Raw genomic sequence first — 144,179 nt, 5'->3', positions numbered from 1 at the left:
ATAATGTTTTGATCAATGAATTCATTACACAATAAAGTTGGATTTAACTCTCAGAAATAAATCAGATGCAATATTAATCAAAGTGAGTACATCCAAGAGCACAAACAAGTAAGCTATTACTGTACACCATAATGATGTTGGGGTCAATGAAGTCAATAGATAATAAAGTTTGATTTACCTGTCTGAAGTAAATAAGACGCAATATCAATCAAAGCGGGTACACTCAAGAGCACAAACTAGTATGCTTTTACTGTACACCATAATGATGTTGGGGTCCATGAAGTCATTAGATCCCACACGTAGACAGAGTCAAACAGCCTCAATGGCTCTGACTCCCGTAGTTGAGGAAGAGCTCGATAGAATTATTCAACATTTCCCAGCCAAAAAAATCAAATGATCTAGACTTGAGATCCATGTGGTTAATAAAATAATGCTCAAGGCATATTGTGAAACCACTAACTCAATTAGTCAATTTGTCTTTTAACTCAGGAGTTTTTATCTCTGTCCTAAAAATTACAAAAGTGCATCCAGTTTTCAAGAAAGAAACCCCCTGTTCAATATATAACTATCGGCACGTCTCAATTTGCCTGTTTTAAGCAAAATATTTGGAAAATCTTTCTAACGAGAATGATTTACTTCTTAAATAAAAACAACCAGCTTCCTGAACACCAATTTTGATTCAGGAAAAATAAATCAACGATAGACGCAGTGGTGAGTCTGGTTGATATGCTTGTAGAGGGGCTAAAACGTCAGGATCACACATTCAGTTTGTTTCTTGACTTTTCTAAAGCATTCGATTGCGTTGACATGAATACTGCTTCACAGAATACTATCTCATGGCATCCGAGGCGTGCTGCTCGTATGGCTTAAATCATTTTTAAATCAGAGAGCTCAAGTGGTTCAGATCTCAAACGAATTTTCCAAACCAGTGCATCTGAGTTATGGAGTTCCTCAGGGTCCTATACTCAGTCCAATCCTTTTCCTGTTGTATGTCAACGTCGTAAATTCATCACTGTTGCATGGTAAAATTGTGTAGTATGCTGATGACACGGCTCTCTGTTTCAGAGATAACTCACAAGAAGGTTTAGAACTACAAACCTTTGTCGCGACATCAACAATTGTGTTCAATATTTCAATAGCCTCAACATTCAAACGAATTCATCGAAATCCAACGTGCTAAATTTCGCACTGCACCCAGTGGACTCCCAATGTGGGTCAGCCGTCACGTTGGCAGATTCCATATTGAAAGAAGTCTACTCCTCAAAATTCCTTGGAATACTCCTCGATCGAGGGTTGAGTAATTGTGATGGAATAATCACATTGACCATGTTTGTGCCAAACTGTCCTCAGGAATGTATGTTTTGGGGTCCTAGGCCCGGTATTTCCCCAGTCAGGTATTGATTGCGTCATATTATGGGCTAATTCACTCTCACCATTGATAATTTGTGTGTGTTTGTTTAAATTGCAAAAAAACTTGACTTTGCGCAGTCTCTACATTTAAAAAACATCTTTGTTCTGTTTGTCTAAATGTGCTCTAACCAGGGGACGTGACATACACGGATATGAGACTAAAGGCTGATATAACTACCGAAGTGCAAGACACAGAACGGTGATTTGTGAGCACTTACCTTCGCAGACAGATGTTCATTTCATCAACAGATGCCAAATTCTATGAAAAACGCCCAAACGCCCAAGGCGTCAAAAGCTCGTCTTAAGTGCTTTCTGGCATTCTACAGCATTGACGAGTTTCTGGCGTTTAACTGGGAGACCGCCCAATTCGATGACTGACTCCAGCGCTGGAAGTGGGTTGAGATTGGCGATGGATGAATGAGATTGGAATGCATGAAAATTTTGTAAGTTTGGACGTGGTGGTAATGTGGTATGAGAGTTTAACATTTAGAATTAAACAATTTTAAATAGTTACGAGCAATTAAAAATTTGATCTGATTTGAATTGATTTGATTTGAGATGGAAAGGTTGACTTTTCCTGCCTAAAGTTAATAAGACGGAATATATATCAATCAAAGGCGGTTATTCTCAAGAGCACAAACAAGTATGCTATTACTGTACACCATAGTAATGGTGGGGTCCATAACGTCGTTATATAATAAAGTTTGATTTACCTGTCTAAAGTAAACAAGAGGGAATATTAATCAAAGGCGGTTACTGTCAAGAGCAGAAACAAGAATGCTATTACTGTACACCATAGTAATGTTGGGGTCCATAACGTCGTTATATAATAAAGTTTGATTTACCTGTCTAAAGTAAATAAGACGGAATATTAATCAAAGGCGGTTACTCTCAAGAGCACAAACAAGTATGCTATTACTGTACACCGTGTGATGCTGGGATCCGTGAAGCCATTAACATGATACTGTTTTAGAGGTTTTGGCGCTTTTTTATACTAACATTTTAGAAACGGTCGATCGATTTCATAATGTTTTTGTCTTAATCTATGTTAAAAACACTAGCTATATTATTTTACACACCTATTTATTTAAGAAGCAAATTTACGGAATACTTTACAGATGAGGTTAAATCGTAATTATTGTTAAAAATTTTCGTATTTGTGTATTTCAGTAACCAAACAATATAAGTATGATTTTAATAGATTTATATTTATTTTTACCATTTTTTGGGTAGTAAGGTTATATTATAGATTTTTTTCCTCTTAAGATGTGGTTTTCTTAAATTAGGTTATCTGAAAGATCGATCTTAGGTTTTGGCTTAGTGTATTATTATGTACGAACATTCGGTTGATTTCTTTCTTAATCGATAGTGAAAACACTGGTTGTGTTTATTTTACAAACAATGTTTGAAACACAAAATGTTTAAAAAATGAGTCTAAATCATGATTGTTGTTTACAAATATTGTTATTTGTATGTTTCATTCAAAAAGGTATGACAAAATATATCTTTATTTTATTATATATTTTTAATTATTTTAGAGATAGATTTAGATATGTTATATATAGATTATATTGGGCTGGGTTTGATTTCATCTCGTTTTAAGAGGTAGTTTTCATTAAATAAAGTATCTAATAGATCGATCTTCGCTTGAGTCTTAACACAAATTCCAGATTTCGCAGGGTTCATTTACCTTGAGGTCCTGGATACCCCTGTTATCATAGTATTTCAATGGCTAAGGTAACATCCCAATGTACTCTTGGAGGCTAGAATCCACTGAGTATATTTTTACACTTGGTATCACGCCTTCGAGCCTAATATCCCTTAGCCTCGGTAGTACATCTGGTGTTCCTCTTTACTCGCATCCACTCCTCCAGGTCACTTATTCTGGTACCAGTTCCTCTTTATACTGAAATCTCCCTGCCCTTATATTGTTAAGTCTATAAGAATTCGTCAAATATATTCGGCTCACATAATTCATCATTATCTGGAACTCAACGCATTTAATATATATTTGAATAATTTAAGAACCCAGATTATATTATGAAATTTTTAATAAAAAAAAGTAAACAGACATTTAAATAATATAGTGAAGGAAATACAATCTACATAATTAATACGTAATTAGATTATTTAGATATTTTTCTTTGAAATCGTCAACGAAGCCTTGTATCTAGGGGTTATAAAAATAATTTCTGTCTGTATATCTGTCTTCCACACTATATCTGGAGTATATTAAATTTTGCACGAAACATAATTTTTATATAGGCAATATTGAGTTCGAGGATGGTGCATGTCACTTTTTAGCATTTAGCTGAACATTAACGAAAAGTTTAACATTGGTCTTATGGGAAACCATAATGGCAATGAGAAAGTCGCAGAGTAAATAAATAGATGATAAAAAACTGAGTATAAATCATATGGAATTTTACATTTGGCATAGCGATATTTAAAATTGTACATACAACTTAAGCGATGCTTGTTAAGCGTCGTATAGTTAGACATAGTCATAGCTTGTAATCTATTAAGTTATCCACTCAATATTTCAAAATAGACTATTCGCTGTTCTCAGATAAAGGTCTAATTATATTCTAAACGTATTAGCAAAATATCCTAATAACTTGATAGAAGTTTTTTTTATTAGAACATGCGAAAAGTAACTATTATTCACTGACCAATATGCACAATGTACGAGCATGTATATAGTCCCTTAGTCTTCTCACTGTAACTGACTGTGCAGATGTCCTGCTACGCGGCTACGGTGGCCAACCAGTTCTACGACCAATGGAAGGGCTGCAAGCTCGACTGTGTCCCTAGCAAGACTGGACGCGAGGAACACACCCACTGGTGGAACGAACCCCAGGGCCGCCAAGGAGGAACGGGATCGTCTGGGCAACAGCCCGACTACTGCGAGGATCCTGACTTCGAACCTCCCACACCTCTCGGTCACCAGGCGTGGAGCCTGGAGCCGGGTGGTACTTGCAGGTAGGTGTATCTTGAATATCCTTGAAGTGTTATTGCAGTGTTCTGAGTGTTGAATTGTGAGTGTAAACTCTTCTCAGGTTGTGCAATATAAAATACAATGCAGGTATGCCCCATCAGATTAACACCTCACACTCCCATCTCTATCACTCTTCAGTGGCATTCTGAGGAAGGAGTCATAATCCCGCAGCCTCTTTATATATTTATTTTAGCGTCGCCTCTCATTTTGATTTTGTTCCTTGAGTGTGATTTTGTGAAGCTGACTAGTGGAGAACAACCCGAATGCTTTAACTCTTGCCTAAGCTCATGCATATGTCCGTCAATTAACTCATGGAGACTAGTAGCTACGATATAGTCATAGTGCTTTAGCTAAACGATCAAAGGAGGGTGTGCTAAAGGAAAAGTCTCAGTCGGACCAGGTTGTCCCAAAAATCTCGATGTTTTCAGTGGGCAAGCATGAAATAACAATCCGGCAAACCTTCGGATCTGTCCGCCGAGTACATTTTCCAAAATTTACCTTTCATTTTAATATTTTCCCCATAATATTACAATGTCTTAAACTCCGATCTATTTTACTAACTGCAGACAAATTTCCTGTTGACTATGAAGTATAGGTATTCAATTTTTTTTAATTATAGAACCAATGATTTGTGTTTATAATACCTTAAGGTAATTTTTCGAGAACTTCACAAAGAGCTATAAAGTGTATAATTGTTATATACTATAGTCATGAGTCATATTTTTGTCATATAGTAACCATTTTATTCTTTCTAAATGTAAGAATTAACCTAGTTGTGTTCTTGCTTAATAAAGGTTTCTTCTCGCTCAAGGTTGTTACTGAATTGCATAACAATTTATTAAGTAACACAAAATCTTCTTCAAATGAAAAAGTGTATAAAAACCTGGAATATTGAAAGTGTGTCCTACTTTTGCGAACCCATCTTTTTAACGCATACATTGGTATGCGACTTTTGTTAACTTTATAACTGCTTCAAAAACAACTGATTATAAATAAAAATTACACCAATTTGTTTTTAAATTTGGAAACAAAGCCTAAAAATACTAAAAAGTAATAACAATTTTACAGGATCTCCATACAAAATCTAAAAGAATAATCTATAGATGAAACTGTTTGGCTACACGTATACAAAAATCTGATGAAGCAATTGATACATTTTATACAACTCTTAATATATTGAGTAAAGATTGTGAGTTGCGTTCTGTAAGTACTGAGGAGAATCATTTTGTGATGACTGTGTATTAGATTCTTTCATTAGTGCACTAACTTCAATGAATACTTGATCAATAATATTAGAAATTGATACTCTTACTTTGAAATAGGCTTATACATGAGCACTGTCCTTGAATCAGCACAAAAAACAAATATAACACTTTACCGCTATCGGAGTTAAATTCAGCGGTCCCTCTAAAAAAATTATTATGCAGTGATGTGAAAGTATTTTATCACCGCATTGATAGCCCTATAACCATTCCACATCATAACATTCTCTACAATTAGGCTAAAAATACTTATTTTGTGGGTGTACAATCCCAAACCAGCTAGAAAAACAGCCTGTGATTGTTGCGGAAGAAATTGCACTACCAAAAGGTTTGTCAGTCTGGAATATTATGTGCTTCAGCAGAAGAAAATGCTACTATTGTATTCGCTGCCGTTCTTGCAGGTGTGCGGAAGGTTGTTGAATCTATTAAAGTCAATGGTAGTCAGTTTGAAGCTCTCATCGATATAGAAAGTTTCATTAGTTCCATAAATTTCACCACGGTCCAGTACCTACAGTTAAGAATGACTCCCCAGTCGGCTTGTTTCTATGACAACAACTTGACTAACTTCTTCAATATTTGGTTATTGTCTTTATATCATCAAATAAATTGCATAAATGGTTAAAAATTATTTCAAACATTTTTAAAGCTCACCCAATTCAATATATAAGTTAAAGACTGAATGGTTTCATTTTATTTGTTTTCTGAAGTAATTAAAATAATACGTTTAATGGTTGTTATTAAAATTACTGAAAAAATCGTATTTCTCATATTACGCGTATTCATGTAATTCGATCATTTAGATTTATATAGTAAAATTGGCCTTCGTTTACTTCCAAAAATGTAGTCATTAATTAAAGCACTGATGATATTCATGAACATACTTTTGGGTAGGTGAAAACATTTCCACATCAATCATTAATTTAATATCTATTGGTATTCTATGAGACAAACTTTTCTATCTAGTCTCTTAAAAAATTTATGCCGATGGAGGTCAGTACATTAAGTACACATGGCCCTTCTCTTAATTTTTACTATTCAACTTAACTTTGACTTAAAATTGCAGACCTTCACTGTAGCATTAAAACTGTAATTATTACCAATAACACAATGAGTATCTACGTTTATTCACTTCCACATGTTTCAGGTACCCTCAATACTGTAGGGCCCATTGCTTCGACCACAACCCGGATCGAGATTGGGCTCGACCTTGAATCGTCCTTAATAAACATTTATACACAAAACCATAGTCTCATTTGCTCAATGATATATTTTACAAATGTACAATTTATTAAGCGCATTGGTTTATTCAGATATAATTCTTTAAATTTTTAGTTATTTTATATAACACAATCCATTGCATATGTTTAGGCTTGATAGTGTTATCTAGTAAATTGTCATAGCAGATTTTTATAGTAGGTTTCTAAAAAACATACTTTCTGAAAATGAGCCAGTCTGTAGTATTTTACTGCTTTAAATGAAGACAGTGTTTTTTCACATGTATATCAGGAAAAGAATTATCTTATACGTGGTGTCACTAATTAATAACGGCCTTATGTCTATTGCATGATGATCAGAGGAGCGAAGACCTTCATTTGTGACTGAAATTATGCGAACTATGCACTCCACAACCAGATCAAGCTCATCACTTGTTCACTAAACGAAACCATCACAAAAACGTTCAGATATGGGAAACCATCCGCGTGTTCAAAACAGCTGATAGACTAACACGAGTTGAATCAAGTGGAGGTCGAGCAAGAGTTTTTGAAACTCTACAAACTCCGTGGAGATAGATTTCTAATCCATCATTTGGAACTATACTGTTTTTATTTCATTATGAACCTCAACCGGAGTATTTTCCTTCCAAACGAGATAACGGATGAAGCCGCGTATTTCGCAACTGTGGCGGTAGATTAAACTGACATTTTTTCACGAAACGCACTGTCACACAAACAACTCTCAGCGTACTAACCTCGAACTGGTCTCGCTACAAAGCGGAGGAATCAGGGTACACGGAAATGTAGACAGCATGTCGAAAATAACATTCCTGCAAAAGTGAGAGCGTCATTACATTCCATTTCTGAATATGTCTGGTATCGTTTAGAAGGATTCCAAGTATTATGTTAACAAATATTAAAGGCTTTTAAACGGCTTCAATTTTGCATATTGACTAGGTGAATGACGTTCGATAAGTTTTTGAGCAATTTTGATAGGTCACAAGGCTGGAATGCCTGTTTGCAATGTATAAATTAAGAGGGGATGTCTTCCCCCGTATCCCTTTGAGAAAGTAGCGATATCAAAGCGATTGTACAAATAGAAGTCTAATTTTTGGTGCCCATAATATTTTATATTATTTCCATAGCAAATATAGTTCAGAGAAGAGATCAATGTATGTTCATTCCTTGCAAAAGGTATTTCATAAATAACAAAGCTACTCGATAAAGTTGAATTAAATATTTATAACTTATAAGGCTATGTTCTTTCAGTTTATGGATGTTTTTTATACCAAAATACTAATTATAAATATGTTACAATATTTTTAATTATACTTTGAACACGAACTGTGCATTAAAATTAGATTATTTTAGTTTTTTACTGTAGTTTGTGTTCAAAAATGTCTTCCAACTTATAAAATAAACGTTCATAACGGTTTACTTTTATTTTTTTTCAAATTTGCACCTATAAATACTGAATATATAAGTCATAGGGTTAGCATTAACTTGTGGTAATTATTGTGATACGTACCATATTAGATGTGGTTGTGACCATATCCTGAGATTTTGACTACCGTCACTTTTTTAGTTACTTAAAAATCATGATCATACTAAATAAAACACAGGTTTCAATAAATTCAACGTAAACTTTAGATTTTTTAAATTGCCTTCATACGTCAGTACCTGCGATTTTATATATATTTTCGTAAATATTGGTCCTACTCCAATAGCTCTTCAACAGTTTTATTAAAACATATTCTTAGAACACAAACCTAAATTTTGAAATTTATTCTTTTTTAATTTTAAAGTGTGTCAGCATCCATGAAATAAGACGGCCACTTACTTTAGGAAATTACAGTAGACTTATCTTCTAACACAGTATCATTAAGAAGTGCTGTTTAGCAACAAACGAACGGCGAAGTATAAGATTGATGACGTAGTTAGGGGGGTAGATGTAGCTAATCCGTTTCATGAGCAACGCCGAGCGATAAACGATGTGATGGGCTCTCTGTTACATTATTGATAAGGGCTGATATCTTGCCCACCTCTGCTATATGCACCTCTGGGGGAACATATTGGCGAAACGGTAAGTTCGGTGGTGATCGCTTTTCTGATTGGTTCTGGAGGGCTTGCCTGCTGTGTGGCCTTGCTAGAGGGGTTGAAAATTACACACATTGAAAAAATAAACAAGGGTGTCAGTTTTAGTATTTGTGATAAAATTAGCATGTACTACGGAATATTTAAGTAACTGTTAAACCGTTGTGACATCGTAGGTCACGTTAAAAATTAACAACTATATATGAAGACAATCAAGCCAAAAAAGTAAATTTGTCACATGTTGAATTGTTTAGAACTAGAGCATTAAAATAAAAAAGACAAATATGAATGGAACGTTTGTAAGGACGATGTCACTCTCCGGCGTCGCTGTCACAGATCAGGAGCCGGTGTCCATGGCCAGTCGGGACGCTAGAGTTACAGCTGATATTGCAGAAACACTTCAACAATAGTTACTGGAATCGAGGAAAAACAAACGGTTACAAAGAAATCCACATCTGTGCAAGGTAAAACGGAACTCCTCAAAATCTAAGGGGTTTTACAAAGGTGGATCTAAAATCCTCACCATGTATACAATGCAATACAAAAATTAAATTAGGCTGTTACCAACTATATAAATATTTGCAGTTATTACATTTGCAATAGCCAAATTTTATTTTTCAATAATCATTGAATCACAAAAAGTACTTGTTCCCCCGTACACACACACACACACACACACACACACACACACACACACACACACACACACACACACACATATATTAAGGGGTTTTAATAAACTAAGTAACAGCTTTTTCCTCTTAAAAATCATGATTTATATAAAAAGTCCGTATTTTTTATAGTAAAATATCAGATTACACGTTATATCAGATTTCAATATTCGTATATTGGATTGGATTCAAAGTGGATCGGATTTATATTCAAAAATGTTAATAATTCCTTGTGACATAAATTTATGCATGAAATATATGGTATATATAGCCATTAAACATCAAACTTCATCAATAAAGTATTTTAACTCCTTCACTATATGTGTTAACTGTTTTAGCTATGTAACTCCTCTCGAAGTTACAGAGAGTTGGTGATGAACTTGGTGAATAAAAGAATCAGGACTTTGGATTGTGTACAGCACATGCTGAAAAACAAAATGCCGTATTACATTGTAGGTACAGAATAATTACATGTTATCCTTTAAATGCAGAAGGTAGTCACGATTAGGCCCATTGTGTTAAATTATACCGGTGAGACGTCAGTTTCAACTTACCATATGTACGGGAGAAGAGATGATTGGTTGATAATTTCACCTCGATTTATGCCATAACATTTATCTTACATTCACTAAACGTCAAATATAAACATAATTTTATTACCTTACTACATGAATAACTAATATTGGCTGAGCGTTAGTGAAGCCTATCACTTGAGGGACTGGACAATTTTCATTCACCTGTATATCTTACTGTACGATATTGTACCATAGTTGTAATTATTTATGCTGAATCGCGGTAGGAAGTAGGTTCTTTTTGTTAACTAGACGCGGTGCGTGGACATTGTTTGTTTAGTTAGACCGGTACATCAGCTGATCGAGATGACGACGGCGATACGTTCCGACCCGGCTCGAGAGAGAGAGGGGGATCAGTCGAGTCTTGAAGCCACGACGAGAAGGTGCAGATGTCCTGTTGAGTATCGCAGCTCTTCCTCTAACCCTATAGTTTGGGATTTAGAGTAATCCTTTTATCGTGTGTAAATTTAATTCAAGTTTTTAAGTTTTTTTCAGTGCGTATTAAATCCCTATCAGCCTCCGTAATCTTAAAGTAGTAAGTCCCGTACCAGCGTTTAGTTAATATCTTTGATATTTTATACTGTTGTAATTAATTAAAATTTATAAAGTTTCCCATCTTTCAGAGTCTGAGAATTAATTCAATTTTTTGAAGTATTGTGAATTAGATTTTGGTCATAAAGTTAATATCAAGTTTTGTGTTATATTGATTTTGAGTATTTTGAGAAGAGAACTTTTATTTTATTTTGTTAATTTAAACCATTTTTGGAGAAGTATAAATTTTTAGTTTCATTTTAATTTTAATTCATTTTTAATCAGACTCTTAATTAGATATGTTCGATTGTGTGAAGTTTTGAAGAAAATCGAATCAAAAGTTTGTAAACTTTGTTAATTTTTTGGTGAACTTAAATTTCGGAATAAATCAAGTATTTCCGAAAAGTTGTTTTGATTTATAAAGTATTAGCTCCATATAAATTTAATATATGTGCTATAATAACTGTACAATATCTCTAAATCAACTGACCTATTATAGTACTATGGACTTCAAATTTTAATTGACGCTTCATTCCTACATAGGTAACAACGATTTCGATGATTGAACATGTCGGTCGATGAGATTTGGTCTAGCGTCAACGAACATATTTACATTGGTCTCAAGGGTAACCATGATGGCTAAAAAAATCCCAGAATAACTAAATGTGGAAACAAACTGCGTTAAGTCATATAATATCTTAACATGTAATGTAGTAACGCGTGTTACCATTAGATAGTCGTACTCCAGCCTTGTATTTACCCTTTTGTAACCTTTTTTACTATGTAATTATTTTTAACGTTATCTATTACAGTTCAATAGAACACGAGGCATTCTACATGTATGTTTACGAGCTGCTATTGTAGTCTAAAAGTGCGTCTGAAATGGAAACTCAGTGTTCTTGCTGATGTTAGTGGAACATTGCCAATATTACTTATGCGCGCATTAATTGAGTATGAATTATTCATCTATAAACTGATTTGTTAATTTACAGCGTCCTGATAAACTGTTCCTATAGATGTTTCTAGGTAAAAATATATTTATTCTTGTGATTTCGTTTTATGGTTATGATATATTAATGACGATAAATAATTTGAAAAGATCGTTTTAGGTTTTAGTACGATTTCCAGCGTTAATGTTAAACAATTATAATAATACAGGTATACGAACCTGTCCTCTTCTTCCTTGAAAGCTTCTGATACCTTATTATAATTTCAATAAACATTGACTCCTTTCCAAAGGTAAAAAACGAGATAGATTGCAATGATATTGTTCTGTATATGTGTTCTATTTTGCAACATAGACAATAGAAAATTACCGATAACCTGTTATCCTCTCTAACGAATAACTTGGAGCATGTTTGGTAAAATTAAATATCATAAACTTTTGCTAGCTGAAAATTGTGGTTGCTATATTAACTAAATAAAATTTATATAACTGTCGAAATAATGGTGATGTCATACATGGTACAAATTACTTGCTGTAGTTCCTGGTGTTTATTTAATAAATTATATCTCAATGTCCAGAAATGTTTTGCTATGTCATACTCTCGGAGAAATGTTTCTATCAATAATTTATATCATATTGGAAGTACTCCGTTAAAGTCAGTCAATACAATAAAGGACTTGGGCATAATCTTTGATTCCACTCTTACTTTTAATGATCACGTATATAGCGTGATAGCTGAATCTTATAAGCTGTTAGGGTTTGTTAAAAGAAATACTAGGTCTTTCCAAGATACAGAAGCCATAATAAGGTTGTACCAAACTTTAATCAGAAGCAAATTGGAATACTGTGCGGTAGTGTGGGATTCAATAACCAAGTCTGATTGTGATAAAATAGAAATTCTCCAGAATAAATTTCTAAGATATTTATATTTCAAAAGATTTTCTCGTTCATGTCCCTTTGATTTTCCTACTTCCGATTTGAGAAACATTTTTGCTGCCCCTAAACTGTCTCTGAGAAGAAAACTTTCATTAGCATCCTTAACACACAAAGTTTTAAATGGTTCTATCGATAGCAGGTTTTTATTAGAGAACATTCATTTATATGTACCTGGACGAAGTGTAAGAACATTTAATTTGTTTTCCTTACCAAGGTGTAAAACACTGTCACATTTTAACTTTCCTTTATACAAAATATTGAGATTATTAAATTGTTATGCTTCCGATCTAGATGTTTTTAATGATAAGTTAAGTGTATTTTTAATGAAATGTAGCAACCTTTTTGATTTAGATTAGTTATACTGATATTCCTGTTTAGTTTAACTAATTGAGTTTAGAGTTATTCATAGAATTAGTTTAAGTTTAGATAAAAATATGCTTTTGGTTATTTTTTAACGTGACTGTCAGAATATTATTTTCATTATAACTTGTACATTACTATTTATGTCTATATATTGTAACTTAGTTAAGATAGCTGTTTTGGAACATGTTTCTGTAGCTGTCATATAAAATTGTTTGAATAAATAAATAAATAAATAAAAAAAAACACTAGGTACCGAAACTAGAAATAAATAATTGATACTTATTATAAGATACATCTTGTATCAATAATAACGAATATATTTCAAAGTACGACCATCACATGTTGTCGATTAACGATAAAAGTACGCAGAGACGCAGAATAATGTGGAAGGCGGAACGAGTCAAGACGCTAAGTACGGAGCAGGTGCAACGTTCCAGACGGTAAATCTGACACATTGTTCCTTAGAGAGCATTGGTAACTCAGAGGATTATTTCACAGCATAGGGGAAAGGTTTAAGCTATGAAAAGAATCAGTGGAACGAGTCAAGACGCTAAGTACGGAGCAGGTGCAACGTTCCAGACGGTAAATCTGACACATTGTTCCTTAGAGAGCATTGGTAACTCAGAGGATTATTTCACAGCATAGGGGAAAGGTTTAAGCTATGAAAAGAATCAGTGGAACGAGTCAAGACGCTAAGTACGGAGCAGGTGCAACGTTCCAGACGGTAAATCTGACACATTGTTCCTTAGAGAGCATTGGTAACTCAGAGGATTATTTCACAGCCTAGGGAAAAGGTTTAAGCTAAGAAAAGAATCAGTGGAACGAGTCAAGACGCTAAGTACGGAGCAGGTGCAACGTTCCAGACGGTAAATCTGACACATTGTTCCTTAGAGAGCATTGGTAACTCAGAGGATTATTTCACAGCATAGGGGAAAAGGTTTAAGCTAAGAAAAGAATCAGTGGAACGAGTCAAGAAGGTAAGTATGGAGCAGGTGCAACGTTCCAGACGGTAAATCTGACACATTGTTCCTTAGAGAGCATTGGTAACTCAGAGGATTATTTCACAGCATAGGGAAAAGGTTTAAGCTAAGAAAAGAATCAGTGGAACGAGTCAAGAAGGTAAGTATGGAGCAGGTGCAACGTTCCAGACGGTAAATCTGACACATTGTTCCTTAGAGAGCATTGGTAACTCAGAGGATTATTTCACAGCCTAGGGAAAAGGTTTAAGCTAAGAAAAGAATCAGTGGAACGAGTCAAGAAGGTAAGTATGGAGCAGGTGCAACGTTCCAGACGGTAAATCTGACACATTGTTCCTTAGAGAGCATTGGTAACTCAGAGGATTATTTCACAGCATAGGGGAAAGGTTTAAGCTAAGAAAAGAATCAGTGGAACGAGTCAAGAAGGTAAGTATGGAGCAGGTGCAACGTTCCAGACGGTAAATCTGACATATTGTTCCTTAGAGAGCATTGGTAACTCAGAGGATTATTTCACAGTCTAGGGAAAAGGTTTAAGCTAAGAAAAGAATCAGTGGAACGAGTCAAGAAGGTAAGTATGGAGCAGGTGCAACGTTCCAGACGGTAAATCTGACACATTGTTCCTTAGAGAGCATTGGTAACTCAGAGGATTATTTCACAGCATAGGGGAAAGGTTTAAGCTAAGAAAAGAATCAGTGGAACGAGTCAAGAAGGTAAGTACGGAGCAGGTGCAACGTTCCAGACGGTAAATCTGACACATTGTTCCTTAGAGAACCTTGGTAACTCAGAGGATTATTTCACAGCATAGGGGAAAGGTTTAAGCTAAGAAAAGAATCAGTGGAACGAGTCAAGAAGGTAAGTATGGAGCAGGTGCAACGTTCCAGACGGTAAATCTGACACATTGTTCCTTAGAGAGCATTGGTAACTCAGAGGATTATTTCACAGCATAGGGGAAAGGTTTAAGCTAAGAAAAGAATCAGTGGAACGAGTCAAGAAGGTAAGTATGGAGCAGGTGCAACGTTCCAGACGGTAAATCTGACACATTGTTCCTTAGAGAGCATTGGTAACTCAGAGGATTATTTCACAGCCTAGGGAAAAGGTTTAAGCTATGAAAAGAATCAGTGCAACGAGTGAAGAAGGTAAGTATGGAGCAGGTGCAACGTTCCAGTCGGTAAATCTGACACATTGTTCCTTAGAGAGCATTGGTAACTCAGAGGATTATTTCACAGCCTAGGGAAAAGGTTTAAGCTATGAAAAGAATCAGTGCAACGAGTGAAGAAGGTAAGTATGGAGCAGGTGCAACGTTCTAGACGGTAAATCTGACACATTGTTCCTTAGAGAGCATTGGTAACTCAGAGGATTATTTCACAGCCTAGGGAAAAGGTTTAAGCTATGAAAAGAATCAGTGCAACGAGTGTAGAAGGTAAGTATGGAGCAGGTGCAACGTTCCAGACGGTAAATCTGAAAAATTGTGACTAGGAAGCATTGGTAACTCAGGCTACTATTTCATAGCCTACCGAAAAGGTTTAAGGCAACGCATTAGATAAGCCTATCGATGATTTGTATAAGGGTATTCTACGAAGTGCAATGCTCAATTAAGGACTCGTATTAAAGAATACGATTCTATTTAGATTTTTATTGTCTCCCATAAGTGTAAAGAAAACACTACAGACATTGTTTAGATATATTGTGCCTGCTTTAGTAATTAATTGATATCACACTTGATTTGAATGACTTAGAATAAAATAGTATTTCAGTTAGGTGACTTCGTTTCATACTGCAGATTTAAATTCGTTAGTCTTTATTTAATGTTAGAATCATCCGTACTTGAAGGGATAGCTTCAATTTAAAATGACTATTTAAAATGGTAGTTAATTAATAATGATGAAAAGTACTTACAAATGACTTTTTTCTATGGAGTAATTAATATCGAAAATTATCTTATTAAAACGAACTGGTCTTTATAAAGAGTCGCCCACTTTCTCTCTATATCTGTATAGGAATTAGGAACTATATTAAAAGCATGAATACAACTAAGTATGTTAAGTTAATATTTGATGCACAATCTTGCTTATTCATTATTTACAGTGCATTGTTGTAAAATTATTTCAACTTGATTCAAAAAAGTTAAAAGAAAGCTTTACCGCAACCTTGTATTTTGAGTTATTATGTCGATAACCTTAATAAAACAATTGCGGAAGTGTCTTTGTTTGTTTTTTTTTTTGCTTTCACGTGCTCAGTGCATGTGCAACTAATGGACATTCTTAGGGTCGATGGTCTGAATATAGGCCTATTGTGATTTTGATAATCCCTCCGGGCTAAGCCCCTCTGTGCTATAAAATAATGAAAACTTACATCTTGGTCTCTAAAGTTGTGGAGTAATAATTGAAAAATCCTATTAAATCTGTTACACTGTTTTTTCTAAACATAATTGTATGACAGCACAACCGCATGTTTAATTAATTCACTATTTATTTCCATTATGTTTACGTTTATAATGTGAAAGCATAGAGTAAGCTTGTAACATTATTTCTTATTTCAACATTTTCTGCAACCGCTTTTGAGCACAGGGTAGGAATATATGCAGATAAGAACATTATATTTTTAGTAAGAATGTACATTTAACTGTACATTTTAGCAGATATTAAGTGTGCAGTGCTTGATCAGTAATTTAATGCAGATAAAAAAAACAGATATTCACTATTTAACATGTACTATCAATTCAAAGACTATTATTAATAAATATAACTTATCTTAGTGGTTTTTTGACAGAATTAGCCTGCTCAAACCTGCGTTAGCATTTTCTTGATCAGGAAGCATGTCAAAATCAACTATGGAACAAAACAATATTAAGAACCGAGTAAATTTAAATATCCATAATAGCCTTTTCGACATATTGTGGCAACAAGGCAAACTCAACACGTTGTCATCCGAAATATATTTTACTCAAACCAGAAGTGCTCATACACGTTTAAGCCTACGAAATTGCGTGGGAAGCTGGGGGAAACTCCAAGTGAAATCACAAAGTTATACACCAGACACTGAATGTAATTATTGAATGACATTGTGTCTATTTTTCAATTCATCGTAATACATCATCAATTTCTTCACAAATAAATCTACGAATTTAGACTTTCTTTAAATGGATCTATAATAATTCCAGAGTTATTGATAACTGTGTAAATATTCAGTGAAATACAAGGAATTTTAAATGCAATGTTGGGGAATTGGGGGCGAGCCACACATACCGCGGCTAGTACGGTAGAAACATTAAAAAATATTATTATGTTAATGACTGAAAATGTAAAACAAAGGTTTTGTAAAGGCTGACATTTTAAGCATCCCCATCACCTTTCAAGGCAGCCAACACCTTTTGTCTTAAAAGAGCAGTTGTATTGGATCTCAAATCACTAGGCTGCAGTTCAATTCGGCAGATATTTTTCTTACACAAAGATAGCCATGTAGAACGTCACTTCGGAAACTTAGTCTGTTCACAAGTAAAACGTACTGTATTAAAGAAAAATACTGTGTATTATTTATATCGTAAAAATTTATAATAATAATACAGACACCAAAACAATGAGATTAAATAAGGTTACTACAGTGCTCTTGACACTGGATGTAGATATCCATTACATCCTTACACGTTTTTCCAATAATTTAAAGGATATATTCTTTCCTACCTTTCAATAGTTCTCATCCTTTTTTATCAATGATAAAACATTGATAAATAAAACTGTCGAAGACAAGGGAAAGGCGAAAAAATGACTACAAGAACCACCAAATTATAGTTGATGTGATATATACTTACGTGCCTTTCTGTTGTTTTAGTGCCAACTGTAACTACTAAATTTCCCTTGATTGATTGATTACACCACCGTCCTAGAATCTGCGGGAGGAAGGAAGTGTAATATCCTGCAGGCGAGTCACCTGCACGCAAGGCGCAGTCATAAATATGTCAAAAGTTCAGTGACCGATTCACGTGACTTCACGACTTTACAGCTGCTACAAACTAGCGCCATCTTTGCACATGTAATGGGCACACAACAAGTATTTAAGTCCACACCTTTGACTCGGTTTTAGTGATGAATATGTATTTCAAACGTATATAAATTATATTATGTAGTTTCATTATATATATATATATATATATATATACATACGTGATACAGCTGAGTTGCCACAGTTAAATTTCACGCATATCACTTTCTACTATAGTAGAACCCCTACTTGTAATGGAACTATAGCTTGAAGATTTTAGCTCCAAGATAAGGCAACCTTTTTAAGGTTAAATGTGCAGGCTATATTAAAAAGTGCTGAGGAAAGTTAAAATTTCGGGTTTTGGAAAGAAATTTCATTTTTTCCGTGATTAATTTACTACTATAGTAGTAATATCGCGAGTTGCCGCTGGTCGCGCTATATTGCCGGTGCTAGCTTGCATTTTCACAAAAGATCGCAGCACCGTCTCTTCTATTCGGTGGCCTCGAATTTTTAAAAGAGCGGTTAATCTATCAACTACCGATAAAACTCAAAGATTCTATGAAGTAAATTTAATAGCATCCTCGTGCGCTATAATTTAGTACTATTCTAATTATTTGTTTCGGCTGGCCGTTTTATTGCACTTATAATGGGCATTGACTGAAAATATTTTTTTAAGGAACTGGACATTAAGGTAAGCAACTTGAAATTATTGCATGCGGCCGATAACGTGTAATATTGCTACTAGGCTATGCAAAATATACTTAGGAAGGCAGTAAATGTTATTCTCAGTGGGAAGTCAATTAAAACCATAAAGGTATTCACAAGTATTGCCAGGCCAATATATTCATGACTGACTGTTATTTTTTTACTCACTATTCTCACGCTGGCTGAGACATTATTATTATTAAGCAAATCATGTTTTCCAGACTTGCCCTGTTATAAATGGCTACTAAAATATGTATATAAGTATGTTTATGCATTCCATTAAATTAAACTATAATAATTTATACAAATTTTAAAAATATTAATTATTTGTGCACGTCATCTTCCGATCACATGTTAGTTCGGTTATTTATACACATGTGGAACAGAAACGAAAAAATATAAAATAAGTATTACAAATATTTTTTTATAATTAATTGATTTATAAAATAAATTGAGTTAATTTCTAATGGAGTTATCAATAGGTAATCACAGAAGGAATTTTTAAGATGTCGGAGAGTTTTTTTATCTGTAAAAGAAAAAAAATGAAAGATGTAGTATAATTTTCAATACAAATAATCATTTCTAGGAAACAATACCTGAGATATACGAACAAATTTATTTGGGATTTCCAAGAAAAGCCCTCATTAAGAAAGCGTTTAGGGATGTGCACCTGTTTGTAGAGCATATTTGGCTAATAAACGCACAGAGCTTCAGAGTCAAACATGGAGATGTTACCGGCTCGAGGGTGTTATCGTTGAAGAAGAGAGGAGGGGAGGGGAGATGTTAATAGAAAACGACAAGACTTGACTGTAATTGGCCTGTAAGCCATACTCTGGTTATTGGGGCTTATCTTTCACAAATTGCTCTCTCTCGCTGTACTTGTTAAGTCGACATTGTCATGACTAATACCGAGGAACTTTAACGTTTCAAAACGAGGTGCTTTTGAAATGCTGCTAGACTATGCTTGAGCTGATAATTTAAATTAAAATGAACTCAATAAACGTACAATCTAAACCTTAAAACTATGTTTTCTGCAGCATATGCAAATAAAAATTGTACAATGGACAGTTTATCCTAGTGTAAAAAATGTGGGAAAGCATACAGCATCCCCAAACTATAATTCAAATAAATACTGAAGAGCTGTTCATTATTATTCTGTATAAGTTCTTTTTTATTATTATGTAGTCTTATTGACGTCAACATAATATACGAACTAGATGGTAATTATAATAGTAAGCGCGATGGTAAAGCATTATAGTTATTTATTTATTTATTTATCAACGCTACAACCGTATTTTAACAATATATAACTAACAATAAGTATATTAAAAACAATAAGAATGATTGACCATTTGAGCTTATTGTATTCCAGAGGTAGAAATTAAAACAATTTTAAAAATAAAAATCTAGTTAAAATGAATGAGTAGTCTTCATTCGAAAACTGGGGAGCCCTCCTCTTAAAATTGATGACACTCATTTCTTAAAAGAAGTCCAATTCAGGGGAAAGATCACTGCCAAGGCGTTGGAGCCGAGACAGAGAAGCAAAGTACTTATAATTTTAATCTTGTTGTCTGCGACCAAATATTTCAGTAGTGATGCGGAAATGCGCCTGAGGAGAAGAGAAGTGTTAATAAAATGGCTAAAACGCTTCAACAGAAATATGGCGTGCTGAAGGTGTCTTCTATTGTACAAGTACATGAGTCAAGATGATTCGCAAGATCTTCAAATGGTACTTCAAGATAGGGGAAACCAAATCTCATTCCAATTAAACGCAAAAATATCCTTGCACCTTCTTTCTCCAAAAACGGAATGTGTGAGGTAAGCAGACCATACAATAGTATTTAATTATTTGCTGAATTAAGGTCGCATACAGCATTGTGACAATCTGTATACTGAATGCATTTGCAGGAAGTCTGTAAAGGACAGGCCCGTGCGCAATGGGGGGTTTTGGGGGTTCAACCCCCCCCCTTTGAAGATGGGATAGTATCATATTGTTTCCATATATCAGTTTTAATTGTGCTCTAATTGCGCAGTCATTTACGCGCATGCCCGCGCTTTCCCACCTGATTTGAGTGGGTATATACTGTTTTAAAAAAATTGGGAAGCTCAGCTACCGACCGCTACATCAATTGGTCGCGTGGGAACCAAAAAACGGAGCGCGCGATTAGCGCGAACCAAGCGATAGAGCTACGAAGCGGCAGCGCTCAGTCCTCTCCTGCAGGGCCAGCCAACGAATAGGTGGTGAATAGGTGCGTTGTTGCGAGCATAACTGGCGGGCGGCCCTAAGTTTTTTTGTCGTCGCTGTTGTCGTTGTCCAAGTCGCCGTTTTAAACGACAAGCTTGTTTTGATATACTGTAGTGGCGCCAGACTGAACTAAATAACACCAGAAAGCTGCAGAGTTTGTTTTCAAAGACTCACGTTTACGACGTTAACAATATATATTTACACATATTCTAATTTTTTAATTTCTTCGTTTCTTCCTTCCTTTCTTTTTCTCTTTTCTTTTTTCTACTTTTCTCTTCTCTCTTTTTTTCTTTCTCTCTTCTTCTTTTTGTCTTTTTTCTTCATCTTTCTCCTCTTCTCTTTTCTCTCTTTTCTTCCTCTCTCTCTTTTTTGTTTTCTTTTTCTCTTTCACTTTTTTATCTTTTCATCTTTCTCTTTCTTTTCTCCTCTTCATTTCTTTTTCTTTCCTTTTCTCTTTCCTTTCCCTTTCTTTTCTCTTTTTCTCTCTTATCTCTTCTCTCCCTTTTCCTTTCTTCCTCTTTTTCTTTTCTCTTTTCGTCTCAATTTTTTTCTTTCTTCCTTCTCTCTTCTTTCTCTCTTCTTTTTTCTTATCTCCTTTTCTTCTTCTACTGGAACAAAAATGGGACATTTCGGGGAAAATTTCTGAGTTAAAAAACCACGACTTGAGAACGATGAAGTATATGTAAGTATAAATGCTTATATCTTTGGCACTACAAGGTTTTCTCTCGTCGCGCATGCAGATATAATTTAACCCTTTAAGGAGTAATGACGAGTTCTGGCACGTCACTACATCATTTGTTCCTAGTGATAAAATTGAAACATAATACATTTGCATCCGGTACTAAGCGAAGATCAACGAAATTTAAAATTTGCGAAGATTTCTTGAGTTTTATTGCCAAACGACGACAACTTACTGGAAAGTACTTCGTGGCCGGATGTGATTTTTATCGTTCCTGGAAACTTAACAGGATTGATTGGAACTTCTTCGGTCATTGCTAACGACGGAGCAAGAAATATGAAGTGAGAATTTCACGGAGCTCAAGCTTATATTCCATAGAAAAATACAATTTAGCTCTGTATGTCACAATGTGCCAGCTCACAGTTTTAATTTTGGTTGTTTAGTGACGCGTGCCAAGTTGTTTCCCGAATCATGACATTTGTTTAGGCACTATTTCAAGCGTATATAATTTTTTCAACTACCCCTAACGCCTGCTTGCACATCAAGTACGCCATTGCTAGAAATTTATTACCTCCGTTATGATAAAAAAAAGAAATTGAAACAATTCATGTACGACGAGATGTTGGAACAGCACGAGTCAGTTTGGAATATATTTTCAACTACAACCAGGCAGTCTAGACGCCTTGGAAGTCATACCCCAAGTTCTTGGACTGATTCAAAAACGAACGGCCAAACGCTTGTTTCAACTTCTATCTGCAATAGAACCTTGGATTTTCAAATTCATTAAAAATTCTTCATCAGTTCATTCGTTGGCCTTTACATTAAGTCCGAGTACTTCAAACTGAGATCAGGATTTTAAGTTTGAAGCTAAAAAATTGGGTCCGATGCTGTAAATAAAGAATTAATGAATATGATAAAGCACCGCAGAAGAAATTATTCAGTACTATTTTTGAAGAAGTTTTGGCCAGACATGTGGAAAGCACGATATTGAAGTAAAAAAGCCGAGACTTGCTCCCGTAACTCAACGTTTGCAATGTTAGATGGGGATATTGAAGATTACTATAAGAATTTCTACGTATTTACCATACCTTGATTTATTTCATCACTCCCATCTTGAAGACCGTTTTCCCTCAAACATTGCGAGATACTAACAAATTTGGGTATGTCTTATTTCCATCGAAAACTTCAAACCCTAGATGAAGAAAGCCTGCAAACAACTCTTTTCTAAGTACGCTAGGATTTTGAATGCTGATTCTCCTGAATATGGATCAGTGGAAGTGCGGATTTGCGAAGACGAAATTTTCGGAAAAAAATATAAAGAAATTCTCGCTATGCTTCTTGATTGTCCCCTGCAATGAGGATGCTTTTCCCCTACTGTCCATAAAATCTTTGAGGGTAATGGCTGTACACCAGTAACAACTTCGAACAAACTAACGCTCTTCTCAACATACGCAGGTTGAAAAAAATTATTTGCGTTCTACCATGAGTGAAAATCGATTGAAAACGGATAGGCATCACTGAAACATTCATCGAAGACAATGAAGTAGATGTGAACTTCAGTATTAGAGATCTTTTTCTGTACCTCGACACTGCATCAACTTATTGAAAGAGTAGATCACATATGTTTATAATTGAAAAAGTTTTTTACTTTGGTTTATAGACTGAGTTACAAAATGTATTAAAGTATGTAGGTTTACAATTTTATAATAAACTCATTTTTCCATAGTTATTAATTTGTAATCTATACTTATTTAAGTTTCTTCTTCTTTTTTTATTTCATAAAATAAGTATAGGGGACCCCCCCCCCTAAATAAAATTCTGCGCACGGCCCTGTAAAGGAACCTGTTGGCTCTGGAATACACTTCCACAATGTGCCTTTGTGAGCAGAGAGAGATGTCAAAGATAATTCCTAGATCTCGAAAATCAAATAATTATGTCACCTTCCAAGGAATATTTATGGATAGTAGGCTCTCCACAACGATAAACAGATATATGGAAGTATTTATATCTTTTCAAGGTCATAGAGTGTTCCTCACACCACCGATTAACTCTGGTAATGTTATGCTGAAGATGACTCCAGTCCCAAGTATTAGATATCTCATTGAATAGCTTAATATCATCACAAACCATTAATACCCCCACATAGACCATAAACACAATATCATTAATAAATATTTTAAATAGGAGAGGTCCTATAAGCCTTGAGGTACATTTGAGGTGACACTAAAAGCTGAAGAATTTGAGACAGCAAACTTAACCAGCAGCTGTCAGTTTAACAGATAACTGTTAAACTAAAGAATACGATACCCAAGGATTCCATAAAGTTGAAGTTTGGCCATGAGGTTAGAATGGCTGAACTTGCCGAAAGCTTTAAATAAATCCAAATTAACACTGTCGACTGAATTTTATAGAAATGTTAGGTGTAACATAGTCCTGGTAAACTAACAGGTTAGTGGCAAATAGTCGTCCGGTAGCATAGCCATGTTGGTTTTTAGTTATAATGTTTTAAAGCAAGGAAATATTGTCCAAGACGAGGGGTTCACACACTTTAAATAAAGTGTTCTATATAGCTATTGGCCTATAGTTCGTACCACCAAAGGATCACCAGACTTAAATATTGGCACCACAAAACCTTTCTTAAGAAAATTTGAAATCGTTACCTCGGAAAGCATTTTTTTGGAAAATCCAGTAAGATAAGATGCAATTGTATTGCATTTATTATTGAGTAGGCCTAGTGTAGGTGTATACCATCGAACCCAGATCCTTTTGAGGCATCCGGTTATTAAAAACGAACAGGACTTGAACAAGTGTGATAAAGCAACTAGTCAAGACCAAGCACACAATAAATTGTAATATGCAGGTTCTACAGAAGCAGACGTAAAACTGACGCGAATAAATCACCGAGAAATTCACAAATTTTAAAGATCATCTGTAGTGTTTCCATTACATGCCATTGTACTTGGAATACTGGAGGATCTGTTTACGTTGTTAATCTCCAGAAAACCATTGGGTTTGCGAGGAGAACAATCTCAATATGATCCAAATGGTCCATGTAACAAGAATAGCCCCTTGTAATTTATTTTAAGTATTTAATTAATTAGTTTATATTAAACCATTTTAAATGTAGGATTATAAACCCTAGTAAAAATGTTTTCTAACTTTAAACAAATATGATAGTTGCTGCCTTCTCTAACAGAGCGAGCTGGAGTTTATTTCAGACCAACTTAATAATTTCTTTAATAATAAAGGCACAATAGGGTAAATCCCCTCCCCACACTTGGATTGTGGACTTGAATCTTGTTAGACAAACCATCGGATGAAATCATTTGTACCGTTACACTGTACAGCTTTCCTTTTGATTACTACATTTTCCACATGTCACTATTTATTTCCGATGTGAGTCCATTTTTTGTTATATTTTGATTGAATGTTATTTGATTACTTATTATTACACATATACTTATACATTATATATACACACTTATAATTAGTAGAATGAAAATCAATGAAATTACTTTAAAAAAATGACAAAATAATAATTAAGTTTGCTGTAATACGAGCAACTCGTACTTTTTGTCTTTCAAACCCACGTGTTCCTCAAATTCAAATAATAAGTTTTTGGAATTTTCTTCTTTAATAAGTTTATATTTATTTCGAATTTTAGGGTGAGTGTTTTTTTACAAGTTTCTTTAATCACACAGTTTAAAATGTTTGTCCAAGTTACATGGATTTCAAGTAAAAGTTTTCATTTAAATATTTCACTGCTTATACAAATTTTAAAATGCTTATTCCATACTGTTCACTTTCTCGTAATCTTACTATGTAGGTCTGGACTTGCGATATATAAAGATGTATATTGAGAATAAAAAAGCAAAGGTAATGTACCTATTAAAATTCATATGATTGTAAGTAATTGTTACTCTTCGATCATTATCTATTTAAAAATCATTAATTATACTAGTAGTTAAAAATAATTGGCAGTTAATAAATTTAATAATTAATTTTTATAATGTTATATAATTATAATTAATTGTTTAACGCATACACAAAAAATGCATTCATAAATATTCATAATATATATATATATATATATATATATTATTTATAAGTATATAATATATATATATATATATTATTTATAAGTATATAATATATATATATATATATATATATATATATATATATATGCACTTGACAACAGATCTTAAGATCTGATATACAAGTTTTACTATGAAATACTCTATTCAAAATTATATCGTTTAATAAGAAACCAAGTTAAAGTAGATTGCTATTTAGTACAGATACTGAAGCCTTCGAGTCCGTCGGACGTGATGACGCTGACGCCGAGATCGTTGAGGCAGCTGAGGCAGCAACTGTCCAATCAGCTGCTGATGTGAGTATAACTTTTAACAGGTAATTTCCTCCTAACCTTGATCACCTCTGATTGATTATTAAAACTTCTTCACAACTACCCGAGTCGAGTTGAATCGTACTTTTTCTGGAACTTATCATTTTTCCTAGGTAAAGTTTGTAAGTCGTTATTTAAGAAGATTTTTGTTTTTGATTTTTTTCTGTTTACGTTTGGTAGTAGAGAGTAACTAAATCAATCTTTATTCAGAATATAGATAACTTTCGATACAAAATTAGTATTTCAAAGTACAATATATTCAATAAAAAAATTGTGTTGATACATAACTTTTTTAGAATATATCATATAATTAACCCTACTTCTCTTATTCTTTTGAATAAAATTATTCGGTTAATTAAGTATTACAAATTTACTATATATTAATTATATATCAACACGTGTACAACCGGGCTATTAAAATTGAGAAAGAAATGATCAATTATGAATCCTTAACGAATATTTAATGATTATATCTTCAAAGAACTCAATGGATCTCAAAGAGACTCTTCGTATGAGGTGTACCTGAATTAAAATTTCTCCTAAAAGAGCTCGGAGGATCTCCATTAAATCTGACCACTCATCCAACGTCACACGGAGAAAGCATTTCAACACAATACTGGCGGATCTCTATAATTCCGGACCTTTGATGAACCCGGATATCTTGAAAAATCATGATAACCGAAAGAGCATATGACTATCCAGATTGTTACCAAGATAAAAGTATTCAGTAAGCAAATATTATTCAATGTATCTGAGTTCTGGTGCAAATACTAACGTGATTTATAAGCTATATCTATATATGTAGTTGTTTGATGAATTTGCAGCAACCAATCTCTATAACACCAAAACAAATCACATTGAATAAAATGAATAAATAACCAACTGTCAGAAGTCACAGTGGAAAAAGGGGCTGAAGTGAATCTAGCCATGATGTTTTGATTTTTTTACGAAACCTAATATAAGGAGGTTAAGTGGTAGAGAGGACTTTTAAGTCCTAACTTCGCCTCTGTAAATAAAGTCATTTTTCATTTCATTTTTTCATATCTTATAAAAAATTTCACTCATCACCAGTTCTTGGACGAGACGAACTGACTAAAAGTAGATACGTTGATCTTTTTCAACAGTTCTTATAAAGCCATAATTCTATAATTTTTATTCCAACCACAAATTAGCCATCAAATATTCTTTATTCCAAATGTTTTTAATGTCTGTGTCTAAGCTTGTACGACGACTGATACAATCAGCGGATGCTCGGTCTCGGTGGCAATATCCACAGTGCGACTGTAAACACAGGAGTAAGGGAGCTCGCGTACTCGTGTTTACAAAATACACAAGTACAGGTGCTGTTCACATTGCCTCCACACTGCTTAAATTGCTAATAAGTGGTTAAATAAAGTGGGGATTTTCTTTGTAATAACAATAAAGAAAGTTGGTCCCTTAACTATTTGATATTTGTTCATATTTGAATCTTGGATCGATACGTTTTAATATGACAGCTAACTAAAATTTTCCTTCTTTCTTGACTTCAATATCTTTTCAGCATACCATATTTTGAAAACCGCTCCAGATATCAATATATCTTATACTTGCACTAAGTTCTATATTACTCTTTGTAATTAATGAATCTACAGTCTGAACTCGTAGGGAGGAGAGATTTGTTGATTATATTAAATGTTACACTATTAAAACAATGCTATTGTTTTTGGCACTGATATTTTTTCCAAATTTTAGAAGCAAAAACGTTTGATCCTTATAAAATTAGGTGTTATTAAATTAGACTGTTGATTTTAGGATACAATCAATGCAAAGCGGTTTCTGGATTTAAGAGGTACATCTAAATCATCATATTTTAGTTTAATTTGCAATACGAATTAAAACAACACAAAAATATTTCAGATATATATTTATTTTAATAATTATTAATATTTAAATAATAAGGATCATTCACTTTGTAACTGTGTTCAACCACTGCTTTGTATATAGTTTTATAGGACCATTATACACGTATATGCTGTAAGCTATTGGAACTGAATATTAAACAGTTTGACCTATATATTTGTATTTACCGTGTAGTTGTCCTAATGATTTTTATATCATATATTTAAAACTATTCAACAAAATGTGACCTAATTTTAGCAAACTCTTCGTGTGAACATAATTCACAGTAAATAAATATTAGTCAACAACTTTGAAGTTTAAATTTAATAATTGCGGCCATATTTAACCTAAAATATATTAAAGATACTTTTTTTTATTTAAAAAATAAGATAACTGTTTATAGTAACTTTATCAAAAAGTGACACATTAAAATATTTAAATCAGATGACAAGTAACTTATTTATTGCCAGGTTGGGTCCTTACTATGTACTTCCAGTCTTAATATTTTTATCACAATGACTTAACAGTTAAATAATACAATAGTGAAAATTAGTAACTTCAGCCGTGCAAATTAATTTTTTACCTGTTATATTTTTTACTTTATACCTCTTACCTTATTGGGAAAAAATGTCCGTAATAAAATAATAACCGTAAAAAATAATAACGATATTAGCTTATATTGTAATATCGATATAATTAATAATGAAAATGACAAAGGAAGTTTCACTTTAAAACAGCTATGTAGAATAGATGTTGTGGATTCTAGGTTTCTAATTTCTCTCTCAACACAAAATTAGCAAATGGAAACAGTTTCCAGCTAAGAGGAGAAGTTGATAAGGCAAGAAACAGAGTGAGAGTGAATGCGAGTAATTTATCTTTTGTTTGGGTAAGTAGTGAAAATGAAATGGCAATTCCCCACCGAGAAGCACACAATCACTTGTTAATTTGCCTTTATTTTGAACTAATGCTTACATCTTAAGCCAAATTAATCATAAATATGACTTTCATCTGTCTTCAACCAGACGATTAGTCAGATGGATATATCCTTTTGTATAAGCATTTAACCTTAAAATACAATGTCACATGCCTATTCTAGCACTCAAATTCTGTTTGATCATATTGTTTCAATATATAGGAGAATAATTCTACCGATATATTGTTATTTGTAACTGTTTTACAAACTTTAAAGATACGCAAAAAGGATAACCCTTGCTCTAAATTCCATCATTATGAGTCACTATAATTTATAGCTGTAAAAACGATACATATTTAGGAATAAACTTATTCCCGTTTAGTACTTTCAGTAAATAGATGCAATGTGGCTCACATTGTAAGTTTTCGACAGTTTACAAAGTATTTTCTGATAAAAAAAAAACATGTTCAGTCTTTTCAAAGTAATAAATCTATATGAAATTTTAATCCTATAGTTATTGCTCTATTCATGCCGTAGGGATGAACTCCTATACTAAAAATTGGTAAACATTTTTATATTAGGATACGATTGCTTATGGTGTTTGGAAATAGACTGTTTTTTTTAAATTATTACAGTAATAAAACTTTTAAAATTCAAACAAATGTATATATGTATGTGTGATTGTGTTCAACCATTTGTAAATTGTAAAACAACATAACAGGGTCCTGCATTTTCTTAAGTACGAACTCTTAATACGTTTACTTTACTCTGTTTAATTTGTTAAGTTTAGAATGCAAAAACTTTCTTTACGTCGTTACCTAACTCCATTTCTTCAAGGAAGGAATAAGTTTTTGCTATTTCCTCAAGGAGTAGATAAAGTTTTCACTTTGTTATAACAAAATGTAAATTGACTCCTCTAGGCAACTTGCACCGAGAGAAGATAATAACCTTCCCTTCTTGTCATTCAGCCGCTCCTGTTTATTGCCTAAGGATGTTTTAAGAATTTTACTCCCTTACAAATTGGAACTTTATCGGAATTTAGATAAATTGTATTTCCATCAGTGGTTTTCAGTGTAAGTTTATTCCATTATGGTGCTTTCCAAGTCAAATTTTAGAATAACTAGTTTGTTATTTCTAATATAGTTATAACTATTTACTTTGTAAAATACTAAAATTTATAAAGAGAAATATTATTGGTGTTTCTATATCTGCTCAAATTTGTTATGCTTGGCCTTCATACTGAAATGTACATATACAAACAAATGTGCACAGAACAGTAATAAAAGTAACTCAAAAGTTTAAAAAGAATAATATATACGTCGTGTCATAAACACAGGCAGCCCAAAGTTACATTTGTAATAAACTTGTAGCGCAATGATTACATTAAACTGTCTAGGACGGAACTGCACCTGCGCAAAGGGCCGTTCAATGACCTACGAGAGTAGACGAACGTCAATAATAGGCCTACAACGACCCGACTCGCTAACCTACTTCACGGTGGAGGGGCAGTCTACAAAAAATTAAGTTGCCTTTTGTCGTTATCAATGTTGGTTTACACCAATGCATTTTAAATACAAGTTTAGATAATTCTCGAAAGTACATTTTTTAGCTGAAATTGGGGTAACATACTGTTATCGAAATAATAATTTGCTTCAAGTATCTTAAAATCATAATGAGTCACCCCTACGTCTTCATTCTCCAACACCTCCATTGCAATGCTAAAGAATATCATACGCGTCGTCGCTCGTATATCGCTGTAGTCTGTTATGTCCGTACTCACAAACATACTGTAATACACATTATACATTAAAGTTCAGGCGGTATAATTGATTTGATTAAATAATGATCTAATGCAACATAAAAAATATAGTTTTTATAATAATCTACGAGAAATAGTGGTAAAATCAAATAGACTTTTTGGAAATCTTATGCGGAAAAAGAATCATTGAAGATAATGTTATCACTGATTACAGTATTCGTACGAAAATTACCTGAAGAGAATACCATTTTGTATTAATAAAAACTTCATTTCCTCAAGGAAAAAACAACTAAGACCATATCATCCCCTTAAATTATATTTCATTAAAAAATTAAAATAAATATTGTAATAATTGCATATTTCAACCTTCAGTCATTTATTTCCAGATTAAAATATTTAATACCAAGGTTACATTAACTTATGCCACATTTAATACCTGCAACTCCTCTTGGAGCAATAATAATTTCAATTGTTTTTGTTACCGGTAAAATTAATTTGAAAGAATTTTAAATGTTTCTCTTTTAAATTTGTTGATATTTTACAAATATTTTCCATACCAAATTCGATTTTATTGCCTTAACACATTATTTTGTGTGTTCATTGAAACAAGGCAAGTTCAATTAAGTTATGTTTATATTTGCTAAGGATACAAACAGGGTTTCATTTAATACAGCAAAAGAACAGAATAAGTTATAAAAATATACTGGATTATCTAAAAACTATTCGAAAATGTAATTTGTATTTTAACAAACAGTAGGTTGTGTGTGTGTCATGTGGAAGGATTAATTCACCGTATACGAGTAAAACTATGTATAAATGTTAGAAACCCCGTCTGCCTCTTAGATACGTGCGCATGTGGCCAATAGAGTTCCAATGAAGAGATCCGTGCATCCACAAATCCAATACAAGTGACTGGTGGAAACTCGAGGTATTGCATTTTACATTTTATAAGTGCATAATATCATTTCGAGCTCAGTGAAACTGTCTACCAGTCGCCATGGCGCGGTGGCAAAATAGTGATGTCGGAATGCGTGTTTTACGAATAAATATGCGTGAGTTGTATGACATATGTAACTGTAGAATTTTGACGCGATTACAAAATTGTGTAAGTACAATTAAAAATGGTATGGACTGCAATACAAAAAACAGGATAATTTTTATTAGATTTTTAAAATTAGCATGTAAAATGTAGAGCTGTGACAAAGTGTACGCGATAAAATCAGTTCAAGTTAATATTACGTAAGATATGACACATATCTTGCTACAGCATACATTGTTAATACTTTCACTGCACTATTAGTCATGTACAGACCGTATCATAGTCTGGATAGTAGTGAAATACGTCTATCGCAGTCGGTGTGTTAGTCTATGATACATTCTTGTTACGGAATATATTGTTAACACTTTCACTGCACCATTAGTCATGTACAGACCGTATCATAGTCTGGATAGTAGTGAAATACGTCTATCGCAGTCGGTGTGTTAATCTATGATTCATCTCTTGTTACAGAATACATTGTTAACACTTTCACTGCACCATTAGTCATGTACTGACCGTAGGACAGCCTGGATAGTAGTGAAATACGTCTATCGCAGTCGGTTGTGTTAATCTATGATTCATCTCTTGTTACAGAATACATTTTTAACACTTTCACTACACCATTAGTCATGTACTGACCGTAGAACAGCCTGGATAGTAGTGAAATACGTCTATCGCAGTCGGTGTGTTAATCTATGATTCATCTCTTGTTACAGAATACATTGTTAACACTTTCACTGCACCATTAGTCATGTACTGACCGTAGGACAGCCTGGATAGTAGTGAAATACGTCTATCGCAGTCGGTGTGTTAATCTATGATTCATCTCTTGTTACAGAATACATTTTTAACACTTTCACTGCACCATTAGTCATGTACTGACCGTAGGACAGCCTGGATAGTAGTGAAATACGTCTATCGCAGTCGGTGTGTGTTAATCTATGATTCATCTCTTGTTACAGAATACATTGTTAACACTTTCACTGCACCATTAGTCATGTACTGACCGTAGGACGGCCTGGATAGTAGTGAAATACGTCTATCGCAGTCGGTGTGTTAATCTATGATACATTCTTGTTACGGAATATATTGTTAACACTTTCACTGCAACACTAGTCATGTACCGAAATTAGGACAGCCTGGATAGTATTGAAATACGTCCATCGCAGTCGGTGTGTTAATCTATGATACATCTCTTGTTACGGAATATATTGTTAACACTTTCACTGCAACACTAGTTATGTACCGACTTTAGGACAGCCTGGATATTAATGAGCTGGTTCCATCTCAGTTAATGTGTTAAATTATTTGATCCTTTGATTAGTCTGTATAATAAAAATATAACATGACACATAAATTTAATCGAATACAAACATCGTGATATAAGTATTGAGTTGGTAAAGCTATTTTTTCACTTTTAATGTTTTATTTTCAAGTAATGATGATTTGCCCTAACGTTTAGTGTTCCCAAAAAATCAGTTAATTATTAAACTCTTTATCATCTGTAATTAAAAAGAATATATGATTAAAATACGCTAAGTTATAAGTTATAACTTCTAACTGGGAAAGTTTAGATTATTGCTGAAAAAAATCAAGCTGTAAATTTACTACACTGAGCTTACTGAAATGTTAGTGACCTTTAAAATACTCACTTTCTACCAGTTAGTTACCTCAAACTACGTTGGTTTGACTTGACAAGACTTCAAATTCGGAGAATCAACAATAAATTCGGGGAAATTGAACAAGAATCATCATACAATATTGAAAATCAATATTCGTAGCCTCATAACAACTACCTATTCTTTAAATGCTTTCACCATGTTATTTTAAAATTTAAATGAAATAGATGTTATTTATTAACTCTCCACTAACAATTTCATGGCGAAGAGGATAGTCTGTCAGAAGTTTTGTGTCGCAACTCTACCTCAACTCCTACTATTTATTATACATTGTTTAGAGTTAGTCCAAAATGTAGTTATGACTATTAGTTGAACCATTAGTTTTATGATAGAGGTAAATCAATTATCATTTCTTAGGCATTTGCCATGAAATCATTTGAAACACTACTGTCTGGTCTTCATTTCAATGCATCCAATATAACATGTGGAAGACATAGTTTTTGTTTATAACTGTTTTGAAATCTATGAAATTAGGGTATTATTTTATATGCCCATATTATATGAGTATATTCATTGTTTGGTGGGCTTATTTGGAGATCACATAAAAGTATGAATTGTGCAGATATATTATTATTACAGATCTTTTCACTCACACACGTTTTTGTTTACACGATTTAGTTCAACTTCTTTAAAACTGTACGAGTATTCATTTAGTACTTTATACTCCAACTTACGGTTACAAATTACTTTTTACCTCTCGATTCCCAGTATCTCAATCATGATTTGAAGTCTAACAACCACTATGATTAAGAAACAACTCAACTTTAACCAAGTCACATTATTGGGAATGTACATTTTTTCACAACCCTGAGAATGTACAATATGATTTACGTTACTAAATAATTATTTTAAATTATAGTCTACTATATATTTCCATTAATTATAAATTTTAAAATTTGATGGTTGTATAAGGGGAAACAGTATAATTAAATGTTATTTAAAATTGAATCACACACAAAGATTATTCCGCCGGGACTCGAATCCAGATCTTTTACTTGGTGGGTGAACATACTACTGGAAAATTATGATTCAATTATTTTCTACTTATTCGTTTCTTTCACATCTGAGTTTGAATAACATGATTGGAAGACAAAAATGCCTGATCTATTAGTATACATTGGATTTTTTTAATGGCAATAGCCTAATTTAATTTTGTAAAAGACTGGTTCACAAAGATCACTTGTTTCTTTGGGCTTCAAACTTTTATTATTTTTAATTGTTAATAGGATGTATTGTACTGTATACTTAAGTTAACAAAGTGTTAAAGTTCTCACATTTCATTAATCCCCAACAAAGTATTCTTCAAAGAATAATAGGACTTCGGACATTTCCCATCGTTATATCTCAAAATATGAACTACTTTTCTAAAATGTGGTCCTTTGCATTTCAGCAAACCTTTATCTCAAATATTACACACTAAATACTAGGCTAACCACAAAATGTATTTCAAAACAACTTTATTCTAGATATTTCATATAAAAGCAGCCACCCAAGTTGGAAAAGGCAGTATGTTATGATTTTATAAAGTATGCTAGAGCAAAACTTAAGGTAGCTTTTTAATTCTCGCAACATTAACACCAAAATATTCTCTTACACACTTTTATATCAATAATATTTAGAAGCGGTGGCCGTATAACGTTCTCAGTAACATAGCAGCTGTACGAGTGAATATAATTACTGTCATAAATATATAAATAACTAATTAATTTTCTCTAACCCAAGTGTTCATAAATACATTTTTTAACAATCATAAAAAATTTTTAACCATCCAAAAAGATTTTTGATGGCGAAACTTCCATTTTCTCGAAAACACATATATTAAATTACATCATTATTTACAGAGTATTAATTGTATCAGATATGTACAAATTGGTCTCAAAGACTGTTATTTTATCCACAATTTAATATTTATATATTGCAACCACACATTCAATTTGTCGTTATTTTACTGTGCCGGAAGTGGTATTTTCAACGAAACTAAAAGAATGAATAGCTATGGTAAAGCACTACTTTATATACGGTCTAAACGACTATCCTTTAATGTACTTTAGAGAGAGTTACAGTCCTGAATACAAAACATTTGTTAGTTTCCTTGTTTTTGTGGAATGCGTCCTAATATAAAAACTAAAATTTAATTATTAGTCAGTCATAATTATTTCAACTAAAACTATTTTCGTTTGAACAACTTACGATTACTTACAAATTGTGTAGAATTCCCAATCAACATGTGTCTAGGCTACAGAGAACGCATTAGTTTGAACCTGTAACTTATAAAATAGAATGTTTTTGATAGAACTTATCAGTAGGAATTTCCTGTTTTGTAGACATTTTTGCAAGACAGGAATATTAAATAATAAAAGAAAATTTTAGAAAAAGCCTGTACGTACTTACAAAAATTACAAGTAATAGAACAATCCCAATATAATATACGATTACAATTAGATAACATATGTAGAATTAAAACAAAAATAAACATTTTTGGGACATTTTTAAATGCCATAACAAACGTTGGAAATTTGGTCGAGTTTTGCCACTGATGACGAATTGAACTTCTGATAAATGAAAAGTTCATAAGTTACCATCCTGTGTCTTCCCAAGGCCAGACTATAATTCACGCTGCAGTGCTGCCTCCTGTCACCAGTCGCTACGTTACATTATCAGTTCGGTCGGCCGTATATTTCTCACGTATATATCACATCTAACCTTTTGTTATATAAAGGTTTAATGTATTTCGTACACTTGCCATCGTTATACTTGTATTTTATGAAATTCAAAATACTATGTTTCAAATATTAATATTCCTCATTCTCATGTCTAAAAACTTGGAATTTATTGTCTAGGAACAAAAGTCAAGGACGAAGATGGCTGCCTTAACTCACTCCCTCCCGGCTACTTCCTTACTGTATCATTGTTTCAGTTGAAGCGCCATGATACCACCGGAAACGCCTGCATTGATTCTGTAGTTAGTGTACCACTTTCCCTGGTGTAGGTGTGACGTCGTGTTGTTTTTGCTCTTAATTTCTGTGCAGTAACAACTCCTGGGATATTTTCCCCAAGTATAGGCTTCAAGCTGTTTGTGTGGTCATATATGATACACATTTATTAAATAGCCGTTCATTGCCTCACGTTGTAGGGTTTAAGTTCACGTTTATATATTAACATTTTTACACGTGATGAAGATGACGGACTTCAGCCTACGAAACGTAGTGTAATAGGTTTTTTATCATATAAAGAAGGCAAATATCCGAAAACATACATAGACATTATTAATAATAAACTTTTTACAGAGAAAATTATGTATGTCACTTTTTATCTAATATAATCTATTTCAAGAAACAATCTTCTCTAAAAAGACAAAATGTTCTCTAGCAAGTATGGTATTTAATTGCCTTTAATTACAAAAAATAACTAAAACAATAATAATACTGAGCACTAGCTTGCACCCACTCAATGAAGTGGAGAATTCACCGGTCTCTATTATAGTGTATTATTGACCTTCCAGTTAGATAGTCAGTATTGCCCCTAGATTCATAAGAGTATATGTCTTTTCCTTTCATGTAATTGTACTTGGCTTGAAAACTGGACCATGCCTTTAAAGTATATAGTATAGTAATGTCTGAAGTTTCAGACTTATGAACGCAGATTTACGACTCTTCCCACTAAAAATTTGCAATTATTGTTTTGAACGTGTTTTAAAGAATATAACTTGTGGAAATGTGTGCTGGAACAACATCCTCACAAGGATATAGTCTAGCATAGGTATGGTTAGGTCCCTAATACGCTGCCATCAGCACTTGAGTATTATTTCGACAACTTCCTCAAGGTGTATTTTAAGAACTTTTAGCGTTTGGTCTACCGACTTCTTCGTTGTGAAATCTTTAATACTTGTTTTAGATATTTTACTTTAAAATGCTAGATCTTTACGTTGAATTCCATAACTGTTGCCATTTCATTGTGTGTTTTATGTAGCTTAGAAACAGAGATTTGTGTCTTTCATTGCGTTTTAGCGATGGTCCAACGTCACTGATGTGTAAAGAAAAGAGTAGAGGACTTAGACAAACCCCTGAGGAACACCATATCCCAAATCTCTCTTCCTCGGTTACACATTTGAAATATGAACAGATTGTTTTCTATCAGTAAGATACGATTCGGTCGATTCTAGTGGCATTTATTGTAATCCATGAGTATGTGAGCCAAGTCCCTGTAATCAACACACTTAAATGCTTTTTATAAGCCAAGAAATATTCTGAGCATATCTTTTTCATTTGCATTCCATTCACTACCATATCTTTTAGATGTATTCCTAAAAAGTAAACAATATTGTACTTTATCCTTAATCTGATATTCTAAACACGTTCATCAGCCCTTTATATTTGAATTGCTAGTGTTTGGCAGATAACTAATTATAGTAATTCAGATTCATGGATTTGATAATATAAGATATGAGATGGTTTAGACGAAAGATCGCAGCTAGTCAGGTACTTGCTGTCCAATATAAGTATATTTGTGCGGTAGATTTAAGTTCATCACTCTCCTTACAGCAAACCGTTAGCGTATACGTAAAACATATCTTTATTTACATTAAAATGTACTGTTTTTTTAATTACGTTTTAATATATATATATATATATATTTATATATATTATTTAATGCTATTTTATAGTATTCAATTGTTTTTGCATACTATCCCAGAAAAGAGGTTTATTTAATACCCAGTTTATAAACGTATAATTACATATAATATATAATTTAAATTTAATATTTATCATATCGTAATCCTCACATACAACATGATTCGTAGAATATAATATTCCAACATCATAACTTAACATTGATATTTTAAAGATACAAAAATGTAGAATGTATCTATGAAGCCTTCTTTATAAATGATGGACAATTTTAGTCAATTTCCCATTAGAAACTCATTAATATTTTAAATAGAATCAGCCCAAATCTGTGATGTACAAAAATATTACGTACTTTGACATAATTTTTATTAAGGAACGCGTGGATTATAAATTCTGTAGTAATTCATATAGTTTAAGCCAAAATTAGAAAAACCCGGTGGCAGAGATCTTATAATGTGTTATAAGCAACATACGCATTTATAATATTTTGGGATCACGTTACCTTCACCCTCCAATGCCCTCACTGATGCGCTAATGGCCGCCATGCTTTCACCAATCCCGCTGAGTGCACCTTACAATAACCTCTCTCTTGCCCTACTCTTAGAATACACCTTCAGATGTAGACTATAATATTGTATTTGCCATGTACTGCTGCACTGCTTCTCTCCTAAACTCCAAGTTAAGGGTAATTATAATTCTCAATGTATAATCCAAATGTTTGACATATATCAATCTACGGCTGTTAATGTTTTTCATTAATGCTTTACTCGAGTGTACATATTTTTCGATAATTATGCTACACTTCGAAGAAGAATTAAAGTCTCATGCGCATAAGCATGGAGGAATTCACTATGAGGAAAATGATATTTGTTGGAATTAAGACCTAGTCTGTGGTAATGACACACTTAACTCATGGAATACGTGTACAAATATTTAAATTTATTCTCCCTCTCTCAGTTATGGTATCATTTATTTACTGTGTTTAATGCCTCTCTTTAATTTTTGTAATAACCTTCATCCTCTGTAAGTATCTAAATACATAATTCCATATATATTTTTTACCTCTATGAGTTCAAGGTTTCAGGAGCTGAAAATATAGATTTAAGATGAGTTTTATACTAACGTTTTTGATAAACGAGAGTCCAGTATTAGCTTTAAAATGTGTTATTGGCAGAAGGGAAAGGATATCTGTTCAACCACAAATCCAATGGTACCAGCGAACCGTGTGAAATCTGGAATATTACATTTGCACTCTGGGATTGTATTGGGGATGAGGCACTTCTCTCTGCTACTTTAGTTTACTTTTACATCTATTGTAATAATGCTATTCACATAAATAGTAAACAATAGAGATTACAATAAAAATAAATTTTTGATAAATAAACATATGATATCTATATATAAAACGTATAGCCCTCACTCTTTCACTCACACACGTACTCCCTCATAAATAATTCTCAAACTTTCCGGAATCTTGGGAAGTTTAAATTTGGCACACGAATGCCTCATGACTATTATCATAAAATTCAATCATCCTTAAGGGTCAAAATGGCGTTGCAACCCTTTGAATATCTATATTTTTGTTTTTGATCCTCTCAACGTCCAACAATTATTAAATTCGACATAAATGTCTTGTGCTCTTAACAAACAATGGAAATGTTCCTTATGAAAATTTACCACCCATTGGGGTTTAAATGAGGTTAAAATCCCTAGAAAAACTATATTTCAGTTTTTAAACTTAAATGGAAATGTCTTATCTAGAAGTATATTATTATGAATGACGCTTTTTGACTTGAAGAAAACTTTTCAGACATATGAATGTACTTGTATATATTTTCTTGATCGTGATAGCAATGCAAATGATTCTACGGCACTAAAAATATCTTAAAGATAGATTATAGATTATTTCTGACCGATACAGGCTTCTCATACCCACGTAAGTTTATATTTTCTTGATCTATAATTCATTTTCCTGTCTATTATCTTAACAGGAGGGGCTTAAATCTAGAAATCTTAAAGGGGCTTTTTGTCGCAAGTTGCGTTCGAACACTCGTTTGAACTGGTTATCTAAGCAGCTATGTGCTATCTAGGTACTTTATAACAAACAAGGATAGAGGAGAACCTCACGTCAGTTCCAGGACTGTAGAGGACACAAAGTGGTCAGCAGGTTGCCACAAACTTGTCCTAACTCTGTTATCTTGCTCCTTGTGTCAAAGACTTGTTGGCATAAGACGATGAAACACTTTGAAACGTCATCTTCGTAGAAAATGATGAACTATCCAATAAACAAATTCATAAATGATTTGCTTTCAAATGTCTTTACCGATGCAACTTTGCTTCGATTTGTTATTACATAAGGAATACTGCAGTTGATTAACTTTTTTCATATATGAGGTCGAAATCCATTAGTAAAAGCCAAGGATATTAGAATAGAAAAATATAACTAAATAATACAATAACATTTCGTAAAGATTATGGAATAGGATTAGAACAGAACATAAAGTAAAATTAAATAATATTACTTTCAAATATGGCTAGCAGAGAAAGGCCAAAAGGGTATTAAAAGTGACGGGTATTTTACGTAAATATATTCATGTTTTATTCTTCCTTAATGGGACTAGCCACAGAATTATTGCTCTTCTTTATAAATACTTTCTATTATCTGAAAATAGCTTGATAGTAACAATACTTCTTATTTAAAACTTTTCTTGCACCTATTCTGAGCACAGTATAAGAAAATTACTGGATAATAAAATAAAAAGTTTAAGTACATATATACTTTTAACTGTACGTTTGAGTAAATATTAATTATGCAGTCCGTGGTCAGTACTGTAATGCATATATCAGGAAAAGGCACTATGTAGCTTTTACATACATTTAAGAAATCAATTTTAGCTGTGTTTTGACAGGAGCAGGCTTCTCAGACCTGTGTAGGTAGTTTATGTATATGTATTTTTCTGATCGCGGAAACAAAGCAAAATAAAAAATAGCACAAAAGTAACTAAAACCAGAAAAAAATACAATGGCCATAAATATAAACTTTTTGACAGATCTTTTTATCTTGGATAACAGGCTAACTCAAAATTGGTGCCGGTTATATAGATGTAATAAACACTGTGGATCACCAAAAGGCACAAAAGTTCAAAGAAGCAAGGAAAAATATATTTATAAATCTCTACAAGTGGCGAAATCTACAGTAGCATTTAAATATACTTAAATATTTAAACTTGTAGAGGTAACGAATATACAGAATACCACTGATGTTTTAAATAAAGCACGAAACCCTCTTCATTATGTAAAACTCATAAAATCTCCAAAAAGAGATGACATTGATTAGACAACCGAGAATACAGTTGATGATAAATTCAAAAACTCGATGGCTTACAGAACGGCCATTTTACTCTCTGGATGAGTTCTTAAAGTGGAAAAGAGAAAAATAAATACGTAAATTCACATTAATAATTACGTGATTGTAAAATCTACCTACGGGTTTAATGAATTGTGACACCATTCTGATCCCTAAGATTACGAAGAAAGACTTTTGTTTATTGTCTGTTTTCTATAACTTACTCGAACCAGAAGTGCTCATACATGTGCAAAGCCTATGAATAACCTACGACGCCGCGGTTAGCTGCTAGCAATTGGATATTGGAAAAATCTATGTTACTTTTTCGAATTTAACAAAGTAAAAAAGTAAGGTAACGTTAGTGAAAGCCTAGATGTACCAGTTCATAGCGCGCGTTCCGAAGCCACGAAGACGCGACGTCTTAACTTAAGAGCGTTGAAAGAACCTTCCCTCAATTACTCAAGAAATTGAAATGAAGTTCTTTTCATTAACAAATACCATTTTTAGATAAATTAACCCAGTTATTAGGCATATCGAGTACTGACGTGTTAATAGGAACTAAATTAATTAGTGAACATTTACATTACGTTATATTTACAATTATAAAATACTGTATATGTTTAACGTTAAAAAGAGCTATGACGTGGTGATTATGGTTATGGAATATGGTTTGACGGAAAAGTATAATACAATTTGAAATTTTTTAATTGGAGTATTAGAGGTTTGCTGAAAAAGGATGAACATATTTTAATCGAATTTCTCTTTTGTAAACGTTACAATACACAAAAAAGTGTTTATTGTCAGCATAAAACACATGTTTCACTAATTGTTTAAGTACACTTTAAGACAAATATCCGGTATATAAATAATTTTTAGTTTGGGTAAAGGACATAAATTGTGTAAAAAATGGTCAAACACCTCAGATGTCTCAATTCGTGAGGATATTCACTGGCGAGATTGGAGCCTGATAAATTTTTAGGGAACGGTTTCAAGATTTATGTGAACATCGGCACGACAAGGATAAGATTAGCCTTCCAAGAAATATATTACCTGCTGTGGAACGTTCTTGCATCTCAACCTCCAAATTTGTACATTGTTTTACAATGATTTCTTTTCTTTACAAGACAAGGACTACAAACGTGATTTACTTTAATAGGATAGTTACATAATCACAAAACTATTTCATACTAAGAAGAATCTGAATACATGTGCTAGGAGTTATTCTCAAGGTCAAATATGAGTTTTCGTTCTGTAGTTTTTTCCCAGTACAATTAAACATTTAGGTGATATAACCTTCCAATATTTATTAATGATGCTTTTAAATAATATATTATTAATTTCTTTCTCTTTTGCACCTGTATTTTGTCGAAAAACATCAATTAATGAAATTATTCTTGGAGGCTCCAATCACAAAACGCCATTTTAATGAAAATAGTATATCGTAACAAAAAAGAGTATTATTACATATCATTTCAAAAACGATCGCGTCGCTTTCTTTTCTGCTCGCCTTTTCTAGACTGACTGAGTTATAATCTTCCAGTTTTATTAACCGTAGCGTGTGTGTGCTGTAGCTTGCACAAGTATACCTTCAGGTGTGGCAGGCCTGAGAGTGGTCAACCTGGTCCCGCTGGGTTTCTTCCCAACACAAAATTATGTACTGAAACGTTTATTTTACTATTGGAGCATGTTCATCAAACAGAGACAGAATTATTGCATTTAATGTATCGACCATTGCGTTTACGTTCGGCTGAATTTTTATTGCATGGCATGGCACCTGAAGACAATCTTCCATAAGAGCTCTTAGTTCATACGCCTAAAATCACTGTGCCTCAAAAACCTCTCAACAGGTTTAGGTCTTTTCTCAGAGAGCGCACAAAGAATAAGATTGTGTTTTGAAACTGCAGGATTCGGAATTTTGAAATTGCTCTTTGTGAATGCCTTTTATCTCATTACCTATTACAGATATTTTCGTCTTACCTGCCAAAACTTGTGTTGGATGTTCATAAGCCCACCACTTCAGGTTTCACGGACCCAATCTCTGCCAGCGAATTCTGGATGGTGGCGTTAAGTCTAGCAGACAAAATCTCTGACACCACTAGTTTAACAATACGTCCAATAGCGTCAGAGAGGCAGCCTTGGCGGCAATAATCGTCCTAGCAGTCTTTTTATCAGGGTAACCGATAAGACATTATCAGATGACGTTCGCAGGCTGAATGTCTAACAGACTTGGATTTTTTCCGGTACGCTCTGTGTATTTATTGGTGAATGGTTGACCTACCTAATCATGTTACCTTGAGCATCGACGATAAACAACTAAAACAACTATTTTAGTCTTACCTCCAAATACTTAGCCTTGTTTGGTCTCAATTGAAAAAATTTAATTCCATGTGGAGATTTGGCATCTATAGTACGTATAATTTATGAACATCTTATGATCAAGTTAAGAAAACGATTAAGGATGAAAATTCTGTGAATGTTTTACAGTATTTTTATAAAATGTTACTGTATGAAATTATAATTTTTGAAACAATATTTTATTTTATAAATGTAACTTCCCTATGACATAAATCGTTCAAAAATCGCCACTCACTGAAGACCCCATACATAATGTAGACAAATCACTTTCTATCCTTAGCCAGTTTTATTTTGCCCTTGTTACAAAACTATTTGAGTTACTTGTACCTTAAATGGATAAAAAACAACGCTGATGGCAGGTCTATAGCATTGAAATACTCTGAGTTCCCATGCCGGTTGTACATAGACCATAAAAAGTGCTAAAATATATATATATATATATAAAAAGTTAATATTTTTGCACGGTACTAAGTTCAAAAAGCTATAGTAAAACGCACAGTTAGGATCCCAACATACCTGATTCAGTAAACATGGCACTCTTTTCTAAGAGCTCTTGGAGCGTTTGATTTCTCCACGACAATTTTTGCAAAGAAAAAAGTCACTTACCACTAAAGATAATATGTTAAGTGATACTACTACATTCTTAGAACTTTCTCCAATGAACTCTATCGGTGAAAGAGTCTGTGTATTTGAACTAGGTCTGTATTGTTAATCAGAGGTGCTTGGTATAATGGGCTTGGGTCTAGTTATTCATTGCATTCGAATTACTGAGCTCCAAATCAAACCCTACATTTCTTTTCCCAGGGAAATTAACACGAAGCATGACAATCAAAAATCCCACTAATCGATAAAACAAAAGTAAAACGAAAGTATTACAAACAATACTGAATTAACCTCATAACACCAGAAAGACAAATCAATGCATCGCATTTGTTAGAAGTTTAAACACTTGAGCATGTAAACCTACATATTTCACTCTTCAGTCCATTCATAAGTAGAAAGCAGATAAATATATTTTACTAGTCATTCATATAAACAGCAGTGGTTAAAATATTTTCGATTGTCTAACTTAAAAATTATAAAACACTTAACTGCTCAGAAACTAATATAGAACCATAAAAAGCAACAAAAGAAAGTAAACACCTTTTGGGCACAACTCTTAAACAAACGAGATGTTTGTTTATGTTTAGTTACACTGGAAGTTTGTTAACTATTATTATGTACACTCCTTTTTGTGAAAGGAAAAGAACAAAATTGTATTCTGTTCATTTCTTAGATTGCAAACAGTTTTGTCATAAAAGTCTACGAGTGTTTAAAAATGAAGCCAACCATACACGCAAGAAAGAAAAAAAATCTGGAAATCAGGTCTTCCATCTTAAAATGTGCAGTCTTGTCACCACTGTTGTACGTTATCATTTTGAGAGGTGGACAGTTTAGTCATTCAAGGTCAAATACAGCTTGTTTTATTATTATTGTCCAATATAACAGCCTGTTTCATGTCAAAGTTGCATGAAGAAAGTTTCCGCAAACGTAATATAGCGTGATCTCTAACTTCTCGTATTAGTTCATTGCTATCGAAATACCGTCAACCAAGTCAGAGTAAATCTCTTCTCACAGGTTTTTAAAACTATATTGTTTAACGTGTAATACATTAATGTCCACAAAGATCAATTCTTCAACTATGCAACCCGTGCATGTGGTATCCGCAAAGGTGCTAATATCGATAACCGCTCTATGTACCGCAGCTGCTACCCCTCGATGTACCCACAAGCTCGTGAGAGTTAGGTTGTTTATTTATATCAAGTGAAGGAAGGTTCATAACAAATTCTTAACTACGCCGGTCACGCGATCATATGCGAATGGTCCGTCGTGAATTATAAGTCAGAAAGGCGTGTTGAAGCCGGATAATTATCGTAACGTCAAATTGCAGTGGAATATAACCGGTGCTAAACTTTCAATGATTTATTCTGCTTAGAGTGATCAATTACAAATATGGGTGTGTAGTTATTTAACTGTTCTTTACTAAATAAATACTGTATTTAGACTCCTGAAACCTTATTTACATGTCCGAAAGAAGCTAATTAATGGTTGTAAAGTCCGATTTCATATCATCAAGCAGATAGCCCAAAATTTAATTTACCTTATAAAGTACTTCAAATTAAGTTTTGCAGTGATCAAAGTATTCTTTATTTGTATTGATGTATAAATATTCTATATAATTTTATAAATTATATCTGTATTTGTAGACATATTAGCTTTGCTGCTAGTCTAAAACATGAGATATATGTTAAATTTTAAAAACAAAATTTTACATAAGTTAATCTTACTGTTATAGCGATAATCATCAAAGTGGGGCATTAGGTAAGATGCCGAAAATAAATAATAGGTCAATTGCTTGTTGAAAATATTTTAAATGGCCTTATCAATCTAAAACTTCTTTTTTCCACTTTGCTCTACAATGCGTTGGAATTTAACGATAGCCTTTCCTTTTTCGAGCTTTAAACAGCCAGCATCTTAAAACGGAGAGGTATATAAAAAGCACGTTAGTATATAAGTTTCTGGAATTACTAAAAAATTTAAATTATTAGTGTATGTTGGAAAATAGTTCAGTGAAAACTTGGACAATGCGAATTGTCACCATTTTAAAATCATTATTGGTACAACCTAGATAAAACATTCATGCAACCTGTATGTAAATATTGGCAAGTCAGCTCGCTAATTCTAGAAATACTGATTGACTACCCTACGTCTAACCATTGACCCCATTTCAACTTACATGTGACACATAAACTCCTTAACTAACAGTTACATTTTCAGTGAATACATAAAATATGAATAAACACAAGGGTTGATACCCTGCCTACCATCTTAATACAATTCTGCAGACCTGGTAAAGACATCTTTTCTGTCTTGCTAATGGTGTCCGAAAAATCCCATAGTAAGACACTCTCAACGGTGTTATTACTGGAATGTCACGTCATTTTAAATTTAGGAAAGTTATTCGAGCTGTTTCAGGGTATCCACAGTCCGGTTGGGGAGTTGAAACGAAAGGGTATTTGGGTTTGGAGGTGCCGGCTTTACCTTCCCATAGATACCAGTTTGACTCGAGCATTCTTGATCCTCTTAGGATATGCTATTTAATTTAATAGAGTGTTCAAAGAATTATAGTAAACTCTGCCGTTACCAGTCTGCGTTAACATACATACACAAGTCAAAGTGATCAGAATACAAAGAGCATCAACAAAACGTATTAGGGGATCCCCAATCACTCTTCCACCATGTTCCTACGACTAAGAATCCAGAAGCACTCGTTCAGTCTCAACACAGGTTGATCTCCGGTTTTCCACAGTAAACCACACACACACACATCCCGATGAAGTCGAAAGTTTGCAACTAATTTCACAGTTACTTAAAGTGTCCAGGGCCCAACTTTCCCCTCCTTGTCCGATTACCGTACGGTCAGTTTGACGTCACTTGTGGTTCGTGGGGTTGACATACTCCCACTCTGGTCTCGATCGATCTCGCCTTGATCAGCATCTGGTCTAGAACGGTGTGTACAGTCTCCTCAAGGGTCTGGAGAGGCGACTCTGTCTGGGCGGCCTGCGGATGCTGTCTGCTATCTCTCAGGCCGGCACGGAGCAGGTCGGCAACTCGCACCCTCCATCTTAGCAACAGAACAACAAAATTAACACCACAACAAGAGACGTACCACCAAACGTTGCATACTTGATAACCATGCGTCTGTGATAGTGGGACCTAAGCTAAAAGGTTTCAAACACTAGAATAGACCGACTACGTATCACCTGGTAAAACCTTAGGAGTAATGTGACGATTAATCTCTGTATGTAAAAAGTCCAAATGAACAATGAAACAAAAACCAATGACTACATTTAGCTCTGGGAAAAAACAAAGAGAATCAAGAAGGAGGTAATTTGTCTTTTGTTCGCTAAGAGCTGAAAAAGCAGTATTTGCATCCGGTTAAGAGCACTGGGTTCAGAACAGTTTCTGCTATTGAAAGTGTATTTCTTGAACGAGCAATTCTGTCTCTATATGTTGTATACATCTGTCGGAAGTGAGATGTGGGAATACATTAAAAACTAAAACTCATTTATTGCTATATTTTTTAACTTTGTGTAACCTTATACGAATTTTGTAAAATTAAAACTTTCCAATTTTATAAAATGTTAGTAATGTATGTACGCGTATATGTTTGCACTGCACAGATTAAGTAGGCAGTTGGGTGTCAGCTGCACTATTATTGACGTGAGCCTACTGTCTACTGTCCTAGGTCAATGAACGGCCTATTGCGCATGCGCCATTGTACCGATAGTTTCTTAATAATAATTACAGGCTCTTTCCATTGAATCTACTACGCGAGCTGCGTTATAGGCAGTCGGTAACCTTTTTATATAAATATCTGCAGTCCTTAAAGTAATGACATGTCATTTTATTAATTACCAATATGAATTATATCTTAGATTTATTAACTTTACAAGTGCTTGAGAATAAGCTAGATACCCAGTTAAGTGATGCTAGCTGTTATGAAATTATTTAAAATATAAATTTGTAGTAAATTATATTTAGGAAATTGAAATTGATTTGATTTTAAACTTCTTTGCATCTAATTGTAGTATGATGGTACAGCGGTGTTTCGCAGAACAACCCAGTCACACAACATCGAATGTCACTCAATCAATGGGTGACCGCTGACTTGCCTTACTGTCAACCCGCTTGCCTAACTTTTGGCGGAAGTTGAGTTTAACATGCAAAATTAATTATTGGTGAGGGGCTTCTCAGCCGTAACTTTGCCTAGTAAAGAGATCATTACTTAATTTCTTATCGAGAAATTCAAGGCTACACGTTACCTCATATTATAAATGTATAATTTTAAATCAACATTATTAATACTACACGAATATAAGTATTTCAATCCATCAAAAGAATTTGTTTTGAGAAGGACCTTTTGCTATATTTTAGATATATATATATATATATATATATATATATATATATATATATATATAAACATTGAATCGCAAAAAGTACTTGCTCTGCCGGGAGTACAAAAAGTACAAATGGTCTGCATATTTTGAATTTGATGATGTTTTCAATGCTTTTATGTGTTCATAAATATAATTTTGAAGGATCGGCCGGTTTGTCCAATATATTTTGTCCATTTAAATAACACCGGCCATACATACACTAACATCGAAAACAATCTTGAAATTTAGCTCAAAAGCAAAAGAAAGTCGCATTTATCTACTTTTGAACTTTTTGAAATTTACAAAAGTGCCAAAATTAATCATAATATATTATTAAATGAAAAAGATTTTCTAACAAAAATTTTACTATTCGATAGACTTTTAAACACTATACATTGATCACACATAAAATTCAATACAACAAATTTAGCCACCAAGGTAGTGAAAAACACATGACAATTTAGTTTTTATTTCTTTATTTTCATAATTTTACTTAACCTTAGTACCTGAAGATGAATTCCCAGAATTCGAAATGTACATAGTATTAAAATAAAAAGTTTAAAAAGTGTTAAAAGGTTTATAATTATATACATATTTATCAAACACTTTTCGAGGCTACATCTCTAATATGGATCAAGCACACCAAGCTGAACTAGCCTACAAATACAAAGAGGTAAAGTTAAAAATACACAACATATCATTGGACATTCATTTCAACAAACAATGCTTAAAACACCATCTTATTCCAAAATTCGTAAACGTCAAAATAAATTATAAATCGAAAGCAGCTACCAAAGCCAAAATTGCTGCTGAGAGATCGTGGCTTAATACAGAAATAGATGAACTTTACAAGAAAAAAACACATTAAATAAGCTGTTATATGATACTCATCTCAATCTTGCAAATCTCTTATATCCTCGACAACTTTTTGAATTATTTGACAACATTGATCAAAGAATAGAAAATAAAAAATTAATAAAGAAAGAAAGAATTGAGAAGAAACTATATCAACTCAAATGTTCTCAATATCCCACAGAACCAGTAATTGATTTACCCCCTGATACAAAATTCCACCCACGTATTAACAAAACAAATACTACATTTATAGAAAATGAAACAGAGCTTCTTAACAAGGGACTGAAATATAATTTACACTAAACAAATATGAAAGATTTTATAAGCAAACTGATACTGAATAGTGAAATAGTAATTACAAGTTTACCTGCAGACAAACAAAATCAATCAAATCAAGAGTGTTAGTTGATTAAGCAATAGAAAAAAATCAGAAAAGTCATAACCTTAAAATAGAGAACAAAATACAAGACAAACATGATTGGCAAAGCATAAAATCAATAAACAACAAAATTGAAAATGATAATTTGGTTATATGTAAAGCTGACAAAGGTACTATAACTCAATTGTAATTTTAAACAAAAATGATTATACAGATAAAAGACAACTTTATTTCAAATAACAATATTACAAAACTAAATCATAATCCTACAGAATCTTTTCAAAAAGATGTCAAGCAATTTATAAACAAAATTAATCATATTTTTCCGAATAACAAAAAACTAAATTTAAAAATGATGAAGCCTTCTGCACCAATCCTCAAAGGTTTGCCAAATATCCACAAAGAAAACTACCCAATAAGACCATTAGTAAAATTGAAAATGCTCCTTCTTATAATTTAGCAAAATACTTGGACAGCAAAATAAAGAACATTATAAATTTAAAACTGACATAAGACTGAAAAACAGCATTGACCTAGTAAGCAAAATTAATGATATAGATAAACCCAACAACAGTAAGTTTGTATCCTTCGATATAACAAATTTATACACAAATGTTCTGATCCAAGAAATAATGCTTATAATTAAAAATAATTTAACAGAACAGAACATTCTAAATACACAAGAAATTGAAGAAATACTTGAACTCACAAAAGTAACTCTAAGACAAAATTATTTTACATTTAACAACAATTACTACATACAACATGAAGGATTATCAATGGGATCACCACTATCTGGATTATTGGTTGATATATTCCTTGACAATATAGAAGACAAATTAATACTAAGCGATAAAAACAAACATCTAACACAAATCATTTATTATTACAGATATGTTGATGATATAATGTGTCTATTCAAAGGAAATGAAAGACAAATAGACATGTTCAAAAACTACTTAAACCAAATCCATCATAATCAAAATTTTACCAGTGAAATTGAAGAAAATAATGCAATAAACTACCTTGATTTGACTATAACCAAGATCAACAGAAAGCACAGTTTCAAAATTTACAGACAACCGATATACACAGATGTAGTTATTCCTTCCTCATCTAATCATCCACATCACCAAAAAATGGCTGCATTCAAATCAATGATCGAAAGATTACACAAAATTCTAATGAAAACTGAAGATTTTTATAAAGAATTAAATATTATTAAATACAAAGCCCAAAATAATGGATATAAACCAAGCATAATTGATATATTATCGAAGAACTACGCAAAGAAAGGAAATAAGAAGAGAGAAGAAATAGATATCAAATACATTCAATCAGACTACGGTACCTTTAGTTTTTTTTTTTTTTTTTTTTTTGCGTTGGGGTATTGGGGTGGATTCACAGATCCTCACACGTCAACCTGAGCTTATTGTGTGCCCCTTTGATGTTAGAGGGGTAAGCCTATCTTTGTGCCCTTGATTAGGCTAAGAAGCTTTTCCCCGATACTAGCATCTGGTTCGTCGCCTGGTTGTTTATCACCGAAAAGAGTCCTTCTCCTTGCTCCCAGTCTCTCACAGTCCAGTATTATGTGTTTTGTAGTCTCTTCAGACTTATTGCAGAGTCTACACTCCGTGTCCTCATTTCGTAAACCTACAGTGTTTAGGTGTTTCCTGAAGTGGCCGTGTCCAGTGATCAAGGCAATCACTTGCTTAACCTGATCCCTGCCCAGCCCCATCAGCCATCTGGTGAAGCCGGAGCTAGAATCGAGCAAGCAGTCTTTTGCCGAGTGCTTGTCCTTGGTGAAGACTACCTTGGTAAACATTGTCACAAAATTAACAAATTATTTTATAAACAAGTATATCAATTGGCTTTCAAAACCTCGAAACCTCGGACTTTTAATAAAAAAGAAAAGCAATTCGACAAATCAAAATTCAGAACTCAACAATAGTGGAGTATACAAATTAAATTGCAACGATTGTCAATCCCACAATCGTTTATAATTGTATGCATAAATATTTTGCTATTCCCTGGCGATGAGGAAACAGTGAAATAAGATGTTTAATACGATTTAATTATTAAAGAAAGTTGTACCTTAAATAAGGTACAACTTTCTTATTTAATGGGCAAGATCAAAGATCGCATTATGCTTGGAAGACTTTTATAATTACAATGCAGTGTTTAAAATTAGTCTATACTATGATAGTAAAAGTTTAGAGCTAGACAGTAACATATAGTGTGAAGAAGCAATATGCTATTTAAACGTTAGTAAATAAGAGAATTGTTATAGTAGTAAAATATACAAACAATAATTTACGTTTATAGAATTTAATGTGTTAGAACAGTACTAAATAATAAGAATAATATACTTTAAATGCCACTACAATTATACTTGTAACTTAATGTTGAATGTACGAAAAAGTGCATCAATACAAATCAATTTTGCACTTTTACCATAGAACAGGAATGTATATACTAGTTAATAAAAGTCTTAGCCTTTCATCGCTAATAGTACTGGTATATTATTACACTATGTACCAAGATATTACCATTTTGCCTGTGAAAAAAATCGATGCCACTCTTTGAACAAATCGTGGCTTTTTGACATCGCCTTTAGAAAATATAGTTCTAGTTCTGAATAGTTCCCTTCTGGCAATGCACTTGCCAAACTTATTTCCACATAAATTTCTTCATTTTTCACTGGACAACCACAAATCTTGGATCCACGAAGTAAGGCATGCCACGATATTTGAAGACCACTACGAGTTTCTACCACTTTATTTTAACCACAAAGTCGCCTAAAACATTCTTAAACTAATTTTCTTAATCCGAGAAATTAATTATTAAAATAAAAAATTGTTCATAAGAAGGGATAAAAGCACGTTTCACTACCTGTAACTATCAAAATTTAAAAGATATAAATTGAATTGCGTTTATCATTTACTAAAAAATAAATTAAAATTAATGCTTACAGTTCTGGGCTTAATAACTATTGTTATTCGCAAAATTAATACTTACGGACAGAGCTGGCAGAATTTGGTAATGACAGACCAATATTTCTAACGGAAATCACCAAACTTATACCGAAAGTGAGCGGTTAACTCAGCAACGTAAAAATATGAACATTCATGATGATTGTTTTATTGTACTATCATATATTATAATTTATTACATACGGTATACAGCCGTCATTCTCGATAAGTACTGGTGCCGAAAAATCTTCTCAGTGACCCTTTACAACATTAATTAACTGAATAGAATAACTGAATAAGAATAAATAGACCTTAGTAAGATGTTTGGACAGGATTTGAACTGACTCATTTTTGTGGATTCTTAAATACTCTCAGTTGATTATTCTGACACCAACCTGGAAACGCAGGTTTCCAAAGGCCTGTGCTATTTTGTTTTTTAGTTGTACCCGCCAAGGGTCTCATGTGTATGTCTGATTTGTACAAATAAATGCCAAAATCTTTCATCCAAAACGAATTCCGAGAAAATAAGACTGATAGGACTGGATAAATAAGCAGTAATATCTTTGATAGTCAGCGGTGAAGGAAGCTTTATATTTATTGGAACCAACAGCATTTTCACTGCCGGTCCTGAGGTGCTTTGAAGTCGTTTCTATTTGAAAACTCGTAACTGTGAATAATAAAGGAATAACTGAAAAAGGAATAATCTTAATAGATGTTTAGTTATATTATGACCAACTCCAATACCATTACAATTAATGGGATTCATTTATTCAGATTGTAAGTAATGATTCATTTTCAGGAAGTACCTAGCCTGTATATAGCACACTTAAGCCCGTAGGAAAGTTACATCTTAAATGTATAACAGCAAGCTAAAATCAATACCCCAAGCTCTAATTGAAGCCGCTGACACCACTCTCTAAATTTTAGTTTTACATCTATTCCTATATTCTTCTTAACTGTGACGTTATAAAAAAATGGTTTAATATGTGATGACAAACTGTTCTCCGCTCTGAGCGTTGTCAGTCTATTATACACTGCTACATTTTCGGTTATAACAGCGAGTTTAATTTGAATAACCTGTTAGGTTGTTTGCCGACAAAGAAGCTAATTTTACGTAATAGAGGAATTTTTTTCAACCCATGTGAGGAAATTAAGAGCGCACCCTTCAGTGAGTAAAAGGACGCTTCTAACCACAAGAACGAAACAGCGAAATCAGCTGCTTACGACCGCTAATAATGTTACTGTTACTGCGTTTGTGAATACGGGGTCTTGGAGAGAGAGGGAGAGTTACTTAAGTACTCGGCTTCACATGTTAGCAGCAAACTTGGTTAGCTATAAGTAGACTGTTCATGATACTCTTACCGAGTTGTTGACTAATTAGGTATTATATTTCAATTATCATGCCATTACTTTAAAAGTTCTACAAAATACCTATATTTCATAAAAAAAGTTAAAATATTTCATAGTGATAGTTAAACGTGATTTTTGCTTTGAATAAAAAATTACCATTTTTATATTTTAGGAGATTAGAAGTAATTTAAAAATGTTTGATAACGTTTAAACATTTTCATGTATACATGTTGGTATGAATGAACCTTGCTTGTACTAACTAATGTAATCAAAGGTACCAAATTGATTACTTGTTTCGAACAAGTTTGGAATTGTCAATTGAAGGTACTGACTATATTTTTGACAAAAAGATACTATTTAAATATAAAGGATCAAATAATGAATAATATATACATTAAAAGAAAACCTGTTTGTTGTATTTAAACATATCAAATAATTTAAAACTAAAATTTTATATGAAAGACTGAAAGTAAGAGTGGATATCTTGATTTATCACATAAACAATGTTAAGCCATACAAAGTTTTGTATAATATCATGAGATAATTCTTTTTATGTGCTGGTTATATGCATCATAACAATTATGCAATATAAGGTTTAAAAATTAAAATGCTCAATTATGAGAAACATAATTACATTGTTCAAAATCTCCAAAATACTTTCATACTATCATAAAAATTTGACTGGTTCACGTTCTATAGAAAGATTGCTAACAAAATTCAAGTCTAAGATACGTAAACCTCGTCGCAGAGAAACAACTTCAGAATAATATTGTTATACCAAAACTGGTAAGGTCAGTTATGCAACCAATAATGCACATCTGCTTGTAAAGTTTAGTAGAATATATGGAGCTGTGCTGTGATAGAGTGAATCTTAACCAATGAGCGAACAGTATTACCAACTTTTTAAATCCTGCCTTTGATTATCCCTTACACGTATTCTTAATAGTATGTCTAAGTGGTTTGTCTATACAAATATTATCCTTATTTTAAAAGGGGCTATATTCAATAATATGACTTCTTTATTACATGCTGACAGCATTTGGGTAATCTGATGATGCTCTCTATGTAAGTTATTTTATTTCATGGTTATTTTAAAGTTTTTTCTTAATATTCTTGAACAACTGTGTGAAATTATTACAAGTACAATTATTAAAAGGTTAATACATTATATTGCGTATTTTTTAACTGCTATGTTCCTGCCGTTTTGCTAAACATATGTCTAACGTGTTTACGAAATCATTTTGATATTATGTCTTTTCAGTATCATTCCTGTTTTATCAGTAGCTGCTGGATTTATAGAAGGTTGCTATGGATCTAATTGTATCACTGACACCAAACATCCGTGAGTTGTTGGTTATGACCCCATTTTTATTTTTTGTATAGTATTTTGTTCTATTATAATGTTTTGAATCTCTCACAGTGAATGTTACACTCAATCGGGTAACAATTTGGAGATGTATCTAGTGATTAATAGAGCTGTCAATATGTCTCGCTGGAACGCCACTTAAAGGCAATCCGTACATTAAGGGTGGTTTTGGGTTAAAGTCTATATCAACATCTATATACGACCTGAAAATGATATCTTTACGGTAATTTATTTAATAATGAAGTGTTACTCTTAATAGGATATCTCAGTGGTTTGTTGGGACCAACGTTTACCTCTTTATTAAATTTTATTCTTATAACGGTCTACCCTTATAACTGCAATAGTATTATCTTTATACAGTTGAAATATTCTAGATTTCTCTTATTTTAGAGCACCCTCTGCGTTAAATTCCAGTTTCGGTGCATTTAGATATAAACTTAGATGACCTCGATTTTCTCACAACAGTTGCGTCATCCTGCATTATGTCACTTCTGTCCTATAATTTTTTCTGTAGGAATTCTTTTAGAGGCCAGTAGAAAGGTTTAAATCGCGACTATTAAGCTAGGCGTGAAACCCTCTTAGACATAGATTTGCGCGGTGAGTTTTATGCACCGCTCATGGCTTGCATTGCAAGTGTTTAGTATATTTGTATTTATTCATTCCAAAGGACGTAGCCACTTAGAACAAATTACATAATAGAAGATAATGCTTACTCTATAATGGTGTTTGTTACTCTGTGGAAGTTTAAAATTTTATTTTTTTGGAAGGTTGCAAATGTAAATTGAAGTCATACAATGAATAGAAAATATGATAACATGTAAGAGATAAAAATGTGTTATACGATGGAAGACAGTGCTTCTATGCAGAGACATGCTTTAATGTAATATACTCAGATTAACTATTCATTGACAAAAGTTTTTATGAACATTTTTTATTCACAATGGTTGCATGTTTCGTGAAAAATTAAGTGTATTTTATTAATGCTGCTAGGGCTGAAAATAACTGTAGTATTCTTAAAACTTCTATAAATTTAAATAATAGTATCTACATTATTATAACTTTACAATATTAAATTACTAAGACTTATTTTGTGTCATATGTTGAATGGTGAACACTATCTTAGTAGTAAAGTTATCAGGAGACAGAATGTAAGTTGACTCTTCTTCGCCAGCCTGTACAAGCCAAAGAAAACAGGTCACTCTTGTGTGTACAACTCCGTTGTCACAGCGCATAGCAGTTTGACGGCTTCACCGACTCCCAGAGAAAACAGTTTACAAATACGTTAGCAGTAGTGGTTCAGTTATAGATTGAGTTAAATTATTGAAACGCTAATACAAAGTTACAGCTATTAACATTCCCAACTCATAACTTTCAGAAGATGCAATTAAATGTTCTGAGACTTTATGCGTAAGTTCTAAACTAAAAAAATATTAAATAATTCTATTCAGAAACTATGTGCAGGCATCATATTGCTGTGTTGTCTTCAAAAGTTAATATTATAAATCGTTTCTAAGGCTAATATAGAGGAGTGAAATAATGCAAACCATTCCTTCAGTAAATTAAAAGGCTTAGGAGCGAAGGCGTGTTAATTAAGCCATGTGACGGATGTTTTGCATATTTCTAAATTTTTATGATTCCAGCCAATCGAAACCCATAGCTTCCTCAAAAAATAGTTTTCGAAACAACTATTTTAAAAGTACTCTCCACTAAAGTATAATTTATAATCGGCAAGAAAAAGAAATATTATCTGATGTGAATTTCATATTATTATCTGTAATACTATAATGGTATCTTAGAACCCTTTAAATGTTATACCACAGCCCTATAATGGGATCAGGAAAGGTCTTAATATTAATTAACCTATTTAAGAGTTTAAACTTAATTAATATAAGAGATATATTTAGTTTATGTGTATTCAATTTAATTACGGAACGTATACATTTTTCAGAATGCCTCGTATTGACTGGAAAAGGGTGGGTAGAGCTAGCATTCCTTTCTTCCAAGGTGACATAATTGAGATAGAGATGTTATCCCTCCTCATGGAATCTCGACGGGAGATGACTTCTACAACACAAACACAGCTATGTTGCGACGGAAGCGGTATAGTAGAAGACCACGTGAGTTGTGTCGTATCAGCTGGATGTACTGAACTATTGTTACTATTTATATACTTATTTATGTGTTATATTTATGTTATATCGGGCTATCTATGTTACCTCCCTCTCAACTAGACACTTCTTTATACTAAATAATGACGAGACCAAACCTTCTGAATGTTTGCCATTTCCAATTATCTTATTTCCATACTACTTGTGTTTAAATCTTATTATTGTACCCATCTTGAATATCCTGTAACTCCACAAGCAGGGCAAAAGTCTTTTTAGGATAAGTGGGGTTTCTTTACCTTCTTGCGCTGAGTGGAAATAAATGTAAAACTTTCTACCACAATTGGGTAAAAAAGACATTTAATTAATTCTTCTGTATTATTTATTATATTATATTCTGTATTAGTATTCTTACAGCTGGAACACAGTTAAAGAGGCCAATATTATACAGCCTTGTATAGTAGCTACACAGTCCATGTCATCTCCCTCATCTGGAGATGTATTTATTAGAGGAATGTTAGAATATGGAGACAGTATATATTTAATTGCTAATTATCCTAATAAAACACAGGATTACGCCTCCCACCTGTCGCGTAACCGCCTGCAAAATCGCTGAGGCAGGATGCAAAATTTCCAAGTTTATAGTTTATTTTAATCTCGCGATGTCCTGTGGATGGGTATACATACAGATAACCATACAAAAGAAAATTGTTATATCCGCAAGGTACACAAAGGAGAAATTGTGTCATCCCACTGAGTGATGGGCTTGAATGACACTCAGCCAAATTCCATGGTTGGAACTTCAATGCACATTCATGGAACTTAATTTTGTCTAAGTAGAAATAAATTTTCACATAAACTTTAGTATGCAGATGGGTATTTCCTCAAAATATCTTGTTACATGGTACATTCACATTCAATTCATAACAAAAGTGTTTAGATAATTACAGTTCCGGTAACCTTGGAAGAGTGTTACAACGCCAGATTGCGCCATTTCACTCCATTATGTTTTTTTTTCTATGAATCAACGTCATCACATTGAAATCTCATATGATTACAAATTGATTTATTTCGCTCAAGTTCGTTTTCGAGAATCGCAAGGATAGACATAGAGACAGAAGGACTGACAGAAATAAAATTCGTCAAGTTCCTCGAATGATAGGGTTGGCTAACGCTCAGCTAATTACACTATTGCAGATATTATATGTAACTCCCTTTTATGTTACAAAATACTATGAGATTTGTCATTTGTATGCCTGATTTGTACAAATAAATGCAAAAATCTTTCATCAAAAACAAATTCCGAGAAAATAAGACTGGTAGGACTGGATAAATAAGCAGTAATATCTTTGATAGTCAGCGGTGAAGGAAGCTTTATATTTATTGGAACCAACAGCATTTTCACTGCCCGGTCCTGAGGTGCTTTGAAGTCGTTTCTACTTGAAAACTCGTAACTGTGAATAATAAAGGAATAACTGAAAAAGGAATAATCTTAATAGATGTTTAGTTATATTATGACCAACTCAAATACCATTACAATTAATGGGATTCATTTATTCAGATTATAAGTAATGATTCATTTTCATCTCTCGTTCAAAGGATCGCTGAATAAAAATGCTATTTATGAAAGTTGGCCAAGTAATAAATAAACTAAACAACTGGTTGTTAAACACCCGACCGTCTGTCTAAAACTTGGATTGCGTTAAGTTTGGTTTAAATGGCTTTTAGTGAGATAAAACTTTGTTTCTCTTTAGTCTTTATTCGAGTTACTGATGAATTATGCAAGTTTAATGTTTTAGTGCCCCGATTGTATTGCATATCTGGGGTCTGTAAATAAACTCTATAGCATAGGTTATTGTAACAATTGGGTAGCTAACACTACTGAATATACATAGTAATCGATGCAAAACAATGCCATGTTTTGTATTTAGAACACCTAGATAAGAATGTTCGGAGAGTAATTCTTTCACACAATTGTGGATCAAAAACTGCAGTTCCATAGTAGTTTAAACATTTATTGAGAAGCATATCTTAAATTCAACAAAAAGGCCCTGTAATTTGTTTAAGGGCGGTTTCTTTCGTTTATGCTTTCTAACATTTCAAGCCTCTATCGCAAATGATCTCTGCTGCCATCTGCGCAGCGGAGATTCATGTCCCCGTCGCGTCGATCGGGCTGCGTCAATCCTGCATTTACATGCACCGCCAAATGGGTCTATTCTCTCCACAGTTCATTTGTTGGCCGATGAAGAAAAACGCGGAAAAATGTGAGACGATCTACTTCACCTGGAAGGACTATGGTCCGGTTCTTCGGGAAGTCCTGGTCATCCAGCTTCGAGAGACTACGTCGAAAAGCACTCGGGATGGTGCTGACCAGGTGACTCTAGACAAAGGTTGCTACAGACTGCAGGATCCAGTCTGGCCAGACGGCTTTTATGTCTGTTGATCCACTTCTTCATTGCTCTTCACCGCTCTTCACCACATATCATCAAGCTGCTCCTTTACACCTTGATCCTATCTAAAACCCTTAGATTGTTCGGAACACTGTTATGATGGAATCCTGACGCTGGGCGACTACATTAAGGCGCAAGCTCGGCACCTCATTAACTCGGCTAATTCCTTGGAGTGGGACCGCATCAGAGCCAGGTCTTCCCGTGAAGGCCCTGGTCCACTGCACAAACTGCGACGCACAAGGGCATTGCTTGTAAACCCTCCATATACGCCTATGTATTCACAGTCTTATTGTCTGTGCTTATCCTGACGAGCTGCTAGAGACATATATATGTTAATGTCTAATATTTAGAACGTATTATAATCATTACATTTGAGTGATGTACACAATCTTTGAGTTAGTTACACAACTGAGTGTACAAATAATAACAATTATGTTAGTTATATGTTTACTGTTTAAATATTTTATTTGAAGTCATGTGAGTTCTTTTTTATATGATTATTTTTTATATAAATAATACATTTATAAGAAATCGTTTTTCATGAGATCCAGAACTATAATGCGAGCTAAATGTTACAGTTCAGGTTAAGTTTAACCACGGTAACTCTAGAGGAAACTGTAAACTGCCAATCTAGGATGAAATTCCAATCAGCTGAGGTGGTGTGAAGTGGTGTCAATTTTGTGTAATGGAATAGAAAATTAGTTCGTCAGAGATAAACATTATTGCAATTAGCACACACCTTCGACACAAATCTTTCCACATAGCTTGTGGAACAATTATAGTCTTTAGACACAGTTTGGACTAGCTATTGCGGACATGAAATAAAGCGCAATTTGTGTACGAGTAAATAACACAAAATGTTAGTAAATCATTTTGAGTATGAATTTTTACTAATACTGTTGGCGAGAGAAAAGAAGAGACCTGGCCCGTGCCGGCGCACAGCTGTGTACTAGTGTGTTGCCGCCCGGTAATTTCAGGCGCTTCGCCCCACAGCCAACCCTGCGAATTGTTTATCCTAGCAATGGAACAGTGAAACAATAATGGAATTACGAAACAGGGCGCGGCAACATACTAGTAGTAACGCCTGCAAATTTCAGATAGGCCAGAATCCAGGTCTCTTCTTTTCTCTCGCCATCAGTAGTTGTGGTTACTCGTAAATTAATGTATAATTAAATATCTGTCGTCACATGAATAAGAGAAATTAAACATTAAGTGCGACTTTTTAGTGCAAAACCAAAACTAATACCTTGATAGGAATATTGCAGCGGCTTTATGTTTACTTTTGCAGAAGAATAGCAAATTTAGTAGATGTGATGTAAAATTAAATTGACAATTTAATTTACATTCATAGATATTTTGAAAGAAATAAGTTTATAAATGTAGGATTGGTTTCTGTAATATTACCTGTCTTGTCTAAAACTATTATTAGTATAAACATTATTGTAATTCAGGCAATTGCCTGATTTTGTAACTTAGTCCGAAATGGTTTCTCGTTAGCTTCAACTACAATGGCTAGTGTATTTGATATGTTGGGCATATTGAAGAGAACGAAAGCTTTAGGAGATTAAGCTCAGAACATTTACAAAATTGCTCACCAAATCAGGTGGACTAGAAATAAGATGGATTTCTAGATGTTAGCATCGATTTTATTTGATATTTCCATATTATATTTCCACGAATATGCACAAGCTACAGGCCGAGAGGCCGAGACAACAAAAACAATCAAGTGTCCTGATTAACCTCACTAATTCTAGGCGATTAGTTCAGGCTCATAATTTTTGGGAGCGTTTATAATGATTTTGCTATAGCAATATAGCAAACATTACATTTTATACATTTCTACATCCTGTTATAAAATGATAATATTTAAACTAAATTCTTGGTTTCAGATATTGTTTCGGTGTATTTTTATTCTGCTTGAACAGCATGAAAACGTAAATTACATTATTCTTTGTTCATGTCGTTTGCAGCAATAGTTATTCTAGTTCATCACGGGCAATTCATTGAGTAACTTTGAACATAATAAATTACATATAGGAACTCTCACATATAAACATTATATATTAGAAAAACTATTTCAAACAATAATAAATTAAATATGGGTATATTTGTTAATGATTCTACCTTTTTTTAATTGTCATAATAGAACAGAACATTTTTAAGTCAATATATTTCTTAGCAGGTACGTATATACTTAGTATACATATTTTATTCACTTATAATAATTTTATTGTTGCTACTGTCTTACTTTTTATGTATGAGTAATGTTAACTACTACATTATGTTTTACTATAATTCATAGGAAATTTTAATATTTAATAGAAGGAACATTACTAATAATTATTCGTAGAAATATTTCATTTATTAATAAATTTTAAATTAGAGTAATATGTTGAAAAAACCAGATGTTTACAATAAAATTTTATTTGATTTGTTATTGAGCAAGTCAGTTCAAACATTTCTCAAAATGGGTCAAACAGTTTTGTTACAACAGTAAACATGAATTAGTTTTTTTGTAAACTAATTAATGTATCCAAATCATTTTAATTGTTATTAATTAATCACTGAAACAAATTTCAAAGTTAAAATATAACAGTTTATTTACAGTATAAAAATAAGCTTATACAATATGTATTTATATATATATATATATATATATATATATATATATATATATATATATATATACATATATATTTCATTACGATGAGTTTACTGAAATTTTAATCAATATTACCAATTGAGAAACGAAATATTGAGTAATTTCCATATTACAAGTGGAATAAAAAATAAAAATATTCCTATTAAAACGTAAAACATGAAATGGGACAGTTGCAGAACTGTGCGCTATCTTCATCCATGTGTCCTTTGACACTACTGAAGCTTCCTGTGAAATTTTGAGTTTGTCACGAACTCCAGGAAGTCTTCCAAGAAATATTCAAGGAATCGAGGAATTTTAATGATTAATTTAAATCTTCGTGTCTTTTATTTAATTTTTTATTTTATTTTATTGGTTTAAGTAATAACTCTTTTACACCTAGAAACTATTAAAACTATCCAAATCATCCTTGGTTGCAGACATATTTTGTTAATTATGGAAATCGTATCTTAGCAGTTTTAAGATATGGACAAGATTCTGAAGATTTTGAGCTGAGTTAAAACTACGAGGACTATTGATATTTTAGGTAATTGAATAAAATAATTTTACTGATGACACAGTGAGAATGAAAAATAAACAATAGTTGATCTTATATGATAATAAGATCAATCTTCATTATTAATGACCAGACAGGATCTTTAAATCGTGTCTTTGTCTAATGGCTCGTGCGATAACTTTTTGATATAAATCTTTTTCAGGGCTTCATACTTGGTATATAAGATTCTCCTAGGCCAAAGAAGAACTGATTATTTTAGGTTAAAAAGGTCAAAATTAAATAAAAATTTTAATTAATTATAATTTTATACCGATATTAAGGTGATGTTATCTAATTCAGAGGAAATTGCAGAGGAAACTAATGTATAAACAAGATGAGCACTATTAAATAGAATTTTACCATGAAACATAGAAGTACATATAACGAAGTTACTTTATTGGATTTTTTGGTCATTAAGTTATTTTGGGTTCTTAGATGAAATGTATACATACAATACAGTTTAATTAAATATTTTGTCAGTTCACGTTACACACAAACGTTATTTTTCAAACTGTTTATCAATGTGAGTAGAGACATGCAAGTTGACATAAACGTAATTAATCTTAACTTTAGTTTATAGAAATGAAATTAAAATTACATTTGTTAAATGATAAACTTTATTAGACTTTATATAAATATAAATCATACGAGGTCTGGAAAAACTAAACACTTCCAAATGGTTGTAGAATAAAATTTTGTTTTTGTTAGAAACGAATGACACAAGCCATATCGTTAAGCTTTTAGTTTAAAAAATACCTATATATACAAAACTTACAGTTTACGGCAGTAAACCCCTTCAAATTATACATCGTCAATGATAAACATTAAACAAAGAATTAAATTTTAAAAAACGTAAACAGGAATAAATGTTCAAAAACAATTAGTAAAATGTTAAATAATAAATGTTTCAAAATATTATTAAATTCCAAATATAGGTTCAAATTCATCTGTAATGGAATTTTAATAAATCGGTGATTTATAAAATTCAAAATTATTACCGCCTTTTGACATAATTGTGTGTTTCTAACACTACTATTACAATATTATTCAAACGTCTGTGGCAATTCACATAACTTAATCCAAAACTAGGAACATAGCAGAGATTACAGAATATTTTATAAGTGACATGCTTATTTGTAATATTTTGGGATCACGTTCTCTCCTCTTCCCCATGCTCTCGTTGATCCACTAATAGCCGCTATGTTTTCACCAATCCCCCTGAGTGCACAATAAGTTCTTACTTTGCCCTACCCTTAGAATCACCGTCATACATTGTACTTAACATTCCGTTTGCCATGTACTTCTCTCCAAAACATGATTTTAGAGTACTTACATAAATGTAGTTATAATTCGTAATTCAATCTTAAATTTTATAATCGAAATGCTCAACATCTAGCAATCTACGGCAATTGAGGTTATAATAGAGCCCTATATATCAACAAGGGCACATACTTGCAGATACTTAACCCTCCAAGTGTTGTTCATCAAAATGTTGATGAACAAGGTCCATTCTGGAATGTTGTTCGTCAAAATGATATGTTTAGGTTGTGTCACACAATGAGTTGATATATACTTATAAATCTGGCAAAACTAAAATGCAGAAAGTGTAAACAATAAGGAGAGCAAGTGACGCGTAAAGCGCTGTGAGTGGCGGCCGCGAATACTAACAAGCCCCGGTACAAGTCAGGATGACTGTACAGTGAAACACTGTCAGTGTAAACAATAAGGAGAGCAAGTGACGCGTAAAGCGCTGCGAGTGGCGGCCGCGAATACTAACAAGCCCTGGTACAAGTCAGGATGACTGTACAGTGTAACACTGTCAGTGTAAACAATAAGGAGAGCAAGTGACGCGTAATGTGCTGCGAGTGGCGGCCGCGAATACTAACAAGCCCCGGTACAAGTCAGGATGACTGTACAGTGTACACGCTGTCAGCTTTTGTTACAGTGATATATCGAACTGAAACAAACAAATAAAAACTTATGGTAAATATATTATGAATTTGGAATCAAAGGTAATCTAAACAAATTATCCTCCTTTTCTGAAAATTAAGGGGGGTATATAAAACCTCAAAATTGCGGACACTAAAAAGATAAGATAAATCTTCATGGAAGAATAAACATGTTTCATATTTGAACAATCACATTAGTTATCATCGTGATGTCTAAATTGTGAAAATATCTAAAATCTAACTACACTACCTCTTACAAAAAGGCCTGCACCAGACTATCCTAATTTAATATTAAATATATTTGCTTATTTCAGAAAAAAATGTATTAAGTGTTAACATTGAAATTTGTGCAACATAAACTAGCAGCTATAACTGCAGAATAATTCAAATATATTGTTCAATACGGTATTTATTGTTATCTCATTATTAACATAAAATACTTCAGTTCATATAAAAGATAAAGTATGTAATATATTAAAACTATTACAATATTCCACTTCTTATGCTATAAGCCTACAACTACATTAATGGTTGTTATAATCATGGTGCTTCTCACTTCATTATTATGGGTGTATAATCAGTGAGTACTAACCAGCCATAAGACAGGTCAGGACAAGTTGTGACATGATGGTGAGGAAGTAGTAACGAAACCACGCGATGTACTTTAGATATTGGCCTAGTCTGGGCAGAGCAAAGTGAAATATATGACTGAAGAAACGTTACTTAATGCTTTTTTTAATATAAGCAAGCAGCAGCCTTCGACCATAATCTTAATGGCAAGGCAACAATTTGCTAGCTGTCAATCCGACTCCTTCACAATAAGGGATGATTTTATTTTAAGTTTTAAGTTCTTCCCTTTTGGGAATTTCTGAATATTATGAAGATTTGTTGTATAAATTAAATACTTTTTGTCATCCAATATCTGCATTTCATATATTATTTTAGCTTACATTAAGTGTATTTTTTAACTACTACTTTCATTACTATAATTTAGTAGTATATTCAAAACAAAATGTATATAATTATTTGTTGTTTTTCTTTGCCGTGTAGTTCTAAAATGCTAAAAGGTGCGTTTATTAACTGGTCGAGAGAAATGTCACTGGACCTCTTACTTAAATTATTTTCATCTTTAATCAAATTTCATCCGGCTTAGATCAGTTATCAGATATTCATACTCAAAAACCTATTACAAATGAAATTTGTATATACAAGTTTCGTGATACTTGTTATTTTGTGTGTAGGTCAATAAAGGAAGAATTTTTTTTATTTGGAAAGGAAATAATTTCTAACTTCCAATTGTTTGTATCTAGTTGAACAACTTCCGTTCAAGGGTAGTAGAATGCATAGTTTAAATCTCGGGAGCTCTAGCACAACAAGGAAATGGTGATCGCGAAAGCTTCTACTTCAGCACGCGGGAGATTACTTTGACAAAAAGCGCATCGCTACGGAGAGCTAAGGTACAGGGGCAAATAAAGAATCTGCTCCTCACTGATTTCCCGTTTCAACAATACGATGCAACGCGCTCAGACACATCTAAATCTCCGCCTTATTTCAGCCATATTTGTAAGATGGAAATGGGAAAATTAGAGGAGACTTAAGGGACCCTTACTATGACGTCTGAAGCAACACTCATGTTGACGGTTGAATCTCACCATATCTGTCAATAACAAGTAGAGACTGCTAGATATCTCTATGGATGATTAATGGTTTTGGAAATATGTTCGTTTTATATTCAAGTTTTGAGGCATACATGTGCCAAATTAAAACTTTCTGAGATGCCGGTAAGTTTGAGAATTAGTTATGAGTGTGTGAGTGAAAGAATGAGACCTTTATCCCTTTATCTCTTATATATAGATATCATTATTCTTTAAATATGTGTTTTGGTTCAGATTTAAAAATAACATACAATTTTTGTATTACGTTTATCAAATTAGTTTAAAGGTTATTGCAATTAGTTTCATAAGACATTATTAAACTTGTAAATCATCCATAAGAGAAAAAATATATGCATAGGTTCATTAAAATCTACCATCCATCCAAAAATTTATTTTTATGTTTACTAATTATGGGAATAGCATTATTACGATAGGTGTAGGCCTAGTGGTAAACTAATGTTTTTATGTAGAAGAAAGAAGTGCATCATTTCCAATACAATCCCAATGTGCAAATGTAATATTCCAGAATCTATTCGGTTCGCTGGTACCATTGGATTTGTGGTTGAACAGACATCCTTTCCCTTCTGCCAATAACACATTTTTATACTATTACGGGACTCTTCCGTTTATCAAACATTAAGAAGCTTGTATACAGTCTAGTATACAGATCTCTTAGGCCTATTCAGCTCCTGTAATCCTGAAGTCATACCCTTACGCATGAGACTTAAATTCTTCTTCGGAGTATTGTATAAGATCGGCAACTATGTACCCACGAGTGTACGAGTTGTAAAATATTCATGATAAACCTTAACATCGTAGATTGCTTGATTTCGAACATTTGGATCATACAATTCATACTAAACTACGACTAAGAATTGCGCTTATAAATGTATTACTCTAAACCAGCAAGCAATACAAGGCAAACACACAGTTATAGTCGATGCCCGAAGGTGAATTTTAAGATTAGGGCAAGAGAGAGGTTATTGTAAGGTGCACTCAGAGGGATTGGTGAAAGCATGGCGGCCATTAGTGCATAATTGAGGGGATGGGAGGGTGAAGGGAACGTATCCCAAAATATTATAAATACGTATGTTACTTAAAACAAATTCTGAGATCTCTGCTACTGTTTCGTTTTATTTTCGGCTTAAACATTGTAAATTACTACATATTATAATGAATGTATAATCTTTGTTTTACCTAATCAAAATTGTGTGAAAGTACTTTAATTTTTTATAAAGACATATTTAGGGAGATTCTGTTGTAAATGTATTAACGAGATAATAATAGGAAATTGAAAGCAACATTTCCATAATATGAAAAGAAATATTATATTAAACTTTACATTCGTATCCATAACTTTAAACCATATTTTTGTATATCTAGAATTCTAATGGGGCGTTAATGAAATTTATTTTTTATTTCTTATGATTTAAATAGTTTAAATATTTTATTATCTGCGAGTGTTTTTATAAAATCATATTTTATCTACTTTTTACTTTGAATTCATGGTCCAGTTCTTCTATTGCAAGTACAATTTCATTAAGGTTATGACATATACCCTTATGAATCTAAAGACAACAGTAACTACCAAACTGGAAGGCCAAGGTCTATAACACACTATAATACAGGCCGATTATCTGACACTATCATTATATTTTATTATATATCATTATTACATTTAACAAGACTCATCTGAATACTCCGGTTCATTATATGAGATCCTTCAAGTATAGACTGGAGAAAATAATCACAGGTAATATTAATATTAAATTTAACAATAATGTCAGTGTATTTTCAGGAATACATTAAACGTTGTAGTAGGTATCTCAAAAAGCAATATTTACTATTACTTCTGTGCTAAGATATTTTAATTGGTGTGACTTATTAAGAGTACCAATTTTATTAATTCGCTTTATATTTTTTAAATATTATCTCTTGTATAATATGAATTGTGCAGTGCCTAGTCCTTGTAAGAATTATCATTCTTGTCAGCAGTATTTAATATACTCTATAGTCAGTATTATTTTTGTACTTATAGTTTTCTTAGTGAGTTATGTTAGTGTGTCTGTTAGCTTTCAGTTTTCTTACATGGAAGCACTTAAACCTGAATTACAATACCACATATCCTTAAACCTAATCTACCTAACCTCAATATGTAGATGGCATGCCAAAATATTCTTTTGAATATTATATATGTAACGCATAAACATATATATTTTATATTTATATATGTATATAAATACATATATAAATATAATAACCGTTTATGCATATATATTTATATATGTATATAAATATAAATATATAAATATATATATATATATATATATATATATATATATATATATATATAAATCTCCAATAAGAAATCTTCTACATTTAAAATTAAACATTTTTTATATTTCAGCTTAAGCCGTCTTCAGGAAATTACAAATTATAAATATGGCTATAAGAGCAAATAAATTAAACATAAACATAATATATATATATATATATATATATATATATATATATATATATTCATTAAATTTGTATAAATGGCAATAGCCGAATTTAATTTATTTCAATAAACATTGAATCGCAAAAAGTACTTGCTCCGCCGGGTATATATGCGTATATATGCATAATATATATATGCATAAAAGGTATTGGTCTGGGCACTCCACTTCCATGGCATTGAAGCTGGTTATAAGCTATCCTTGGTTATTATTTTTCCTATTGAACATTCATATAAATGTTGACTGAAATCCGTCAATCTACGAGGCGTCTAGCGTGATTCTTTATAAAATGGAATTAATCCTAGGGCTCCACTCCCTTATCTCCAATGATGCTGAGCAATTATCCTTGGTTTACGTTTAGTCAACAGCATGTTCGTGCAGTTTTTGATAAAATACTTTATTAAACTACATCCAACGACAATGTGTACTTATTGCTACTTTATAATAGGCTTTACACGCCTTAGTCTATTGGACCCAACGACGGACGTAACCTTGTCATTCTCTTGTAGCATTCTACCAAGTTTAGTAGAGACGTGTTAAAATTTGCAGTCTAAATCATGGTAATGGATGGAGATACATGGAGAGAGAATGTTTTTATTTACTTATTGCAATATGTGGACTGTATAACTAATACGTTTTAACTTACCATTACTCAGCAATAACAAACAACATTGGAATAATATTGCAATGCACAAAGGGGAGCAGACCTCAAAAACTTTTTTATATATTTTTTATTTTATTTGATTATTAAAGCCCGTTTTCTGCTCTTTAATTTGATATATAACATAATATATTTTTAAAGTATATTAGATAAGAAAAAAATATTTTTCTAGAGCCCTGCAAGCGCGATTTTGCAACGTTTTGTGAATCATGCAATCTTGTATAATACCTCTTCGTATATAGTACGTTTGTTTTGGATGAAAATGTTATTTTGCAGGCTGTGGCTGGTGGCTGTTTATATTTCATATGTTTATTGCTTATGTTCTGTGTTTTGTTTTACAATCTGTTGCTGTAGTAACAAGATTTGAGTTTATAAGTTTACTTATTATTTTCTTTGATTTTCTGCGAAAAGCAAAGTTGTGTTTTGCGTGAAGTGAAACTGTTTATAGATTGATTTGGTGTAGTAATGACTGTATAATGCCTAGATCTACTAAAGTTTTCAAAAAGAAGAAACCTTTTGGTATTCATGCTAATAAATCTAGTTCTAATCTAGGCCTAGTACATCTGCACAGACTCCACCTCCAAATAAAAGCAAAGCTAAGCCTAAAGATACTAGTGCCTCTAAAGTAAAGCTCTCTCAACATCGTGAAGAATACAAACAATGTGAAAACTGCACGTTTGAATGTAACATTATAAATGTAAGTGCAGTTCAGAAACTTATTCACCGAGTTGCGGTTTGTAAACATTGCTATGGTTGTTTGTCATTGTCTACTTCCAAAAAAGTAGGCTTAGCTTTTACACTTAATCTAGTGTGTTTGCAATGTGAGGCAAAATCTAGTAATTCAACCTGTCCTGTCACGAATGTTAGTTTAGATGATGGGCCTAATACAATCCGTCGTCCAGTTTATGATATAAATGTAAGGATTGTATACGCCTTGCGATCAGTAGGCCTAGGTCAAGAAGCAGGAGAAATGCTTGCGGGACTGCTGAACATACCTAAACCTTCAAAGGTTGCATTTTACAGTAAGCTAATTTTAGCTAGTACTAAAGGTGTTTGTGTTGAAAGCATGAAATGTTCTGTTGAAAAGGCTGTAAGGGAGAATGATGGAGACAGGAATTTGGCTGTAGCATTCGACGGAACCTGGCACCGTCGCGGTTACTCGTCCTTGAATAGAGTTGACACAGCTACAAGCGTGACTACAGGCGAGGTAGCCTACTAGATTTTGAGGTTTTTTCTAAATTTTGTCAGTGCAAAGAAAGACTTACAAACAATCACAGTGAGACATGTATAGCCAATTATTCCGGGACGAGTGGGGGAATGGAGGTTGCTGGAGTTCGGAACATTTTCTTCAGATCTGAACCTAACTACGGAGAAATTTTAGAAATGTTGTCGGCTCTTATTTTATTCATTCATTCACCAACGGCATACACCATTTTACACTATTACAAAAAATAAAGATGGCCAACAAGTGAAACAAGATTAAAAATAACTATTAATAATAAAATTATGAATAAATTATGTGAGACAACTATTATATAATAATGAAATTCATGCAAAGAAAGCAAGCAACAACTACTATACTATGCAAGCGAAAACAAGAATTTAAATGTAAAATCATTAGGAAAATATATTTAGAAAAAATAACAATAAGTTAACAGTATAAAAGTAAGCAGAGAAAACAAGCAAATAACTGTAATAAAATATGTAAATATCAACTGAAAAATAAATAAATATATATATATATATATATATATAAAATAACAATGTAACGATATAACAATAGACAAAGATAACAAGGAATAAATATGTATGAACAATAACAACGTAAACTAAATGACAAGCTAACAACAAAATAAATTATAAAAGTAGCACATTGGAGGGTGAAGCAACACTGATCAGGCTTTCATCAGCAGCAGCTCGCCGAACCGCACCTAGGGCTGCAACAAAGAGGTCGACTGAAGAGCCAATGTCGTTCCCGAAACGCATGAGTCTAGGTATGGCACTAAATCGAAGATAGTTGGTCCCAGCATGGTCAGGCTCGAAGAGGCGCTGATGTCCGGTGGATCTGGCAGGAATGCGGAAGTTGATTGACTCCAGTAAGAAGGGGCTGCTGACTTGGTTATTGAGAAGCTTGGAAAGGAAGATACAATCAGCCACCCTCCTCCTGCGTCCAAGACTCAGAAGACCATAAGCAGCTGACACCTCATTGACTGGAACTTCACGAAAGCCAAATCCCGCACGACATCCCATGAACCTGATGAAACGTCTTTGCACCGACTGGAGATGATGAATCTGGCAGAGCTGATATGGAGACCAAACTACAGAGGCATACTCAAGTAACTGGCGGACAAGGGACTTGTAGAAAATCGTAGAGGCATGGGTATTCAAGCCATGTTTTGAAGAGCGGAAGACCAATCCAAGCATACGAGAGGCCCTGGCGCAGATTTGACTGATGTGGGGACCAAACTCAAAAGAAGAGTCAATAAGAACACCAAGGTCCTTGATGGTATTGCATCTCTCCACCCCGTCGCCATCGAGAAAGTAGTCGGCTACCACTGGATTTAATTTCCTATTGAACGGTATCAACCTGGTCTTGGAAGAATTCACAGTCATATCATTCGCACGACACCAGTCAAAAACATCGTCAAGAGCATCCTGCAGAGACTGGCAATCATTTTGAGATGCAACTTCCACGAACAGCTTGATGTCGTCCGCAAAGAGAAGAAAGGGGACCTTGATGACATGCTTAATATCATTGATAAAGATTGAAAACAAGAATGGTCCAAGGTGAGACCCCTGTGGAACACCAGAACTTGCAGTAAAGCTAGTTGAGACGCCAGCACCAAGGCGCACGGCAAGTTGACGATCAGTAAGGTAGCTGCTGAACCATTGCAACATTGTGCCAGAAAACCCGTAGCCCTGTAGCTTCGCAAGAAGATGACGATGGTTGATGCTATCGAATGCCCTGCTAAAGTCTATATAAACGGTATCAACTTGATTTCTGCGGCTGAAGGCCTCCACCACCATGTACTGGAGTGATAGAAGGTTTGTCACGGTGGAGCGACCGGAGGTGAAACCGTGTTGCTCACCAATAATAACTTGTTTAAATAGAGGCTGAACCATATGTAAAACGAGGCACCAAAAACCTTACTAAGGACGGATTGTATGACTATGGGCCTGTAATTGACAAGTATGGTAACATCACGACTATCACCAGATTTGAATATTGGGACTACAAATCCAACTTTCAATGTTGAGGGGAAGATACCAGTAGATAGGCTGAGATTGAACAAGTGATGGATTTGAGGGACCAGTTCAGAATGACAGAACTTGAGTACTGCTGGGGGGATGTTATCAGGACCGCTGCCTTTGGTGGAATCCAAGAGGACGAACTTCCTTTCAACGACTTCAAGAGTGACTGCACATTCAGATATGATGAATGGAGTGTTAAAATTGGGCACAGGCAGCTCATCTTGAGACATAGTGGAGTAGGCCGACGAGAAGTAGTCAGCAAACAGCTCGCACATCTCATCAGAGCGGAAATCTTTAGTAGCGCCATGTTTAAGGGAACTTGGCATGGAAGAAGTCCGATTGAGGTCCTTAACAAAGCTCCAGAAGATCTTTACATTAGATGAAATGGTAGTATTGACATGATTAATGTAGCTCGAACGAGTTTCCAGGAGACAACCCTGCACCGATCACGAATGGTGCGAAAGTTATTATAGTCAACAAGGTCAAAGGATTTCTTGAACTTCTCGTGTAGAGTCTTCTTGAGAATTACAAGCTCCCTAAGCTCCTTGGAGAACCATTTGGGAAAGACATAACAGCCAACAGCCTTCCATGGAGAGTGATATTCAACAAGTTCACTAAGCTGTGTGCAAAAGTTGGAGAACATAAGATTGACGTCAGTGCAATCATAGTCGAGCTTAATGGCACCAAGCTGGAGATCATTTTTAAACTGCACTAGGTTACATCTTTGAATGTTCCGAATGAAGGTAGGACGCTCAGGGCACCCAAGTGATGGTAACGAAATATTAACGGAGACAAACAAACTAGGGTGGCATGGTTCTTGGGCTAGAAGAGGCTCTTCGGCACGTGACACGGTAAAGATATCAGGAGATCCGAATATCAAATCAAGTTGAACTCCTCTGTCATTAGCTACATTACTAAGCTGACATACGCCAAGATGTGAAGCTAAGTCCAGGATGACGTTGGCAGAAGGAGAAGCAGTAGAAAGATCGGAATGAATCCAATTGAAACCAGGCAAATTGAAGTCGCCAGCAATTAAGACGAGGTCAAAGTTGTGGTAGACGGACAATATGTCCACAAGTGAATCAGCGAACAGTGAGTAAAGTCTTGTTTGGGCTTGAGGGGGAATATAGACAGCGCAGACAACCACCTTACAGCGATAAGTGAGATTGACTACCACACACAATGCTTCCACTGGTAGATCAGGTTGCAGTACTTCAGATAACGAAAGAGACCCATGAACAGCAATAAGGACACCACCGCCATATAAGGCTCTTCCATAGTCTATTATGGAAATGTCTTCCGGAAGCTTGTTTATTTACTTAGTGCACTACATGACATCTGTGTAGTTCTCTGCTTCTACGGGTGTACTAATAGTTCGTGGAAGATGAATTCCGAGAGATTTGAATCATGTGAAGACTGTCCCTAAATAGACACAAGTTTCATATATTTTTAAGACACGTTTGTCTTATCCATTTTCTGGGAAACGTGTTACATACTGTATGGTATACTGTGTATTTCGATGATATTGCTTATCAATCCATGGAGTTTGGGTAAATTATCTTCGCTGTAACACGAGTAATATGCAGAGTTCATTACTTGAGATAAAACAAAGTTCAAGACTGTCATAAGTTGAAATTAATTTATATTCAGAACAGAGAAAACCGAATGTGTTGGTGACATCGAAGTCAAAGGAGTTAAATAATGTTAGGCTTCTTTGTGGGGAGTAATCTCAAGTTGCCGACCTTCCCTTCATCTTGTTGTTGCTGCAGACATGACGTCATATACTCTCCACCAGTGTACTGTCTGCTTCAGTTGCTATATATTATTATCAATAACCATATATCCAGAACGTAGGATTTTTCCATTAAATATCTATGTTGAAATCTTCCAAGTTACTCCATTACAAACACATATCATTGCCTGGACGTTTGGCATTGTTACCTCTATTAATATAAGTAAACATCAAATAATTTTAATACTAGTTTAATCGCAAGAAACTAATCTTCTGAACTCATGTGACAAATCAATGTATCTCAGGCATCTGTGCATTAAGCAGAAATTCATTTTTCATAACCCTGGCTTGCAATGATATGTCTCTTACTACAGCAATGTATTAACTAAGTAACTAATTCCAAACTATCAAGAGCCGTGGCTGAAATCATGCATCATTTAATATTCCGGTTCTTACATGGATTATCGTTGGAACTAACCTATTCTTACAGACATACTATTTTCTCGGATTGGTCCTGAAACTCAAAAAGGATATTCATGTGGTTTGCATACCTTGTCTGAATAAAAAATGGGTGCATCACTGAAATAACGCAAATTTTCGTTTGTGCAGAGGAGTGGCCTTCTAATTATAAGAATTTGAGATTCACTTGGAATAAGTAAATAAATTTAGTTTTCATTTCCTCTGGTTATTCAGTTCATACAATGATAAAATTACTATAATTGAATTTTTTCTCGTATCTTATCTGATAGACGGTATAAGTACTACGCACCGTGCGGACCGACGGAAAAAAATAAAATTTACAACCCCTTGAGTAATAGGCTTTTGTAACGCTCAGCCAACAATAGAATAACTAGGTATACCCTATAACCTGTAATCTGAACAGTAAAATGTTTTTAATAGAAATATGTACAGTAAAAGTATACTGCGTTTCACAGAATACTTTAATTCTTGGAAAAGACTGAGAATACTTCCATCTGCTTTTTTAATTAAATGTTTAAAACAAATTTAATTTTCATTGAATTATTTCGTCCATAAAATTAGCGTCCATGTTTTATGTTTTGTGTTGCTTCGACTTTTCGACTTTAAATTATTCTAACAAAGTTTTTATATATGGAAGATATAGAACAACTTTGGGGAAATATATTTGAATGTAGTAAAAGACTTTCTACAGTAAGAGTATTGCACAATAGCAGTATACAAATAACGTATTAACAAGGAGGGTATTAAAGGAGAGGCTGGTTCAGAGCTGTCCTCCCCTTCTTCCGGGGAGACATGACTTTGAGATATAGTACCCTAATTCTTCCTCGTGGATCTCGATAGGAGGCGGCCCCTACTCCCTAACCTTACCCATCCTAATAATGTTGTTACTCCGGAAGTAGCGCAAAGGTTCTTACAGAACTAAGTTCAATTTATAAGCTTCTTGTCCTAAGAGAACAAAAAAAAGGTATTAACAATTTTGCCTTTTGCAAGCTATCTTTTAATGCATCTCAGAAAAATTGTCTTTTATTGCCGGTATTCATAATATTATTTTTTTAAATATTGAAAAAACGTTTGTTTTTTAAATTTACAATATAATTGTATTCATTTAACAGCGATAGGCTATACATTACAAAACATACATAACATAAACATGCAAAATTACAACGTCATTACCTGAAAGGTTTCGTAGCTATAATTTTTCTTATTAAAATTACAGAGAGACTACTTTTATCTATTTATATCATATAATTTTTCCCCATATTTTAAAAAAAAAACTCTAAATGATACCGTTAGTCCCGAAGTTAAAAGCAAATGGAATGGTATAAAGAAATTACGTTTAAAATAATAAGAGTTTGTTTCCTTTCTATGCGTCTTCATAGTTTTCTTCTCTTAAAAGATCTAAGTTAATAATATTCATTCTTTTACCATTGTATGAGGAAATTTTAGACCTAATGTGATGGCAAAAATTAAATTTTAATTGTCAATACAAATACTCATTTGAGACCTCACTTCATGTTTGCTTTCTTCAACTTAATGTTTAGTATTTGATACCTGAAGGGACATATTTTAGTCCTAGAAACGTCGTATTTCTTTTATTGTAACACATGACCTAAAACCTCTTAACTTTTGAAATCAGTCATTGAAATTAGATGGTGAAATAATATTTGAATTTTTTTATATTCGTTTTCTAGAGTTTCTTAATAAAAATCATGTTACTTAAATGAAAAAATACTTTTATAAATTACTAAATATTTTTGTGTTAAATGTAGCTCGAGCTCACCTGCCTTTTATTCCAGCGTCTGGTATAACACTTGATTTCTGGAGTCTGAAGTCATGTTCCTCTGAAGAGGAAGAATGTCGGCGACGGAGAAGCTGAAAACTAATCTTTACATCATTTCGACATCAGAGATAAATAGACGTAAATACGTGAAGTGGCTGTCTCATTGTCTCATCACATGTGTACCATCAATAACGAAACCCGGAATTAGTTTAAAATACAATAACGCTACTGATACGGCCAATATATGTATCTCGTTCTATATACATAGTTCAAAATTTTATCCTTTCTTAAGCGTTTATTAAATATAAATTCAGGGTTTAGTTTATTAATAGTAATACAAATCAACAATGTCCTGTTGAAATTATACAAATTCATCGTTTTTCTAAATTAGAATAGGAAATTAAAATTCAATAATATTTAAAAGTTTTTTTTAATTCCACGTCAGTAAACTTAAACATGATCAACATTACTTAAACATTGACCCAGTTGTTTTTACACGATGTTTACAAAAACAACTTCAACGCAATGACACTATTTTCTGTTAACTGTGAACTAATTTAGAAATGTATATTGGAAAGAAACTTCTCTAACTAGAGAAGAGATCTAAGTACATTACGGTAAACTCAACCTTGTGGAAGATATATTGTCAATAATATTATTTCCTTAAATCACATTTCGCGTTTTCTTATTTTTTTCTATAATAGCTTTCTTCCTTTTAATTGCAGATATCTAGTTTCAAAATAAAATACTCATGTTATTATAACTTTCATGTAACAATACCGTGTAATTAAGATTTAATGGGAGATTTTTTAATCTACCCGAAAAGATATTAACGTTACTTGTTTATAACGATTAAAGAATGATTAAATAGGTTTAAAGTACACGCGGTAAAACATAAAAACTTCTATACTAACTGTTTATTTCATTATAGACTTATTTATATTAAAATTTTCTATGTAGAAATGAAGTTTCGTGGTAAATTTAGTCCACAAATCAAATCTTTCTCAAAACACCACACCACACGATACATTTTTGTTTATTATGTTAGGTTTCATAGCAGTTTTTAATAATAAAAGTCATTCTGATATGCTCTCATTGCTATTATGACTATCCATATTACCAATGTAAAAATATTTATTTACGCTCAGCCAAATCTCATTAAGTGACAAACACCATCATCGAACTAAGCGCTGACTTTAGACAAAATTAGCTTCATGCAAAATTGTACCTCTATACGTTAGTTCGTTTGGATATATCGTATGGCTAAACAGACAGAAATTAAACTTTTATTTACTGACGCTTACCCAATTTCATGCAAACAAATCATTGTAAACATTAATCTGGCTTGGGAGGAAATCAGTAAGATCATAGAAAAAGTACTTTAGCACTAGGAAAAGTATTGGAGTTTTTAACAAATGTATCGTTAATCTTAAAAATTTGACAATTAAATGGATTTTCACGTTCTTATTTTTAAGTGATATAAGATAGATAAATCGGTTTATTTCATCCCAGTGGTAAATAACTAAAGGAGAAACTAGGATAACATTTGAAGCGAACGAACATAATCTGAAATATCAGTTTTAAACTGTTCTGTAATATATAATTATGCTATAAAATGAGATACATTAGGTCTGCTACTAAAAGTCCCTTGACATTTAGTAATGGAGTAAATCAAGATTTTTTGCAAGTGCAATACACTAAAGGCCGCGGTTGTCACAATCTCGACACCCGCGCGATATCAAGCAGTGGCATAGTCCTTCTATTGTTCCATATTGTTGCGATCACGTTTAAGCCAATGTCCATTTTTGTTAATCTGTAAATCTTTTTTCCTGTCTATCTTAGCTTAAACTGATATCTACTATTTAATACTTCTTTCCAAATTAGAAATGAGATAGTATAACAGCCTTCGTGACTGTGCATCGCTTTGTCCATGTAAAATGATCGCAATAGTCACTCGTAAAAAATCTCATTTTAGGATGATGACGAGCATTACCCAGTGCATAAGCCTAGAGGCGTAACCACCTACCAACTTAGATAACCTAAATATTTTGTTAAAGTCTACTAGCTCATTACATGTGGCTTCACACATCAGTATCATGGCTTTTATCCAATTTATAGATTAAGATCGGGAAATGTAAAAAGTCTAACAATATACAACAATTACTTCATACATCTGAAGAGGTCTCTGATTATTATTGTGGTACAGCTCGTTACTTCATTTCGTCGTACTCCAAACGGCCGCCACACTGTGAAGGATTCTGCATAGAGAAAATAATCTAAATCGTACTTGATTTCCCAAATTTTAAGTCACTAATTTCTTTTTTACTATGGTAGATTCCCATTCACTAGGGCAAAAATTTAAGCAAACCTCTACTGAAAATAAATATACATTGTTTTTTTTTTGTGGAGTTACAGGATATTTTAGGTATTGAAACGTCAGAATTGAATTAATTCTATTTAATTAAAACTGTGCTTTTAATACATTCTTTTATAATTATAAAATTAATTTAAATTTTATTGGACAATACGTATATTCATAATTATGTACATTTTAATAATTTAAAACATTTGATAACATTAGGAATCTTTCGTTGTTGTATACACATAATATGTGGCACCCATTCATGAAGAAAGGTCTGAACTTTATCAAGTTCTCCATATGTTCTCGAACTGGCAAAACTTTGTGGAGTACTATGAATATTAATATAAGTTACTTTTGTATTACTTGTTGATTGTTTCTATAGCAGAGGATCATTACAAAACTTTTCAGTAGGGAAAGCCATTGCCTTATGTCGTGTAGTGATGGACAGAATATATTTGAATGCTGTGTGCAGTTTATGTTACTATGGTTGATGTTTAGAAGTTGTCTCTAAATAATATGTGGTTGGAAAACCAAAGATCCTGTAGTTTAACATGGCCTCAAACTGTTTATTGAACGAGACTCAGAGGTCTTTTACTCGAGGGGCTGAAAATTTCACTTCTGTCTGTCTGTTTACCAGTATAATATCTTGACAACAAAAGGATCTATAGACTTGACATTTTTAATAAAGCTTCATTTTAATATGGTTATTAATTTTAATATGGGACTTTACTGAGTGTTAGTGAATATTTTAACATCAATCTTGTTGATAACCTTGATGGTAATGAGGAAATCACAGAACAAATACAGGGTTTTAAACGAACTGAGTAAAATCATATGATATTTTAACATGCGACATAGTAACACACAACTATCAAAATTAAATGAGCTATATATTGGTTATTTTGCATGCAGCTACAGTGAAGCCTGTAACGCGACATGTGGTCTGGTGTACTCGTACGTTGTAAATATATAACAGGTCTGACTCTGCTGACTAGTTAATAATTCTGACTAGCACACACCGATATATGAAAACCGATCATAGTCTATATAAACATCCCAGGCTTCTCCAGTGGTGTCTAAAATACAACTGTGTATGTCAGCAAGCGTTTATTTAGTAATAAATTCCCATAATCAGCATGCTTTAAATCTAAGAGATGCTACCTTCTCAGAAATCTATTATAGCTCTCCGTACACACAGCTTGGTCCTGCCATTAATATATTAATATGGCTTAACTTATTATTTAGATCCTTAAATTGTCCATCATGCTTGCAGGCTTGTGCTCTTTCGCTTGTGAGTTCTTCTTTGTCGTAATCACTGTATGTTTGTTCTACGTTTAATTGTGATTCCTCGCACACGTTTTGGAATTCGTCATTTTTTAGTTCATTGTCATTGCCTAGTATTGCACGTAGTATATTATTATATTGTTTAAAATGTTCATCGTGCATGCTGACTTGTGAATTTACACTGATGGGCTCTTCTTCTTTAGTAACAGTTTCTCTTGGCATTAGTTTTGGAATTTTCCACACCTTATGATAATGTTCAAATTCCCTAATAAGACCTTCTGGCACATCTAAATTATGTAAGGCCCACACTCCTTTACAGTTTTCAAATGTTTTAATTGCATTTTTTTCTGCCTTCGATAAAACATCCGTGTTTTGAAATGGTTCACTGACTGGTGTAGGTTCCCTGCAGGCTCGTCGCTTGTAGGCTGGCAGGAAATCTTCTTCACTCATTGTATTTTGTAATTGGTCAAATTCTCTTGCTCTTTGTATTGCTACAAGATAATACGCTTTCTCACTAATATTTTGAGTCCATTCACGGAATAAATGTCCACAAATAAACTTTCCAAAGCACATCACAACTAGAAAGAAAATGATAATTAATATCCAACATATATTGGATAAACATAAATTGAATAATACAGAATTTTGAAACTACAGGACACTTGTAACTGAAATTAAATGATTGGAATAGAGGCTCGAGAGTTAGGTCATCTTTAGTGTTATTAAGTTTGTCTAATCCTTTAGCCGCCTTATATTACAAGATCATGGTGTATCATCGTATCCGATTTGACATGAAAAGGACACAAAAGGCAAGTTTGTAGTAGTGATAGTGTATACTGGAATCAAAAAGTTTATTGCAAATAATATCTATTCTTGCCATAGAAAATAATGAAGAATGACATTCCGCAAAGTTTTATATTTGAAGATTGGCAATATAATGTCAGCTAGAATTTGGATATGTATCTACAGTTAGACAAAAATGTCATACATACGATTTTGTACGATTAGATATTTGTAATTAGACACTTTAAAACACAAAATGATACATTCATGTGTAAAGTGCTGAATGTGTATGGAAGATTCCCTGCCAGCCTACAAGCGACGAGCCTGCAGGGAACCTACACCAGTCAGTGAACCATTTCAAAACACGGATGTTTTATCGAAGGCAGAAAAAAATGCAATTAAAACATTTGAAAACTGTAAAGGAGTGTGGGCCTTACATAATTTAGATGTGCCAGAAGGTCTTATTAGGGAATTTGAACATTTTCATAAGGTGTGGAAAATTCCAAAACTAATGCCAAGAGAAACTGTTACTAAAGAAGAAGAGCCCATCAGTGTAAATTCACAAGTCAGCATGCACGATGAACATTTTAAACAATATAATAATATACTACGTGCAATACTAGGCAATGACAATGAACTAAAAAATGACGAATTCCAAAACGTGTGCGAGGAATCACAATTAAACGTAGAACAAACATACAGTGATTACGACAAAGAAGAACTCACAAGCGAAAGAGCACAAGCCTGCAAGCATGATGGACAATTTAAGGATCTAAATAATAAGTTAAGCCATATTAATATATTAATGGCAGGACCAAGCTGTGTGTACGGAGAGCTATAATAGATTTCTGAGAAGGTAGCATCTCTTAGATTTAAAGCATGCTGATTATGGGAATTTATTACTAAATAAACGCTTGCTGACATACACAGTTGTATTTTAGACACCACTAGAGAAGCCTGGGATGTTTATATAGACTATGATCGGTTTTCATATATCGGTGTGTGCTAGTCAGAATTATTAACTAGTCAGCAGAGTCAGACCTGTTATATATTTACAACGTACGAGTACACCAGACCACATGTCGCGTTACAGGCTTCACTGTAGCTGCATGCAAAATAACCAATATATAGCTCATTTAATTTTGATAGTTGTGTGTTACTATGTCGCATGTTAAAATATCATATGATTTTACTCAGTTTGTTTAAAACCCTGTATTTGTTCTGTGATTTCCTCATTACCATCATGGTTATCAACAAGATTGATGTTAAAATATTCGCTAACACTCAGTAAAGTCCCATATTAAAATTAATAACCATATTAAAATGAAGCTTTATTAAATATTTCAAGTCTATAGATCCTTTTGTTTGTCAAGATATTATACTGGTAAACAGACAGACAGAAGTGAAATTTTCAGCCCCTCGAGTAAAAGACCTCTGAGTCTCGTTCAATAAACAGTTTGAGGCCATGTTAAACTACAGGATCTTTGGTTTTCCAACCACATATTATTTAGAGACAACTTCTAAACATCAACCATAGTAACATAAACTGCACACAGCATTCAAATATATTCTGTCCATCACTACACGACATAAGGCAATGGCTTTCCCTACTGAAAAGTTTTGTAATAATCCTCTGCTATAGAAACAATCAACAAGTAATACAAAGTAACTTATATTAATATCCATAGTACTCCACAAAGTTTTGCCAGTTCGAGAACATATGGAGAACTTGATAAAGTTCAGAGCTTTCTTCATGAATGGGTGCCAAATATTATGTGTATACAACAACGAAAGATTCCTGATGTTATCAAATGTTTTAAATTATTAAAATGTACATAATTATAAATATATGTATTGTCCAGTAAATTAAAATTAATTTTATAAATATAAAAGAATGTATTAAAAGCACAGCTTTAATAAAATAGAATTAGTTCAATTCTGACGTTTCATTACCTAAAATATCCTGTAACTCCACACAAAAAAAACATGTAGATTTATTTTCAGTAGAGGTTTGCTCAACTTTTTGCCCTAGTGAATGGGAATCTACCATAATAAAAAAGAAATTGGTGACTTAAAATTTGGGAAATCAAGTACGATTTAGATTATTTTCTCTATACAGAATCCTTCACAGTATGACGGCCGTTTGGAGTACGACGAAATGAAGTAACGAGCTGTACCACAATAATAATCAGAGACCTCTTCAGATGTATGAAGTAATTGTTGTATATTGTAAGACTTTTTACATTTCCCGATCTTAATTTATAAATTGGAAAAAAGCCATGATACTGAAGTGTGAAGCCACATGTAATGAGCTAGTAGACTTTAACTACATATTTAGGTTATCTAAGTTGGTAGGTGGTTAAGCCTCTAGGCGTTTGCACTGGGTGTTACTCGTCATCCTCCTAAAGTTAGATTTTTCACGAGTGACTATTGCGATAATTTTACATAGGCAAAGCGAGTGCACAGTACAGATGCCTGTTATACTATTTACTTTACTAATTTGGAAAGAAATATTAAATAGTAGATATTAGTTTAAGCTAAGATAGACAGGAAAAAACGATTTACAGATTAACAAAAATGGACATTGGCTTAAACATGATCGAAACAACATGGAACAATAGAAGGACTATGTTACTGCTTGATATCGCGCGGGTGTGAACATTGTGACAACTGCGGCCTTTAGTATATTGCCACTTGCAGAAAATCTTGATTCACTCCATTACTTAATGTCAAGAGACTTTTAGTAGCAGACCTAATGTATCTCATTTTATAGCATAATAATAGAATATAGAACAGTTTAAAAATGATATTTCAGATTATGTTCGTTCGCTCCAAATGTCATCCTAGTTTCTCCTTTAGTTATTTATCACTGTGACGAAACAAACCGATTTATCTATCTTATATCACCTAAAAATAAGCTTAAGCACGTAAAAATGCACTTAATTGTCAAAGTTCTAAAATTTACGATAGTTTTATCAAAAACTCCAATACTTTTCCTAGTGCAAAAGAACCTTTTCTATGATCTTACTGATTTCATCCCACGCCAGATTAATGTTTACAGTGATGTGTTTTGCATGAAATTGGGTAAGCGTCAATAAATACAAGTTTAATTTGTTTAATTAATTACAAAAAAAATTTTAATTTTAAGTCTATCTAGTCATACGATATATCCAAACGAACTAACGTATAGAGGTACAATTTCACATGAAGGTACTTTTCTATAAAGTCAGCGCTCAGTTCGGTGATGGTGCTGTCACTTAATGGGATTTGGCTGAGCGTAAACAAATATTTTTACATTGATATTATGGATAGCCATGGTAACAAGGAGAAAATATCAGAATAACTTTTAATATTTAAAAACTGCCATGAAACCTAATATAATAATCAAAAATGTATCGTGTGGTATAGCGTTTTGAGGAAGATTTGATTTTTTGACTAAATTTACCATAAAACTTCATTTATACAACAAATATTTGAATATAAATAAATCCATAATGAAATAAACACTTAGTATAGAAGTTGTTATGTTTGATCGTGTGTACTTTAGACCTATTTAATCATTCTTTAATCGTTATAAACAAGTAACGTTAATATCTTTTCGGGTAGATTAAAAAAATCTCACATTAAATCTTAATTACACGGTATTGTTACATGAAAGTTATAATAACATGAGTATTGTATTTTGAAACTAGATATCTGCAATTAAAAGGAAGAAAGCTATTATAGAAAAGAAAATAAGAAAACGTGAAATGTGATTTAAGGAAATAATATTATTGACAATATATTTTCCACAAGATTGAGTTTACCGTTATGTACTTAGTTCTACCCTCTACATAGAAAAGTTTCTTTCCATTATACATTTCTAAATTAGTTCACAGTTAACAGAAAATAGTGTCATTGCGTTTAAGTTGTTTTTGTAAACATCGTGTAAAAACAACTGGGTCAATGTTTAAGAAATGTTGATCATGTTTAAGTTTACTGACGTGGGAATTAAAAAAAGACTTTTAAATATTATTGAATTTTAATGTCCTATTCTAATTTATAAAAACGATGAATTTGTATAATTTCAACAGGACATTGTTGATTTGTATTACTATTAATAAACTAAACCCTGAATTTATATGGAATAAACGCTTAAGGAAGGATAAAATTTTGAGCTATGTATATAGAACGAGATACATTTATTGGCCGTATCAGTAGCGTTATTGTATTTTAAACTAATTCCGGGTTTCGTTATTGATGGTACACATTTGATGAGACAATGAGACAGCCACTTCACGTATTTACGTCTATTTATCTCTGATGTCGAAATGATGTAAAGATTAGTTTTCAGCTTCTCCGTCGCCGACATTCTTCCTCTTCAGAGGAACATGACTTCAGACTCCATAAATCAAGTGTTATACCAGACGCTGGAATAAAAGGCAGGTGAGCTCGAGCTACATTTAACACAAAAATATTTAGCAATTTATAAAAGTATTTTTTCAATTTAAATAACATGATTTTTATTATGAAACTTTAGAAAATGAATTTAAAAAATGCAAATATTATCAAACCATATAATTTACAATTGTGTGAAAGAATTACTCTCCGAACATTCTTATCTAGGTGTTTTAAATACAAAACATGGCATTGTTTTGCATCGATTATTATGTATATTCAGTAATGTTAGTTACCCAATTGTTACAATACCCTATGCTATAGAGTGTATTTACAGACCCCAGATATGCAATACAATCGGGGCACTAAAACATAAAACTTGCACAATTCATCAGTAACTCGAATAAAGACTAAGAGAAACAAAGTTTTATCTCACTAAAAGCCATTTAAACCAAACTTAACGCAATCCAAGTTTTAGACAGACGGTCGGGTGTTTAACAACCAGTTGTTTAGTTTATTTATTACTTGGCCAACTTTGATAAATAGCATTTTTATTCAGCGATCCTTTGAACGAGAGATGAAAATGAATCATTACTTATAATCTGAATAAATGAATCCCATTAATTTTAATGGTATTGGAGCTGTTCATAATACAGGGTGACACAGAATAACGGGAATTTTTAAGAAAATTCTAAAAAATGGAAGAAAATGGTTTTATTTGTATTAAATGAAACATCAAAACTTGCCATTTATGAAACACTGATGGAATTTATGATTTTTTTTAAACAACATTATTTAGGTGGCGTCCTCGTTTACGAATGCATTCTTCAAATCTGCGGTGGAGATTCCTCATTGACCGCTGCAACATCTCAACTGGAATACTGTTAATTTCATCCCGAATTCTCTGTTTTAACTCATTTACAGTTCTTGGTCGAGTTGTAAACACTTTAGTTTTGAAGTAGCCCCACAAAAAGAAATCGCATACGGTCAAATCTGGCGACCTAGGGGGCCAGGAAACGTTACCGAATCTTGAGATGACACGGTTACCAAACAATACTCGCACAGTTTCCATTGACTGTCGAGCAGTGTGTGATGTCGCACCATCCTGTTGAAACCAGGATTCTTGAACGTCTGGAAAATTGTTCAATTCAGGTGTAACGAAACGTTTTAACATTTCCACGTAACGATTAGAATTTGTCAGTTACTGCAATCCCCCGTTCATCCTCAAAAAAATAAGGTCCAAAGATCCAGTGTAATTAAACAGCACACCATACTGTAACCTTATTATCGTGTAAAGGGCGCTCATGAAGTTTATTAGGATTTCTGTCTGCCCAGTATCGGTAGTTCTGCTTGTTAACATAACCTGTGAGATGAAAGTGGGCCTCATCTGACATCTACAACTTGCTTAGAAATTCATCTTCATTGATTATGTGTGTTAAAATTTATTGGCAAAATTGCAATCGCGACTGGTAATCATTTTCCTTCAACTGTTGCACTATCTGCAGCTTTTAGGGGTGAAATTTTAATTCTAAATGAAGAATTTTGCGAACACTCTCACGGGACATTTCAACCGCAGCTGCTTGCTTACAAATCGGACGGCATGGACTCCTCAATACAGATCGGCGTACAACATCAATGTTTTGTACAGTACGAGCATTTCTTGGTCGTCCCGTTGGTTTCTTCTTTAAAGCTATCCACTCTCTTCAAAATTATTAATCCAACTTCTAATGGCATGTTTTGACGGAACAGAATCATGACGTCCTAAGTTGTAAAAACGTCGGAACTCAATCTGGGCAGCTTTCAATCTATCACCATTTTAAAAATCATTCTTATACCTAACGCACGCTGTTGCCCGTTCCACTGATCCATGGCTATAATGGCGGCTTGTTTACTTGGTCACTGTCACTGTCTCACAGTGCTGCCACCTGCTCACGGCTTCCACGACGCGTTACAAAAATTCCCGTTATTCTGTGTCACCCTGTATAACTAAACATCTATTAAGATTATTCCTTTTTCAGTTATTCCTTTATTATTCACAGTTACGAGTTTTCAAATAGAAACGACTTCAAAGCACCTCAGGACCGGGCAGTGAAATTGCTGTTGGTTCCAATAAATATAAAGCTTCCTTCATCGCTGACTATCAAATATATTGCTGCTATTTTATCCAGTCCTATCAGTCTTATTTTCTCGAAATTTGTTTTGGATGAAATATTTTCATCCAAAACGGGCAACTGCTAGTTATTTAATAGCAAGAAGTGTATAGTTGAGAGGAAGGTAACATAGATAGCCCGATATAACATAAATATAACACATAAATAAGTATATAAATAGTAACAATAGTTCAGTACATCCAGCTGATACGACACAACTCACGTGCTCTTCTACTATACCGCTGCGGTCGCAACATAGCTGTGTTTGTGTCGTAGAAGTCATCTCCCGTCGAGATTCCATGAGGAGGGATAACATCTCTATCTCAATTATGTCACCTTGGAAGAAAGGAATGCTAGCTCTACCCACCCTTTTCCAGTCAATACGAGGCATACTGAAAAATGTAAACGTTCCAGCATAGTATAGACTAATTTTAAACACTGCATTGTAATTATAAAAGTCTTCCAAGCATAATGTGATCTTTTATCTTGCCAAAATAAGGCTCAACTTTCTTTAATAATTAAATCGTAATAAACATCTTATTTCACTGTTTTCTCATCGCCAGAGAGTAGTAAAAGATTTATTTATACAACAGTTTGGGTCTCATTGGCATCAATTTAAACTTTGTTATCTGAATGTTGCAAATTTGTCTACGAGATCAAAGTGAAATATTTTAAACCCTTTTTTATCATAATTGTTATGACGGCGTAGTTTATGTTATTTTTATCACTTGATGGGCTGTACACTGCACACCGTTAATATTGTGATATTCTATTTATTAAAGTTTGATTATTAGAACAAAACGTAATTTATTTAATTTATATACAACTTTTTGATAATAAATTGGTCTAAAGATGACTTTTAAATTACCATGAAGCAAACATTATGACTAAATACTTCATAGCTTAAATGTTTTAGAGAGATCAAAATTGTATAGGCATCTATGCAAACCCTACCGTGGTCCAAGACGTGTTGTTTTTACCTTACTCCTTCACGTAAGGTACTTTCGTCTATGTATATATAAAGTATAAATATAAATTGTTATATTTATATATATATTTTTTATTTATATATATATATTTATATATATTTTTTATTTATATATATTATATTTTTATATATATAAATTTATATATATAAATATAAAAATAACAAATAAATATAAAATATATATATATATATATATATATATATATATATATATATAAAAGGTCCTTCTCAAAAACAAATTCTTTGGATGGATTGAAATTACTTATATTCCTGTAGTATTAATAATGTTGATTTAAAATTATACATTTATAATATAAGGTAGCCTTGAATTTCTCAATAAGAAATTAAAGTAATCATCTCTTTACTAGGCAAAGTTACGGCTGAGAAGCCCCTCACCAATAATTAATTTTGCATGTTAAACTCAACTTCCGCCAAAAGTTAGGCAAGCGGGTTGACAGTAAGGCAAGTCAGCGATCACCCATTGATTGAGTGACATTCGATGTTGTGTGACTGGGTTGTTCTGCGAAACACCGCTGTACCATCATACTACAATTAGATGCAAAGAAGTTTAAAATAAAATCAATTTCAATTTCCTAAATATAACTTACAACAAATTTATATTTTAAACAATTTCATAACAGCTAGCATCACGTACTGGGTATCTAGCTTATTCTCAGAAGTTAATAAATCTAAGATATAATTCATATTGTTAATTAATAAAATTACATTTCATTACTTTAAGGATTGCAGATATTTATATAAAAAGGTTACCGACTGCCTATAACGCAGCTCGCGTAGTAGATTCACTGAAAAGAGCCAGTAATTATTATTAAGAAACTATTGGTACAATGGCGCATGCGCAATAGGCCGTTCATTGACCTAGGACAGTAGACAGTAGGCTCACGTCAATAATAGTGCAGCTGACACCCAACTGCCTACTTAATCTGTGCAGTGCAAACATATAAGCGTACATACATTACCAACATTTTATAAAATTGGAAAGTTTTAAATTCGTATAAGGTTATATATACAAAGTTTTAAAAAAAAAATAGCAATAAATGAGTTTTAGTATTTAATGTATTCCCACATCTCACTTCCGACAGATGTATACAACATATAGAGACAGAATTGCTCGTTCAAGAAATACACTTTCAATAGCTAGCAGAACTGTTCTGAACTCAGTGCTCTTAACCGGATGCAAATACTGCTTCTTCAGCTCTTAGCGAACAAAAGACAAATTACCATTGATTTTCCCAGAGCTAAATGTAGTCATTGGTTTTTGTTTCATTGTTCATTTGGACTTTTTTACATACAGAGATTAATCGTCACATTACTCCTAAGGTTTTACCAGGTGATACGTAGTCGGTCTATTCTAGTGTTTGAAACCTTTTAGCTTAGGTCCCACTATCACAGACGCATGGTTATCAAGTATGCAACGTTTGGTGGTACGTCTCTTGTTGTGGTGTTAATTTTGTTGTTCTGTTGCTAAGATGGAGGGTGCGAGTTGCCGACCTGCTCCGTGCCGGCCTGAGAGATAGCAGACAGTATCCGCAGGCCGCCCAGACAGAGTCGCCTCTCCAGACCCTCGAGGAGACTGTACGCACTGTTCTAGACCAGATGCTGATCAAGGCGAGATCGATCGAGACCAGAGTGGGAGTATGTCAACCCCACGAACCACAAGTGACGTCAAACTGACCGTACGGTAATCGGACAAGGAGTGGAAAGTTGGGCCCTGGACACTGTAACTGTGAAATTAGTTGCAAACTTTCGACTTCATCGGGATGTGTGTGTTGGTGACTGTAGAAAACCGGAGATCAACCTGTGTCGAGACTGAACGAGTGCTTCTGGAATCTTAGTCGTAGGAACATGGTGGAAGAGTGATTGGGGATCCCCTAATACGTTTGTTGATGCTCTCTGTATGCTGATCACTTGGTTTTGACTTGTGTATGTATGTTAACGCAGACTGGTAATGGCAGAGTTTACTATAATTCGTTGAACATTCTATTAAAGTAAATAGCATATCCTAAGAGGACCAAGAATGCTCGAGTTAAACTGGTATCTATGGGAAGGTAAAGCCGGCACCCCCAAACCCAAATACCCTTTCTTTTCAACTCCCCAACCGGACTGTGGATACCCTGAAACAGCTCGAATAACTTTCCTAAATTGAAAATGAAGTGACATTCCAGTAATAACGCCGTTGAGAGTGTCTTGCTAAGGGATTTTTCGGACCCCATTAGCAAGACAGAAAAGATGTCTTTACCAGGTCTGCAGAATTGTATTAAGATGTTAGGCAGGGTATAAACCCTTGTGTTTATTCATATTTTATGTATTCACTGAAAATGTAACTGTTAGTTAAGGAATTTATGTGTCACATGTAAGTTGAAATGGGATCAGTGGTTACACGTAGGGTAGTCAATCAGTATTTCTAGAGTTGGGGAGCTGACTTGCCAGTTACTGCGAAGTTGCGTGTACTGGTGGCTACGGAAGGTCAATCCTGTGTCAGGAGAACTCCACAACTTCTCTGTAAGCCTGGTGAGCAGCTCCATTTAGTGTTTAAAAAAATCAGGAAATCAAGTGTCATTGAATGCGTTCTAGGTTGAGTTGTGTTGCAAGTTTACAATTACTGAATTTCCTATTTTACTGTATCTTTTACAAGGGACCAGTCCGGTGACTTTCAAAAGTAGTGGTGACCGAGGCAACCGGCCCCAAGTGAATCTCATGAGGCTTATCCAAGAATGAGGGAGTAGCGTTCCAAATTATGATACATGTGCCTGGAATAATTACTTTGTTATAATTGGTTTTCATTTAAGAGTACATGAAGTGCACTAACCCAGAGTGGCAAAAAAATTTGACAGTCACCCTGTTAGCTTAATTTTACTTACATATTGTATTGTCGCTATTGCCATGTCAATGTATTTGTTGTAGGGATGTCATAATAGTTCATGCAATTTTTGTGGTTGTAGACGTTTGAACGTCTGGTATTCTTAGGTCTTATGAATTTGTTAGCCTGAGGGAAACTGGTCCTTTGTCCTTAGTGAAAACTTGGTAGTCTATAGCGTTTAGTTTCTTTTATTTTCTGTAATTTATTATATGATTTTTTTTTCTTTCTTGTAGAGATCCTAAGTTTGTTTTTGTAAATGTGTGTTCTGATATGTTAACTTGGGTGGGTTTTGGGTTTAAGCCATAAATATGTATGTAGTTGGGTAATCGTATAAAGAGAGAGACCGTTGTGATAGTGAGTAAGAGAATAGTATGTAAATGTTGTAAAGAGAGAAGGCCTAAGTCGCGAATATGTGTCCAAATTTTAATTTTCGAGTTAGAATTCTGTCCATAGTATGAACAGTAATGTTGAAGCCTTTTCGTATTTTTTTTCTACCATCAATTGAATGCATCTATCTGTAGCATACCAATTAATTTAAAATTAATAAAAAATAAGATCAACATGTAGACTTGGTGGCAGTTGTACGCTTGGCTAGGAAGGGAGGCACAATAAGAACTCTTCGGTACTCCACAAGTACCCAATGCTGAGGGCAGCATGATCTACGGTGGGGGGAGTGCGACAACTCGGTGTTAACGCCCCAAAATTTCAACATATAAATTATTTTAACCTAACACTGAGCTGAGAATTCTACGAAAATGTCTTATTGTTACCGGTACTTTAGTGATCATTTTAATCACCTTTATATTGGTAAGACCTCCACAGTATGTAACAATGCCGCCGTACACATCAAGAGACATCCGGACGAATATAGGAAAATATAGGCGTTAAGGTCACTTCAGAAGAAAGGGACAGGAGTTCTGCCACAGCCTGTATATGCATTAAATAGAAGCCCGCGGGTGATTCGACAACACCGGTGTTGTCGCAGCCACGTGTACGGAATGCGCTGAAATCAGCAATAGTTGTGTTGTACGCAGGCCTAGAGCAGTCTAAAAGCGCTATGTACTTTGTGAATTACTAAATAAATCGCCTAGGCGGCAGCACCTCCCAGAGTACCATCGTAAGACTAAACGCGCTCAGATTGGTCTAGAGCCTTCGCAGCGGGAGGATCGGGCGATGTTGAAGCCATGCTCGGGAGTCGGCTCTCTCTCTCTCTCTCTCTCTCTCTCTCTCTCTCTCTCTCTCTCTCTCTCTCTCTCTCTCTCTCTCTCTCTCTCTCTCTCTCTCGCCCTATTTTAACTTTTCGGAAGCCAAATTCTAAATTCTCAATTAGGTATTAATCAAACCTAATTGTTTTATTAACCTCATCCAAAGAGTGTGCTAATTTTAATAAATCATTTATTAGTTCGACTCCGTTGTTTTATTTCGAAAAGTTTATACAACCTTCCTCGCCACGAACTCAAGAGAAGATCTTTCGCCTCCCACTGGGCAAACGAAGGCAAGGTAACACAACATAAAATAACAATATAAAGGTAACAAAGTAAGTAGAAAAAGTCATTCATGCATTTCTACTCCAATTTGAAGACCTGGTATCTTCGTCTTGAGTGTTGTACTGTCCTGAAAAAAGTCCACAACATCGGCAACACCGTTTCTGTATCTAAACCTCTATTCGTGAACCTGTTATCATGTCGGAATGTTTACTCAGTATCAATCAACGTTCTCGTTTCAGCATCGGCAAACCCGCAGAACCGTGGAGCGTACACATTGTTTGTTGTTACGGTGGATCAGTTTTTTTTTTTTTTTTTTTTTTTTGTTATCTTACTTGAATCTGTGTACGTTGTGCGAAGCTTCCTATTAAACAGACCGTGTGTTAAGTTCACTATTGACTGCATACATTATACCAAAGTACGCAGGGTGTACTCTAATAAATAAATCTTAGCATTCAGGGCTATTGATAATAATTTATTATACCACTCTGATGTTATGTACTGACACTTGGTCTGGGATGAATGTCGCTGACTGACCTTTTGAACTGACATAACCTCATTTAAAAAATAGAGTCTAATAGCCACGGGTGCTGATGATCATGAAAGATGATAACCACGATATGTTGACCACGAAGATATCACCACAAAATATTTCTGTCACGAAACTTGACAGTCGTTATCCTGACTAAAAACAGCTTTGCGTTTCCTTATGACAATTCCTCAGTTTTGTGCTCTAATCAGCTGAAATCTGAAACAATAATTATTAATCAAATAAACGCGAATAGTGTTAAGCATTTGCAATTCCAATACTTATTGTCATGGCACAAAACAAAAAGATGTAATCTGAATTATTTTTATTATTTGCTGCATTATTCACTAAGAACATATTGCTATAGGTAAAATTAATACTTGCAGATAGAGCTCATGGGAATGGTTTCGTAACTGAGGCAGGCCAATTGGTTTAACGGATATCACTACATTTCTTCCGGAAGTGAGTTATTAACTTAGTCATGTATGGAAAATATCGGAACCTTTCAGTATAGTATTTTGATCGTTACACAGGCTATTAGAAAAAGTGAAGCTATAATTGTAAAATAGAACGTGATTCAGTATTTGTTAAAAAAAAGGGGGGGGGGATTCCCTACTGAAAATGGCCAATTATGACAAAAATTTGAAATTATCTTTAATATTTTACTTTAATTCTACTTTAATTCTAATTATAAGAAACCATAAAAAATTACCTTTACTATAATTTAACTTTTCATTACCGTGAAAAAAATATTTGAAGAGGAGCATGCACATCTGATTTTAAAACCTAATTATGTCTTTGTTATCATTTACTATAACTTTTTTAATAATATAGCAAATAGAGCAAAATTAGGCCTACAAATCTTCAATATATAACTATACCATTCACCGACTACAAGTACCAGTATGGTAAGTTACTTTCAGCTACTAAACTTCAAACTTTAAGCAGATTTTAAATTTTTATATTTCTTACACAAAAGTTCTTATAACTTTTTAACTATCAAAGCTAAAGCAGTGACACTTTTACTACATATTATTTGTAATCTTGTAACACTTTTTTGTGCATGGATATTATTATATGTTCGAGAAAAAGTTTATATAATAAATTAATAAAAATAATATTTATATAAAAGGTTTTAAAATGTTATTTTAAAGCCATATATTTAAAACTATTGGAGAAATAAACTTGAACATGCACAAATACTTAGTACTTGTCATGTTCTTCAAAATGAGATAATAAACAATAATATTTCTTCCTTAGTTACAAAGTTATAAAACATTCAAAATCCCATGTATTTTTCTAAAAATAAAACTCAAAAATTCCAAAACGGATGTGAGTATATATATGTATATTTTTTAAATATAACGGTGGAAAACATTATTCTAGGACCAAAGGAACCCACAATTATATACATTATTATCATTAAACATGTTTTGAAGAAAATCACTAGTTTCAGTAGGGAATCCCCTTTTTTTCTAATACCAAACTAGTAATCCTTATGTGTTATCCGATATTTTTAGTATTGCAATTTTTTATTTATTTTACTTGTTTTAAATGTGTAATCTTAATTTTGTACTGAATCTGACTATCGCAATTAGCTAAAGCTCAATCGATTAGTGAAATATATAGCTTCTTTACACAAACTGTCATCATTTTTTATCATCTGTTGCCACCTTCTCTGTTGAAAATATTAGCCTTTTCTATTATTTCTAAGTGTTCCTCTATTATTCTAATAGAATGAAAGTTTTACAAGCAACTTTGTCGAATGATATTGCACGAAAAGTCAAAGCTTTTTATATTTACTAAATATTCCAACATAAAAACAATTTAGGCAAAGTAAAACCATATTTAAAACATTGAGTAGCAGCGTTATCATATTCCTCAAACAGTATTATTTGGTTCTGTTTCATTACTGAAGAGGGTAAAGAGAGGTGAGGAAGTTTTAAACATCCCTTGTGTATCGAAGTGATAATATAACTTCAATTTCGCCTCGACACGACAGCTCGAGTGGAAGCACTAAACTGCCAATTTAGGACGAAATTCCAATTAGCGAAGGTGCTTTGGAGTGGTGTCAATTTTGTGCAATGGAATAGAAAATCGTCTAGCGACAAACTTCCTCACCTCTACAACCACCGTGTAATTTAATAAAATGTAGCACATATTTATATTATCACACCTGATTTGTGATTAATAAATTGAGTGCATATTTTAAATTTTTCAGTAGAGAGTTCTAGTTTACTTCATTGGTTTTCGAGCAGTAAAAATTAGAGAACATTTTTTCGGACTATTGGAAATTCTAATATTTAAGCGAACAGGGTTTACTTTAATGCCAATGTATTTAATGTGGCTATTTGTGAATTGTTTTGTTAATTATTATAAATACAATGAGCACTTTATAATCTATCACTGTATCACTGTATAAACCATTTATGTATTGCAGCTAATTAACTATTACTAAACAGTCCATTAAGTGAGTGTACTCGATTTCGGACTTGGAACATCTTTTTCATGTTAATTCATAGCCTCTTTTTAAGAGGTTATGGTGGTAGAACAAGATTTTTGTTCACCCTACAAGAGATTACAGACACTTAAAGTAATAAATTTAGCCAATGTTTTAATTATACCCAAATAAAAAACGCCTGAAGACCAAATTTTAAACTTTTATAGTACGTACATTAGGTATCGTTTCAGGGAGTGACATAGTTTTTATTTTTCTATTACGAGAGAAGAATTACATTTTAAAATTAAATTACACTTAAAAAATAGATGCTTTATTTGAAGTGTGTTTTTCACGATGAAAAGATTGTGAAGGAAAAGGGATGTTTCGGGACATTTGCCATTGTCTGTTTAGTAATACAAAAAATCAGTTTATAAAAACCTAACTCGTAATTCAACACGTAATTCTAAGCTACCTAAAAAGAGATGTGATTGCAGATCTCGAAACGTAGTGTTACTGATTTTTTGTATCGCTAAACGATTGGGAAATGTCCGGAAAATCCTGTTTTCTTAACGTGCTTTATTTTATGTCGAATTAACTATATAAAAAAAACATATCCGTCTCCACTCGATTCTCTTCTAAATCCTCCATTATTACTCTAACCTCGCCTCGACTACCTCTCATTGAGTGTTTCCAATCTTCTTAGACCTCTTCTCTATTTTAACTTCTTTGTGTCTACTTAAGTCTATTTAAGTGTCTTTATCTTTGTCTCTTTTCAACAATTAGATCCACCGGACAAATAAATAATAAATAAACATATAAAATATTGAGCAGTTATCGAATACATCTGTTTTTCATAACATACGTCAATTACATACTGTATACAATTAATACAATATAATTTACAGGCTAAAACTAACTTAGGAAAATTACAAAACATGACGTTCATTCAAGCGAAAATAGATGTTTCTTGAGCTTGATGGAGCAGTATAGTCATATCACCGCTTTATGTGTTCACTTTTAGCAGCAACTATGTATTTTGTTTCTACTTCGACGCTTCATCGTTGGTTTACACATTTCATTTCTGTAAAATACATAGGATCCAACGCTCTGGTTTACAATATTCTAAACTTATTAAAACGAGACATTATTTTCTTTTAACAGCCTTTTCACTTTAACAAGTTCTTTCATTGTATATGTATGTTTTTGTAGAGTAATGATTACATATACTGTAGTAATATATGTAAATGAGTGCTGTAAAGTGTATTATGTTGATAGTCTAATAAGAACATACAGCTGTACAAAATATGACATGTATAGCAGTAGGTACTCTTGATATCAAAGAGACATTTTCTGAATAGTAATAATCTGAAGCATACAAGCAATTACTTGAAAATGTTTAAATTTAATAACTTCTTATTACTTTCCAGTATATTTTAAAATCGCCTTAACTTAAAAAATTAATTTCCTGTTTTAGTTATTACTGTTATTGATATAATTAGATTCTATTCAGTACCTTTTTTTACTCCTAATAAAATATTTGTGCAAAATTTAAGATAATCTTTTTTAAAGTACAATCAATTCTAGTTAACTTGTTGCACTATAAAAAGTAAAAAGTTGAGTTGAATTAAACAGCTCATTAAATGCTTTTGATTTTAACGCTTTTGGGATTTATTATCATGAGCTTTAACTTACCTCCTGAAGATTCAGTTAAAAAGCAACAAGGGCTTATATAACATTATTCATTTCTATTAACAAAAATTAAATAACTCTAGAATATCACATGAAAAGGTATTCAATTTATTCAATGTATCCAGCTGAGGGTAAAATTCACATATGCCTCAACCATTGTATTTTTAATTATCATCCCAATTGGTAAAAGTTATTTGATAAAAGACACGATTAATATTTTGCATATATTTTTAGAACTTAGAATTCGCGTGATTACTTTTAAAATAGTTTTTCTATTTTAACTGTACACTCAATCCAATATTACGTTACGACTCAATGGAAAAGAACCGTAAAAATTACACGCAATTACATTTTCTAACTTTGGTTTACAGGGTTTCTTTTAATTGTCAACGTTTTCACATTACATCGAGTAAGAGTTGTATTCAAACTAAACCTTCAGGAAACTCTGTCTACAACTTTGGAAAAAAGCGTACAAATTTAGCAAGTAATTAGACATAGATGTCCCACGTTTGTATAACTTTTTAAGGGTTTTTTAGTTTTATTCTTTATGTATTATAAGCAAATTTATTACATTTTTTTATAAAAAAAAGAATAATATGTTATAAGTTGTTCTACTCCTAATTGGAAGCCAGTCTAGAAAGTAGACAGACACCCAGTATTTCTTTAGGGCATCAGCCTTCTTAACACCCCTTCTCGGAGCATTAAGGGGCGTCTGGGAATGCAGACAGGGTTATCACAAATCAGGCATTAACCATATAGTTTAGTTTGAGATAGAATCTAGTGAAGATTCCCAGGGAATACAGAATCACGTAAAATCAATAGACAAGTTTTGACATTGAGGGGACACAAGCAGCAAAAAATAACCCGAAACCATTATCCGGGATGTCGGCACACCACATATGCCCGCTGTGGGAAACCAGTTCCGTCCTTGGAGGTCACACGTGTAGACCCAAAATAACCCACTGGCCAATCAAGACTAAGAATCCCTGGGGTGCGGCACAGTAGGGGAGGCTCCGATACTGTGTTTGGAGTCAGAAGTCGTGAGTCAGGATCCAGTCCAGTTAGGAGTCCAGAGTTCTGCCCGGTGTCGCTCGTCGTGCACCCTTGTCTTTGTTGGGCTTTTTGACCATGGTACTGGGTAAGTCACGCTATCCCTCAGGTATAGAATATATCTGGTAGTCTCCATTAATAAGTAGCCCTTGTAAGAACCACTTTAGATCAATGCTTAATTCTCATGTAAATGCTTTGGATTAATAAAGATATTCTACACTCAAGCACTTAAGGTTTGCCCATTATTTGCTATCCTGACATATGAAATACACCCCACCCATACTTAACAATTGGTGTCAGAAGTAAAAGCTTGAGTGTTTGAAATTAAGCAGAAAAATAATTTAGAATAAATGTATCATGCTGGAGGATTTATCTTATAATTATTTATGACATCTAGTAGTGATTTTGTATGTTTTAGGAATAGGATATAATTTGACCATTTGTTAGAATTTTTGGATGGGTCTGTTAAGAAAGTGTTGTTGTTTACTTACTGTGAGGTGAGTGAGGATACTTACGACATTCGGTTAGAGGAGGTACTGAACTCCGTGGATAATATTTTCAATATAAATCTTCATATAAATAATTTCACAAAACAATATTATAAGGAAAAATATGATAAAATAAAATATGTGTGGTTGAGGGTATTTGTGAATCAAATTTGCCGGAGCCCTCAAGATTCATTGCGTTGTGTAGATATAAGGGATAAATTTGGGGCAATTCTGGTTTATAGATATTAGTTAAATTGTTGTTAGCATTTAATTAATTGATGGATTTGGAACAAGTCTTTAAGGTTGCGGGGAACATTGTCATCGCGTGTGATCCGAAATTTGTATTTTTTGGGATGTACGAAAGATACGTGGGAATCGTTCCGAGATCGGTTTATTGACTTTATTTTGACTTCCCAGAAAAACAGGAGATGGTACTTTAATTTTTTCATGGGTTGTGGTCGGTTTCGTAGGAGCTAATAGATAAATTGTATGTGTAATTGATGGAGTATACTTTGTTTACTCGTAAACTAAAGGTCCATGAAACAGTAGCCTTTTGTCCGGTGTTATTTATAGTTTTCAAGGGTAGGTTTGTAATGGGGTATTTTTATTGAAAATTTGCTGTCCTATATTTTGAGTGACCCTGTGGAAATTAATTTGTATTACAATTATTTGGGGTCTGTTAGGAGCAAATCTGGGTAGTAAACTTACAAAAAGAGGGAATGATAACTTTATGGAGAGGAACGTAGCGGATCAGGTTGTAGATGGTAAGGCAGTGCAGCCGAAACAATTGGAAGCTCAATTATTTACGAGACTGGGTACTCGATCGGCAGTAGTAACGGCATTTTATGATCCTGTAGACTCACTAACAGGGCAAGTCTGGAAGTCGTCTGCCGCACCTACTTGCGCACCACCACCGGTTCCGAAGGTAAGATTTGCGACAGTCTCGAAAGAGGGAGAAAGGGGGCATATATGTGTGTGCCAATAGAAACGTTTGTTAACGCGGTAGGAGTGACAGGGGGAAAATATAATTATTTATGGAGAGCAAACTGTGTTAGTGAATTTTAAGGGGGAACAATTTAAGGTTAATTTCTTTTTTTTTGTGACATGAACATTCCTTACGATGGAATTTTGGGAGTTGATTCGTTAAAGGTATTAGGTGTAATTTTGGATTTTAGTGAAGGACAGGAAGTTCTAATGGTTGATACTATTCAGACTGTGAGCCCGTCGATAAAGGATCCTATTGACGGATGTGTGCGAGTGGTGGAACCTATGAGCGTCGCGAACTCAAAGGAACCATTAGGTGTTATGGAAGAAAGGGAACGGAAAGCAGTAGTTGGAGCTCATGTCTGGAAAGTGGTCATGCCCTGTGATGTAGAAGTTCCGGAACTTAGCGAAATTTTAGTAGTATGTGTGTTAAATCCAACAGTGGAAGGTCAGAGGTTTGATGAAGTGTATGTTGAACCAGTTACAAGTGAGTTACAAGTGCATAGTAATGAAGTTGACGATATTTGTGTAGCTAGAGTTATTAGCAAAGTATTTAAGGATCCAGGTGCATCGTTGGTACAGTGTAGACTTTTAAATCCCCATAGTTAGAGTGTGGTATTGAAAAAGGGGAAATGGTTAGGTATTGCCACTGAGTTGTATAAAGATAAGGATCATGTTGTTTGTGTTTTGTTGGATCAGGAGTTGTTTGTAATGAATAATAAGAATAATGTGTTAAAAGCTCGGTTGAAGAGCAGGGGTGTAAAGTAGTTGGGGATAGTTCTGTGAGTAAAAGAATGGAAAAGGAAATATTTGTAGGCTGGGTAGCCTTGAAAAGTGATAGTAATGATAGTGAAGGCGGGTTAGCCTTGTTGAGTGACAGTAGTAAAAGTGAAGGCGGGAAAAGCCTGGCAGAGTAGTGATAGCGGTGGGGGATGTAAAGTATTTTCTACTTTGGATTTGTTTGTTGGTTATATGCAGGTAAATGTGGCAAAGGAGGATCGTCCTAAAACTGCTTTTGTACTACCAGACTCGTTATGGCAATTCAAAAGGATGCCATTTGGGTCGACGTCCGTTCCGTTGACCTTCTCGAGGTTAATGGCCATTGTTTTGAGAGGACTGAAGGGAGCTGGAGTACTATTTTATTTAGATGATGTAATAATTGCTACGAGGTCAATGGTAGATCGTGCACAAAGATTGCGAGAAAAGTGTATGTTTACCAGAGGGAGTGTTGAATTTGTAGGACATACTATAATACGCGAGTTCGGAGTAAAACCAGATGCTAAAAAGATTGATGCAGTACTTAAGTATCCGATTCCAGCTAAATTAAAGGATGTACGTAGTTTCTTGGGTCTTGTGAATTTTTATCGGAGATTCATTCCAAATTTCAGAGATAAAGCGACACCACTTAGTAAGTTAACTCGAAAGGATGTAGATTTTGAATGGGGAATAGAGCAACAGCCAGCTTTTCATAATGTAAAGCAGGCGTTAGTTCTGGAACCTGTTTTGCAATATCCGTAATTTGATCAACCATTTATTGTTACCAGTGACGCGTCTAAAATAGGAATTGGGGGTTTGTTATCTCCGAAAATTAATGAAGAGGAACATCCGATTGCTTATTATTCTCGTGCATTAAATAAAGCTTAACAGAATTACAGCGCTACAGAACGTGAACTATTAGCTGTAGTAAATCTAGTTAAAACTTGGAGACCGTATTTATATGGGAGGCGATTCATTTTAGTCACAGATTGTGCTGCTTTAAAATGGATTTTCTCTTTGAGGGATCCATCTTCAAGATTATGCCTTTGGGGATTATTATCATCCGAGTTTGATTATGAAGTTGTGCATGTGTAAAAGGATGTCAAAATTTACAAGCAGATAGCTTATCGCGGATACATGCGGTCTGTGATCCGTTGCGGTCGCGTGATCTAGTGCGTCATACGTAAGAGTTAGACGAATTTTGTAGAAATAAAATAGATGAGGTAAAGTCAAATTCCAAATCGTTGTTTGTTATAAACCAGGATGGGTTGTTATATAAAAAGGCAGAAGATGGGCACAAGTTAGTTGTACCGAAAGGAATGGTTTTAGAAATTTTACGTAAGAGTCATGATGCTATTTTTAGTGGTCACTCGGGAATAAAAAAACTGTTGAAAGTATTAAAAGTCGGTATTTTTGGCCGAACTTGGTTAAGGACACAGAAAATTATGTAAATAGTTGTCAGTCTTGTGTATTGAGGAAACCATTGAACAGGGTAGACAGCTCGTATGGCAATTTTTGAACCTGTTCATAAACCCTTGGATTATGTAGCATTAGGCATTGTTGGACCATTACCACCGACTAAATCGGGAAATAAATATATTTTTACATTTATTTATCATCACTCTAGATGGGTAGAAGCGGTTTCGTTAAAAGATCAAAGAGCGGAGACGGTAGCTCATGCTTTCGTCACTCAAGTGATTGTACGGCATGGTGTACCATTGAAATTACTCACTGACATGGGAACAAATGTTTTGAGTAGTTTATTTAAAAATACTTTTAAATTGTTAGGGATTAAGAAACTTCAGACAACGCCGTTCAAACCATCTACCATTCTGTCATAGCTGCTATATTATCGCATTATGTGGATAACCACAGTGCTGATTGGGATAAACATTTACCGTATGTTCTTATGGCGTTGAGGAATACAAAGAATGTAAGCACAGGCGCCACTCCCTTCTGCCTGATGCATGGAAGGGAGATGAACGTACCAAGTGATGATGACTATAATTGTACATTGAAAACTGATTCACCGTGTGTATATCTAGCAGAAAAATTACAAGAAGCATTTAATTTAGCCACGGATTTGACTTAGAAGAGTCGTGCACGGAGTAAGCAGTATTATGATAAGGGTACTAAAACTGTAGAATTAGAACCAGATGATAAAGTTTATGTTTATCATGAGGCTTTGATACAAGCGCCAGGGTCGAAATTCAGTAGATTCTGGTCGAGTCCACATGAGGTATTACGTAAAATATCCAGTGCAGTATACGAGGTTCAGTTGGTTATAAGAAAGGGTATTATTAATGTTGAAGCCAGCTAGGGATAGATTAAGGGATTAAATTATAAAGGATTATGATCAAGTGGCAAGATGGGTGGAGGAACAGTTACTCCCAGAGGACGAGGAGATAGGAGACCTGGTTGTTGAATCTGTGGTTTGTGGGGAACCGCAATATGAGCGGGAAGTTTCAAATGCATTGTTGTGGAGATCTATGCCTATATTTTCAAAAGATAGATTAAATGGATTGAGAATTAAAAAATCTACATTTAGTGACGTAGATGAATCAGGGACCATCGTGTCTGACATAGAAGAGGTACTGTCACCTCTGAGCGTGTGCTCGGAGTCGGTACCTAGCCCTTCAAGTGCTAGTTCAGGTAATTTAACGATGATTGATGATCCCCGGGATTTATATTGGAGGCCAGATGTTCCTGTTGGGTTACCAGTCATTCCAGAAATTGATAGGGCCGAAGATGATCAATTGAATGTAGAACAAACGGGAAGAAATGGTTATAATACCAGGTCAAAAAGTAAAAGTTAATCAAATTAAGGTAAATAAATCCGTAATGACTATTCCTTGTGTATTCAGTAGTTCCTTAGCAGGAGAGTGTAGAAATGAAAATAGCTTCTGGGTTGTAGACGCAATTCTGTATATTGGAAAACGACATGTATTATTACGGAGTAATGGTTCTCAAGGATAAGTATGAATAGTAGACTATTGAGGAAGAAGGTGTAAATGTATGTGAAGACGGGTTGTCACGTGGGCACATTATTATGGTTGCGTGAGTAGTTAATGAGGAAGGGTAGTAAGTTAGGTACTGAAGTGGTAGTAGCTTACCAAAATATGTCGTGAAACTGTGATGGATATCATTGAGCAGCAAATATTAGAGTGTAATTAGTAAACTAACATTGGGATTAACACTCGCATGGTGCAGGGGTTGAGCTTTACGTTTACGTCGTGTTAATAGGGGCTATTTCTATATTGCAGGATTTACCGGAGGAGCAGTGTGTGCAGACGGGGGCCATGTGTTGGAGTGCAAAGAAAGACATTGTTGTCTGCTACCTACGGGGGTTTTATTTGTTAAGGAAAAGGACATAACGATTTCAGGGGATTATTGGACATTAGCTAGCTCGTTGGACATTGATTCTCACAACAATTTGGTCATAGCTCTCTCTCGAGGCTTGTTCATGATCTGGATATTAATTTATTAAAACATAAAATTGAAATACCAAAAGATGAAATTCTTAGGGTAAGACAGGGAATAGCTCAATTAAGGAGCATGTTAAATCAAATTATTGTTCTTAAGGAATTTAAGGAGTCTATCAGTACCACGGATACCGGATCTCGTAAGAAAAGAGGGTTAATAGATTCATTTGGAACAGAATTGAAGTATTTGTTTGGAACATTAGATGTAGATGACTTTAACGAGTTAAATAAAAAAATTGGTATTTTAGCCAAAGTGGACGAAGACATAGTTCACATGAATAAAATTCAGCTAACCTACGTGAAAGAATTACAAGATGGGTTGAGAGTTACGACAGGGGATGTTCAAACCATTGGTAAATTAATGACTACCAATTTTGACAAAATCGCAAAGGTTATGGGAGAAGTTCGGGATAATATTATGAATTTAAATCGAACCATTGTATATCAGCATATGTAAGGGGTATGGAGTTTATCATTCAAAATATACATACAGAATTGATCAAAATTCAAGGGGCATTAGATGAGGTATCGCAAGGTCATATTAGTTCAGTACTGATATCACCTTTTAAATTAACGGAATTGCTAACGGAATTAGTACGTAGGTTACCTGAAGGTTATTCACTTTTAGCACCTATAGATATCAGCATGATACATATATTCTATTCTATATGTAAAGGCTATACAGTTGCATGTAGTGACGGTATACGAATTATTTTTAAAGTTCCAATTCAGTCAGTAGACCGTAATTTTTTGTTGTACAAAATTTTAACATTTCCCGTTTACATGGAGACTACTGATAAGTATATGAGCCTTGAGGGTGTTAGTGATTACTTGGCGGTGGCCAATGACCAGCAGAGGTATGCAACGCCAACTGAGAGGGACTTGAAGAGTTGCACCAAAGGGAGGTTGGCAGTCTGTGACCCCGTCTTCCCTATTCAAGTACGGCGGGAGGAGAGCTGCGAAGCCTTGCTGCTCCAGGAGAGGGGACTCATTGTGCCGGAAGTGTGTCAACGTCGTCTGCTGTCTGGACCTATACCAACAGAATTCCAGCGAGTACTTAATGGAGGATTTTGGGTTTATTCAGTGCCAAGCGAGTTATATATTATATTATACTGTGTTGATGAAGTAAGGAAAACGACAATCGAAATTTCTGGTGCTGGTATTTTGCCAGGTATATCGAATTTTTATATACATTCTAGTACAGTAGTATTGTTTCCTTATTACAGGTTCCATGTTATATGGGAACGACAATTTATTGATACCGGTAGTACCTTCTTTATTGTCGTCAAACGAGAAGTTCGTGTTGGAACGTTACCATAATTCATCTGTTGTGAGTAATGATTTAGTGACACTACATCAAATCATAAACCGTAGTTCAACAACAGGGGACAGTTTTGCTAATTTGAAAAAGGTACTACAGACAATTGAACTTGAAATTGTGCGAGTAGAACGTGGTGAAATGGGCACTTTCGCCAGGATTTAGTTCGTGCTTGGACTGATTGCCTTAATCCTGTTAGTAGTGGGAGTTTGGAAGAGGCAACATTTGTGTGCATTATTCTGCCTACTAGTCAGATGTGGTAGGCGAGAGAAAAGGAACACCCCTCCAGTAAGGTTGACCAGACTACGGGTGGACGAGCCAAACGAAGCGGTGGAGATGGAAGAGGCAGTTCCGAGCCTGGAGCAGGAGACAGCAGTCAGCAGCGACACGAGGCTATGGTGAACAGGCTGAGTGTACAACCTGGAGAAGACAGCATGGCAGCGCAGTAGAGAAGAACGATACAGTGTATAAAAATGTTAAATGTGATCTATGGCTTTATGAAAACCTGAGTGCAAATAGTGTTTATTGAGGTATTGTTAATGTGTATGTGTAGTTGTTGTAAAACGCTATAATGTCATTTTGGGTTAATGAACTCTTTTATAAGAGAAAAGTTGTGAGTAGTTGTAATGGTAATTGTAATTGTGAAAGTAATATCGGTTTAGTGCAGGTCTATAACCTTATAATTTTTATGCAATCAATATTATTGGCTTATTATTTTAAATGGTTCCTTGAAATGGTTATTCTTATTCCTTGAAAGTTTGTAGACTGATCAATGTTGTGTTCTTTAAATAAATAAGTAATTGAAATGTTTTTAATTTTTAGTTAAAGAGTAATTAAACATTTATTTTTTGACGTGACAACGTCTAAAATTAGGTTGCGGCTCGGAGTCACTCATGAAAAAGTGTAACGCCCGGTAACGTTACGATGCCCGTCCAGTGGGTCCGCCGCACGGGATCCGCACGGGATAAAGCAGATAACTGTGGGTCCGCCGCACGGGTTAAAGCAGATAACTATGTTTATTCGTGAAAATGTGGAGTGCTTAGATTCGTCATTTACAACAACTACAACAATAAAGGTAAATAATTGTACACTGATATTTCATTATCGTAAACTATGATTGATTGATTAATTGTTAGATTGACACAAAAGTTGAGAAACTGAGTTTATAGGTTATGTCATACTATTGACAAATGTTGATAGTGTTAAGTAAATTATTAGTTTAAATCACTCTGCAATCAATCGTAATTCAGTCGATTGAGAAGAAACAGCGCGTATTGCTAGTCAAACATTTAAAATAACAAATTATAACCTCTAACCTGTCATAACAGTGCGACCAAACAAACGAACTAAACCGACCAATCACCACGCGCGGAGTTAAAATTTAACTGTGTTTAGCAAGAATTTCAAATTCCAATTTTAGTAAATGTTTTATTCAACTTTACCATTTACAATAACAAATTTTAATTAATTTCAAATTATGTACAATGTTTTAGTAAACAAAATATATTTCTATAGTTAAAATTTGTGCAATTCTTATTTTCATTCAATTTCTTGTTCCTATTGTGCAATTTAATAATATTCATATCAATATATATTCTACCGAGAAAAAGACGTTGTCACGTAAAATCTTCGCCCGTAAAACCGACTTTGCAGGCAACCATAATGTTTTTTTTTAATTGATCTGGGTTGGTTTACCCGCACAGTGTAATTATATTGTTTTGTGGAACGAGCGTGGTAATTGTGGATCTTCCCTTGATATACAATGCTGTTCCATGTAACATGAGAGCACATTCGTGCGTAGTTTGCAGCTCAGTTTCTGAAGGCTGATGTTTTGCTCGGCAGGCGGGTCACTGCCTTAGATTGGGAGCCTGAGGTCGTGGCGTGCGTGTTGGGTGAGCAGGGGCAGCCTAAATTATTTGAAATTGGGGTCGGAACACAGCATTGGTCGTTTATTTTGTAACTGATGCATAACGAATATTTGTTTTTTAAACATATATTGCTTAGTTATGAGGTACATGGGAATAGCAGGGCTATTATTTTGTCATGTATTATTTTATGTATTGTTATATCTTATCGTATCTATTTATGTATCTATTGGATTTGTATGGAAATATTATTTACTCTCTTATACTTTACGTTATAATTTATCTTGTTCACTGCCTTGCATGCTATATGTTATTAGTATTCTTATTATTATTCTTATTTCTTACATAAACTGGTAGACACGGGTTCTTTTGTACATAGACAATGCATATTGTCACAAAATACTTACTTAGTCTTTGTTGATGTAACGATGGAAACAACCAGGGTTTTAATATTATCGCTAGAATAAGAGGTATATGGTATAGATGTATATATTATAAAATATTAATAATGGAGTATTAATAAAAATATATAAAGATTTTAATTTGATTATCACATGGTAAAACAGTGCCAGTTGTATGTAGTTTAATCCTGTTACATTTAGAGTTGCAACTTCAGGGACACCAGCGGAAATAAGGGACAAGAACGGAAGGGGGAGGGGTTTGAGGTTGACCGGAAACCTAAACGCCTGGTCCAGCTTAATGTTGGTAGCAAGAATAACTAAATTATGTGAAGCTACAGAGCAATTTGGAGACCTTTACTCGTGCTCCCTATGTAGCTATATATTTTACTATTTAACTATGTGAATTATGTAACTAAAAGTGAAGTATTATTTACTTACTCAATAAAATATATTATTACAAGTACATCATGTATTTATATCAAAGACGAAATTAAATTGCACACATTAATAATAGAGCAGAGAAAGACGTAAATACAGAGATGGAAAAATGTATTAATACAATATTTATTATACGACAATTAACTAAACTATCTAGGTTAATTTTGATTGTTGAAATTTTACAATGTACTAATATACTGAGAACACGTGATCTTCAGCTAAGAATGAATGACCTTTAAGATTTAATTTTAGTTTCATCAAGATATTTCCATTATTTTCAGTTTTAATGTTGTTATTCAATAAACAAGGTAGGAGCAATAGAAATCACGTAACAGGCTATGGTAAGGTAGCATACACAATTTTAAGTCTATAGCCACATATTACCGTGTAAGACGCTAACAATCATGTAATTCTACTCAGTGTATTTACATATTCATTTATTCTATGATTCTCTCGTTGCCATGATGGTTGTACTCTTTAGACTAATGTAAAATGTTTCACTATTGCTCTACTAATCCATGGAAGTACATGCACCATAATCAAACTCGATGTTGCCTTCATATAAATGAAGCTTAAAGCAAAATCTATAGGTCAGTTCGTTGTCAAGAAATCGTGCAAACAGACAGACAAATTTTGTAGATAAGTCATTATCACCTGAGAAACTAATATTTTAGTAAATATATATATAGTTCCGTATATCTCTTATAGAGTAAAACTGCTTTACTTATAAAAGTTAAAAGTGTTTCAACATTTAAGCTAGAATGTTTTATCTACTCACAGTTTACAAGCCGAACTGGGAAAACTTCTTTATCAAACAAATGCTAATACATATAATTAAATTTTAAGTTCAAATAATTAATATTTATTGTATGTTAATACTAAAATTCCTACATAAAAATGTTGTCATAATAACGCTTAGTTGAAAACGAAATATATAAGTCTAGAGAGGACTAACAGGAAACCTAAAGACGTTATCATCCTCGTGTTGTCCTGTATAATTGAAGCGTTCCGTTGTTGTTAATCTGTGACAATACCTCGCAGCAAGGAAGGGTAGCGGAGTAATATTAGTGTTGCAGCCGGTTGTTGTTGTAGGTTTATCGGTAGCCTTCCTTACGTTAATGTTATTGCAGTTGTATTTAACCTTTGGGTACAGGGAGGATTTAACCATCTTTTTTCATGTAAAATCTTTGTCTAAAACACACATAATTTATTGGATCCGTAAAAAACCTTTAAAAATTAGAAATAAATGATACAATCAGGTAAGTAAATTCTTACCATCCACTACAGCAGAGTAACTTTATGACATGTATTTTTGTATCATATGATAAAATTTCACACGATTTCTATATACTTTGTTTACAAAGTCCTTAAATCATTCCATCGCGAGTTATCGCACGGATAAACAAGTCCGGTCAGACGGACAGATACCGACAGGGTGAGAGGAAGAACCTGTCAGGCTTTGTTAAATGGATATCTCCTATGAATGATACCTTATTAATATATTTAAACTTTTGACTGTATTATTAGGCAACAATTAGAATTATTTTTTAAATAATAAATTAATTTGAAGATATAGTAGTGAACCAGACTAAGCAATAAAAAATACTAAATATCATAAAGAAAACTGTTCGATAACATGTATATCAAATAGAATCAAATCTGTTTTATTGCTGTCACAATAATTACATCGTATGACAAACGTAAATTAATAATGATATCCTAAAACTTCTGTCATTCATGCTATAATACACATACATACATACAATCTTTACAATCACACCTCTTTCATTCATGACCAATGCAACCTACTTTGAACAGTGGGACCAGTCTTCTAATTGGGCGGCCTCCCAGTTGAAAGCCAAAAACCTACATTATAAAATTCCAGAGACATCAAGAAGTGTTTTAGACGAGTTTTAAGCGCCTTTAGCGTTGGAGCATCTGTGATTTAATTAGACAGTCTGTTAAGAAATTGAATACCCGCTTGTGAGAGCAGGCTTTCATAAACCACCGTTCTGCGTCTACAAGTTCAGTAGTTTGTTCAGCCACGTGTCTCATACATGTGTATGTCTTGGCCTCTGGTTAAGGCACATTTATTCATACAAAACAGTTGTTTCCAATATGTAGCGATATGGCAAAGTTAACAGCTGCAATTTCTTGAAAATTTGCTTGCACGACCCTCTGAATTTGATTTTTGCGATGACTCGAATCGCTTTTTTTGAGTCTGAATGCTCTTTGGACCGAGTGTTTGCGCAAGCTCCCAAAGGTTCATTCCATCGGCCAGATGGGGGTATGCCAAGCCATAATACGTCGTAATTGGTACCTGACTCTGGCAGTATTTTGCTAAAGACCTCAGAACAAAGATACCCGAGCAGATTTTGGCCCAAACATGATCAATGTGCTCATTTCATGTCAGTCCTTTATCAAGGTATATTCCTAGAAATTTCGAAGTCAGCCATCAAGATGTGGACCATTGGTTGCCCGCATTGTGCAAAGAAAAATAAAAAAAATATTGGTTTTTTGAATAGTTTATTATGAGGTTGAGGCTGTTGACGTATTGGGCACAGTTGCTGATATCAGCAAACATCCTGTTGTTCGAAACTTTCGCTTGATCTTACATTGATAAAGAGAGTCGTATAATGTGCAAATTGCACTGTTCATCCATACATAAGGGATGATTCTATGTCGTTGACATAAAGTAGGAAAAGCAGAGCACTGCGTACAGACCCCGGGGGGACTCTATAGCTAAGATCTATTGGCTTGGATAATTTATTTGTCATCTGGACAACTTGGGATATGTTGCTTAGAAATGAGCTAAGCAATTTAAAAGGCACGCCTCGAATGCCGTGGGACTAAAGTTTGTCGAGCAGTATTTTGTGGTCACCCCAGTTGAATGCTTTGGACAGATCCAGGAACACAATCATTGTGTGTTTCCGACATTCAATCCCCTCTACAATTATATCCACAAGACCAACGACTGCGTCGGTTGTTGATTGAAACTTTCTGAACCCAAACTGTTCATTTGAGAACTTTTTGAGTTGAGAAAAAGAAGCAGTCGTATAAGAAAAATCATTTTCGAACATTTTGCTGATTACTGGCAAAATTGAGACAGGTCGGTAGTTGTTTATTGAAGCTGAGTCATATTGCTTTACAAGAAAGATATACATATATATATATATATATATATATATATATATATATATATATATATATATATATATATTATTTAGTTATTGTATATTATACTCTCAAAAATTAACAATGCCCCCAATTTATTACGTCACTGATATCAAAAGCACAAAAGGTCTATATATATTTTAGGTATACGCGTTCAAAGTTTTAAGACTGCAATAAGTTATTTATAACGGTCTCAAGCAGAAGTAGCTTTCAACTATCAGATACTAAATTAACTTTCTTCCAAGAGCAATATGCAGAGTTCATTACTTGAAATAAAACAAAGTTCAAGACTTTCATAAGTTGAAATTAATTTATATTCAGTACAGAGAAAACCGAGTGTGTTGGTGACATCGAAGTCAAAGGAGTTAAATAAGTAAGGCAGCCTAGCTTTGTGGGGAGCAGTCTCAAGTTGCCGACGTCCCCTTCGTCTTCTTGTTGCTGCAGACATGACGTCATATACTCTCCACCAGTGTACTGTCTGCTTCAGTTGCATACATTATTATCAATCACTATGTATATTGTATTACATTCCGGATTTTTCCTCTGTATATTCTTTTGGCTAAGTAAATTTTATTATTGGATACCTTTGTTATACACATCCAAGTTACTACGGTACAAAGATATATTTATTGCAAGCCTGAACGTTTGGTATCTATTATTAATGTAAGAAGATCTCAATAAATAATGTTAATACTATTTTTATCGCAAGAAAATAATCTTGTGTACTCATGCGAATATACAAAACCATGTATTCCAGGCTTAAATGCATTAAAACTGTTTATTCAGCACTTCTCAGGCTTGCAATGACATAGCTTATACTATAACAATGTATTAATTAATTTAAAACTAAAAACACCCTTATTTGAAACCATGCGTCGTCGAAAATAACGGTCTTTGGGTGGTAATCCTATATTCTTGCAAGCATATCACCTTCTGCGATTGATCCTGAAACTCGAAAAGGATATTCAAGCGGATTGCATATCTTGTTCGAATAAAAAATGAATGCGTTGTCTAGATAATGGAAATTCTTATTGAAACCTAGCTTAACATGATGATTGGTGGTTAGTGAGCTAAAATATATAATTTTTAAGTTCACTAGTTTTATAGTCAGTTTATTGAAAAATATCTGACTTTCCATTATTTTTTGCAGAGCAAATGAATTTATTGATTAATCATTCCTGAAAATTAACCATACTTTAATAATATAATATGCAATTAAATTAATCTTCAAATCTATAATACAAAACGTATACATCATATCCAAAACTTAGTATATCTCAAAAGAACTATATGGAACATATTTTCTACTATGAATCAAGCTCTACTCCAATCGCATTCTTGAAACTTACAAAAATTTAGGTGATGGCAAACACAGCATATCAGGAAGTAAAGACAGCTGACCACAGACACGTGAACATGAACAATCCCTTGTGTTGATGGTGGTGACGGCGAGGAGGAGGGGGTGATACCGCTTGTCCCCAGGGGAAGTGAACTCCCCCTTCCTTTATGAGGCCTTGACATTTCTATGCACGGGCTTCAAGTTCATGTTTTGTTTTCTCGTAGAATCAATCTTTAAAATTCTTTAATCCCTTAAAAATATTAAGTCGAAGGTGCTTATATAGTGTTTATTATCAGGATTACAATATTGGAAGGACTGTAGTGATGTCAGTCTGCTCCCTGAGTAGCGAGCAGGCAGACATAACTGTCGTGTAGGCTTGATGTGGTACCACGCGTATAACGTTTTCAAATAGTACTTTGACACATAGTTCACTTGTGAAGCTCTTAGAGACCGAAAACTAATATTTTTTCTCCATTTAAATAGGCACTGCAAGTTTTGTGTATTGCTAGAGGAATTTATATTTTTAACTATTTTATAGAGCTTTAATTGAAACAAAAATTTAACTAAATATTTAAAACTGACAACAAATGTAGTTTCATTAAGTGAGAAACGTTTCAATTTTTAATCACACTTGTTTTATTATCTTAGTGGTCTCAAGAGGTTTGGTTTTGTATTGATATGTAACCATACATATTATTTAGTAGGAGACATTTGGTGTACGTTTCCAAGGTGTGACTAGTTGGAAGGGGAAGGGGTTTTTTAGTCCCGGCAGGCAGTCACTTCATGCATTGCCCCGCTATGTACCCTAATTATGTATTTCATTTTGTACTCTAACGTAATTTGTAATTGGGTCATAATTAATAAAAAATCAATAAGGTTTTGTTAATTATCGATGTTACTGATTTACTGATTCAAAATAAAGTAAAATGACTTGTAGACGTATATATGACAGGAGTAGAGTAAATTTATTTTTTCTGGATATTTATATGATTATAAGTGTTGTGAGGTGTTTCGGTGAAATCGCTTTTTATATCGTCTGCCCTGATAGTTGCAGTCGTGCTGGGTTCTATTCCAGGGTTGTGATATCGACTTATAGCTATTTCTATCTTACCCGCGCCCTCACCGTACGCTGGTAGAGATCGATATGATACACAAGGTTAAACGTGAGTGAACAGAAAAATCTCAGACTCGTTCAGAGCGAATTCAGTTATTCGCACTCTTCAAATAGAACGATATCATCACAGTTTTCTGTTCTATGTTTCGCGATTTTACGTGGATAAATGTTGATTAGAGCTGTCAATGCCCCGTTCTAGATATGCGACGTTTTAGAAATTAAATCCTATTGTAACGACGACTTATTTGACAATTATTTGTGCGTGAGAAAAACAGATTTTTAATATCGGTGGTCCGCGAGATCTTTATTCCACAGCCGTTGGCTCAAACCGGTCTCTCAGTATCGTCTGCTCGTTTCTTCTTCCTTCGGTGTGTTGTTGTGCTGCGTTAAGCTGAGGTTATGTTTTGACTTTATAGTATCAAAATAAAATATTAAATATATATTAAACCAACAGATTCCTTCTCTATACTAACAAGACTAACGTTAACGTATAAGTTTATAAGTTAAGCTGGAAGCAAAATGTCTAAGGGAAGTCTTGTGTTATATCTCTCTCCTGTGAAGCAGCTAAATCCCTTCAAGCAAATATATTTAGGTTATTTAATACAAAGTATCCTTGTTCAGCAATAATACAGGTATTTCGTGTGTACTATTTTCCTCTTTAAGCCCGTAGTATCAAATATGCTAATATTAACAAGCATTAAAAGTTTGTTATAGCCTACAACATAAACATTCACTTTGAAACATACTCTTCGAAGTAGGAAGTAAAGCTTATGCGATTTACAGGGCACCAAACAAATATTATTTAGAGACCGGGCTGAGAATTCAGAGGTTTATTAAGCCAATGAATAATATATCTGTAAACAAGGCTGTTACCTAGATAGCCTAAATTAAGTTCCCAGCCTATCCTGGCGTTGACCAATAACTTTGAGCTTAGGCTATTAGGCCTACACGACTTAAAGTAAGCAAAATATATTATCATGAGCTATAGAAAGGTTTTATATATGCTATATCTAGTAGATTGACCAAGTACATACACCTAACTTATCTTATGCAACCAAACTATTAACTTTTAAGAATAGGATAACAAACCTATACAGCTTATAGGATGCAAAATATGCGTTTGCAAACTAGGACAGGTAGTGAAAGGTAATAGAACCTATATTTAATAGATATTCTACTGTCACTAGACGAGATAGCCTATAAGCTGGTCTTAACCTATCCTACGCACCGAATTATCAATTTTAGGAATAGGATCACAAACCTACGCGGCTTATAGGATGCAAAATACGCGTTTGCAAACTAGGATAGGTAGTGAAGGGTAGTGTAACCTATAATGAATAGATACGCTACTGGCGCTAACCGCAATAACCTATAAGCTGCTGTTAACCTATCCTACGCACTGAATTATTAATTTTAGGAATAGGATAACAAGCCTACGCGGCTTTTAGGATGCAAAATACACGTTTGCAAACTAGGACAGGTAGTGAAAGGTAATAGAACCTATATTTGATAGATACACTACTGTCACCAAACGGGATAACCTATAAGCTGCTGTTAACCTATCCTACGCACCGAATTATCAATTTTAGGAATAGGATAACAAGCCTACGCGGCTTATAGGATGCAAAATACACGTTTGCAAACTAGGACAGGTAGTGAAACGTAATAGAACCTATATTTGATAGATACACTACTGTCACCAAACGAGGTAACCCATAAGCTGCTGTTAACCTATCCTACGCACCGAATTATTAATTTTAGGAATAGGATAACAAGCCTACGCGGCTTACAGGATGCAAAATACGCGTTTGCAAACTTGGACAGGTAGTGAAAGGTAATAGAACCTATATTTGATAGATACACTACTGTCACCAAACGGGATAACCTATAAGCTGCTGTTAACCTATCCTACGCACTGAGTTATTAATTTTAGGAATAGGATAACAAGCCTACGCGCTTACAGGATGCAAAATACGCGTTTGCAAACTAGGACAGGTAGTGAAAGGTAATAGAACCTATATTTAATAGATACTCTACTGTCACTAAACGAGATAAACCTATAAGCTGGTCTTAACCTATCCTACGCACCGAATATCAATTTTAGGAATAGGATTACAAACCTACGTGGCTTATAGGAATGCAAAATAACCCGTTTGCAAACTAGGATAGGTTGTGAGAGGTAATGGAATCTATAATTAATAGATACACTACTGTCACTAAACGAAATAACCTATACTACGCACCGAATTATTAATTTTTCAAAGATTCCGTAGAATTCAAAGTTAACGAATCAGCACTAGTTTTTATATTCAACATTCAATATTCGTACTGTTTTTAAATTCCCTTAATGATTACAATTCGGGGTGACTCACCAAAAGACGATATATGCCGACTGCGTATTCTCTCGTACAGGGCTCTCGTATTCCTCGACTCGACTTCAGACTTCATAAACCGACGTCCGCAAGCGAAAAACTCTTCTCCTCGAATTGGCTTCACTCCACGACGTTAGCAAGCAAAACTCTCTGTCCCTTGTCGGATCGGCTGTATAAGTAGGCCGCCAGCCGGTCATGCGCAGAGACGCGTTTTCGTCAGTCGTCGCCAGACGCTGCAGCGGTCACATCGGAGCTCCGGCTAACTGCACTGCCCCGAGTAGAGAGGTTCCCTAACCTCAAATCGACTCCTTCTAATGGAATGACGACGACGACTATCGACGAAAAAAAAATAAATCGACACACCTACTTGTCAAAATAAACGTTTTCTCATTTAAGAAAAAAAAAACGGGGTATAAAATTGAACCCTTACACCCCCCACTTACTTCGTGGAGAAAAATAAAAACTAAAAAAAAAGACTCTGAAGTCGGATTAACAAATCAAAATAAACTTACTTTTCACAAAAACTCAACATAAAAGAAATAAGGTAAACTAAAAGTGTACACTTCGTCCTCGAATTAATAAATTCCCCTACGCCCCGTAGGAGAAAACAAAATAAAAATTCTTCTTAAGCTGCCCTCTCTTTCCATTATTTTTTCTTTGGGAAGACTGGAAGGCCCAATTTCCGGACATTTATCCTCATCCACTCGTTCGTCCCCGGTATCTGGACCTTCATGGTACGAGCGTTTGCCACGGGTCCTCTTTGGTTTGGTGCCGTGAGGACGCTCTGGAGGGTCGCCCATTCCTTTCCTGCGTTGCCGTCTCCTCTGGCTGGGATTTCACCGATGGGGCTACTCGAAGGAATTCCTCTTCCTCGGGGTCCGGGATCACTTCAATCGAGCTGCCCATGCTCCACCCGGGCGACAAAGAGAGGACGTCACCCTCGTCCATAGGTGACAGTCTGGCCAGCTCTAGTAGTGTGGGTTTGGGAGCCATATACTTGTCAACCTCCATGTGTCCCGAGGGACGTTCCCGCGGCACCTTCCGGTGGGTTTATCGCGTCCACCTCCTCCTGCAGGACACCGATCTCTTCTGGTGTTTCGTCCTCGGCCGGAAGAATAAGTGACTACTTCGTTGGTGTCAGTTAGCTGGTCTAACTCTTTGGCCAGATCTTCGAAAGACCAGTCCGGTTCCTCCCCCGGAAACAATTCCGGCTGGCTGCTCTTGTTCTCGGTCGAATCCTCCCGAAGTTCTTCGCCATCTGCCGCCTGAACTCTCGGCCATCTACTCGCAATTCCTTAGCCTCCCGTCCCCCGCAGATGGCTCCGGCGATAGAGCAGAGGAAAACCCCGCAGTCCACAAGGTTGTCCTGTGAAGGACAAACTCCGCTCACCGTAGAGGCACCAACTCCGGGCCTCGGTCTTGGCCCTCATCTCCTCCTTCTTCAGGTATTCGCGCAGAAGATCCATCGCCGGCTTGTGGTTTCTTCCTTTTAGGGAGTCGTAATGCGCTGATGGTTTCCTTCCGTGGCTCTACTACGAGAAGCCACCAGTGGCCGACGTCCGCCAACTCCTCATGTACGGGGACGAGGATTTTCTCATAATCCCACAAGTCCTGGTCGCGATGGTGACCCCGCGCTCGCTCGTGGCCGGATCTCTTCAGCACCGTGAAGAAGTAGGAGTCCAGTGCCGAGGGACATTTGGCAGGTTATGATCCATAGCATTCCGTCTCTCCAGAAGCCGCAGATACGCCGAAATTACCTCGCCGTTTAGCAGCTGTCCAGGAAAAAGCCGCTCTGAATCGCATGGCAGCAAACGGACCTGTTTCCTTACGACTCGTGCCATCTTCCTTATCTGTCAAACTGTGGAACAAAAACCCAGACACACAAGCCAAGCTCTAGACTACCGTGCAAAAGCCACAAGGTAACCACTCAAGCACACAAAAACTACAAATGCAAATAGCAGGGGATAGTGCAGTTAGCGTGCAACCTGCAACCCAAAGCAAGAGTTCAACACATGCAGGAATCACAAAACTAAACTTGACATCCTTATCTATAACGTGCGAAGTTACAGCCTACTACTTACCCAGTAGGAGCTGCAACATCCGGCTTATTCAGCCAGATAGACGTGTTCCCTTAGTCGACATACTTTTTAAGTCTTTGACGTGAGCTCGTAGCACATTCTTTTTTCGACCACAGAGGCTATAGATGTTTGATCCGAACCTTTCTACAATTTTATAAGGCCCGTCGTATTTTGCCGCTAGCTTCGAGGCGAAAGAGTCAATCGCCGACGAGAGATGGTGTTGTTTCAGCCACACCAACTCCCCAACCGGAAATTTTCCTCTCTCCGCCTTAGGTTGTAATATTTTGCTTGAGATCGACTCGCTCTTTCTAAATTCGAATGGCATTGCTTGTACAGTTTCGCGAAAGCTTCTAATTCTTTTCCGGTTTCGTATCTGTCCACATGAGACTCGGAGTCATTTTGCCCATTCTGTACCTTTTAGGGGGCCATGGATTGCATTCGGTAACCGCAATTCCCGTCCAAAATTTAATAAAGCTGGAGTAAATCCCGTAGAATCATGTACGGCGGTGTTCATGGGCGTACCTGAATTCGTTCAAGTGTATGTCCCAAAGCCGTTGATCTTCTTTGACGTACTGTGCGATCATCGTCTTTAGGACTCGATTCGCCCGCTCCACCGGATTCTCTTGAGGCGTGTAGGGTGCTGTCAGTTGATGTTCGATTCCCCAACTCTCTCCAGTAAAATTACGCCATAGCTCTCCTGTAGTACTGCGATCCATAGTGATGGTGACCTCTTGGTGTAAACCGTATCGAAAATGGTGAGCATCGAAAAAGCCAAATTTTGAAATGCGTTCACCACATTCGTCGCGGTCACTGATTTTAAACGAACACAGTTCTACCCATTTCGTGAAGATATCCTTTACGACTATAGGATAAACCTCGCACCTCTTCGTGAACGTGGCAAGGGTCCTATTATATCGGCTGTGACCTTATACCATGGACCAGTTGGTCTCCGAAAGTACATCTTTCCTGCTGGTTTCCGTTGTTCAACCTTGTGCGCCTGACAAGACTGACATCTTCTAACATAATTCTTCACATCCGTGAGCAATCCCGGCCAATAATACCTCTCTTGGATTCGCTTTGCCGTTTTTCTTATTCCGAGATGGCCGGCCGTTTCGCGATCGTGATTTTCATTCAACACAGCTTCTCGCTTGTCTTTTGGCAAACACACAGTTTCCAATTTAGAGAGTCGTCGAACCTATTCGCCCTTCCTCGGGCTTATACTTCATAAGGTTTCCTCCGGCAATCCTTAAATTTCGGCACGTGTCGGGCTTGGAGGTAACTCTAGCGAACATCTTGTGGTACCAATCTCGCTTTTAAAGTCCGATTCCTTTTCCAAAACTTCTGCGCTAGAGCATAACTGAGCGCTGTTTGCACCTTCTACGGGGTAGCGAGACAGAGCATCTGCCACTCTGTTTAGTGTACCCTTCCGGTAATGAATCTCAAAATCGTTCTGCTGAAGTTCTAGCACCCACCGAGCTAGTCGTCCCGTCGGCTGCTGAATATTCATCAGCCATTTGAGAGCCTGATGATCGGTAACGGCGATAAATTTGTACCCCTCCAGATATGGCCTAAAATTTCTTTACCGCCCATACTAACGCCAAAACATTCCTTTTCGGTAACGGTGAACTTTTTTCTCACCGTCGGTCAACAATCGGCTAGCAAATGCTATAACGCGTTCTCTCTTATCGATTTTCTGAGTCCAATGCTGCACCCAGTCCATCATTCGAAGCATCTACTTCTAGCCAAAAACGTTTGTTGAAAATCGGGGACACGCTAGTATTGGTGTATCGGAAAGCTTATCTTTAAGCTCGAGAAACGCACTCTGTTGTTCGTCCGTCCCAATCCCACTTTTCACTTTTTCTTTAAAAGTTTGGTTAGAGGTCTAGTTGATTTGGCGAAATTCTCCACAAATCTTCTATACCAAGAAGCGAGTCCTAGGAAGCTTCTCAAAGAGCGAACTGAAGTAGGAGTGGGGAACTCTCGGATGGCTCGTACCTTTTCTGGGTCTGTACGAATTCCATCTTTATTTACAACGTGGCCTAAATATTTTAATTCTCGTTTGCAGAATTGACATTTCTCTGCATTTGGTTTCAGACCAGCGCCTCGTAGCCTATTGAAGACATCCTTGAGGAGCGTTAAGTGTTCTTCAAACGTCTTACTGACAATAATTAGGTCATCTAAATAAGCAAATGCTTTTGGCTCTAGCTCGGGACCTATAATTTGGTCTAGTAATCGTTGGAACGTTGCTCCAGCAGAATGCAATCCAAACGGCATTACCCGAAAATGGTACAGGCCCTTGCCAGGTACGGTGAAAGCAGTGAGAGGTTTGCTTTTTTGCGAAAGGGGTACCTGCCAATATCCTTGTTTCAAATCGATGGTAGAGATGAAGGAGGCTTCTCTCAATTTCTCCAAAATCGAATTTATTTGGGGCAACGGGTACGCGTCTTTCTCGCTGACCGCCATTTAATTTTCTAAAATCTATGCAGAAACGATATTTCCCACTGGGTTTCTTCACGAGGCACTATCGGAGAACTCCACGGGCTCGACGAGGGTTCTATAACTCCATCTTGTAACATCTTATCAACTTCCTCGTTAATGATCTGTTGCATCGGCCGGATTTCTAGGATAGTATCGTTGTTTTATCGGTTCGTTCTTGCTGAGTTTGATTCGATGCTCCACCAAAGTTGTTTTCCCGAGCAGGACTCGAATTTAGGAAGCTCTTCCTGTAAAAATTCGTTCAATATGTGTCTCTCTTCGTCATCTAGTGAACTAACTCCTCTGGTACTCTGTCGCTATTCATACAGCTGACGTCGGTCACATGACTGTCATATAGATCTCCGCCGCAGTTAACTGATACCAAATTTAATGGTCGGATCAGGTCCATGCCCAGGATGATCGGGGCAGTCAGCGACGGCAAATACGCAGTTGCTACGTCCAGCTCGTGATCGGTGATTCTGCATTTAAAGCGATATATGCTCGAGACGGACACTTGAGTATTGTCGGCTAGTGAGATTTTTGAATTGTTTCCTCGTAGGTAGAACGCCTACTTTCCCCAGGAAATCGGCTACCTCTTCATTAATGAGTGACGCCACTGCACCGGTATCAATCAACGCTTTGAAGTTTCTTTCCGTAAATCTCCACGTTCGTGTACGGTCTTGGGTCATCAATATCGATTCAATTGTTCATGCCACAAAAATTTTTAATTTTGTCGAGCCATTCATTCCATTCTTTTGGGGTAGTCAGTTTTGACTTCGGTTTGGACTCCGGTGACCCCCAACTCCCGAAGTCCTCGCTTCGTTTCCCGATTGCCTACAATCACATGATGTCGTTTTTAACTCCTGGCTTCTTACAGTTGAAACATTTCAAATTCCTTGGTTTTCTACAATTTCTATAGAGATGGCCTGTATTTCGCAGTTCCAACATACTATCCCTCGTATACTATTAGGCTTCGACGGGTTATTTTGGTCGCCACAAGTTTGCATGTGTGTAGTGGCTCCTCTGATCGGTGGACGGTTCATTGAAAGATACTTTCCGGTGCCCGCTGTCGGATGGCCTGGTTTTGCGCAGTTTCAAGTTTATCCTGAGTTTCCGTTCTGGGATGTGCAGTCCTAGACACGGCATATGCTTGAAAAAACTTTCTTTCAGTTGCTGAGATCTACCTTTGCTTTGAAATGCTGTTTCCGGAACTAGCGCTTGAGCAGGACTCGGTGGAGGGCGATAATTAAGTTTTTCTCGTAGACAAGTTTCATACTCATCAGCAACCTTCATTAGTCCGGCTAAGTTCACGAAATCTTCTCCTTCGAACATACATTTTTATACGTCGGGTGCGTATTATTGTAGATTCTCTCTAACTTCTCAGTCTCCGAAAATCCTCCTCTTCTTCTGATGAGAGTAGACAGAGCAACAACGTATTGTTTAAACAGTTCTCCATCGCCTTGGGTTCGTTTTCGAATTTCATCATCCAGATGATCGATATACCCCGGTGGCAGGTACTGTATCTGAAAGTCTCGAAGAAAATCTACAAAGTTTGCCCAAATATTTCTGTACCATAAAAGTGCACTCTCTTTTAGCAGTTCAGGTAGAGCTTTTAGCATTCGATCTTGTTGGACTTCATAAGCATCCATCAATTCGTGTAGTCGTTCTAAGAACGATATGGCGTCAGTATCTCTCCTGCCATCAAAACGAAGATTCCATTTGCGCACCATATTGCACAATGTAGCGGTGTCTGAAATGCTGTGTGGGTTACTCTCGAAACCCAGACGCCATGTTTCCTGACTGCGTATTAGTGAACTCGTAATACCTGTTGTGGTAGCGAGTTTGATGGATGTACGTTCCGGGATGCCATCAATTCATATTCTGAATTCTGGCCCAACCTCTCTCGGGGGTTGTTTGTTCGAAAGTAGCTGCTCTAGTCGCTACGAGTTGGGACTGTGGTCGTACAGCTCCTGACATGATTCGCTTAACTTCTTCAAACGTAGCGGTAGGCGGGAGACCAAGCATCTCTCTAATAACATCCATCTCTGTTCCTGTCTTCGATTGCACATTTTCGTTATTTGGGAGAGTTTCGCCGCTCGTTGCTCGGCTCACACTTCCCATATTCCGTAGGAGCAAATCCGAGGGAAGGGCTCTTCGCAATCCCACCTCGTGCTAATCGCACTAATTCTGCTCGCAACTGTTGGCTATTTCCGTCATTCGGTACTCCATATTTATTAAGTTCAGCTTGTAGCTGCGGTTTGGTGAGCTTATAAACCCAGCTGACCCTTGCATCCAAGTCGGTTGATTATATTGCCGTCGTCGGCGCTTGGAGTTACCAAAGTCTGAGGATTTATTGGATGTCCTGTTTGAACGGTCTTTGGTATTACTTCCAGTAGAAGTAGACGTAGTAGGCGGAGGCTTCGTTGTTTTTGAATCTGTTTTCTTTGTATCGCTTGTAGTACCGCTGCTTTCTCCTCCATTAATATACATCCAAAATACGTTCCATCCAAGAAGGTTTAGAATGGTTCTCAGAAACCTTAAAATGTATAGATCCATTTTCAATAGTTATTCGCAGTAAGTTTGTGTATTTTTAAGTTGTCTCTGTCGTATCACTTAGTATTTTGTCTTTCGATTTCTATTCTTTTCAGTCCAATTGTTCGGGCGCCATTTTATGTGAGGTGTTTCGGTGAAATCGCTTTTTATATCGTCTGCCCTGATAGTTGCAGTCGTGCTGGGTTCTATTCCAGGGTTGTGATATCGACTTATAGCTATTTCTATCTTACCCGCGCCCTCACCGTACGCTGGTAGAGATCGATATGATACACAAGGTTAAACGTGAGTGAACAGAAAATCTCAGACTCGTTCAGAGCGAATTCAGTTATTCGCACTCTTCAATAGAACGATATCATCACAGTTTTCTGTTTCTATGTTTCGCGATTTTACGTGGATAAATGTTGATTAGAGCTGTCAATGCCCCGTTCTAGAATGCGACGTTTAGAAATAAATCCTATTGTAACGACGACTATTTGACAATTATTTGTGCGTGAGAAAAACAGATTTTTAATATCGGTTGGTCCGCGAGATCTTTATTCCACAGCCGTTGGCTCAAACCGGTCTCAGTATCGTCTGCTCGTTTCTTCTTCCTTCAGTGTGTTGTTGTGCTGTGTTAAGCTGAGGTTATATTTTGACTTTATAGTATCAAAATAAAATATTAAATATATTAAACCAACAGATTCCTTCTCTATACTAACAAGACTAACGTTAACGTATAAGTTTATAAGTTAAGCTGGAAGCAAAATGTCTAAGGGAAGTCTTGTGTTATATCTCTCTCCTGTGAAGCAGCTAAATCCCTTCAAGCAAATATATTTAGGTTAATTTAATACAAGTATCCTTGTTCAGCAATAATACAGGTATTTCGTGTGTACTATTTTCCTCTTTAAGCCCTTAGTATCAAATATGCTAATATTAACAAGCATTAAAAGTTTGTTATAGCCTACAACAATAACATTCACTTTGAAACATACTCTTCGAAGTAGGAAGTAAAGCTTATGCGATTTACAGGGCACCAAACAAATATTATTTAGAGACCGGGCTGAGAATTCAGAGGTTTATTAAGCCAATGAATAATATATCTGTAAACAAGGCTGTTACTAGATAGCCTAAATTAAAGTTCCCAGCCTATCCTGGCGTTGACCAATAACTTTGAGCTTAGGCTATTAGGCCTACACGACTTAAAGTAGTAAGCAAAATATATTATCATGAACTATAGAAAGGTTTATATATGCTATATCTAGTAGATTGACCAAGTACATACACCTAACTTATCTTATGCACCAAACTATTAACTTTTAAGAATAGGATAACAAACCTATACAGCTTATAGGATGCAAAATATGCGTTTGCAAACTAGGACAGGTAGTGAAAAGGTAATAGAACCTATATTTAATAGATATTCTACTGTCACTAGACGAGATAGCCTATAAGCTGGTCTTAACCTATCCTACGCACCGAAATTATCAATTTTAGGAATAGGATCACAAACCTACGCGGCTTATAGGATGCAAAATACGCGTTTGCAAACTAGGATAGGTAGTGAAGGGTAGTGTAACCTATAATGAATAGATACGCTACTGGCGCTAACCGCAATAACCTATAAGCTGCTGTTTAACCTATCCTACGCACTGAATTATTAATTTTAGGAATAGGATAACAAGCCTACGCGGCTTTTAGGATGCAAAATACACGTTTGCAAACTAGGATAGGTAGTGAAAGGTAATAGAACCTATATTTGATAGATACACCACTGTCACCAAACGGGATAACCTATAAGCTGCTGTTTAACCTATCCTACGCACCGAATTATCAATTTTAGGGAATAGGATAAACAAGCCTACGCGGCTTTTAGGATGCAAAATACACGTTTGCAAACTAGGACAGGTAGTGAAAGGTAATAGAACCTATATTTGATAGATACACTACTGTCACCAAACGAGAATAACCTATAAGCTGCTGTTAACCTATCCTACGCACTGAGTTATTAATTTTAGGAATAGGATAACAAGCCTACGCGGCTTACAGGATGCAAATTACGCGTTTGCAAACTTGGACAGGTAGTGAAAGGTAATAGAACCTTTATTTGATAGATACACTACTGTCACCAAACGGGATAACCTATAAAGCTGCTGTTAACCTATCCTAACGCACTGAGTTATTAATTTTAGGAATAGGATAACAAGCCTACGCGGCTTACAGGATGCAAAATACGCGTTTGCAAACTAGGACAGGTAGTGAAAGGTAATAGAACCTATATTTAATAGATACTCTACTGTCACTAAACGAGATAACCTATAAGCTGGTCTTAACCTATCCTACGCACCGAATTATCAATTTTAGGAATAGGATTACAAACCTACGCGGCTTATAGGATGCAAAATACCCGTTTGCAAACTAGGATAGGTAGTGAGAGGTAATGGAATCTATAATTAATAGATACACTACTGTCACTAAACGAAATAACCTATTACTACGCACCGAGTTATTAATTTTTCAAAGATTCCGTAGAATTCAAAGTTAACGAAATCAGCACTAGTTTTTATATTCAACATTCATATTCGTACTGTTTTTAAATTCCCTTAATGATTTACAATTCGGGGTGACTCACCAAAAGACGATATATATGCCGACTGCGTATTCTCTCGTACAGGGCTCTCGTATTCCTCGACTCGACTTCAGACTTCATAAACCGACGTCCGCAAGCGAAAACTCTTCTCCTCGAATTGGCTTCACTCCACGACGTTAGCAAGCAAAACTCTCTGTCCCTTGTCGGATCGGCTGTATAAGTAGGCCGCCAGCCGGTCATGCGCAGAGACGCGTTTTCGTCAGTCGTCGCCAGACGCTGCAGCGGTCACATCGGAGCTCCGGGCTAACTGCACTGCCCCGAGTAGAGAGGTTCCCTAACCTCAAATCGACTCCTTCTAATGGAATGACCGACGACGACTATCGACGAAAAAAAAATAAATCGACACACCTACTTGTCAAAATAAACGTTTTCTCATTTAAGAAAAAAAAAACGGGGTATAAAATTGAACCCTTACAGTGTATTAGTAGAATAACCTAATTTAATAAATTTAAATTATACAGTAAATCATACAATGTGAGATGACTCTCAAAATAACATCCTTCATTAGTCGTTATTTTATTTAAAAACTATTAAGTGTTTTCTTTATTGATGGTAGTAAAAAAAGATAACAATATGTCTTGTTGAAACTATAAAATTAAGCATTTTTTCTAATTTAAAATAGGACATTACAATTCTATAATATTTCAAACGTGTATTAAAAAAATTACCCACTCCCAATAAATTTAAAGCTGATTTATTGAATCAAATTATTTTTACACGCGGTTTACAAAAATAACTTCCACGTTATTAAAATACTTTTGGTTAACTTTGAACTAATTCTTAAATATATAATGAAACGAAAGTTTTCTAATTAGAGAACATAACTAAGCACATGACGGTAAACTTAGTCTTGGTGGAAGATATATTGTTCACCAATAACAATGTACTGCACATCATTTCCGTACATCACATTACACGTTTGAGTAATAGCTTTCTTACTACTACATGCAGGTAACTAGTTTCAAAATACAGTACTCATGTTATTACAACTTTCATATAAAACTAATACCGTGTTATTGAGTTTTAATAAGACGCTGTATTGAAAATCTACGCTAAACGATATTACCGCTTGTTTATATCGCTTAATTGCGATTAAATAGGTTTAAAATACATACAAATAAAATATTACGACTCCTTAACTAACTGTTAGTTTGATTGTGGACTTATTTATATTCAAATTGTATATCTTTAAATTAAGTTTCATACTAAATTTAATATCTACAGATGAAATATTTCTGAAAATGTCTTGCCACACGATAAATTCACAGTTTTGTTTATTATTTTAGGTTCATAGCAGTTTTAAATTTTAAAAGTTTATTCTGCTGTTTTATCTTTGCTACCATGGTTACCCATAAGACTAATATAAGAATATTTTCTAACGCTCTAATCCCATGAAGTGATATATACCATCATCGAACAAAGCGTTGACTATGTAGAAATGTAGCTTCAGGCAAAATTGAGTCTATATGTCAAATATTACAAAAAACTCTTCAAAAACCAACGTTTTGAATGTTGCCTTGCGCACCGCAGGCAACCAGTGTGGGCCTGTCATTTTGTTAGATGACTCCACACTGGAAGAAGTGAGCTCTACAACATTCCTAGGAATGCACCTTGATCGAGGGCTGACTTAGAATGAGCATATTGACTAAGTTTGCGTCAAAGTCTGCTCTGGAATTTTTGTTCTGATATCCTTAGCCAAATACTGCCCGAGTCAGGTACTGATTACGGCGTATTATGGACTGATTTACCCCCATCTGGCTTACGGTGTGGTCCTTTGGGGAGCTTGCGAAAACACACAGTTTAAAAGAGCATTCGGACTTCAAAAAAAAGCAATTCGAATAATCGCCAAAATCAAATTTAGAGAGTCGTGCATGGAAGCTTTCAAGAAATTGTAGCTGTTGACTCTGCCGTGCCTCTACATTTTGGAAACTACTTTATTTTGTATGAGTAAATGTACCTTAATTAGAGGCCAAGACATACACATGTATGAGACACGTAGGAGAGCTAACTACCGAACTGGGAGACACAGAAAGGTGGTTTATGAACGCCTGCCCTCGCAGGCGGGTGTTCATTTCCTCAACAGACTGCCCAATTCAATTAAAGATGCCCCAACGTTTAAGGCGTTAAAGACTCGCTTTACACGCCTATTGGTGTCACAAGCATTCTATAATGCAGGTGAGTTTTTGGCATTCGACTGGAACCGCCCAATTAGAAGACTGACTCCGCTGTACTAAGTGGGTAGCATTGGCGACGGATGAAAGAGGCGTAACTGTAAAATTGTATGTGTGAGTGTGTATTGTTGTATGAATGTTAGAAATTAAAAAAACTCATGACGTTACAAAAATAATCTTAAAAATTAATCTGGCGTGTTATGAATTCCGTAGGTTCGGAGAACAGATTCCTTAGGACAAGAAACATTTCTGTTTTCATCAATCTATAGTAAATATTAGGACTTTTCACAATTTAGTGGATTTTCTTGTTCGCATAATATTAGGTAAAATAAGATATTAAAATAGGTTGATTCGTCTCAGTGAGAAATAACTGAGGAAGACATTAGGAAGAATTGATAATTTGGAGGGAACAAACATAATCTCAAATTTAGCTTTCAAACTGTTCTATAACTAATTAAAAATCTATACAATGAGATATATTAGAGATAATGAGATATAAAAGTCCCTCAATAAAACAATGACATTAAGTAATGGAGTGAGTCGAGATTCTCTGCAAGTGGCGATATACCAAAGGCCGCAGTTGTCACAATGTCATCTCGCGCGACATCAAGCAGTGACATAATCCTTCTATTGTTCCATATTGTTTGGTTTTTTTTAAGGTAATGTCCAATTTTATAAATCCTTAAACTAATTTTAATAATTAATTGTAATATATTACAAATTGCCATCATCAGTCATGCTTCGAATATAACAGATACCACCTTTTGAGAAAATGTTATAGCTCCTAGTACAAGTAGCAAAAAAGCCTGGAGAGTTAGGTCACTTAGGTCCCATTCAGGTCGCCTAATCCTTTAGCCGTCTTCTTTAAAAGGTCATAGTGTATCATCGTATCAGACCTGGCATGGAAAGGACTCAAAGGATAAGTTCTAATGGAGATAGTGTAGTGGATCAAAATGTTTTTTACGAGTATTATATGATACGGTTACATGCATGGTGTTGGATACAAAAAAGTTCTGCAAAAGTGAATATGTTACGATCACCTTCCAAAGAAATGTAGATGAATTATGTTATTTCCACATGTATCATTTAATGCCTGTATTACTTTATAAACGTGTTTTGCTCCATTTTAAATTCCACATGGACCAAATTGGTGAATTCGTAAATGTTCATCTGAATGTTATTTTAACTGGCCATATATAAAACTATGAACCTTGTTGGGTACTATGATTATGTTAACCCTTAGAGTCACACAATTATATGGAATGACTCAAGAGAATATAGATAGATAATGTTTAAGTACTAAAGGTTAAAAAACTTTTTGGGAAACAATTTAAAATTCGCCTATTTGTTCGTATATAGCCCGAAAGGTAGCCTTTGTGATAATTATTAGTAATCGATACTGATCGATACGGTACGATGATGTTACGGTACCGCTTTGGTGTAAGAAAGATTATTAGCTCCCTGCCATTTTTAGTCCCACCTCCCGTTTTGGAAAACGCAGAAAAATGCCAATCAATCCAAAAATATTAATGAACACTAGGTCCTTTAGTGCTAATAAGACTAGAATTGTATGTTGTAACGCAGGGTCGTCCCCAGTATTTAATGCGCCCGGGGAAAATCATGCTTGGGGCCCCCACATAAAAATTACATTTCGTCAGTACAGCCATACCAAGTGATAAGGAATTTTTTGGAAAATTGTTATATGTAAATAAATACTCCAGTTTTCTGTGTGTAACAAAATACCAAAATATATTATATATGTACATTTAAACATGTTTTAGAATAGATAATAGAATATTGAATAGACCTATATACATAGATATAAAGAAATTATTACTTTGGCTCTTTGGCATACAATACTTTTGTGGAACTGTAGGGCTATTAATAGTAGTAACAGATATACACGCAGTGCATAACTATTAATTTACCTTTGACAGAGATAGTTTTATTTTTTAAAAAGAAATCTTCCTGGCCTTTGCACTAGCAAACTTCTTGATAACGTCTTCTAACTTCAGCCTTTTACATTCTTCATTTTCAAAAACAGCATGGCAAGGGATGACAGTCTCTCCTGAGACATTGAAGAACGCAAGTAGGTTTTTATTAATTTAAGCTTACTAAAGCTTCTTTCACAACTGGCAACAGATATGGGAATAGTAGAAGGATTCGAAGTGCAATCCATAAGTTTGTGAATAGGCCCTTTCTGTCTGTCTTCTTAATCACTTTTAAAACTTGTAATGGGGTTGCCTTAGCTAGGCTTACTTCATTCAAAATAGTTTTTGACATGAAGGAGTTCCTGATAAAGTTCTTTTCCGCTTATGTCAGAGGTTTGCCCAAACGATAGGTGTTTCTGTAAATTTTCACAACATTCCTTCAAATCTTCTGCGTGAGGGAGTTGTTTAAGGTCGTATAAGAACCCCCATTTCAAGTTGTGTTTTGAAAAACTGAATCAACCTTTCTTTTAGGGAAGCCTGCATAATGTCCAATAGTGGGTAGAAAAACGTTTCTTTTAAATTCTTCTTCTGGGGTTGCTTTGTAGTCACTTTTACTTTCATAATCAAAAAGCTTATTTTCTGTTCTTTGGCGTTTTTCTTTAAAAAAAAATGGTTCCATGTTAATTTCACTACAAATCTTTTTGGCTTTTTAAACTGAGTCATTTAAACCGTCTTTACGAAAATCATGTATGAACTGTAAAGTTTTTTTTGCAGCAGATTTGATGTTAAAGCAATATCAGTGCTTTTACCTTGTAAGGTTTTACTTATCAAGTTTACCTCAAACAAACATCGTGCCAAACAATAAGGCAAACTAGAAATGAAAAGTCTTCCATGTGAATTTGGAGGGACTTAGCTTCAGATGAGATTGTAGGGTCATTGACAGTTTCACTCAGTTCTACAAGAACGTCAAGGGACGTCTTTGTACTGGTATCGAACGGCAGATACAGAACTTATTCGAGCCTTCCATCTTGTTTCACAAACCTTTTTCAAAGTTAAACCTTTAACATGGTCACTGACAACGCACACCAACATTTTGGAGATGATGCGAAAATATAGTGTAAATCCTTTGAAGGATTCCAAAAAGTAGAGTAGACTTGACGGATGATCTGGCTCCATCTGCAACAACCAAGTTGAGGCTGTGGCATCCGCAGGGTGTAAATACAGCTAAAGGATATTCTGAGGATATTCGTGATTGGACCCCTTTTTTCAGCTCCTGCCATGTTTGCGCCATTGTCGTACCCTTGCCCGCGGCAGTTACTCATGTCCAAACCACATAACTCTACCTCTTCTGTTAACAATTGAGTCAATGCTTCCCCTGTTGACTCCTCAGTAGTCGTGTAGCCTATAAAACTTTCTTCAATAACAATTTCACCATCGATCTCTTCTTCTTCGTGAACATAGCGAATGGTGAGAGATGTTTGTTCCTTATGACTTACGTCTGGCGTACAATCCAACATAACTGAGAAGTACCGTGTGACAGCTTTATTTTCTCGATTGTATTGACAATTAACATTTGAACTCGATATTCCCTCTCTTCAATGGCATCTTAAATGTTCCATCATAACCGGATCAAACTCTCCTAGTAACTGGATAAGGCCAAGGAAGTTTCCGCTATTTTTTGTAAAAAGTTTTCTTGAGTTTCCACGAAAAGCCAAGATGTGTTCTGCTAAGGAAATAATAAATAGCAATAATTCTTCTTAGTATGTTTTGCCCATTTGTATCTGGCCCATGAGCTCAGTATCAATTGCTGCATTTTGGTTGATTCTACGTTCAGCTTCCAATCCATTGCTGGGTAAACTTAAAATGCTCAGATGACGTTTCGTGAGATGAAGCTCGCTCATGAAATGTTTTCCAATTATTGAATCCTTGCTTTTTGCCAAAACTTGAGTGTGGATTATTGTCAAATAAACGACATGGAAAGCAGAACACTGCATCAGAAGAGCAAGAATAAACTAACCACCGCCTTTTCACTTTCTCGCCATTTTCTGCGTGTCGATATTGAAAATCATTTGAAAAATGACGCTTTTCACTGTTTAGTGGATAGTCATCATTACTTTTTTTTAAATGACGGAGCACCCCTTGTTATGATTTCATCTCTCTCTCTCTCTCTCTCTGACAGTTACATTTTCAGGCCAAGTTGACGGGTCATTTGAAAAATTTTTATTTTGGTAGTTTAACATTTCAACAGTTCCCTTCTTAAGCTTGTCACTGGTTTCCTCCTTCAGTATTTCAGCAGTCTCCTCTACCTCAGTTAAAATTAGGTCTTGTTCACATTCATGGTCGAAATCCTGGGTATTTGAAGTAGCGAGTAAAGATGAAGTAGGTTGTTGGGTAGTGCCCTCAGCTATTGTGAAGAATTTTGTCAACTTGGGTACTCTACTTAAAAGAGCACTGTGAGCTAATTCACTGTCTTTTGTTAATTTTCGTCTCTGAGCACCTGATAGTTTTTTAGACATTTTAATAAAATAATCTGAAATAAAATGAAACTTCTTCAAAAAATTATGCTTGTTTACTTAAAATGAAATTAAAAAATAATGTTTAATCTGTTGGTCTACATGTTGCGTAGTTTTTATGCCTACGCTACGACATGCAAGCTAGAGTGCACATAGTACCTTGGTCGAAACAACATTTACATAATTATTACCAATACATATGACAACCAAACACATATTTAACTACCACATGTCTGTAGCTTTTGTATATGTAGGTACAAATACAATTACGAAGCTCACCTCTCACGTACACATTCGCTTAATTTCACAGCTCTAAGTCTCTACAAACACTAAACACACGAGAATAGTTAGCAACCTAACCTATACGGTGTAGACGCAATAACAGTGACAGTGGGGAGTTGCGAGTGCGGTGTTGCCAAATGGTCTAAGTTTGTTTTTTGCCGCGCGGTGTTGCCAAACTTAACTTACTAAAAATAAAACAGTATTTTTAAGTATATGGTTCAAAACCAAGTTCTTTTTTAACAAATATTAAGGCACCGGATTGGGGGTTTGTATGTATATAGTAGAATATCGTTGAAATTTTGTTTTGCAAATTTAATATTGACTATGAGTAAGGCACCTCCTAGCCACTGCGCGGCGCCTCCTTCGCCCCCCCTTCGGACGGCCCTGTTGTAACGTTCTTCCGCTTGTCGTTGTGAAGTAATCGATTATCGATATCGACGGCTGAGGTCACGTTAAAGCTGCGAATTTTAGTTACTACGGAAATGGCTATTATTTCACGGGACATAGCATCGGCATGAATACTATAAATAGTAATACTAGACTTAAAAATATAACAAGAATGCTCTCTTTCATACTATTGTATTTCATGCAAGGGTATCCTAAAATAGAGGTGAGATACAATTATAATTGGAGATGGAAAAATGAGGCAAATCTCTATTCGCGACCTTGTTATAATGTCGGAATGTTTACTCAGTATCAATCAACGTTCTCGTTTCAGCATTAGTAACCGTGGAGCGTACACATTGTTTGTTGTTATGGTGGATCAGTCCATTTCAGGTTTAGCGTGTGTGTGTGTGTGTGTGTATGTATGTGTGTGTGTGTGTGTGTGTGTGTGTGTGTGTGTGTGTGTGTGTGTGTGTGTGTGTGTGTGTGTGTGTGCGCGCGCGTGTGCGTGCACGTTTGTGTGTTTTGGTTGGTTGTAACCTCACTTCAGTCTGTGTACGTTATACGAAGCTTACTATTAAAAAGAGCATGTATTACGTCCACCATTAACTGCATACATTATACTGAAGTACCAAGGGTGTACGTTAATAAATAAATTTTAGGATTCAGAACTAATAATAATAATTTATTATACCACTCTAATGTTATGTACTGAAACTTAACATTATGTCTGAGAGAAATATCGCTGACTGAATTAGCTTTATTTAGAAAATATAGTCTTAAGAGCTCTAATCGAGACACTTACTTCATTAAATCGCAAATTACCCAAAATAATTTTTCCAATAAAAATATTTCTCTTTATCTGGACCTCAAATCGTGGATCCACGCATGCTGATAGCTCTGAAAGATGATAACCACGAAGAGATCACATAAAATATTTCTGATACGAAACCTGACGACCACGATCCCGCTTAAAACAGCTCGGCCTTTCCTTACGGTAATTTGGGACTAAACAACTTTAAGCCGAGACAATAATATTAATAAAAACAATTATCATCACGAAAAGCATTTAGCACGAGCAAATTCAATTTTAATTTTAATGACAAAAAACAAAATCGTATAAACTAAATTATTTTTATTATTTACTGTATTACTCATTAAGATTTTCATGTTTTAGTAACATGAAATATTACGCAAAATTAATAAGTACTTGTTCGTGGGAATGGATAGTGGCTGAGGCAGGCCAATTGGTTCCACGAATATCACCACACTTATTCCGAAAGTATGGAAACATAGCAGAAGCTTTCACTATATTAGTTTTATCTTAGCACAGCCATTTATAACAAGTGAAATTAAAAATGTAAAACACAGCGTGATTCATGTGCTAGTATTAGTTTTATGCTATTTAATAATTTTAATATTGTCATTTTGTTATTTATTTTATTGTTTAATATGTGTATTTTCAATTTTATCCTGATGCTGAAGCAATATCGTGTCGTGATTTGATAAAGTTATTTTAACACAAGCTGCCAAATGTCGCCGCCCTTTTCATTGAAATCCTATGTTTTATTTATTATTTCTAAGGGCTGTTTTATTATCATAATAGATTTTTTTAATAAATTTGGAAATGTCTTTGTAAAATAATATTCCATGTTACGTTAAGGCTTTATATTAATTACAAAATAATTCAACAAAAGAAACACTTTAGGCTGGTGCCACCTTGTTAATATTTCGGCTTGGAAAAAATACTTCAAAAGTATAAAACGCTATATCTTGGTTACTATTTTCAGTATCGAAAATGAAGAATTATTGTTTGCCTGAAATATATACGAAAATGTGTCCTGTACCACTTAAAAGTCTGTTCAGTATATCAGATGTTACCACTAATAAAAATAAAAGCAAGATAATAATTAATATTACGCAAGCAAAGTTGATTAAATTTTTCGTTCTCTAATACATTAACTGCGGTAACAGAATAGGACTAGAATTGTGTTTTTTAAACTGTTGCTTATACCAAAACACTTACTTCCATTGCTGTTCTAATTTTATACTACTAGTTTAGTGAATTATAATTATAACTCCAATTATTATATAATTAATCTCCATTTTTAAACAAATGCGGTTATTCTTTTCGTAAATTATACGTTTTTGAACTCATCTGCTTTTATTTTGTCAAAATGTCTTTTATTATTGGAATTTCAAACTCTTAGCGAGATAATATTCATTCAGAAAAGTATGAAAAAGTTTTATAATGCTTTAAGAGTCTCCCAGATTAAAATTTAGAATTATTGTAATTTATAAGGTGTTTAAATAACACGATATTAATATTTATTGTTTTGCATTTTATTTATTTGATGCACACTATTGTGTTAATTTCCTCCGCCATTTTTGGAAAAGGGCAAAATAAAAAAAAATTAAATAGCTTTGAGGAACTACGTTATCATGTTCCCCAAACAATATTATTGTTGGTTATGTTTCATTACTGAAGAGGGTAAGAATTATATAAGATGTCTCGAACAGTGACATTTATAATTATTGTGATTTAAGTAAGTGTTTAAATAGAATTTGTATATTATTTGTTGAGTTGAATTTTGTTTGTTTAATAGATGCTGTTAGATAAATCCCCTCCACCACTTTTGGAGAAAGGTAAAGTAAAAACTATATTTAAACTTTTAGTAGCTATGTTATCATGTTCCTCAAACAATTTAATTTGGCTCTGTTTCATTACTGAAGAGGGTAAAGAGAGGTGAGGAAGTTTTAAACATCCCTTGTGTATCGAAGTGATAATATAACTTCAATTTCGCCTCGACACGACAGCTCGAGTGGAAGCACTAAACTGCCAATTTAGGACGAAATTCCAATTAGCGAAGGTGCTTTGGAGTGGTGTCAATTTTGTGCAATGGAATAGAAAATCGTCTAGCGACAAACTTCCTCACCTCAACAACCACCGTGTAATTTGTTAAAATATATTCCCGATTAATATTATTACACTTGATTTGTGATTATTAAACTTAGTGCATAAATATGCATAAAATTAAGCTAATACTTTTTAAAGTACAGCAACTTCTAGTAAAACTTGTTGCACTATTAAAAGTAAAAAACTGGCGTTTTGACATGAATCAAACACCACAATATAAATGCTTCTGATTTTAACACTTTATGTTGATTGTTAAGAGATTTAATTGACTCCCGAAGTTTCAGCCAGAAAATATAAAGCGATATTACATTAATAGTTTTGCTAGCAAAAATTAAATCTATTCATTATGATGATGAGTATGGACTTTACTCAGCGTATTTAACTGAGAATAAAAAAAATTAATTCATGCCTTAACTATTAAGTTTTTTGGACATCCAAATTAGCAAATGTTACCATTAAATATAACACATTATTAATGTTTTCCATGTATTCTAGAACTTAGCACTAACATTTTTACCCTTAAAGTAGTTTTTCGAGTACACTAGATCCGATTTTACGTTACAATTCAATGGGAAAATGCCGTAAATTAGACGCAATTAAATGTTCAAGCTTTGTTTTACAGGTTTTTTTATTGTAAAAGTTTTGACGTAACACCTAGTAAGAGTTGTCTTAAAAGAAAACCTTTAGCAAAATCTGTTTAGAACTTTGGCAAGTATGCGCGAAAAAGTAGCAAGTAGATAGAGATGTCCTCTGTAACTATAAGTGTTTAAGCTCTCTTAAGCTGTATTCTTTGTGCTATACAACCAATTTTATTAAAACATATTTTTTATTTCAAAGTAAAAACAAAAAATACTGAACTCAGAATTCTATTTATTTGTTATTTTTAGAATTATCTTTTAGGCATTTCCTGTAATGTATTAATTCCATGGTGCAATCATAAAAGCGGCATCTCTAAAATGATGTAATAAATAATCACTACATTTAGTTTATAATGTTAATAAATATGCACGAACACTTACTAAATGTAATACGCAAACGTGTTTACTTGACTATATGTTTTGTATGACCTTTATGTATGTCCTTTATAAAATAGATACCTTTTTAAAATCAATCTTTGCATCCAAAGGTAGTATCTTTAACATTTGACAGGTAATGATAAAAATGTTACTTTTTATAATACTGAGTAAAATAATTTCGTTTTATCACTATTAAAGCATATTTTAAATGGAAAAAAGTTGATTTACTATTTTGGATTTAAATATGTTAAAATATACACAAAATATAATCATTATGCTAGTTGGTAATCCAAATTTTTCAATCGTTTGAAAATCATAAAGCACAATTTTCGCGTTATATTTAGCAGGAGTTATATTTATTTCAGAAGGTTTAGTTTGGTATAGTTTCCCCTCGAAAAGTACTTGCTACTACTGACAAGTTAAATTCTAATAATATATACCTTCAGTATAAAATGTAATTTTAACCTTACTTCATAAAAATTGAGAAAAAATATTTTTGTATAAAAGAACAATAATAATGTAGTATTATATAATAACAAATTAAAACTACTCTCAAAGTGCTCTAATTTTAATAATACAGTGGTAAAACTCTGTTAGTTGTCTGTAGTTTAATTTTGTTACATTTTGAATTGCAACTTTAGGGACGCCAGCGGAAATAAGGGTCAATAACGGAAGGGGGAGGGGTTTGAGGTTGACCGGAAACCGAAACGCCTGGTCCAGTTAAATGTTGGTAGCAAGAATAACTAAATTGTGTGAAGCTACAGAGCAATTTGGAGACCTTACTCGTGCTCTCTATGTTGCTATATATTTTACTATTTAACTATGTAAATCATGTAACTAAAAGTCAAGTACCATTTCCTTACCCAATAACAATATGTTAATATAAGTACACAATTTATTTATATCAAATATGAAATGAAATTACTCGTATTAATAACAAAATAATAAAGCCCGTTAACACAAATATGGCATGTATTATTAAATAATAAATGTCAAATAGCTAGATTTATTTTATATACATATTACTTTACAATGTTCTTATATATTAAAACACGTTATCTTCATCTAACGAACGAATGAGTTTTAAGATAAATCTTTAGTTTCACCCAGATATTTCGTATAAATCTTTATTTACAAACCTTTTAACGTTGTTATTAAAAAAAAGGTAAAGCGACATTCCACCACGTATCGTGTAATAGGCTTTTCTATGGTCGCATGCATAATGTATAGTCTATTTATAAGTCTATAGCTACATATCTGTGATTTTATCTTTGCCATGATGATAAGACCAACGTCAAATTGTTCACTAAAGCTCAACAAAATCCCATGGAGTGACATTCATCATACTCTAACTCTATGTTGCCTAAATGCAAAATTTCAAATCTGTAGGTCAGTTAGTTTTAGAGATGTAGTGCGAACAGACATAAATTACATTTTCCAATCCCAAAAGTGATTGGATTCACTAACGGGCAGCCAATTGTTGAGCTGATAGATAAATTATGTTTGTCTGAAAAACTTATATTTTAATATCATTTTTTTACAAAAAAAAATGTATTGAAATATTAACACTTATAAAACAAAACTTGCTTCACTTATAACACTTTAAAATATTTCGACTTTAAAATTCCTACATAAAAATGCTTTTCAAACACCATCGCTGAACTGAGAAACGGAGTATATAAGTACAGAGGGAACAACTAACAAGAAACCTAAAGACGTTATCATCCTCGTGTTGTCCTGTATAATAGAAGCGTTCCGTTGTTGTTAATCTGTGATAATACCTCGCAGCAAGGAAGGGTAGCGGAGTAATATTAGTGTTGTAGCCGGTTGTTGTTGTAGGTTTATCGGTAGTCTTCTTGCATTAATGTTATTGCAGTTTTATTTAACCTTTGGGTACACGGAGGAGTCACGCTTACAGAAATACCACAGATTTTCGTGAATACCATATTTTTATGTACAGTCTTTGTCTAAACCACACAATATGGCTTATTAGATTCGTAAAAATCCTTTAAATAATCCAATGCAATCAAGTAAGTATGTATAAATCCCCACAGAACGTAAACATTTTTACCATCTAATTAAACAAAGTAACTTTATAACTTTATTTGTGTGTCAAATGACAAAATGTCTTACGATGTGTGTACAGTTAGTTTAGAAAGGTTCTAAAATCTTTAATATACTATAGTCTCATGATTTCCATCTCTTTCAAACCATAGAATATTTAGGTAAAGTATAAAATGTCGTCAAATTAAGCGATTGTGATTCTTTTATTGTTTCTCATTTGCTAATGTTTTTTCTTTCTTTGCATAGTAATATAGATTAATAAAAAGTAAAACATCTTAATCCCAACTTTTCAGATTGGACCAAAGCCGTGGCTGCTAGATGATGAGATTATATCATCTTCGTTGATATAGTTCACGATGATGACAGCTACATAGCAACAATCCACGATTGCTAAGTAGGTTGGAAAGCTTCAGCCGTGACTTTTACCATGTGTATTCTCTTTATCATCTCGACTTGGCTTCTTAGAGGAATATAGCAAAGCGTTGGATGTCTCCGAGGCCGCCGTTAGGAGTTCTCTAGATAGAACAAATCGAACGCTCTGGTTGCGATGTACGAGATTAGGTAGTGCATTTTTCTAGCCAAGTGATATCATAAATATCTGTAACCTTTACATTTTTTTTTTCTTTTACCTCGTACATTCAGATTAAACTATAGTTCCTTTCACGTTGCTGGCAATGTTCACGACAAGTAATAGACTGGTCATATCATAATTTGATGGATGTAAATTCACGATTGGTGTAAACTGCTTCAACCCTATCATGAACAGGTTTTATTTCTTAAGTAGAATTCAGAACTGATGCCGTCTTACTGCTGTTACGTTCACGTGACAATTAAAGACTTTCAAACACGTTTGGATCTCAAAATGTTGACTGCCTTATTTATGAGACTATAATTGTTTAGTATACGTATGAAATCTAATATTCTTGTGCTCCCCTCTCCTCTGGAGTTGTATAGTCATAATAATTTTGACTGTAGGCAAGGGTGGCTGAAAAAACTAAAATTTTCGAGTATCGAGTTCTAATAGGCTCAAAAGTTGCTTATTCTTGAGCTGATTAAGAGAAAAAATAATTAAAAAAATATCAATTTTTAAAATCTTTAGTTCGCGCAACGAGCTTAAAGTTTTGTAAAAGTGTACTTTTTTGCTATTTTCAAAAAAATATTTTAAACCGTCTTATGATGATTTTTTTATTGTAAAAAATATTTAGATACTTTAAACAAACATATAAGGTTCTCAAGAAATATTGTAATTATTAGAAAATTGTACGAAAATAACAATTTTTCTTCAAAGAGTAAAACATCACAGATTTGCAGCTCTTCGCCCATTTCACCAATGTATTGGTGGAATGACCCAGAACTCACCACGGGGAGGTGGCTGCAACTCGAGTTCCACCCACACCCTACCCAAACATCCAACCAAAATAGGGTGTGTTTGAATTTATTTACATTATTTACATGATCTACGCTTCCCTAAGTTTTACATACCCTTAGAATGACGTCGAAGGTTTTTAAACTCTGATTTATGTCCAAATTTTGGCATGACAGACCTTGATAACAATGTGGTTCTGATAAATCCATCTCTGTTATCTTGACCACACACTTTGTCCGACGCTTCTGTCACTAACTTAACACACCTTTCCACGGCTTGTGTGTGGCAAGGAAAAGTTCATGAACTCGAACTCTGGTAAAGTTTTGTTCCTCAAATAGGTTGATATTGTTTCCGTTGTTAATTTCCTCATCATAGGAAGAGGAGAAACTTTGCATTTAGACCAATCAATGAGCTCACTGTAGTCCTTAGCTTCAAAACTTAAGAGTGGGTGTATGAAATATTCTTACAGCCGATTTGCTGTTTATTTTCCACACTTCTTGCCTTCAAAACTCTTCTGAAACCTAACTCTCTATATGTAGTCTTTCGTCAAGTTATCATTGTTAACAGCATGTTTTCTGGGTGACAGAAAAAGGAATTTCTTTCAATCACAGGATCGATAACTTTTTTATTTCAGCTGACAAATCTCTGGTAGTTTTAGATTACTTTTAAAACACATGTTTTGGTCCATACTTCACGGAATGATGGCATTTTAAGTCGAATCAGACTGGTGCATAGGTCTTCATTATGTATTGAACAAGAATCTTCAGTTCATTTGAAGGATTACTATCTGAAATGTTACAAACGTAAACACCCTATCAGCACAAGTCAACCAACGGGAATGACTTAGAGGCCCTGGATCTCTATTAGCCAGATCTGGAGTACAATTGCCCGTTTGGATGGTTCTGACGATATCGAGAAGGTACTGCTGATCTTTGCTTAGATCTTTTGTTTCAATATCTATGATTTCAAATTCTACTTTTTCAAAACTCCACAACAGGCATTTTGTTTGCAAATCGGGAAGACGTTTGCCAATAACTCCACTGAAAGTTGAAGATCCTGTAGATTCTCCATCCAAGAACTGAAATAAGTGCCTATACGGTAGTTCATTAAAGTGAAGTAAACAGATAAACCACTTGGAGTGGACGATTAATTTTCGCTTCGATATTTCGAATTACTCCGTTTTTTCCAAACCAGTATTGGTTAATTGTTCCATCACAACCAACAACTTCTACCTCATCTAAATCAAAGGAATTATCTTCAAGGTACTTGAGAAAGCTTTCTGCAATCCCATGTCCAGTTGAGCTGTCTGGGCTTACATGACCTATGTATTGGCCTCCTGGTTCTCGTACAATACTTATGTGTTCTTCTTTCTTGACCCTACGGTACATTTTATGTCCAAGTTTTATCCTGGAAAAAAGTATTGTCTTTTCTCCCATTAAAGTAGATTCCCATTGTTTCTGTATTTTCGAGGTCTTTTTCTTTAATAGCCTGTCTTGCCTTTTGTTTTTCTCCTCGAATTTTATTTTTTGTCAATTACTAGTGCAGTATCTGACTCTGATAACAATTCCAAGATCAAAAAGCACACTCGATGCTATTGCTGCCGTTGCTCTGTCAGATATGACAAATCTGTCACTAACTAAAGCAGTTGACTGAAGACTGAGTCCCATTTAAGATGTTATTGGAGGGGGTTGTCGGTGGATTAGGTTCAGTCGGATTTTTCTTGCGATGATCTTCCTATTTCCTTGGCTTCCTTTTCAAAACCATCATTCAAGTTTTCCCGCAGGCTCTCTGCTTGTTTCTTTTCTCTTTCTTCAAGAGTTGATTTGTCACTACCTTATCTACACCCCAAGCATGTCTTCCTATTAGTTCGCTGATTATGCAAGAACTTTCTCTCTATGATAGGTATCTTTTTCTGTTTATCACAATTGCACTCCATTATAATGGGGCAGTCACAGGAACTTGTCTTTTTCCCACATTGAAAAGTGTAAATCATTTGACATTTACAAGCGGCAATGTCGAAAAGTTTTGGTTTGGATTCTGAAACAAATTTCTCTACTTTCTTCTGAAACGAGTCTCTTTTATTAACCCTATTATATGATTTTCTCAAGTTGTAATATGAATCGTGGTAAGACCGAAACATTTGGACAACTCGTGTGTGAGATACAATTGGAATTGAGGCTTTGACATAAATAGCTTCAATCTGAAAAGCAACATTCTCCCGCAATAAGAGAAAAAGAAATGTTTTTCTTTGTTTCTGATTTTACTGACAAGTGGTAACTTTCTTCGAAACAACACGACAAAACATCCTCATATGTAGGAAGACTTACCCCATTGAGGCCTTTGGATAAACCGAAAATAGGACACCGGTGCGACTGTCTTGTTAATAGTTTGTTTGAAACAGCCATTTCACCGCCACTACACAGAACACACAACTTTCAGAACTAACCGATCGCACTGTAAAAAAACTAAAATTCACTTGAAGCACAAACAAAGGTAAGTCAGGTAGGGAGGTTTCATGTCGCGACTTGCTTACGGCGCCAGATGCCTCAGAGGTTTCATGTAGTGACTTGTTTTCTACTCCGTGCCTAACTTCCTGCTGCTCACCGCGTGAGTCATCAAACTACTAGATTATTTGTTTTTAAGGAATTTGATAGAGATTTTCGTTACATTTTGCAAACTTTATATGTTGGTTTTAAAGTGTCTAAATATTTTTATTGACGTTATGGACTTATAAACGTAGTATATACATGGTAGTACAATAAAAAAAATCATCATAAGCGAGTTTAAAATATTTTTTCAAAGTAGCAAA

The 144,179-nt window shown here is 34.4% G+C and overlaps 1 protein-coding gene across 1 annotated transcript in view; it reads left to right on the top strand.

Moving 5' to 3' along the window:
• Positions 1-6,911, top strand: part of LOC124363915 — a 10,607-nt gene extending 3,696 nt beyond the window's left edge. Inside the window, exons 3-4 of the mRNA XM_046819185.1 lie at positions 4,148-4,392; positions 6,815-6,911. Of these exons, the coding sequence (XP_046675141.1) occupies positions 4,148-4,392; positions 6,815-6,881 (312 nt within the window). The 3' untranslated portion in view covers positions 6,882-6,911. The remainder of the gene's footprint in view (positions 1-4,147; positions 4,393-6,814) is intronic.
• Positions 6,912-144,179: the final 137,268 nt, after the last annotated feature.

The sequence above is a fragment of the Homalodisca vitripennis genome, chromosome 5, assembly GCF_021130785.1.
Source record: "Homalodisca vitripennis isolate AUS2020 chromosome 5, UT_GWSS_2.1, whole genome shotgun sequence".
Taxonomy (NCBI): domain Eukaryota; kingdom Metazoa; phylum Arthropoda; class Insecta; order Hemiptera; family Cicadellidae; genus Homalodisca; species Homalodisca vitripennis.
Note: the sequence above shows the minus strand (reverse complement) of the source record. Positions and strands in the feature narration are given on the sequence as shown.